Source organism: Bufo gargarizans, chromosome 3 (assembly GCF_014858855.1).
Source record: "Bufo gargarizans isolate SCDJY-AF-19 chromosome 3, ASM1485885v1, whole genome shotgun sequence".
NCBI classification, from domain to species: Eukaryota; Metazoa; Chordata; class Amphibia; order Anura; family Bufonidae; genus Bufo; species Bufo gargarizans.
This window is the reverse complement of record NC_058082.1, coordinates 206,089,818-206,233,996: the sequence shown is the minus strand read 5'-3', so window position 1 is coordinate 206,233,996 and position 144,179 is coordinate 206,089,818. Positions and strand designations below refer to the sequence as shown.

The window sequence follows — 144,179 nt, the reverse complement described above, 5'->3', positions numbered from 1 at the left end:
GTGGGCCAGTCCCACTTCCTGCAGGAAGGGTGGGGATTAGTGAGAGTCAGTTCCAGCTTACCCCCTGCCAAGGGAGGGTGTGCTGGGCACGTCTCTCCTGGACATGCCCAAGCCACAGAGCAACAAATGTAGCAGTGATGAGTTGGCCTGCCAGAGTCTTAATGCTAAAGCCTGCTGGGACCAAGGCAAAGTTGGAATTGCATCTCAAGATCTGGACTTAAGTTATTCTTTTATCCCTCAACTATTCCCCCTATTTGTTTGCTTCGGAGCCAATGCCTGGGGTCCAGCCGTATCCAGATAGGAGCACCGTGACACTCACACCTCATATAAAGGGACATTTTAGGCCACCCCATACCACTCGGCCGTTCCTACAACTGGGGCGCGACATAGAGGGCCCATTGGCGAGGCTGCCCATTGCATATATTGTGATACTCACCTCATCCACTTGCACACAAAGAGACAGTAACTCCTCTTTTGATTGAAGAGGATCTGTCACGCTGGGAGCATGCGATAACGTCATCACACTGAGCGCCGGTCTTTCGGCAGGTCCTTTTCATTTAATAGAGGAGCAAGAGGATGAGGTGAGTATATACAGGTCCTTCTAAAAAAATTAGCATAGTGTGATAAAGTTCATTATTTTCTGTAATGTACTGATAAACATTAGACTTTCATATATTTTAGATTCATTACACACCAACTGAAGTAGTTCAAGCCTTTTATTGTTTTAATATTGATGATTTTGGCAAACAGCTCATGAAAACCCAAATTTCCTATCTCAAAAAATTTGCATATCATGAAAAGGTTCTCTAAACGAGCTATTAACCTAATCATCTGAATCAACTAATTAACTCTAAACACCTGCAAAAGATTCCTGAGGCTTTTAAAAACTCCCAGCCTGGTTCATTACTCAAAACCGCAATCATGGGTAAGACTGCCGACCTGACTGCTGTCCAGAAGGCCATCATTGACACCTTCAAGCAAGAGGGTAAGAGTCAGACACAGAAAGAAATTTCTGAACGAATAGGCTGTTCCCAGAGTGCTGTATCAAGGCACCTCAGTGGGAAGTCTGTGGGAAGGAAAAAGTGTGGCAGAAACCGCAGGTCAATTCAGACCTGCGGATCGCAGCGCTTTCAGAAACTTTAAAATTACCAAAATAAAGTTTCCCCCCCCCCCCCCTGCACCCCTGAATGATTTCATGGCGGTAGGAGGTGCAGGGGGGGTGTTGTGGGCGGTGCGGGTGGTGCGGGAGGCGGGCGGTGTGGCAGGCGGGATCGCGATCCCCCGCCCGCCTCCCCTTGAATAATCGTTGGTGGTTAGTGGGTATACCAGGGTGTCAGCACATTGCTGACACCCTGGTATAAACGGCTGATATCGCTGCTGCGATGTCAGCCATTTAACCCTTTCCATACCGCGGTCCGTACGGACCGCTGTATGGAAAAGGTTAACAGTCAGGGAGCTCCCTCCCTCTCTCATCGGGGGGCTGCTGTGCCTTTGCAGCCCCCCGATGGGAGAGAGAGAGCCCCCAGACAGCCCCCCGACACCCCAGTCCTCACCCTTCCCCGTCTGCGCAGTTGTGGCAGACGGGGAGGGTTCCCATGGCAACAGGATGCCTTCTCAGGCATCCTGCTGTCCATGGTGCTGAACAGATCTGTGCTGAAGGCATAGATCTGTTCAGAGAAAGTGTAAGTAAAATACAGTCCAGTACTGTATAGTATATTGTACTGTACTGTATTATACAGACATCAGACCCACTGGATCTTCAAGAACCAAGTGGGTCTGGGTCAAATTTCTTTTTTTTTAAAGTGAAAAAAGTAAAGATAAAAAAAACACATTTATCACTGAATAAAAATAAAAAAAAAAAAATACACTACACATATTAGGTATCGCCGCGTCCGTAACGCCCTTATCTATAAAACAATCATGTTACTTTCCCCGCACGGTGAACGCCATAAAAATAAAAAAATAAAAACTATGAGGAAATATAAATTTTGCCCACCTTACTTCCCAAAAAAGGTAATAAAAGTGATCAAAAAAGTCGCATGTACGCCAAAATAGTGCCAATCAAACAGTCACCTCATCCCGCAAAAAATGAGCCCCTACATGAGACAATCGCCTAAAAACTGAAAAAACTATGGCTCTCAAACTATGGAGACACTAAAAAATGATTTTTTTTGTTTCAAAAATGATATTATTGTGTAAAACCTAGATAAATTTAAAAAAGGTAGACATATTAGGTATTGCCACGTCCGTAAGAACCTGCTCTATAAAAATCCCACATGACCTAACCCCTCAGGTGAACACTGTAAAAAAAATAAAAAAAAGTGTAAAAAAAGCTATTTTTTTTGTTACCTTACATCACAAAAAGTGTAATAGCAAGCGATCAAAAAGTCATATGCACCCCAAAATAGTACCAATCTAACCGTCATCTCATCCCGCAAAAATTATACCCAACCTGAGACAATCGCCTAAAAACTGAAAAAACTATGTCTCTCAGACTATGGAGACACTAAAACATGATTTTTTTTGTTTCAGAAATGATATTATTGTGTAAAACCTAGATAAATAAAAAAAAGGCAGATATATTAGGTATTGCCATGTCCGTAGGAACCTTCTCTATAAAAATAGCACATGATCGTACCTGTCAGATGAACGTTGAAAATAATAAAAAATAAAAACAGTGCCAAAACAGCTATTTTTTGGGAAATTTTCCATTTTAATCCATTTTTTCCCATAACAAAGCAAGGGTTAACAGCCAAATAAAACTCTATATTTATTGGCCTGATTCTGTAGTTTATATAAATGCCCCATATTTGGTCGTAAACTGCTGTATGGCCACACGGCAGGGCGCAGAAGGAAAGGAATGCCATATGGTTTTTGCTGGACTGGTATTTTTGACACCATGTCCCATTTGAAACCCCCCCTGATGCAACCCTAGAGTAGAAACTCCAAAAAGTTACCCCATTTTGGAAACTACACCCCTCAAGGTATTCAAAACTGATTTTACAAACTTTTTAACCCTTTAAGTGTTCCACAAGAGTTAGTGGCAAATGGAGATGAAATTTCTGAATTTCTATTTTTTGTTACTTTGCCTCACAAAAAGTGTAATATAGAGCAACCAAAAATCATATGTACCCTAAAATAGTACCAACAAAACTGGCACCTTATCCCGTAGTTTCCAAAATGGGGTCACTCTTTTGGAGTTTCTAACCTAAGGGTGCATCAGAATGGGACATGGTGTCCAAAAAAACTGTCTAGCAAAATCTGCCTTCCAAAAACCGCATGGCATTCCTTTCCTTCTGCGCCCTGCCGTGTGCCCGTACAGCAGTTTGCGACCACATATGGGGTGTTTCTGTAAACTACAGAATCAGGGCCATAAATAATGAGTTTTGTTTGGCTGTTAACCTTTGCTTTGTAACTGGAAAAAAAAAATTGTAAAATGGAAAATTTGCCCAAAAATTGAAATTCTGAAATTTCATCTATATGTGCCAATAACTCTTGTGGAACACCTAAAGGGTTAATGACAATTGTAAAATCAGTTTTGAATACCTTGAGGGGTGTAGTTTCTTAGATGGGGTCACTTTTATGGAGTTTATACTCTAGGGGTGCATCAGGGGGCTTCAAATGGGACATGGTGTCTAAAAACCAGTCCAGCAAAATCTGCCTTCCAGAAACCATATGGCGCACCTTTTCTTTCTGCGCCCTGCCGTGTGCCCGTACAGCAGTTTACGACCACATATGGGGTGTTTCTGTAAACTACAGAATCAGGGCCATAAATAATGAGTTTTGTTTGGCTGTTAACCCTTGCTTTGTTACTGGAGAAAATGGATTAAAATTGAAAATTTGCAAAAAAATAGAAATTCTGAAATTTCATCTGCATTTGCCAATAACTCTTGTGGAACACCAAAAAGGGTTAACAAAGTTTGTAAAAATCAGTTTTGAATACCTTGAGGGGTGTAGTTTCCAAAATGGGGTCATTTTTGGGTGGTTTCAATTATGTAAGCCTCACAAAGTGACTTCAGACCTGAACTGGTCCTTAAAAAATGGGTTTTGGAAATTTTCCAAAAAATGCTTCTAAACTTCTAAGCCTTGTAACGTCCCCAAAAAATAAAATGTAATTCCCAAAATTATCCAAACATGAAGTAGACATATGGGGAATGTAAAGTCATCACAATTTTTGGGGGTATTACTATGTATTACAGGAGTAGAGAAACTTAAGCTTTGAAATTTGCTAATTTTTCCAAATTGTTGGTAAATTAGGTATTTTTTGTGCAAACCACCCAGATGAATTTTACCTCCCTTTCTTATCACTAATAGAGCTTTCATTTGGTGGTATTTCATTGCTGCTGACATTTTTAATTTTTTTTATATTAATCGAAATTGACCGAGAATTTTTCAAAAAAATGAAATTTTTTTAATTTCTGTTGTAAAATTTTTCAAATAAAACTACATTTCTATATACATTTTTCTCTAAATGTATTGTTCTACATGTCTTTGATAAAAAAAAATGCAATAAGTGTATATTTATTGGTTTGGGTAAAAGTTATAGCATTTACAAACTATGTACAAACTATGTCGCAAAAAAATCTATTTATGCACTTTGACTTTCTGAGCACCTGTCATGTTTCCTGAGGTTCTACAATGCCCAGACAGTAGAAACACCCCACAAATGACCTTGTGACAAAAATAAAATTTTACATGAACTCACCATATCCCTCACTGAATACCTTGGGGTGTCTTCTTTACAAAATGGGGTCACATGTGGGGTATTTATACTGCCCTTGCATTTTAGGGGCCCTAAAGTGTGAAAAGTAGTTTGGAATCCAAATGCGTAAAAATTCCCTGTGAAATTTTAAAAGTACTCATTGGAATTTGGGCCCCTTTGCGCACCTAGGCTGCAAAAAAGTGTCACACATGTGGTATCTCTCTAAAAGACAACTTTTATCTGGTCTAATAAGTTAAGTAAACAGATCTGTGGAGAAGGCTGCAAATCAGTCTTGCATACCCTTGTAATAACTAAGCAGATCTGTTCCCAATACGTTTTGATTATCTCACATTCCCACCATATATGTAGAAAGGTGCCTTTACCTCTTTCACATCTCCAGCAACTCTCACTTACCTCGGGGTACATTTTATGTAAAACTTCCGGCGTGTAGTACCATCTGGTTAATATTTTAAAATAGTTTTCTTGCAACCGCACACAGGTTGAAATCTTCGGGGTAAGTGAGAGACACCTGTGTAGAGACTTTTGACCTTTATCTAAGCCTAAATCCAATTCCCATTTCTGTAAATAAGGGTTAACACCCGGGCTTGTAAGTGCTAGTATCATAGAGTATAAAGTGGAGATTTTTTTAACAGGTTCCTGTCTCTGAAGGACTAGTGTCTCAAACCTCGTTGGGTCTGACTTGTTTATAGGTGGAATTAGCTTTAAGTAATCCCTGACATAAGATTTTTGTAGAAAAGATAAACAGGAAACATTTTCCTCACTATCCCACTTCTCTCTCAGCGCGCCCCATTCGTCTAAAACATCCACTATTGGCTTAGTGATAGCTTTAGCCTCTCCTGAGAGAGTTTGTATAAACTGCGGAGATTCATCTTGCAGGATATCCCTCAGTTGTGTCAAGGGGGAGAGTGTAGCAGTGAGAAAGTTATTTTTCATTTTTTGTCTCCATATCCGTGTCGTATTTTTAGTAATGGGATTCCCAATATTAGTTTCATTAACACACTTGTCGTGTAGAAGTAAGGGTCGTATTGAAGATCGACTAATGGCAAACTCAGACTGAATATCAAGTCTATCCCCTTGATAGCGTAGCCACTCCAGACACCTCATCCCCTGAACTGCCAAGTAATAGCCATAAAAATCCGGCATTCCCATACCTCCTCGTTTGACGGGTAAAGTAGTATATTGTTTAGTAAGCCTGGGTTTCTTCTTGTTCCATAAAAACTTAGTGATAGTCGACTCTATTCTAGTAAAAAATGAGCGGGGTATAAAAATGGGTAGGGTTTGAAGAAGGTATAGAACTTTAGGTAATATAATAGTTTTGATAAGTGAACGTCTGCCAAACCATGATGTAAATGGTATCTCCCATGAGTCCAGTGTACGTCTGATATCCTCGGAAACGCCTCGATAGTTTTCCTCAAATATCCGAGCAGGATCAGATGTGAGCTTAATGCCCAGAAACTTAAGGCTGGAAGCCGACCATTGATATGGGGTATTGAGCTCCAGTCTTTTCTGCCGCTGCGTGTCTAATGTCACATTTAAAACTTGAGACTTTGTGGGGTTAATCAGGAAGTTAGATAACTCCCCAAAAAGATCAAATAGGGATTGTATAGCCATAAAGGCTTCCTCCGGGTTCGAAATCAACACCAGTAAGTCATCAGCAAATGCAGCCAACTGGTGATGAACCCCCTGTAGCTCAATACCCCGTACTCTGTCGTCTTGTCTGATAGCCTGAAATAGGCATTCAACTGTCAGGACAAATAACAGGGGCGACAAAGGACGACCCTGTCGCGTTCCATTAGAAATTTGCAGAGGGGGAGAGAGCGTACCATTAACCACTACCTTAGCAGATGGCTTGGAATACATGGCCATGATAGCATTGACAAAATCCGCAGGAATTCTAAATTTCGTCAAGGCTTTTTGCATGAACATCCAGTCATAAAATGTTCGGTAGATACCAAACGCCTCATCACGCAATTACTGGCAGCAGCTAGAGTACTAGTTGCAGTTAATTGGCGGAAAACACTCCCCCCTCCATTGGGGAATTGGGAAATTAGATGTGACGATATATATAGAATGGAACAGATAGCAGGTTGGGAGAATAGATCCACTCATATGTTCCAAAAAGTGTGGGACCCATGGGTAACATATAGAGGCATCCAATCCACTTAAGGTAGCTTATCCACCTTCTTCCTCAATGTCTTAGAGAGTGAGGTAAATTATTTTTCTATTTTGGCTGATTTGTTATAACAATGCACATACCATTTTTGGCTTCAGGTGCAAGTAGAAGTCGTAAAACATACAAGATGTCATGTTTGCCTGCAATGGAAATTATAAGCGTAATTCTCATAGTATGGCGTCCCTGTGATAATTTTGCATATTGTATTAGACGTTAGCAGTACCTATATTGTCAATTATGAGTTGGCACCTTAAAGATCTGCACTTTCAAGTCGTCAATTCTGACTATTCTGACAATTGTAAATGGCTACTTTTCTGTGATACACATGCCTTTATTGACAATTATATACTGGACTTTCATGTTAAGGCTCTGCTGAGATGAATATGTTCAATGTATATGATGACATGCTTGCACACAATGTCAATTGTAAATTGCTATCTCAAGTGTTTACACTTTTGAGCTAAGAAAATTCAATAAAAAATGTTTGGAACTAAAAGACAACTTTTCCAATTTTTTTTATACAAAGTTGTCATTTTACAGAGATATTTCTCTCACCCAGCATGGGTATATGTAAAAATACACCCCAAAACACATTGCCCTACTTCTCCTGAGTACGGCGATACCACATGTGTGACACTTTTTTACAGCCAAGGTGCACAAAGGGGCCCAAATTCCAATGAGTATCTTTAGGATTTCATAGGGCATTTTTTACGCGTGAGGGGCATGGCGAGTTCCTAGAATATTAATTTGTTTGGCACAAGTAAGCGAAAAATGATTTTTTCTTTTTTTTTTCTTACAAAGTCTCATATTCCACTAACTTGTGACAAAAAATAAAATTTTACATGAACTCGCCATGCCCCTCACAAAATACCGTGGGGTGTCTTCTTTCTAAAATGGGGTCATTTGTGAGGTATTTATACTGCCCTGGCATTTTAGGGGACCTAAAGCGTGAGAAGTAGTTTGGAATCCAAATGCGTAAAAAATGCCCTGTGAAATTGTAAAGATACTCATTGGAATTTGGGCCCCTTTGCGCACCTAGGCTGCAAAAAAGTGTCACACATGTGGTCGGGAGACGGTTAAAGGGGTTGTCTCACTTTAGCAAATAACATTTATTATGTAGAGGAAGTTAGTACAAACCACTTACTAATTTACTGTCATTATCCATATTGCTTCGTTTGTCTGGACTCATTTTTCCATCACATTATACACTGCTCTTTTCCATGGTTATGACCACCCTGAAACCCATCAGTGGTGGCCGTGCTTGCACACTATAGGAAAAAGTGCTGACCTACAGTCAGGTCCATAAATATTGGGACATGGACACAATTGTAACATTTTTGGCTCTATACACCACCACAATAGATTTGAAATGAAACGAACAAGATGTGCTTTAACTGCAGACTGTCAGCTTTAATTTGAGGGTATTTACATCCAAATCAGGTGAACGGTGTAGGAATTACAACAGTTTGTATATGTGCCTCCCACTTGTTAATTATTATATTTCATGGACCCTTTAGACCCGGGATATTTTAACAAATAATATGGTTCAAATAGCCTAAGCTACTAGACTCCCGTTTCCAGTCAATTAAAACGTAACGTTTATTTCTTTAACCACTTCAACCCCCCTAGCTGAAACCCCCTTAATGACCAGGCCACTTTTTACACTTCTGCACTACACTACTTTCACCGTTTATTGCTCGGTCATGCAACTTACCACCCAAATGAATTTTACCTCCTTTTCTTCTCACTAATAGAGCTTTAATTTGGTGGTATTTCATTGCTGCTGACATTTTTACTCTTTTTGTTATTAATCGAAATTTAACGATTTTTTTGCATAAAAATTACATTTTTCACTTTCAGTTGTAAAATTTTGCACAAAGAAAACTACATCCATATATAAATTTTTCGCTAAATTTTAATGCCCTGGCATTTTAGGGGCCCAAATGCGTGCAAAGTAGTTTGAAATTAAAATCTGTAAAAAATGACCGGTGAAATCCGAAAGGTGCTCTTTGGAATGTGTGCCCCTTTGCCCACCTAGGCTGCAAAAAAGTGTCACACATCTGGTATCGCCGTACTCAGGAGAAGTTGGGGAATGTGTTTTGGGGTGTCATTTTACATATACCCATGCTGGGTGAGAGAAATATATTTTTTATACAAAGTTGGCATTTGACCAAGATATTTATCTCACCCAGCATGGGTATATGTAAAATGACACCCAAAAACACATTGCCCAACTTCTCCTGAGTACGACGATACCAGATGTGTGACACTTTTTTTAATAATTTTTTTTTATTTTGTGGGCACAAGTTTTTTTTTGTCTTTTCTCACAAAGTCTCCCTTTCCGCTAACTTGGGACAAAAATTTCAATCTTTCATGGACTCAATATGCCCCTCACGGAATACCTTGGGGTGTCTTCTTTCCGAAATGGGGTCACATGTGGGGAATTTATACTGCCCTGGCATTTTAGGGGCCATAAAGCGTGAGAAGAAGTCTGGAATATAAATGTCTAAAACATTTTACGCATTTGGATTCCGTGAGGGGTATGGTGAGTTAATGTGAGATTTAATTTTTTGACACAAGTTAGTGGAATATGAGACATTGTAAGAAAAAAAAAAATAATAATTTCCGCTAACTTGGGCCAAAAAAAAGTCTGAATGGAGCCTTACAGGGGGGTGATCAATGACAGGGGGGTGATCAGGGAGTCTATATGGAATGATCACCCCCCTGTCATTGATCACCCCCCTGTAAGGCTCCATTCAGACGTCCGTATGTGTTTTGCGGATCCGATCCATGTATCCGTGGATCCGTAAAAATCATACGGACGTCTGAATGGAGCCTTACAGGGGGGTGATCAATGACAGGGGGGTGATCAGGGAGTCTATATGGGTGATCACCCCCCTGTCATTGATCACCCCCCTGTAAGGCTCCATTCAGACGTCCGTATGTGTTTTGCGGATCCGATCCATGTATCCGTGGATCCGTAAAAATCATACGGACGTCTGAATGGAGCCTTACAGGGGGGTGATCAATGACAGGGGGGTGATTAGGGAGTCTATATGGGTGATCACCCCCCTGTCATTCATCACCCCCCTGTAAGGCTCCATTCAGACGTCCGTATGTGTTTTGCGGATCCGATCCATGTATCCGTGGATCCGTAAAAATCATACGGACGTCTGAATGGAGCCTTACAGGGGGGTGATCAATGACAGGGGGGTAATCAATGACAGGGGGGTGATCAGGGAGTCTATATAGGGTGATCAGGGGTTAAAAAGGGGTTAATAAGTGACAGGGGGGGTGTAGTGTAGTGTAGTGTAGTGGTGTTTGGTGCTACTTTACAGAGCTACCTGTGTCCTCTGGTGGTCGATCCAAGCAAAAGGGACCACCAGAGGACCAGGTAGCAGGTATATTAGACGCTGTTATCAAAACAGCGTCTAATATACCTGTTAGGGGTTAAAAAAAATCGCATCTCCAGCCTGCCAGCGAACGATCGCCGCTGGCAGGCTGGAGATCCACTCGCTTACCTTCCGATCCTGTGAACGCGCGCGCCTGTGTGCGCGCGTTCACAGGAAATCTCGGCTCACGCGAGATGACGCGTATATGCGTCACTCTGCGCAGAGCTGCCGCCTCCGGACCGCGATCCTGCGTTAGGCGGTCCGGAGGCGGTTAATTAAAGATAATACAAAACAGGAGAAAAAAGATTTTTTATTTTTTTATTTAAAGGTGCTGTATGGATTCAAGCGGCAGAAGTTAGGGTTGCTTCACCCATATCTACTGCCTCCTTTTTATGCGTGCCTTTTACTTTCTGTTTTCTGTTGCCAATATTAATTGGTATAACTAAATGTATTGTATAATGGAGGATCACCTATCAAGTCGCTTTCTAAGAGATCACTTCCTCTATGTCATTGCATCATTTATCGCGACTCTCTGCCGCTGGAGTGTCTAAGTGTAATGAGTCTGCAGATACTCCTCACTAAGACACTAACACCAACAAGCGCCTAATTAAAAAATCGAGGTATAGCTCCCCCAAAATGTTTCACCACTAACTGTGGCTTCTTCAGGGGGATGGAGCTACTATCAACACGAGTGATTTGCGGGTGAGCGTTTATAACTACTATGGGTGGATCGTTCGTCATCCTGTGGCCAATCCCCGCTTCAGTCTCGTGTGACAGTTAAGCAAACCAATCCGATGCCTCCAAAGATTTTAGTCATCATATATTTGTGCCGTCCGTTTCGATTGTGAAACTGCGCATGAGCGAATACTTCAGTGATTTTTTTTGTTTATCTTTGCCACTTCGGTGCATGCGCAAAGACTTAGAATTAAATTGCATCTGCTGACTGTGACGGCGTACACCTGTGAGTTTAAGGTTGTCCGCACATATTTTTCACTTGTCCCAATCATCACAGCGCTTGCGTGGGGACCTAGAATCATTTTGATGTTAAACTACCTCTTACAGCGCCTGCGTACGGACTTAGAGTTATTTTACATCTCCTGGCCGTTACAGGTCATGTCCAGCTGCCTATTCCAGCGCTTGCGTAAGGACTTAGAAATATTCTAGATCTCCTAACTATTACTACATATTTCTAGGGACTTGGAATCACTTACATAGATTCTCTTTCTCTTACTTCTAATTACTACAGCGCATGCGTAGGGACTTTAGATTGATTTAGGGTCTCCTGATTATTCCAGCGTCTACATGAGGACTTAAAATTATTTCCTCTCTTCTCTTTTGGATAGCATCTTTCAATTCCTAGGTTATTCATATATCTGAAGTTATTTGCCCTCAGAATTTAAAGATGTTTGCCCACAGAAAACCACCACTGATGTCTGTGGCTACATCTGATTTGGGTTCTATTAGGTGTTTCTGTTCAATAATAGGGATTTAAGATTTATCTACATACGGCTTGGACTAGCAGTCATATTTTACTTGCTCCCAGATTATTTCTGGTTTTCACTAAATATATGACGAATTACTAAAGATTATCCCTTCGGTTCTCTTTTTTAGGGAAATGGTTCGGGACATATGGGGCATTGGTTTGCTGTTCTTTTTTTCTCCAGGTAAGTCAGCTTTTTTTACTTTCTAGTTATTAATAATATTCATGTATTCATTAGGAGGTGATAGGGAAGGAAAAAAGGGGGGAATAATATTCCCTTCAAAGAATTTTCTCATGATATCAGCTAAAAAAATGCCGTAAACAAAAAACCCTCATTTAAACCTAGTGGGCTCATCGTGTCGGCTCAATCTATGTATCCACCTCGCCTCACTCTGTAGCAATTTTTTGTCAAGGTTCCCTCATCTTGGCCCTAAAGACATTTTCTCTATGCCCCAAAATCATAATACGGAGCTCTTGTTGTTATGGAAGTACTTTATGTGTCTGGCTATTGCTGTGTCTTTTCCTGTTTCGATGGTACTCAGATGCCCTGAAATTCGACGTCGTAATTCCTGTACAGTTTTGCCCACATATAACTTAGGACATGGGCAAGAGGCCAGGTAGATCACCCCCTGTGTTTTGCAGGTAATCAATTGTCTTATCTCATATTCCTTTTATCCACAGGGTTGATGTATTTTTAATGTGAGGTTCATACTTGCAAAAGTAGCAGTCGCCACATGGCGATGATCCACGATATTTCTCTACTGTCTTGTCGGGTTTGGTTCCCTTTTCTAGAAGATGGCTATGAACCAATTGGTCCTTTAGATTAGGGCCCTGTCTGTACGTGACCGAGGGATTTGGGGTGAGTACCATATCAAGATCTCTGTCTGATTTTATTATCTGCCAATGTTTTTTGAGGATCCTATAGATTTCACTGTTATATCCATCAAATGTCCCTATGCATCTAATGACATCACTTTTTTTGAAAGGTGTATCTTTTAGAAGTTCTTCTCTCTTGGTCCTTTTAGCTCTATTATATGCATTTTTTAGGGATCTTTTTGGGTAGCCTCTTTTCCTGAACCTTTGGAGAAGTTGTCCACTCTCCCTGGAGAAAGAGGCCTCATCCGCACAATTGCAGCGTGCCCTCAAATACTGGCCGACAGGGATTCCCTTCTTCAGGGACACAGGGTGCCAGCTATCCCAATGCAGATAACTAGTTTCAGCGTTTGGGTGTCCGCCTGGCCGTGCGGAGGCGAGCGGATCCGTTCCGACTTATGATGGAAGTCAATGGGGACGGATCCGCTTGAAGATGACACCATATGGCTCAATCTTCAAGCGGATGCGTCCCCCATTGACTTTCAATGTAAAGTCTGAACGGATCCGCTCAGGCTACTTTCACACTTAGAAAATTTTTCTAAGTTATAATGCAGACGGATCCGTTCTGAACGGAGCCACCGTCTGCATTAATATGAGCGGATCCGTTCAGAACGGATCCGCTCGAACGCTAGTGTGAAAGTAGCCTAACTATTCGTTGACGTAGGTTTCCTAAAGACCTCCGTCAACAAATCACCTCCTTCTGTCTTTTTTATTTTCAAGTCCAAAAACACAATCTCGCTGTCTTGAATTTCATACGTGTACTTCATACCTATATTATTGTGATTTAGTTTCTGAGCGAACTCCTGAAACAGTGACTGAGCTCCATCCCAAAAAATGAGGATGTCGTCAATATATCTGCCCCAAAAATTAATGTGGCAGACATATGACAACATTTCCTCCGTGAAAACATAATAATTTTCCCACCACCCAAAAAATAAATTTGCATAAGTTGGGGCGCAGGACGTCCCCATCGCGGTGCCATTTATTTGTTTGTAAAATTGTCCTTGAAAGACAAAGTAATTGTGCTCCAAATTTTTTTTGTGATAAAACATATTTATTGTGTTTATTAAAATTCTGGCTCCGAGTGTTTAAATAATATTCAGCTGCGTGTAGCCCCAGTGAGTGTTGAATGTTGCTATAAAGTGATTCTACGTCAAGACTTGCTAAGAGAGTGCCTGCTGTAAGTGTAATATCATTAATTTTAAGAAGAAGGTCTTTTGTGTCTCTGATATATGAGGGTATGGTGGTCACAAATGGTCGTGATATTTGGTCGATATATTCACTGACAGCCTGTGTTAAATTATCATTTCCAGACACAATTGGTCTTCCTGGGACTGTTTTTTTTGTTCTTGTGCACTTTTGGTAGGGGCGTAAAAGGTGGAGATCATTGGGTTTTTATTGTGAAGATATTGATAGTCATCTTTTGTTATGACATTTGTTTGAAGTGCCTACTGTAGCAGATTTTTAAGATCATTCAGATATTCCTTTGTGGGATCATTGGCCAGGGGCTGATACGTCTGTTTGTCTCTAAAAAGTTTCAGCACCATGTCTACATAGTCTTTCCTATCTTGGATGACTTTATTGCCCCCTTTATCACTTGGTTTTATTATGATACTCTTATTCTTTTTTAAGGTTTCTAGAGCCTTCTGTTCCTGGGTACTTAGATTTGGTTCAATGTGTTCTTTCCTCATTTGCAACGATTTGATGTCCTGTGTAACCAACTGTACAAAGGTTTCTATTTCTTGTAATTGTGTGAATTGTGGCGTAGTTTTTGATTTTAATGTAGAGAAGGGGGGGTCAGGAATGATTTGATGACCCTCACTCTCCTTCTGTAATGATTCCAACATTGCAACACACCTCCTTTCATTCTCATATAATATATGAGCGTCATATTCTTCTTTTTTGTGTACTTTATGTAAGGCCAGCTTCCGTGCAAAGAGGTTTGCATCCTTTATCCACAGGAACTTGTCACACTGTGGAACTGGGGCAAAAGTGAGGCCTTTACTCAGGAGGAGTTTTTCTGATGGTGTCAAGATGTAATTTGACAGATTGATAGTCTGTTTGTCATCTACCTCTCCATCTGATGTTCTTACAGCTATTTGCTGTAGCCCCATCTCTCTCGATCCCTAAGTTGAACCCCTGTTTGACCTAAAAAAAAGGGGGCAATATTTGTGGTCTTCTCTCCTGTGGCCACATTCGTTTGCAGAGAGTGTGTCTGAAAAAAGTGTCACACATGTGGTATTGCCGTACTCAGAAGAAGTAGGGCAACGTGTTTTGGGGTGTATTTTTACATATACCTATGCTGGGTGAGAGAAATATCTCTCTAAAAGTCAACTTTTCCCATTTTTTTATACAAAGTTGTCATTTTAGAGAGATATTTCTCTCACCCAGCATGGGTATATGTAAAAAGACACCCCAAAACACATTGCCCAACTTCTCCTGAGTACGGCGATACCACGTGTGACACTTTTTTGCAGCCTAGGTGGGCAAAGGGGCACAAATTCTAAAGAGAACTTTTAGCATTTTACAGGGCATTTTTTACACATTTGGATTTCAAACTACTTCTCATTAGGGCCCCTAAAATGCCAAGGCAGTATAACTACCCCACAAGTGACCCCATTTTGGAAAGAAGACACCCCAAGGTATTTCGTGATGGGCATAGTGAGTTCATGGAAGTTTTTATTTTTTGTCACAAGTTAGTGGAATATGAGACTTTGTAAGAAAAAAAAAATCATCATTTTCCGCTAACTTGTGACAAAAAATAAAAACGTCTATGAACTCACTATGCCCATACCTTAGGGTGTATTCTTTCCAAAATGGGGTCACTTGTGGGGTATTTATATTGCCCTGGCATTTTAGGGGCCCTAATGCGTGAGAAGTAGTTTGAAATCAAAATGTCAAAAAAATGCCCTGTGAAATCCTAAAGATGCTCTTTAGAATTTGTGCCCCTTTGCCCACCTAGGCTGCAAAAAAGTGTCACACATGTGGTATCGCCGTACTCAGGAGAAGTTGGGCAATGTGTTTTGTGGTGTCTTTTTACATATACCCATGCTGGGTCAGAGAAATATCTCTCTAAAATGACAACTTTGTATAAAAAAAAAAGGGAAAAGTTGACTTTTAGAGAGATATTTCTCTCACCTAGCATGGGTATATGTAAAACTGCACCCCAAAACACGTTGCCCTACTTCTTCTGAGTACGGCAATACCACATGTGTGACACTTTTTTGCAGCCTAGGTGGGCAAAGGGGTACAAATTCTAAAGAGCACCTTTAGGATTTCACAGGGCATTTTTTACACATTTGGATTTCAAACTACTTCTCACGCATTAGGGCCCCTAAAATGCCAAGGCAGTATAACTACCCCACAAGTGACCCCATTTTGGAAAGAAGACACCCCAAGGTATTTCGTGATGGGCATAGTGAGTCCATGGAAGTTTTTATTCCGCTAACTTGTGACAAAAAATAAAAACTTCCGTGAACTCACTATGCCTATCAGCGAATACCTTAGGGTGTCTACTTTCCGAAATGGGGTCATTTGTGGGGTGTTTCTACTGTCTGTGCATTGTAGAAACTCAGGAAACATGACAGGTGCTCAGAAAGTCAGTGCTGCTTCAAAATGCGGAAATTCACATTTTTGTACCATAGTTTGTAAACGCTATAACTTTTGCACAAACCAATAAATATACACTTATTGCATTTTTTTTTATCAAAGACATGTAGAACAATAAATTTAGAGAAAAATGTATATAGAAATGTAGTTTTATTTGAAAAATTTTACAACTGAAAGTGAAAAATTTCATTTTTTTACGGTAAATTTCGATTAATAACAAAAAAAGTAAAAATGTCAGCAGCAATTAAATACCACCAAATGAAAGCTCTATTAGTGAGAAGAAAAGGAGGTAAAATTCATTTGGGTGGTAAGTTGTATGACCGAGCAATAAACCGTGAAAGTAGTGTAGTGCAGAATTGTAAAAAGTGCTCTGGTCATTAAGGGGGTTTAAGCTAGGGGAGCTGAGGTGGTTAAGGGGGTAACCTCTACTTCAATAGGAAAGCAGGTTTGTACATCAACAAAGAAGATGGTTCTTTACTGAAATAGCAGTGCGACTGTGGAACTCTCTGCAGAGGAGGTTGTGATAGTCAACTCACTAAAATAGTCTAAAAAGGTCCTGGATGCATTCCTAGAGTAGTCTAATAGGGGCCTGGATGCATTTCTAGAGAGTAATAGTATTAAAATTTATAGTTAGTGGGGAGTTATTCTGAATGCCAGATATGGAGTCGGGACGGCAGTTTCCCCTCTAATTACGAAAATTGGCTTCTACCTCTTGAGGGTTTTCTGTCTTTTTTGGATCAATGGTGCAGGACACTAAGGCTGAACTTGATGGATGGATGGATTTGAGTTTTTCAAATTGTTACTATCCCTGCTTTGGTTCTCTACGCCACTATCCCTGTCATTGATTCTCTACCCAACTATCGGTGTCATTGGTTCTTGTAAAATGACGTTAGGAGTCTTATAGGCCAAGCAGTGCATCTGGAATTCTGGGAATAGGGTATGCAAACGAGCTCTTAAGCCATCACTCTCCGCTCTGCACTGATGAGGGGCAATCACCCCGAAGTAGCTGTATGTAGCTGAGATGCTGGCTTATTTAATATCCGAGGCATGTCTCAGGGCCTGTCTAAAAGGATGAACATTGACTAATATGATAGCTGCCTTACATCTGGTGGCATTAGAGGCAGAGCTTGTTAAAAGCTCATTTGCATCCCTTTCTTCCCAGAATTCCAGAAGAGCATGTATGGCCTATAAGTCTCTTCATGCCCGCTTAGGCGCTCTCTGTAAGGAAATATAGTATTCCCTAAAAGCTAGAATAACATCATAATGGTAAATATCTTGAGATGTTAAAAATACAATTTCATTTTATGTATTATGTAGGACCACAGGAACTTCTTCATCAATTTCCCCCAATGTCAGCTCTCAAAAAAGCATCTCTAGTTCTTCTATTATAAGCAATCACCAGATGGCAGATAACCATGTCAGTATTACCAACAGTATCCTGCACAGCTATGACTACTGGGAAATTGCTGATAATCTTGCCAAAGAAAACACAGGTACATTGTCACAACTCACATGTCTAAGAGCTGTACTAAATTATACGATCTAGCAGGTGATTGTCGGGAGGGAAGCATTCCTTCCCTGCAATCTCCTGCTCGCTAGCAGGGAGGAGCGATCGTTATGCCATCACTTATATCCATGCCGTCCAGTTGTTTGCCGGCAGCATGACCTGCCGCCGCAAACAATGATTTTTAATCATCTGTATTGCCTGATCAACGAGTGTTTGCTCATCCATCGGGTAATTAGCAGCAGTATTACACTGTCAGATCATCGCAAACTATTTTCATTCGCAGAAATTTCTGCAACAATTTTTTATATGTCAGCTCTTTACTAGAATATTGATTTTTAGGAGCGATAGCAACAGGACTTTGGGTGCTTATTTGAGTAGGAAAACAGTATTATTGATTAATAAAGTATATTACAAAAATCCTTTTTAGGCTATATAAAACATTTTTAGAAGGTTTGGTTACGCTTTACATTGATTAAGTTCTGTTGATTGTTGCGGAAAATGAGATATTAAACTGGCTTTATGTTATTATTTAATGAAATAATCATTGCATAACAAACCATTTTCAACTTTCTGTGAATAGTTATTGTCATTTTTACTGCTTTCTTGTGGGAACCTAGGGACTAAAACCAGTACAGACCTAATCCCTCACAGCTGAGCGTTTGAAACAACTGTGTCTAGTGTAGGAAGCACAAATCTTTTAACAAAAAAACTGCTGTAATAAATCACTGTAGGAAACATGTGCAGTCAAGGCTGTTTAGCTCATAGAGGATTCCTTGGACTGGATACAACTGTAGCAACCTGATCTTAGGCTACTTTCAAACTCGCGTTTTGTGCGGATCCGTCTTGTATCTGCACAGACGATTCTGCATGAATAATGCAAACGCTTGTATCCGTTAACGGATCCGTTTGCATTATTCATTAAAAAAAAAAAGTCTAAGTCAAAATGGATCTGTCTTGACTTACACTGAAAGTCAATGGGGGACAGATCTGTTTTTCACTGACACAATATGGTGCAATAAAAAAATGGTATCCTTCCCCCATTGACTTACATTGTATGTCTAGACCAGGGGTGTCAAACTCAAATTCATCGGGGGCCGCATCAGCAGTTTGGTCACCCCCAAAGGGCCGGTTGTACCTTCTGAAAAGCACTTTGAAGCTCGCGCAATTTCTTCAGCCACAAGATAGCTGGCTTTCACTGCTGCATCATTTTTTGCTGTCATTTTTGCAAAAATATTCAGTTGAGAATGCAGGCTACCTTTTAATTCTTGGACCTTTTGTTGCTTTTCCTGGTGGCTAAGGTTAGCAAATTTGGCTCCATGTTTGGTCTCAAAGTGCCGGCGTAAATTGTATTCCTTCATCACTGCCACTGCCTCATAGCAAATAAGACATACCGGCTTGTCTCCATTAATCACAAACATGTATTCACTTTCCCATCTCTCCTGAAATTGCCTTCCCTCTGCATCAACTTTTCTTTTCTTGGACATTTTTGGGTTATTTGATTGTAGTTTATGGTCCCTATACCACTGTAAAGTGACATGGAAGTGGTCAGTATATCCAAAGTTTACCGCTCCACCTGCCATGGTATGTAACCATTGCAGTGCTGTGAAGGGCAGGTGCAGACCAACGCAGAGCCCACTCACATTTCAGTAGCAGATGAATCAAGTCAAAAAAGGAGGGTCACACATCGCTGATATTGTCCACAAGACACTTTATTGGAGACTGCTCAGACCAAATACCATGTTCTTCTGTCTGAGCAGTCTCCAATAAAGTTTTCTTGCGGATGATACCAGCAGTGTGCAACCTTCCTACTGGAATTATATTCTCAAATTAATTATAATCAGACTTTTAAGCAGAATAATAAGCAGACCCCCCCCCCCCCCACACATACATCATATGTACTTACAGTACAGGAGAGAAGGGTTCAGGCAGCCGTTGGCTCTGTCACATTACAGGATGGCATGCGCTCAATATAAAAACAAGTGGAGGTTTCCTGAATGCATGTAAAGTGGAGGTTTCCTGTAGAACGGCCGGCGCCGCTAGAGGGCAGACGTTTTCTGGCTTGTAGGCTGCCGCGCATGCGCTGAAGAGGCGGCTTTCTTGTGTCAAAAAAAAAAGCGAGAATAAAAGGTGAAGGCTGGCAGCCGGCGGCGGCTGCGCGGGCCACATGACGAGGTCTGGCGGGCCGGATTCGGCCCGCGGGCCTTGTGTTTGACACCCGTGGTCTAGACGGATCTGTTAGGCTCCACATAGTCAGACGGTCACCAAAACGCTGCAAGCTGCGTTTAAGTGACTGACTAAAAAACGCAACAGAGGCCAAACGCAGCCAAATTGATGCATTCTGAACGGATCCTTATCCATTCAGAATGCATTGGGGTTTAACTGATCCGTTTTAGGCCGCTTGTGAGAGCCATGAAACGGATCTCACAAGCCGACCCAGAAACGCCAGTGTGAAAGTAGCCTTATATGTATGGGGATTTTAGAGTTTTCAGTGTCTAGATAAAAACACAAGTTTTTACTTTCAGGAACAGGAAGAAAAGACCTTAAGGAATTGGAGACAAATGGGCAGATTTACTAATATCATACTTTACATTGTCTAAAAATACAAACCCCAGTCTTAATAACAGACAAATTAACTTTTATGGAAAATGGACCTTTTATAAATTTGGAGTATTGTAAATCCTGATCCAGATTTATGCTAGAGTTTCGTTCGTTCGCCAAAAATTGTCCATGAGCCAGAATTTTGTCTATGCGCCTACAAATGTGTATTTGTTTGGAGCACGGAGCTGCATTTAGGCCACGCCCATTTCTCCATGAAGCTGCACCCATTTCCAATGAAGCCATGATCCTTGTTGGACAAAATGCTTAGTAATTAGTTAGTAATTGTGATGCAAAACATACACACCAGTTTTTTGGCGCAAACTGCACCAAAAACTGGCGCATTATTAGTAAGTCTGCCCTAAAGTATCTTTAGTTACAATGCATACATAGAAGCGAAATGTACCTAAAAATAATTTTGGGACTATAACACGGAAATTTCAGCTTATGTGGCTGAATGAATAGTAAGCTAATGACTGCTCCCATTGGATCACTTACTTAAATTCACCAAATCATTTTTGTTAAAATCAGTATTGAGCATCACCAGTGCAAACCAAATGCTGGAGTCTACTCAGTACGTACTTTTACTCATGAGCTCCTGCCATTGATGGCTATAGGAAGAAAGATGTCAGTCAGCGGTGGGGTGGGGAGAGATGGGTGCTCATGAATATAAGGACTCCTGAGCTTGTAAAGTGTATTGAGCAGACTCCAGTGCTCGGCTTTCGCTTTTGCTGTTCAATATAGATTTTAGCAAAATGATTGGTTCAATTATATTAAGTGACCCAGCATTTTGCTCAGGATCTCTGTCACCAGTTCATGCTGCAGACCCTAATGTTTACCCTAATTTTCACAGAGTTCTTCAATGAGCTTGATTCATTAGTGGGACCAATAACACTGCATAGTTCATGGAGCACTTGATTCAATACACCAGAGAAGGACTTTCCTGGGTACGACATAGTTCACACCATGTTATGTAGTGGATTTTTACCACTGAATGGCTACTTTTCTAGGCATTAAAGGAGCACTCCAGCAAAATACTTTATTCTCTGGCCTATTAGAAAAGTACATGATGCAAATTGTAGTGAAGGTAATGCACCTGACTGCATCTGTTCAGAATGGATCCTGTCTGGAAAAAAAATGATCTGGCACCATTGACTTGATCAGGCTAGGTTCAGTTTCCCATGCTGGACACAAACCACTGCTTGCAGACGTTTTGTGTCTGGTGATGGAACGAAATAAACCGTAACGGAATGCACTCTGGTGCACTCTGTTGCGGTTTATTTATTTTGTCCCCATGGACAATGAATAGGGACAAAACTGAAGCGTTTTCCTCCGGTTTTGAGATCTCGCATATGTCAAAGTAGCCTTACCAGAGACTGTATTTATGAGTTATAACCTGTCACGCCCTGCCCTGTGGGTGTTCTGAGGAAATCTGTCAGAATTGCTGCATGTGACTTGATCTGACAGTTTTGTTTTGTTGTGGGTTTGAGCAGAAAACCACCACCTCCTAGGTGTTATTCTTTAGGTAATTGGTGAGGCTATTTATTCCTCTCTCTCCCTATAGCCTTTGCGGGTTATAGTTCTGCCTTTTGTGAGCTCTGAAGTTTGGTGGATCGTCTGCTCCAGCTCATCTCCAGATAAGTCCTTTTCCCTTCTGTGTCTGTTTTGACTAGGCCTCTAGGGAGACGCTAGCTCCTTTGGTTGTTTAAAGCAGTGTTTCCCAACCAGTGTGCCTCCAGCTGTTGCAAAACTACAACTCCCAGCATGCCCGCACAGCCAAAGGCTGTCCAGGCATGCTGGGAGTTGTAGTTTTGCAACAGCTGGAGGCACACTGGTTGGGAAACACTGGTTTAAAGGAGCTGGGTGTCTCTTTTCCTCTTCCCTACAGCTAAGGGTTTGGTTCAGTGTGTTTTAGTCTTAGGTACGTGGGCATGTGCATGTCTACGACCGAGATATGCACATGGGCATAGCAGCTTAGGGAAAGGGTTTTAGGGATTGCTAGGAGGTGACCCCTTTGTTCCCTAGCTTTTGGGGCCTAGTCAGTTGAGTTGTTTGCTTTGCCGTGTTCTGTTTCCTTCCCTTATCTTACCTACCGTGACATAACCTCGCTTCTGATCCTCAGCTGTGTCATGTGACCAGTACTCTGCCTCTCTAACTGACACATGACAGGAAGTCAGCTACTTCTCTATTCATTTCTCTAAGATTGAGGCTCCCATAGGAATACATAGAGAAACTGACTTTCTGTCCACACATAACATGATGTGTTATTTAGAAAGTGAAAGTGTTGGTCACATGACACAGCTGACGATCAAAGGTTTATATCATGTACCTTTCTAACAAGTCAGAGAATTATCATTTTTTATGGGAGTGCTTCTTTAAAGGAGTTTTCTACTTTCTGGCTACTTGTGACCAATGTGTATGTAAGATAACTATATGGAAAAGGCTAATGTAGCCTTTTTGATATTGTGTGCTGTTTGCTATATTTAATAAGCGGTGCCCCCTTGTTATGCAAATCATCTGTGCTATCCACACAGAGGTCCTGTTCATAATGTGGCCACTGATGGAGGGTCATGTGATGAGGAAAAATCACCTCCATATGATTTCTCCTGCGTTTAAACACACTGCAACTGCACTGAAATTCCAAAAGCGCAGGTGCAGTGTATTTGTACAAAGGAGACATCACATGAAGGTGAATTGCCTGGTCACATGACTCTCCATCTCAGCCATTTTATGGACAGGACCTCTGTGTGGACAGCCCAAAGGACATGGCAAACAAGGGAGCATACCTTATGAAATATAAAAAATGGTGCAGAATTTCAATAAAGGCTATATTAGTAAGTACCATACACTTATCTCACAAACACATTGGTCAACTGTAACCACAAAGTGGCCAACCACTTTAAGCTTATGAACAGATTCACCACTTTCAGCACTATTTTCAATTCTGTATATCACTAATCAGCATTGGACACAGATGATACAGATGTATATATTTATACAGCAAATATATACAGTGGCATGTAAAAGTTTGGGTATTCCTGGTCAAAATATCTGTTACTGTGAACATTTAAGCAAGTTGAAGATCTCTAAAAATGATCTCTAAAAGGCATAAAGCAGGGTTTCTCAACTCCGGTCCTCGGGACCCACCTACCAGTCAGGATTTGAGAATATCCCATTAGAATGAATACCTGTGGTAAGTCCTGATGCATTGACACAAATTATATCACCTGCTCAATACTAAGGAAATCCTGAAAACATGACTGGTAGGTGGGTCCCGAGGACCGGAGTTGAGAAACCCTGGCATAAACTGAAAGATGTAACTAACACACTTCAACATTTTAAGCAACAACAGTGTATTGTTAAGGTTTTGTCCAATTTTGGAGTAAGGAAAGGAGTACCTTGCAAAAGACCTGAAATGGCCTGTTAGGATTAAGGCTTGTTCACAATCATCATTAATTAGGAAAAGCCAGGAGATGCAAATTTCAAAGCTTTATAAATACCCATACTTCTCTAACCTAAAAAAAACAGCAGCCATGGGTTCTTCCAAGCAGCAGTGCATGTGAGACGGCCCAGGAATCTACCAGAACTGGAAGACTTTTGCAAGGAAGGATGGATAAAAATCCCTCAAACAAGAATTGAAAGATTCTTGGCTGGCTACAAAAAGTGTTTACAAGCCTGGATACTTGCCAAAAGGGGTACTACTAGGTACTAACCATGCAGGGTGTCAAATATTTTGATTCGGGCCCTTTTCCTTTTTTGTTATTTTGAAAATATAAAATATGAAAATAAAAAATTGTTTTTGCTTAAACTGCAAAGGGAATGTGTCATCTTTAAAGGAGTTATCCGAGTCTGAAAATGCCCCCCATATGCCCGGGCCCCTCACTCTGATTCTCCTTACCTGGCTCCCCGTGTTGCTCCTGGTCCCCGCATGGCCACCGCTGCTTCTCCCAGTCGGTGGATGAAAACATCCGGTGTTGGGGGGCGAAGGGGGAATGTCAGCCAATGGCAGGTAGTGACAGCATGAGCCTTCCTAGTGTCACCCGCGATGCTAGGGAGGCCCATCACCGCCTGCCATTAGCTCCCCCCCCCATGATAGATATTTTCATCTGCGACAGGGAAGAAGCAGCAAGCAGCGGCGTGGCCTTGTGGGGACCAGTAGCGTCGCGGGGAGCCAGGTAAGTAGAATCAGTGTGAGGGGCCCAGGCATTTGAGGGTGCATTTCTAGGCTCAGATAACCCCCTTTATCTTTTGGAGATCAGTTTACAGTAATTTAGACCAGGGGTGCTCAAACTTTTGCATGCCACTGTATATATTTATAGTGTGCATTCTGGACACACACAGTATGAACCTGAATAAATGAATAGGACTGGCACTCTGTATGTGTGGTAATATGGAATAAATACGATAAATATATGCAATAAAAGGTGATCACAATTTAATTCAAAAACAAAATACAATAAAATACACAATATAGTAAAAGCATAAATGAATACTAAAAAATTGATAAATGGCAGCACTGGTATATAGTAGTTCCTTGGTTATTTCATGATATATAGTTCGTATCTTGTAATTGACCAGACTCAGTTGAGTAAAGTAATTATCCTTTTGGTCACAGGATTATATAAAGTGCATCAAAGCGTTTATAAGTTTGCTGGCTGGTAGTTATGCAACTTATGCAAAAGATCAACACAGATATGTTATCTCCTGAAATCGCGATAGGTTACAGTCACTGTAATCAAGTACTCCAAGGTAAGAGAAGTATGTCGGATCTTACCTTAAGCCGACTAGAGTGAACGGCAAAAGCACTCACGTGTATGGTGCGAAAGGTCCCGCGTTTGAGAGTGGACGCCGGAGCAATGCGGTCTATGGCGTGCTACTGGCTTGACCGTCTGTGTCGCAGACTATGCTGCGTCTCACGTGATCCGTGACGTACCTCCGGTCCAAAACTCTGATGGGGTATCGCGAGACCTAATACGCAGCAGTCAAAATCACAAGAGCTGTGTTCGGCAGATCCTGAATGGAGTTTTTGAACCTGAATTTATCTATTACACCATCAGTAGGATACATTTACAGTGTCTGTATTGTTTCAATGGCGATGTGATGACCTGTTGTAATGACTAACAATGTCAAATTTAAAAGAAAAGGTTTACTATTGCATTTGGTTTGGGTTTAGACAATGGAACAGAGTCTATGGAATTATATGTCATGCACACTAAACATCTGCTAGGCAGCAAGAACTTTACCAGAGGGAACCCCAAGGTCACAGTTCTCTGCATTATAGCTTACAGTAAAACAACAGATAAAACAGGGAAACCAGACATGCAGCACAATAAATTGGGAAAAGCAGAGATTGCAACAAGCACAGGGATACACTTTGGCAGTCTACATATATTTAGATTTTAGTATAGACCATTGTATAGAGCAGGGGTCAGCAACCTCCGGCACTCCAGATGTGGTGAAACTGCAACTCCCTGCATGCACACTTGCTTGGCTGTTCTCAGAACTCCCATAGAAGTGAGTGGAGCATGCTGGGAGTTGTAGTTTCACAACAGCTGGAGTGCCTGAGGTTGCTGATCCCTGGTATAGAGGTTAATAATAAAACACTACTTCCTTTCTGCCAGTTGGCTATGCTCATGCAGGCTACATAGACCCAACAGCAGTGCGTGGACTACACCAGGGCTACCATCAGAAGTTTCTGGGTTCCATACAGAAAAATGATCAGGGATAACTCGCGCATCTACCAGCTTTTAAGAGAATGACCCTAGAGTGGTTGATATAGGCTTGGCCTACACATAGACTTTTTGTAGCACTACTGATTGATTTTAACCATTGAGTGACAGCTGCAGTCCACGAGATTCTATACAACTAAATGTATCTTTTTCTTCAGCTGTACACATTGCAAATATACACAGTTGAAGCAAATTATTATGACCATTTCATACTTTCGACATTGGCAGCACATAGTGCAAGAAGGAAGTCACGTGTCGTGACCTAGTTCGGTGGGTATATAAGGTGTGTGATAGGCTGTCTGCATACAGGCTTGCAAAAAATGATAATTATTGGCTTTCGGGCTAGGTTGGCATTATTTCTGAAACATTGCTGTTATGTATATTAAGTGGACACATGGCATCATTGCAAATAAGTGACATGAAAACTGTGGAGCACCACATGCCATTAATGTGAGAGATGAATATCAGCTATGAAGGTGTGCAAGTGTGGACTGACACACTGCAGTGGAGCGGCTCACCGCCAAAATGAACCAGGTGTGTGTCTAAGACTACAGTTCAGCAAATCCTATTGCACATGGGGTTCTGAAGCAGACAGGGGGTCACTGCACCTCTGCAAACGAAGTTGAATTGGCAGAAAAAGCTTCAATTTTTGCGGCAGTATGGGAATTGCTCCTCCCCCACTGATTGGCAAAGGGTTTTCTTCTCCGATGAGTCAAATTTTCTACTTTATCGAACGGATGGACGTTGTGATGTCAGGTGATAAAGTTCATAGAACAAACACCCTGCAACCATTGCTGGAAGAACACAAGCTGGTGGTAGCAGTGTTATGGTCTGGGGGATTGTTTTGTGGCATTCTCTGGGCCCGCTCATCCATTTAGAAGACACTGTCAACTGATTTGTGTATGACTCCATCCTTGCAGATCATGTACACCCATACATGCTAATTGTCTTCCCTAGGGCGGATGGGATCTTCCAGCAAGACAATGCGACATGTCACATGGTTAGAAATGTCCGACACTGGTTGGAACAGCATAACCAAGACTTCCAAGTACTGCCCTGGCCCCCTAATTTCCCAGACTTGAACTCACTTGAGCATCTGTGGGACCACCTTGATCATCGTGTTCGCTTTATGGATCCCCCCTCATGCACCCTCCAGCAGCCTAAGTCAGAATGGCTCCAGATACCTGTGACAACCTACCAGGTCCTTACTGGGTCACTCCCAGCCCGTCTAGCTGTTGTCCCTGCTGCACACAGCAGTTACTGGTTGTCATAATAATGTTACTTGACTGTGTATTTCTTTCCATAATTTCGATACATGAAAGTCTGATCTTTGTATCAATAAAATATTCCTTTAAACATACTGTAAAGACAGTTGTCACGTGAAGTCGGGCTGGGCAGCGTCTAGATAGGGAAGATTTTGAACCCCTATGGGGACAGGGACTGATCCGATAGAAAACATTCACTGTATCACCATGTTCTGTTGACAGCAGACAAAGCATCATTCATAATCTTTGCACATATATTATCTATAGTATTAAACATTATATTCTCCAATGCTAAAATATCAACAGCAAATTCTTACTGCTTTGACCTCTGTATATTATCATAGTAAACATATGTGGCACACTTTCTAGCATACTGTGTAACGGAACAGAATATCACAAAAAATGGGTCTTAATTATCACATGAAAAACACTTTTATATTTCAAATGAAATTGATGTTTATCTGTGGCAAATAAAAAAAAAATCTGATAAAATCTAAATCAAACGTATAAACAAAATTTGTATTTCTTTCGTATTGTATGAATTTTTGTCATATTTCTATTAAGGCTACTTTCACACTTGCAGCAGAGTGATCCGGCAAGCAGTTCCGTCGCCGACACTGTATGCTGTAACAGGCAATCTGCATGCAAACGGACAGTATTTGTAGACGGATCCGTCTCACAAATGCATTGCAAGAACGGATCCATCTCTTTGTTTGTCATTCAATTTTTTTTTCAAATTTTTACTGACGGATCTAGCATTCTGGTATTTTTATGCCGGATCCGGCACTAATACATTTCAATGTAAATTAATTCTGGATCCGGCATTCCGGCAATTGATCCTGAATTTTTGACAGAGAGAATACCGCAGCATGCAGCAGTATTTTCTCCGTCCAAAACGCAGTTGAGTGACTGAACTGAAGACTTCCTGATGCATCCTGAACAGATTTCTCTCCATTCAGAATGCATTAGGATAAAACTGATCAGTTCTTTTCCGGTATAGAGCCCCTAGGACGGAACTTAGTCTAGCCATTGCAAATTAAAGCAGATCGCCAGCATAAAAATGATTAGCAAGTCAGCACCTATAAGTGATGAGTGCCTGCATTAGCTGTTTGGCACATATGGGTGGCCCTTAAAGGGGTTGTACCACTAACTTCTTGTGCCCATGTGACCTGCTGATCTAATTCTCGCTGTGCCTCTGTGAGAATCAGTACGCACCTGCAGAACTCATAGTACAGAGCTATGCGTGAACCAGCTGGAAAGAGACACATCTGCGAATGCGAAACCACATAATGAGAGTGCTGCCATCGTTACTGCGGTCATCAAATTTCAAAAACACTAATTTTGAAATTGGACAGTGGTATGAAAATAACATTTGAGAAATCAATTTTCGGAAATCACTGATTGCAATCATTTAGCAAGATCTTTAGATTGAACTATGGGCCAGATTTATTTCATATGCTATGCAGCATATGTATTAATAGATGCATACCTCTATATGAAGTTTGCAAATTCTGAACTGTCTTTGGGGGCAATTTTTTTATTAATGCATTGTATTATTTTTGAGCTAAAAATCTTTTTTTCAATAGGCATTTATTAAAAATGTTGAACCCTTTTCTCTGTACAGCCTTGAGATTCTCTAGTAGCTTGCTGTCTGTTTTCACTATGTTCCATCAGGCAGCTCAGCAGCCCTTATCTCTGACCTTATAAACACTCATTATAGCTCAATTCTTATCTTACTGATTAGAATGTGGCTTAAATAAGTGTTTAAGACCTTTTAGGAATTTAGTAAGAAGAGTTTTTAGAGGACGGCACAAAGTGAAAGTGTGATTCACACAGCTAGAAAAACAGTTAACCTTTTATGACAGGCTGAATATTTTTAATAAGGACCAATTGAAAAATATATTTTTAGCCCACAATGAGTAATATGCAACCTTAAAAAAAAATTGCCCCCGAAGGTGTACATAGCCTTTAACCCCTTAAGGACTTGGCCATTTTTTGCAAATCTGACCAGTGTCCCTTTAAGTGCTCATAACTTTAAAACGCTTTGACTTACCCAGGCCGTTCTGAGACTGTTTTTTCGTCACATATTGTACTTCATGACACTGCTAAAATTGGGTCAAAAAAGTAAATTTTTTTGCACAAAAAAATAACATTTTTACAATTTTTTTTGAAAAATTAGCAAATTTCAAAGTTTCAGTTTCTCTACTTCTGTAATACATAGTAATACCCCCAAAAATTGTGATGGCTTTACATTCCCCATATGTCTACTTCATGTGTGTAGCATTTTGGGAATGATATTTTATTTTTTGGGGATGTTACAAGGCTTAGAAGTTTAGAAGCAAATTTTGAAATTTTTCAGAAATCTTCAAAATCCCACTTTTTATGGACCAGTTCAGGTTTGCAGTCATATTGTGAGGCTTAGATAATAGAAACCTCCCAAAAATGACCCCATTCTAGAAACTACACCCCTCAAGGTATTCAAAACTGTTTTTTCAAACTTTATTAACCCTTTAGGTCTTCCACAAGAGTTAATGGCAGATGGAGAAACAATTTAGAAATTTCTATTTTTGGGAAAATGTTCCAATATAATCAAGGGTTAACTGCCAAACAAAACTCAAAATGGGTTGCACTGATTCTGTAGTTTGCAGAAACACCCCATATGTGGTCGTAAACTACTGTTTGGCCAAACGGGAGGACATAGAAGGAGGGGAACGCCATATGGGTTTTGGAAGGCAGATTTTGCAGGACTGGTTTTGTTTATACCATGTCCCATTTGAAGCCCCCTGTTGCACCCCTAGAATAGAAATTTCAAAAAAGTGACTCCATCTAAGAAAGTACAACCCTCAAGGTATTCAAAACTGGGTTTACAAACTTTGTTAACCCTTTAGGTGTTCCACAAGAGTTAATGGCAGATGGAGAAACAATTTAGAAATTTCTATTTTTTGGAAAATTTTCCAATATAATCAATTTTTTTCCAGGAGTAAAACAAGGGTTAACTGCCAAACAACACTCAAAATGGGTTGCCCTGATTCTGTAGTTTGCAGAAACACCCCATATGTGGTCGTAAACTACTGTTTGGCCAAACGGGAGGACACAGAAGGAGGGGAACACCATATGGGTTTTGGAAGGCAGATTTTGCAGGACTGGTTTTGTTTATACCATGTCCCATTTGAAGCCCCCTGTTGCACCCCTAGAATAGAAATTTCAAAAAAGTGACTCCATCTAAGAAAGTACACCCCTCAAGGTATTCAAAACTGGGTTTACAAACTTTGTTAACCCTTTAGGTGTTCCACAAGAGTTAATGGCAGATGGAGAAACAATTTAGAAATTTCTATTTTTTGGAAAATTTTCCAATATAATCAATTTTTTCCAGGAGTAAAACAAGGGTTAACTGCCAAACAAAACTCAAAATGGGTTGCCCTGATTCTGTAGTTTGCAGAAACACCCCATATGTGGTCGTAAACTACTGTTTGGCCAAACGGGAGGACATAGAAGGAGGGGAACACCATATGGGTTTTGGAAGGCAGATTTTGCAGGACTGGTTTTGTTTATACCATGTCCCATTTGAAGCCCCCTGTTGCACCCCTAGAATAGAAATTTCAAAAAAGTGACTCCATCTAAGAAAGTACACCCCTCAAGGTATTCAAAACTGGGTTTACAAACTTTGTTAACCCTTTAGGTGTTCCACAAGAGTTAATGGCAGATGGAGAAACAATTTAGAAATTTCTATTTTTTGGAAAATTTTCCAATATAATCAATTTTTTCCAGGAGTAAAACAAGGGTTAACTGCCAAACAAAACTCAAAATGGGTTGCCCTGATTCTGTAGTTTGCAGAAACACCCCATATGTGGTCGTAAACTACTGTTTGGCCAAACGGCAGGACATAGAAGGAGGGGAACGTCATATGGTTTTTGGAAGGCAGATTTTGCTGGACTGGTTTATTTACACCATGTACCCTTTCAAGCCCCCTGATGCACCCCTAGAGTAGAAACTCCATAAAAGTGACCCCATCTAGGAAACTACAGGATAAGGTGGTTGTTGTTTGGGGACTATTTTAGGGGAAAATATGATTTTTGGTTGCTCTATATTACTCTTTTTTGAGGCAATGTAACAAAAAAATTAAATTCTAAAAATGTTTCTACATTCGCTATTTAGTTTTGTGGAACACCTAAAGGGTTAACATAGTTTGTAAAGTAACTTTTGAATACCTTGAGGGGTGTAGTTTCTTAGATGGGGTCACTTTTTTGGAGTTTCTAGTCTAGGCTACATCAGGGGGGGCTTCTAATGGGACATGGTGTCAAAAAAAAAACTGTCCATCAAAATCTGCCTTCCAGAAACCGTATGGAGTTCCCTTCGTTCTATGCCCTGCCGTGCGGCTATATAGCCATTTACGACCACATATGGGGTGTTTCTGCAAACTACAGAATCAGGGCCATAAATATTGAGTTTTGTTTGGCTGTTAACCCTTGCTTTATTACCGGAAAAAGGGATTCAAATTGAAATTTTGCCCAAAAATGGGTGTTTTGGCACCGTTTTTGTTTTATATTTTTAACACCGTTCATTCGAGGCATTTGGTCAAATGTTATTTTTATAGCGACGACTTTTACGCACGCGACGATGCCCAATATGTATGGCTCTCAGACTTTGGAGACACTAAGCAGGCATCCTAAAAACTGCGGCCCTCCAGATGTTGTAAAACTACAATTCCCACCATGCCCTGCTGATGGCTGTAGGTTGTCTGGGCATGCTGGGAGTTATAGTTTTACAACATCTGGAGGGCCGCAGTTTGAGGATGCCTGCTCTAAAACTAATATTTTTTTGGGGAAAAAAAATTGTTTCTGTGTCTCCAAAGTCTAAGAGCCATAGTGTTTTATGTTCTCTAGTGGACTGTTGGGGATTATAAAAATTTAGTACTCCATGGAAGTGTGATACTCCCTGAAGCAATCGATAACGCAGAGGCCCGGATGATCGGGGCACGTGTCACATTGAGTGGTGGTGTCCTTCCGTATCCCCCTCTTGTGACACACTCTGCATCTTTTTTGGGTTCGTCCCTTCTTTCCAGTATGGGGGACCACACCTGGAAAGTGTTGGCCAGGGACGATCCGGGCGCCTCCAGTTCCCGAGGTACTCCGGCCTGCTCTTTCCCGGTCCGAAAAGATCAGGTCTTTGAGGACTGCCTCATAGAATTGGAGGAATGTCCCTGTGCTGCCAGCGCTTCGGGATAGTACAAAAGAGTTGTACATGGCAACCTGCACCATGTAGACCGTAACTTTTTTGTACCATGCCCGGGTTTTGCGCATGGCATTATATGGCGTGAGGACTTGATCAGAGAGATCAACTCCTCCCATATACCGATTGTAGTCGACGATACAATCGGGCTTGAGGACCGTTGCCGCGGTACCTCGCACAGGGACTGGGGTGGTGCTGTTACCGTGGATTGTGGACAGCATAAGGACATCCCTCTTGTCCTTATACCTGACCAGCAACAGGTTTCCACTGGTAAGTGCACGGGTCTCACCCCTGGGGATAGGTACCTGGAGGGGGTGGGCAGGGAGGCCGCGCTGATTTTTCCGCACGGTCCCCCAAGCGAACGTGGATCTGGCGGCAAGTGGTGGTGGGGGGCGGGTAGGGGGGGGCAAGTGGCAGGGGGGGCTCTGGGGTCTGATAGATAGATCAAAAAAGTTTTGTGTAAAAGTTCTTTTTTTTTTTTTTTTTCCTAACTAACTTTTCCCTTCTTTCCCTTCCTAATGGTGCCTCTCCCTCACTGACCCTAACCTACCTGAGTGGCGATGGGTGCAGGAGGGTGATGGATGCCGATTAGGGGGACACAGGAGCTGGTGCTGGACGATGCTGCACGGTCAGGGTGCTGGACAGGAAGAGGAGGGGAGAGAGGAGCGCAGGAAGTTTGAATCTCGCGCCTCTCTCCCCTGCACCAATCAGCACCCTGGACAGCAGTGTTCAGCACCAGGGCCAGCACCGCCTCCTCAAATCCTCGGACTGCGATTGGTGGTGTAAAATTATGCCACCGATCGCAGTCTTTTTCCGGTTCATCGGGTCACAGCACACCCGAATGGACCGGAAACGCAGAAAACCGCAGGTCTGAATGGACCTGCGGTTTTCTGCGATCGTCTATACGGGGGGGTCAAATGACCCCCCCCTGCGTTGTTACGGGATGCCGGCTGAATGATTTCAGCCGGCATCCCGTTCCGATTAACCCCCGCGGCGCCGGAATCGCGAATTAAAGCCATGACGTACCGGTACGTCATGGGTCCTTAAGGATTCGGGAAACATGCCGTACCGATACGTCATGGGTCCCTAAGGGGTTAAATCTATGCTTGCTATGAGCAGGTATAGATTTGTGCTTAAAAATGCTTGCTGGTTTTAGCATTAATAAATACAAATGTTGCACACTTTTTAATATTTTTGCTAGAGAGAAAACCTCTTAAAGGCCTTTGTGTCAATTAGAGAGGATTTTAGAGGTCAGTTTGTTGTAGTACCTGGACATATAGTATAATGTGTTGGCTGTTTTAAGGCTGGAGCTACACAGGGATAACCAAGGATCGCAGTGTAGCAATAGAAATAAAGGGGTCACAGCATGACTCACAAGTTTGCCACGAACTTAAACCCAGAGTTGCAAAAGATCCAGCAGGATTCAGGCGCAGATTGTGGTGCGACTTTGTCCCGATCACACCAGACCTAAAATTGTGGGTGTGGCATGGGCAGTGAAGTTTTAGGTGTAGAAAATGGTCTAAATGTAAGACAGCTCGTAAGCTGTCTTACATTTAGACTGGAGCTGGATGCGCCGAACTTATGGAGAGGCCAGCTCCTCTTCGTAACTTCGGCAGATCCAATGCCAGCGCAGGGGCTTATTAAGACAGGCGTCTAAAACGCCTGTATTAATAAATGTGCCCCATAATCTCCACAGTCAGGAACACTGGAGCACAGGCACTGAAGCATTTTCCATAATAACCTTTCCCCAGAATGCAGTGTAGGCAGACAACTGGGGACTTCAGACCGGCTCTGGATGTTCTGCTGCTTCTATGCTTCGAGCTGTGACTCTGCTCTTTCCTCTGTGATCCCCTCTTCATATGGAACAGAATAAGACATCTGCTGCTATTTATACCCAGTGCTGTGCTCTGATTGGTGGAAACCCAAGTCTTCTTTATGATATCACAAGCAGCATGGCTATCACCTCAGAGGTGGTTCTGGTTAGTTCTTCTGGGTGTTGCTGCATTCTTATTAGTAAAAATCAGTGTCAGCTTTATGACATCACAGTCGGCATCACTAATACCTCATGTGTTATTCTTTGGATGGTGCTGATCTCTTATTGGTACAATTCCAGGTCATTTTCATAACAGCAGAGTCAGAAAAAATAGAAAACAAAGAAGGGTTAAACATCAGATAATGTTATTATTTAACAAATGTAATTTAAAGGGGTTTTCCGGGACTTAGGCTACATGCACATGACAGTGAAAAACGTTTTCAGGAGCATTCCCGGTTATGGGTCAATTCACATGGCCATTTTTTAACGGCCAGTTAACAGCGACCGTCCTATTTTTGCACGTTTTCAGAGTCAGACGGACCCCATTGAAATTAATGGGACCATTTTTAATGGCCGCTTAGACAGGAGTGTGCCTGTCTAACGGGTACACTAGTAGAAAATGGTAATTCGATGTTAAAAACAAACAAACAAAAAGCCTCATTTGCAAGCGCAGAGACACTCCCTCCTCACAGGACCTGACTCTTCCAGCGTCTTGACGTCGTCACAGGTCCTTTCAAGCTACATTGTGTGTGTGAATATCCCTTTCAATGGATGCAGCAGGCCCTCCGATACGTCATCACACTGGGAGCGCGTTCTGTCCTCCACATTCAGTGAGGAGTGAGTATCACCTCGCGTTCAAGTAGATGAGGTATTTCTTCTTCTTATTATTATTATTTTTTATTAATGTCTGCACTGCAGGTATGTGGGGGAAGGCCAGGGCACAACTGGGGGCCATTTTAGGCTACTTTCACACTTGCGTTCGGGGCTCCGCTTGTGAGCTCCGTTTGAAGGCTCTCACAAGCGGCCCCGATCGGATCCGTCCTGCCCTAATGCATTCTGAGTGGATACGGATCCGCTCAGAATGCATCAGTCTGGCACCGTTTGTCCTCCGCTCCGCTCAGCAGGCGGACACCTGAACGCTGCTTGCAGCGTTCGGGTGTCCGCCTGGCCGTGCGGAGGCAAACGGATCCGTCCAGACTTACAATGTAAGTCAATGGGGACGGATCCGTTTGAAGTTGACACAGTATGGCTCAATTTTCAAACGGATCCGTCCCCCATTGACTTTTAATGTAAAGTCAAAACGGATCCGTTTGCACTATCATGAACGGATTTTTTTTATGTTCATGGTAATGCAAACGGATCCGTTCTGAACGGAGCCACCGTCTGCATTAATATGAGCGGATCCGTTCAGAACGGATCCGATCGAACGCTAGTGTGAAAGTAGCCTTATATGTAAGGGGGCACAAATACATATAAATATATATGTATATATACAGTCCTGATCAAAAGTTTAAGACCACTTGAAAAATGGCAACAAAATCATATTTAGCCTGGCTGGATCTTAACAAGGTTCCAAGTAGAGCTTCAACATGCAACAAGAAGAAATGGGAGTGAGACAAAACATTTTTTGAGCATTCAATTTAATGAAAACAACGAATAAACTGAAACAGGCTGTTTTTCAGCTGATCAAAAGTTTAGGACCACATCTTCACAATAAAAAACTAAACCACCCTAAAACAGAAATCCAACTTCCAAACATGAACTCAGTAATGAGTAGCTCCACCGTTATTGTTTATCACTTCCAAAATTCGTTTCGGCATGCTTGATGCAATCGTCTCCATGAGGTGAGTGGGAACATTTCTCCAAGTGGTGAAGACGGCCGCACGAAGGCCATCTACTGTCTGGAACGGTTGTCCATTTTTGTAAACTTCCCTTGCCATCCATCCCCAAAGGTACTCAATTAGATTTAGATCAGGGGAACATGCAGGATGGGCCAAAAGAGTGAGGTTATTCTCCTGGAAGAAGTCCCTTGTCCTGCGGGCATTGTGTACTGTAGCGTTGTCCTGTTGAAAAACCCAGTCGTTACCACACAGACAAGGGCCCTCAGTCAGAAAAAAATTTAACCCTAATGGTTTCCAACGTTACTGGCATGACAAGCAGATCCCACCTGAGATGTTTTCTACGCGCCACAGTGGAATGCTCTCTGCAACATCTGGACATAGCCAGCGGCCGTTTGACGCCCCTGCACTTCCTGAAGCTCCATTGTTCCACTGAAGGAAAAAGCACCCCAGACCATTATGGCGCCCCCTCCACTGTGGCGCGTAGAAAACATCTCAGGTGGGATCTGCTTGTCATGCCAGTAATGTTGGAAACCATTAGAGTTAAATTTTTTCTCATCAGAGAATAAAACTTTCTTCCACCTTTGAATTTCTCATGTTTGGTGCTCTCTTGCAAAGTCCAAACGAGCAGTGGCGTTCAAGGAGACGAGGTCTTTGAAGACGTTTTTTGTTTTTGAAGCCCTTCAGTCTCAGATGCCGTCTGATGGTTATGGGGCTGCAGTCAGCACCAGTAAGGGCTTTAATTTGGGTCGAGGATCATCCAGTGTCTTGACGGACAAGACAGCCAATTGGATCCTCCGGCTCAGTGCTGATGAAATTTATTTGGGTCTTCTACTTGACTTTTTTGTTCCAAAACCCTCAAGATCATTTAAGAAATTCCAAATGACTGTCTTACTGCGTCCCACCTCAGCAGCGATGGCGCACTGTGAGAGACCCTGCTTATGCAGTTCAACAACCCGACCACGTTCAAAAAGGGAGAGTTTTTTTGCCTTTGCTATCCCAACATGTGACTACCTAACAGAGAATGACAATGAATCCACATCTTTGCACAGATTTGGCCTTTTAAAGGCATGTGGTCCTAAACTTTTGATCAGCTGAAAAACAGCCTGTTTTAGTTTAATCGTTATTTTTAATTAATTGAATGCTCAAAAAAGGTTTCTCACTCTCATTTCTTTTTGTTGCATGTTGAAACTCTACTTGGAACCTTGTTAAGATCCAACAATGTAAAATAGGATTTTTTGCCATTTTTCAAGTGGTCTTAAACTTTTGATCAGGACTGTATATGGTGGCACAACTGGGGGCTATTATAACTAAAGGGGGCAAAAAAAGGGCACCATGGGGACATAAGATATATATATATATATATATACACAGTGCCTTGCAAAAGTATTCACACACCCCCTCTTGACTTTTTTGTATTTTAGGGCCTCACAACCTGGAATTAACGTGCATTGTCTGAGGATTTGCATCATTTCATTTACGGAACATGCCCATCCATAACTTTAAAGAATTTTTTTTTTTATTGTGAAGCAAACAACAATTAGGACAAAATAACAGAAAAAGTCAATGTGCATAACTATTCACCCCCCCTAACGTCAATACTTTTTAGATCCACCTTTTGCGGCAATCACAGCTCCAAGTCGCTTTGGAAAAGTCTCTATGAGCTTGCAACATGTTACCACTGGGATTTTTGCCCATTCCTCCTTGCAAAACTGCTCCAGCTCCTTCAAGTTGGATGATTTGCGCTTGTGGACAGCAATCTTTAAGTCTGACCACAGATTTTCTAATTGATTGAGATCTGGGCTTTGACTAGGCCATTCCAACACATTTACATGTTTCTCCTTAAACCACTCAAGTGTTGCTTTAGCAGTGTGATTGGGGTCATTGTCCTGCTGGAAGGTGAACCTCCGTCCTAGCCTCAAATCACGCACAGAGTGGTACAGGTTTTGCTCAAGAATATCCCTGTATTTAGTACCATCCATCTTTCCCTCAACTCTGACCAGTTTCCCAGTCCCATCCCCACAGCATGATGCTGCCACCACCATGTTTACTGTGGGGGATGGTGTTCTTTGGGTGATGTGATATGTTGGGTTTTTTCGACAGACATAGCGTTTTCTTTTATGGCCGAAAAGTAAAATTTTAGTCTCATCAAACAAGAGCACCTTCCTCCTTACATTTTGGGGGTCTCTCACATGCTTTTTCACAAACTTACAACGTGCCTTTTTGTTTCAAGCTGAAAGTAATAGCTTTCTTCTGGCCACTCTACCATTAAGCCCAACTCTATGGAGCATACGGCTTATTGTTGTCCTATGTACAGATACTCCAGTCTCTGCTGTGGAACTCTGCAGCTCCTCCAGGGTTACCTTAGGTCTCTGTGCTGCCTCTCAGATTAATGCCCTCCTTGCCTGGTCTGTGAGTTGTGGTGGGCGGCTGTCTCTTGGCAGGTTTGCTGTTGTGCCATGTTCTTTCCATTTGGTTATGATAGATTTGATGGTGCTCCTGCTGATCATCAAAGATTTGGATAATTTTTTTTTATAACCTAACCCTGACTTATACTTCTCAACAACATTGTCCCTTACTTGTTTGGAGAGTTCCTTGGTCTTCATGGCAGTGTTTGGTTAGTGATGCCTCTTGCTTAGGTGTTGCAGCCTCTGGGGCCTTTCAAAAAAGGTGTGTATATGTAATGACAGATCATGTGACACTTAGATTGCAGACAGGTGGACATCATTTCACTAATTATGTGACTTCTGAAAGTAATTAGTTGCACCAGAGCTTTTTATGGGCTTCCTAAGAAATACATACGCACATGCTAATTTTCTGTTATCTATTTCTAAACAATAGTTTTATTTATATATTTTACTCCTTTCACTTCACCAACTTAGACTATTGTGTTCTGATCCATCACATAAAATTTAGATTAACATTGAACTTAAGGCTGTAATGTAACAAAATATGAAAAAAGTCAAGGGGGTGAATACTTTTGAAAGGCAGTGTGTATATGTGTGTGTATATATATATATATATATATATATATATATATGGTGTGCTACAACAAGCTAATCCCACAGAAAAATTATCTGCACATAGCTCCATTGACACAAAAAATAAAAAATCATGGCTCCCAGAATAGGGCAATGCAAAAAAAAAATATAAAATGTTTAAAAAATATTTATATCATGCAAAAGAAAAGTCAAGTAAAACATTTAAATATATATAAATATGAGGTATCACTGTAATTGTTCTGACCCACATAATAAAGTTAAAGGGGTTATCCCATGATTAATGTCACAAAATGAAAATCATACATAATCTAGTGCATGAAAATCTCTTACAAAGCTAGAACCAGCCCTGTACCTCACATGGATCCAGAGGTATTCCTATTCATTACTCTGCTCGATTTATATAAAGCCGGCAGCTCAAGGGGAGTGTCCTCTCTCAGGGGGCATGTCTTTCTTCAGTAACTCTCTTCCTATGACAGCTCAGGAGTTAGTTGAAGTATGATACTGAGCATGTGTGACCTTTTGTCACGATCAGTGTGTGTGTGAAGGGGAACAGTAACTGGGCCTGGAAACTAGGGAAGAAACAGGTCACCTCCTAGACAACCCCAATCCGGGCCCTGACTACCTATCAATATGAATAGACCTTGAAGGTAGGAATATTCATAAGCAGGATACCTAGGCCCTGATTTCCCTATAAGGCCCTGGAATAAGTATAGGACCAGAGACAACCCATTTCTCCCCAGATGGACGAATGGAAGTCTCTGTCTCAGGCCCAGATACAACAACAGGGAATATAACAAATACAAACACGACACTTAACTTCTGTAGAGATGGAAGAACAGGAACACCAGAGAGGACCAAACTCAAATGAAGCTATCAAACGCATAGTCAGAAGGGTGCGGTGAGACTATAAAGGGTAGAAGTGATGACCACTGAGCAACAGCTGAGAAAAGGGACGTAGTCATTAACCCTATCAACACTGAATCAAGAAAAATCAAGGAGGCTGTTAGAGTCCTCCACGCTTAACCAATCTCCTTGATCTCCTGACATCAGTCACCTGAGGGACCGTGACAACTTCTCAGTGAGCCAGACAAAGAAATAAGAAAAATAAACAGCAGATGGCACTATACAGATTTTATAATAACTCAGTGGCTATGCTAAATGTTTACTTACATGCAATTACAAATGTATTCAGATGCCTGTGCTGGTTTGAAAACTGTAGAATATTTTTTGTGGAACAACTCATTTAACACTTCAATTATACCACACTGTGAATGCTGAAAAACCAAAAAACCCAAAAATTGATTTCTGTTTGTATCAACCTCCCTACAAAAAATAAATTGACAGAAAAATAAAACAGTTATTGTGAGAATGTGTGAAGATGAAAAAAATAATAATAAAAATTGCCATAGATTGCAAAATAGACAGGTTATTATGGGGTTAAATATTTTAAGAGGCCACAAGATGGCACTATGTGAACACAGTTGCAAATCCAGTGTTCCTGATCTCCAGGAATTGTAATCAGGAGTCTGTGGGCATTAACTGTGCCAGCTTTTCTCTTGTTTTTTCCCCCCAATTTGCATAACGCAGACTATCACATACACACATGCTTACATAGTAGGTATATGTGGACATAGGTGACCAGAAAAAAAGCAGATATGAAAATTGTATAGCAATAAATTCATATACTTACTTAAGATATTGATCAAATATAAAGGTTAGGCTACTTTCACATTAGCGTTTTTCTTTTCTGGCATAGTTCCGTCACAGGGGCTTTATACTGGAAAAGACGTGATCAGGCATATCCCCATACATTCTGAATGGAGAGTAATCCGTTCAGGATGCATCAGGATGTCTTCAGTTCAGTCATTTTGACTGATCAGGCAAAAGATAAAACCGTAGCATGCTACGGTTTTATCTACGGCGAAAAAAGACTTGCCTGAATTCAAAATACCAGAATGCTGGACCCGTCCTCCCTTTAAAAATGGGAAATAAATACCGGATCCGTTTTGCCTGATGACACCGAAAAAACGGATCCGGTATTGCAATGCATTTTTCTGACTGATCAGGCATTTTTCAGACTGATCAGGATCCTGATCAGAAAAACGCCTGATCAGTCAGAAAAAATTACATGCGTTTGCATACAGTTTGCCTGATCAGGCAGGCAGTTCAGGCAACGGAACTGCCTGCCGGAATCAAACAACGCAAGTGTGAAAGTAGCCTTACGCTGGTCATATGGACTTTTCCCCAGTTGACATGTCACGTAACCTTTGAATATACAGTAGATAAGAAAATGTGCCATACAAAAGATCCCATTGATAAATGATCCGTGTATCCTGGGAATGACAGCTAATGCTGTACATCTTCGGACTAATATGAATGAGGAATGGGGGTCTACAGTGCACTGGCAAATCATCACTGCAGCCCTCAGGATGGGTGCTTTGTCATATTCCATCTGCAGCAGAGACCTCACACCACTAATATTAACATTTCCATGGCAACCAGAATTCTAAGACTCGTTATTATGTGCAGTCTAAACAGCTCTAATTTTGTTGGTACCCCCTCCCCCCCCCCCATTCTGTGAATAAAAGCCGAGGCATCACCGGCTGGCACAGCCGTGTACAATAATTGCCATTTTCAGTGTCATTATGACAAGCACTGCAAAAAATATAATATAAAGAAATATTATGTGGATCAGATCAAGACTTATTTTTATGTTTTGTCCCCTGGAAACATGTGATTATTTCCATACACTGTGTCATGTCCCACAAAACAAGCAGCTTCCTCTTCTACAGTGCTTGGGTACGATCACACGGTATAGCTGTGTCCCGGTTGTAGTTAAAGGGGTTTTCTGAGATCTTTTTACTGGTGGCCTATCCTCTGGATAGGTTAATAGCATTTGATCGGTGGGGGTCCGACACCTGGGATCCCTGACGATCAGCTGTTTGAGAAGGTACAGGTGCTAGCAGTAGCGTTGCGGCCCTCTCACGGCCCGCATTGTTTAGTCGGTCTTCAGTGTTAATGGCTGAACAGCACCCGCAAAACTACGTGGCCATTAACAAAGAAGGCCAACTAAACAATGGGGTCCTAATTAGTTCATTGGAGCCTGGAGCCCACTGTGGTGCATATAGCAATGCTCAACTGCGGCATGTGGTCATACCCTAATGTCTGTGAGTTATAATTTGGCAGATTTATTCATGTCATTTTGCTAGTATTTGTCAGGCAGTGGTATCCACCAGCATTTTTCCCACTCGTTATAAAATGCTGTGAACACTGGAAAAAACGCTAAAGTTGCAAATTCTGATGTAAAACAAAAAGGGGTTGTATAAAAATTGTGACTTTTTAGAGCCAATAAAACTGGCATGTGGGGCTTGATAAATTCCCCCCTAGAGTAGGCCCAAACTCTACCCCCAGGTGCCTGTTTTTTCTTATGTATGAATCCCTGAGAACACACAGGACACGTGCATGTCACATTACGGAGGTATTGTCCCCTAGAGGCATGGCTTATACAGGAGAAATACAAACATGGAGGTACCGATGTGTGCTGTGGTATTGGGTCTGCACGACATGAGGGTAAATCCATGAACCTAAGAGCACATGCACACGTCAGTGTAGTTTATGTGGATTTTCCATGCAGATGACCGTGGCCGTATTGTGGCTTGCAAACAGCGGGTCCGCAATATACAGGCACTTGCCGTGTGCGCCGAATAACAAATTCACTTGAATGGGTCCGGAATCCAGGAGATACCGTGCGGAACAGAGACACGGATGGGAAGCCCACGGAAACACTACGGAGTGCTTCTGTGGTTTTTCTGTCTGTGCCGCCCTCGGATGTGGATGGTGGACCCCATTCAAGTGCAGCTGGCGGCCACAAGGTCAGTGCCTGTGCATTGCAGACCACAATTTGCGGTCCGCAACATGGGCAAGACCGGCACACAGTCGTGTACATGAGGCCTTATGCTGAGTTTCTGCGTCAAAATCCACATTTGGATTTTGTCACAGACTTTGAGGCCGATTTCCTCTGGATTTCACCCTGTGCTTATACATTTAAAATCTCACATGATGTGCATTTAAAAATCCGCACCACGGGTCAATTCCCACATTGAAAATGTCCTCAACATGTAAATTTTGACAATCCCATATACATATAGCTGGTTCTGTATTACACTGCGGATTTTCTGCATGAAAATCCACGCAGAAAATGGTTGCGTAATATGCACCTTTTTTTTTTGCCGCGCCAAGAACGCAGCATAGCCACTCGTTTGTCAGCTGATCTGCGTCTTAAGGCCGTTTTTCTCTCATCAAGTTTGCGTTCAGGAAAAATCGCAGCATGTTCTATATTGTGTGTTTTTCACGTAGCCCTGGGTCCTTTGTGTGAAAAACAGAAGGCATCCGGATGCAACGCGTTCTTCACTGATGGTGGCTAGGAGATGTAGAGTGTTATTCAGTTTTTCTTCACAAAAGTAAAAAACACATAAAATCTGGACGGGAAAAAAAAAAGCCGACACTGAACACAACCGCAGAAGTAACTGCTTGAAATTATCTGCAAAAGCATCAGTTTTTCCCTAAACAGATGCTGTCACAATCCGTATCGCTGGTGTGAAATAAGCCTCAGGGCTCATGTACACGGCCGTTCCGTGCATTGGGGACACATCCGTGCAGATTCCGCAGAAAGATCCAGACCCATTCAACTTCAATGGGTCTGTGATCCGTCCACACCGCAAAAAATAGAACATGTTCTATTTTTTTGCGGTGCGTAGGCACAGAGAGAAACCCCATGGAAGCACTCCGTAGTGCTTCTGTGGGGTTCCATGCCCCCGTTCCGCACATTCAAGTGAATGGGTCTGCATCCGTGATGCAGGGTGCACATGGCTGGCGCCCGCATATTGCGGAGCTGCTGTTTGTGGGCCACAATACCGGCACGGCCGTGTGCATGAGCCCTTAATGGGGTTATCCAACCCCTATAATGATCCTCCCAATTCCGTGGCCCCTCGTATACATTATACTTACCTGCTCCCCGGCACCTGCGTCGCTCCGGATCTCTGTGATGCTGGGGAGGCTCATCCCTGGGGAGATGCAGCCATTTGGAGCGACGCGGGTGCCAGGGAGCAGGCATAATGTAAATGAGGGGCCCAGGCATTGGGAGGGTCATTACAGGGGGTGCATAACCCCACATCATTACTGGCAGCACAGTGTAATCAGGGATGTGCTGCCAGTAATCAATAGAGCTGAATGACTGCAGCAGTAGTAATCATTACTCCCACATTTACTTGCATTCGCCTCTGTAAAAACATATTTTTTTTTTTCCTGCGGCCCCCAACATAAAAATCACGGTGCACCCCTGCCCTGCCGCCACAGACCATGCACACAGAGTAAGCTCTCTGTGCGTTGTGTCCTTTTTAAATAAAGCTTTGTGAAGAGACTGGCGGGGAGGGAGAGCAGGCGCAGACAGAAGGCGGGAGAGACAGCAGCGGCACGGGGGAGGGGAGAGTTGACACACAGGAAGCGTTGCAGGGGGACACCGCTCTCGGGACCGTCCACTTGGAGACTGCCAGTGACATCCGCGCTGTCTCACACGCAGTCAGTAGCGACTGAGGCGCTGCCGCCGGCTGAGGAGGAGGGCAGTCATTCCGGGAATGCTGGGCTTAGCCTGGGAGACAGGTGAGCGCTGCCTGCAGGTAGGGAACATGTGTACGGCTCCCCCTGACACTGCGGGAGGTGGCCTGGGATGACCCGCTCTCAGCACTCTATACACCCCCGGCGGGCGGACCCCCCCTCTGTAGCTCCTCCCCCTGTGGCCGCTGCAGGGCTTCACCATAACAATGACAAGTGCAGAGCTGTCACTGCATGGAGTGTGATCAGGGCAGTGGAGGGCCTGCCCTCTGCATGTGCCACCCTGCCATTCTGTGCCTGCTCACCCACCATTGTGACTTCACCTTAGCTCATTTGGCTTTGATGCCAAGGCTTGCCTGCCCTACATCCCTTTTGTTTATTATTATTATTTTTTTGTAGAAGGGCAGTATTTTATTTATTTTTCTCACTTATATAGCGTGCTTTATTCCGCAGCGCTTTACAGACATTGGCATTACATTGTCTCTAATGGGGCTCACAATCTAAGGTCCCTATCAGTATGTCTTTGGAGTGTGGGAGGAAACCCACCCAAACATAGGGCGAACATGCGAACTCCAACCCCCCCCCCCCCATGCATCCCATGTCCAACTCTCCAGAGCAGCAAACAAGGGTCAGGGTCCTAGAGATGGTACCTCTGCCTATGACCTCCAATACAGAGCAGCAAACAAGGGGTCGGGGTCCTGGAGATGGTACCCCTGCCTATCACCTCCAATACAGAGCGGCAAACAAGGGGTCAGGGTCCTAGAGATGGTACCCCTGCCTATCACCTCCAATACAGAGCGGTAAACAAGGGTCAGGGTCCTAGAGATGATACCCCTGCCTATGACCTACAATACAGAGCGGCAAACAAGGGTCAGGGTCCTAGAGATGGTACCCCTGCCTATGAACTCCAATACAGAGCAGCAAACAAGGGGTCAGGGTCCTAGAGATGGTACTCCTGCCTATGACCTCCAATACAGAGCGGCAAACAAGGGGTCAGGGTCCTAGAGATGGTACCCCTGCCTATGACCTCCAATACAGAGCGGCAAACAAGGGGTCAGGGTCCTAGAGATGGTACCCCTGCCTATGACCTCCAATACAAAGCGGCAAACAAGGGTCAGTGTCCTAGAGATGGTACCCCTGCCTATCACCTCCAATACAGAGCGGCAAACAAGGGCCAGGGTCCTAGAGATGGTACCCCTGCCTATCACCTCCAATACAGAGCGGTAAACAAGGGTCAGGGTCCTAGAGATGATACCCCTGCCTATGACCTACAATACAGAGCGGCAAACAAGGGTCAGGGTCCTAGAGATGGTACCCCTGCCTATGAACTCCAATACAGAGCAGCAAACAAGGGGTCAGGGTCCTAGAGATGGTACTCCTGCCTATGACCTCCAATACAGAGCGGCAAACAAGGGGTCAGGGTCCTAGAGATGGTACCCCTGCCTATGACCTCCAATACAGAGCGGCAAACAAGGGGTCAGGGTCCTAGAGATGGTACTCCTGCCTATGACCTCCAATACAAAGCGGCAAACAAGGGTCAGGGTCCTAGAGATGGTACCCCTGCCTATCACCTCCAATACAGAGCGGCAAACAAGGGGTCAGGGTCCTTTATGGCTTATCACAAACTTGCTATAATCATTGTCCTAGAGATAGTAGCCCCCACCCTTCACACTGGTATGGCTTGCATTATCAGGGCCCTAGAGAATACATTTGTTTACCAGGGTCCTAGAGTTGGTAACCCAACCAGTCAGACGTTTCTGGCATATCCTGTGGATTTGCTATAATTGCTGTAGATGGGAGTATCCCACTTAAGGACTATAGAAACATAGAATGTGTCGGCAGATAAGAACCATTTGGCCCATCTAGTCTGCCCAATATACTGAATACTATTGTTGGCCCTATCTTATATGAAGGATGGCCTTATGCCTATCCCATGCATGCTTAAACTCCTTCACTGTATTTGCAGCTACCACTTCTGCAGGAAGGCTATTCCATGCATCCACTACTCTCTCAGTAAAGTAATACTTCCTGATATTACTTTTAAACCTTTGCCCCTCTATACTAGATAGAACTGGTACTGTCTTGTGGCTAGTGCAGGACTCTGAAGAACGAGACTGCCGGTCATGTGCCGGACGTTCATGCTTGGGCTAGGCGTTACACAGTAAGGCCTCATGCACACAACCGTTTCATTCCGTGTCCTTTGTTCAGTTTTTCGTGATTTTCTGCGGACCCATTGACTTTCAATGGGTTCGTTGAAAACTCGGCTAATGCGCTGTTTGTCATCCGTGTCCGTGATCCGTGGTTTCAGTCCGTCAAAAAAATATAACCTATCCTATTTTTTTCACAGAAAACGATTCGCGGACCTATTCAAGTCAATGGGTCCGTGAAAAAAGATTGTCATCAGAGTCCGTTTTTTTCCTATCCTTTGCATGGCAAACTTGACTTAGACTTTTTTTTACTTTCCTTCATGTCTGGTGATCCTCCAAAAATAAAGGAAGACACACGGAAACGGAACAACGGAACCCCATTTTGCAGAACTGACCACAACAACGGTCGTGTGCATGAGGCCTAACAGTAGTGCCTAGATTTCCTTCTTAAAGGGGTTATGCAGGGTGTAGATATTTATGGCCTATCCTTAGGGTAGGTCATCAATATCCACTCGGTGGGAGTCCGATATCACGCACCCCCACCGATCAGTTTCTCTTAGCATCCACTGGAAATAACATTGTAAATGGAGCCGGAAGCAAACGGCTTCTAGGGAATAGGAGTGGAGAGAACTTGTTTCCTCCCACTCCGTCCATTGTGGTATTTCCAGCACTATTGGTGCCAGCCAAACCTTGCCAGCAATTACTGCCAACCAGATAGTGCACCGTTAAAGGGTTATTCTCATCTCAGACATTGATGGCATTTCGCAAGGATTTGGCATCCGTGTCAGATAGGCCCAGGTAGAACTTGCACGTATCTGCAGAACGGGGACCCAAAGTGAAGGAGAATGCACCGCACATGCACAGCATACTCTCCATTCATTGCTATGGGAGTTCCAAAAATAAGGCGTGTGAGCTGGTGGCCGTAGGTGTAGCTGTATCGCCGTCCTCAGGACAATGATAGTTGAATACTGCAGTAAGGGCTGCAGTATTTTGTGCTGCAGTGGGGTATTTGGTTCTGCTGGGGCTGTATTTTTGCTGCACTGTGGTATCTGGTTCTACTAGGGCGGTATATTGTGCTTCACTGTGGTATCGGGTTCTGCTGGGGCGGTATATTGTGCTGCACTGTGGTATCTGGTTCTGCTGGGGCGGTATATTGTGCTGCACTGTGGTATCTGGTTCTGCTGGGGCGGTATATTGTGCTGCACTGTGGTATCTGGTTCTGCTGGGGCGGTATATTGTGCTGCACTGTGGTATCTGGTTCTGCTGGGGTGGTATATTGTGCTGCACTGTGGTATCTGGTTCTGCTGGGGCGGTATATTGTGCTGCACTGTGGTATCTGGTTCTGCTGGGGCGGTATATTGTGCTGCACTGTGGTATCTGGTTCTGCTGGGGCGGTATATTGTGCTGCACTGTGGTATCTGGTTCTGCTGGGGCGGTATATTGTGCTGCACTGTGGTATCTGGTTCTGCTGCGGTGGTATATTGTGCTGCACTGTGGTATCTGGTTCTGCTGGGGCGGTATATTGTGCTGCACTGTGGCATTGCTGGCCCTGCCTACTTCTGTTGACCCTGCCTTCTGTCAATTTGGACCTTCAACTTTTAGGATTTTTCTGGGGCCGCCCCTACTTCCATCCGCTGTACAGATTGTGCTGTGAGCAGCTTCCAGAAAACAGCTGATCGGTGTGAATGCCCGATGTAAGACCCCCACCGATCTGATATTGATGACCGATCCCAAGAACAGGTCATCAGTATCTAAGTACTGGAAAAAAAATTGTGGTTGGTGTGACAACATTTACCTGTGAAGGGATGCTGATGACTTGTACCAGCACATGTCGGTGGCCTGCCCTCCGCTACACATGGTCCTACTGGTCAATAGTTCAGTTCCTTCTATAGGAGAGGAAGAAGAGTATGGAGCGAAGAATGGAGGCCACATTGTTCCTATATGTCGCTGTAGATGAACTAGATGTAATTGCCGCTCTCTGTTTCAGTGGTGGGCAGTTGGCAGCATGGAGAGGCTCCTCCAGCAATCCCGATCTTCCCTCTACATTATGTGCATTTCCCCGCCACAAGCTGTACTGCCCTGTGTTCAGTGCAGGGCATCCACACAGGGCCTTCACTCCCTACACGAGGACCTTTTCACTGGTTAAGGTCTGGTTTGGTTTTATTTAGCATGATCAGCACGGTCAGGCTGGATTCACCTATAGCAGATCAACGCATTTTTTTTGGTGGTGTTTTTCAGATATTTTAATATTTAGTCTATTGGAAAATCTATATTCATTGTTTTGTTTCTTGCTTCTGTAACACAACATGCGTTGCTGAATGCCATGTAATATCACCGGTAGGGATGAGCGAATCGACTTCGGATGAAACATCCAAATTCGATTCGCATAAAACTTTGTTTCAATACTCCACGGAGCGAGTGCTCCGTACAGTATTAGAATGTATTGGCTCAGATGAGCCGAAGTTATTACTTCGCAAAGTCTTGCGAGACTTCACATAATAACTTCCGAAATTGATTTCTACTATAAAAAAACATTTCCTGAACTCGAGTTCGGTTCCAAGGTACCAATACTTTCTTATACTGTATGGAGCACTCGCTCCATACAGTATTGAAACTAAGTTTTATGTGAACCGACTTCGGATGTTTCATCCGAAGTCTATTTGCTCATCCCTCATCAGTGGTACAATATCCGATCAGTATTTGGAAACTACAGCGTTACTATGTTTTGCACTCGTGCAGAAAAATCGTGCATGTTCCCGCAACGCACCCGCACCTTTTCCCCCAACGCCCGTCTGAAAGAAGCCTTAGAATTATGTGGTTACAGCACTTGTCTAGGTGGGGGATCCTCATCTGACTCCATTTATTTGGATGAGTGTTTTGCAGTCCTGCACAGTGGGTGTCACTGAAGCGTCGGGGCCACAGCACTCACTATTTCATTCTCAGTCAGGATCCTGGTAGGAAACAGAAGTAATGGTTCCACGAGTGGACGATCTAGCAGATTGTTGGAAAGTAAGTGTTCCTTCCTGATAATCTGATCGCTAGTGGAGGAGACTGGTGGATTTACATGCAGCGATCTCCTCCAGAGTATGGGGAAGAGTGATCGCTAATGTCATAGCTCTTCCCCATACTGTTCACAATTTGCCACTAGGAAGCAATGTTTTGTTCTGCACAAAAGATCCAATTACCCAATGAACAAGCGTTTTGCTTGTTTCTCTGGTAATCGGCGGTGCATTTACACTGCAAGATCATTGCTAACGAGCGTTACTAGCGCAACTGATCAGTTTGATTGGCAGCCCGTGTAAAGGGCACTTAAGGTAATGTCCGTTAGGGCTTGTTCACACGGCCGTTGTGTGCTCGTGGCCGTATTGCTGCCCACATACGGTAGGTCCGCAATACATGGGCACCGGCGTGTGTGCACTTCGCATCACGGATGCGGACCCATTCACTTGAATGGGTCCGGAAGCACGGATTGCAACCCCATGGAAGCACTATGGAGTGCTTCCGTGGTGTTTTTGGCTGTTCCTCCGCACCGCAAAAAAATAGAACATGTTCTATTTTTATGGTGCGGACTGATCACGGACCCATTCAAGTTGAATGGGTCTGGATCCATCCCGGCCACCGCATGGACGTTGCCCGTGCATTGGAGACCGCAAATTACAGTCCCCAATGCACACAACTGCCGTGTGAACAAGCCCTTTGGCTGTGTCTAGATGGATGCTTTTTGTGATGTGACCTTTTTTTATTCTTAACCTGTGAGCCACATTTATCCCCCAGCTTGCGGTTTAGTGGTTATTGCAATGATCCATCTGGGGGTATTCATGTACCCCTCTGTACTACTCAGCCAGCCGTCTCTAAGCACTTATTCCTAAACCACCACGTGGGAATATGCATCAGATCACCTTACAGGTGTACTCGTCGGGGGCTGGTTCTGGTACAGAGATGTTTGCAGCCCATTAAAGTAGCTTGAATAGGTCTGACTGCAGTTCCCTGTACAGAGAAATTAGAAGGGGTGCAGTGCTAAACCAGTCCTGCGGTCCCTTCATTTTTTTTGGGGGTCACAGTGAGCTTGCAGTAGTTGGCCCCCTGATGACGATAATGAGCTCAGTTTATAAAACTAGACTAATAATTACATTTTTGGCGGTCCCAGGAGCAGGAACCCTGCGATCAGTCATTATAAGACAGACCTCCTTCTGTTAGGGCAGTTTCACACGAGCGGATGCCGTGCGTGACATCCGCTCCGTGAATGACAGCCAAGACCCGATGCGGACAGCAGAAGCACAGAGCATTAACATGACTGATAATGCTCCGTGCCTCTCTGTGTCCTCTTTACTACGAAATCACAGTGAGATAAAGTTGTCACTGTGATTTCGTAGTAAAGAGATCACAGAGAGGCATGGAGCGTTATCAATCATGTTAACTGCTCCGTGCCTCTGCAGTCTGCATCGGGTCTTGGCTGTCATTCACGGAGCGGATGTCACGCACGGCATCCGCCCGTGTGAAACAGCCCTTAGAAGGTTCAACGCAGGAATAGCTCAATTCTGCAGGTCACTTGTGATTCACTGAAAAATTCAGTAGATTTTATTTTGCAAGGTTCAAACTGAAATGTTCTTGCAGTTGCTATTGTAGACTGTATGTCCTGTTCAGGTTGGTATTCCAGATATCTCATTGTGAGTTTTATTTCAATATGTGATTTCACTGCACGTATCAGAATATCAATGACGCTATAAACAGTTTTATTTCTATTCATTCGACAGGACCTGCACAATGCGTAGAGGAGGGTGGAGGAATCGTACGGAAAGCAGTGATGGCTGGGGTGCCACCGTATGTCATATTCTCTTATATATTGGGAGCTTGCCTCCCCGTTAAGAATTTGGGATGTGACTACTTCAGAATAAGTTCTAATTTCTCTGTGGTCCACTTGTATTCCAGGGGTACATGGCGGCTAAGGTACAGAAACTAGATGAGCAGTTTCGACTGGATGCCCCACTGCAGCAACAGAAAGACGGAACAGCCACTAACATCTTTAATGGGGTTTCAATCTATGTGAATGGTTATACAGGTATGTGTATTGTGTTTGTCAATGATGTTTAAATACCTGATATAATTCAGTTATGCAATATGTGAATCTTGTATTATTAAAAGGGTTATCCAAGAGTCTGACAGACCTCCCAGTGTGGCCGACCCGTGGTGAAGATCATACTTACCTGGGTTCGGTGTCTAGCGCCCCCGTGGCAGCTCTCTGGGAGGTCTGTCTGACTCTTGGATAAAGTAAAGGCCCCATACACATTAGACTGTTGTCAGCTCGAAAGACAACAATCTAATGTGTATGGGAAGCCCCCGACTCTCTCCATGTTTATGATCCTTTTTTTTTGTTCTCCTGGGAGATAAGTCTCTGACAGAAGTGCCTGGCATCCGTTTCTCTTCTCTCTCCATTGAAAACACATACACGCTCGTGCATGTCTATGAGTGGGTAGGGAGAGGTAGCTCTCAAATATTGAAGGTGTATAGGACCGTTAAAACCATTGCTCCTCGAAGGACTTTTGCCTTGATACATGTAAGGATTATTCTCGGGTTATATCGACTTGCCCACCTGGATACTGTTGATGTTCCTGAGTCACTGCTGATGTCACATGGTTTCCATTTGGCAGAGAAAGCTGGAGGGGATGCATAATTTATTTGGTTTATGCAGGTGCACCTAATTTATGAAATGGCACACAGTAAAAATGAATTTGATGCAAGTGCCATGTGGTTTACGTGTGTATCATTGAAAGTACACCAGTGGGTTGCCCGGTGTGGGGATGCAACATTTTTAAAAGTTGTACATCATAATTGAAACATAAAAGTGTTCTAATGTCTAATCCTGAGCAACTTTTCACTCCACTTTTAAAAGTGGCAAAATTTCACTAAAAGTCACAAAAATGCACAAAGTGTTATACGTTTGCGACATTTTTGTATCACAAAACGAGCCTAGCAGATTTTATAAATGTCCCACATGGTCTTTGTCTTCTGTGCATATTCCTACCAATATATCATTGTTAGGCCTCATGCACACGACCCTTGTTTTGGCCCGCATCCGAGCCGCAGTTTTTGGCTCGGATGCGGACCCAGTCTCTTAAATGGGGCCGCAAAAGATGCGTACAGCACTCCGTGTGCTGTCTGCATCCGTTGATCCGTTCCATGGTCCGCAAAAAAAATTATAACCTGTCCTATTCTTGTCCATTTTGCGGACAAGAAAAGGCAGTTATATCAATGGCTGTCCATGCTTTTCCGAAAATTGCAGAACGCACACGGACGCCATCCGTGTTTTGCAGATCCGCAATTTGCAGTTGTGTGCATGAGGCCTTATATGAAGACATGCAGAGAGCACGCTGATGTGTAAAATAAGTCTTTGCAAAAAAAAAAATATCTAAGAATGCTTATCTCCCCCTGATCCCACATGTACTAGTATGAGACAGCCCATTTGTCATGAACACATTTAAGGATATTTTATAAGCCCTTTACGCCACTATTGTGGTGTAAAAAACTCCATATGTGCACCATAACTTATGATTTTTAGGCTTATTTGGGCTTAGTGGAATGGGGTAGGGCTTTGTGTCGTCCGCCGCATTTACTATACTTTCGCCAGAAAGTGGTGGAAGTTATAACTGAAGTCTTGAAGACTTGTTAAGAGGCATCAGTAGGCGCATCTCACACCAGTCCAAGGAGATCAAGGCTGGAATTCGCCAGTTGATGTCCCTAAGGCTGGGTTCACACCTGAGCGTTTTACAGCGCGTTCCTACGCGCTGTAAAACGCTCAACAAGGAGAAACCAATGATTCCCTATGGGAATGGTTCACACTTGGGCGTTTTACAGCGCGTACGATCGCGCTGTAAAACGCCCGACGCTCCAAAAAGTACATGAGCGACTTTTGGGGCGTTTGTGGCCATAGGACACTGTAGTGAATCACACAAACGCGCGTCAAACGCGCGTTTACTATTACAAGAACGCGCATAAAAATGCGCGTAAAACGCGCGTTTGCGCAACGCTCAAGTGTGAACCCAGCCTTAGGCTGGGTTCACACCTGAGCGTTTTACAGCGCGTTCCTACGCGCTGTAAAACGCTCAACAAGGAGAAACCAATGATTCCCTATGGGAATGGTTCACACCTGGGCGTTTTACAGCGCGTACGATCGCGCTGTAAAACGCCCGACGCTCAAAAAAGTACATGAGCGACTTTGGGGCGTCTTGTCGCGCGTTCCCGTACATAGACTTCCGGGAACGCGCGACAATGGGCGTTCGCATACTACTGGAGCCGCGTAGGTGAGACGCCGGAGAATCGCGCATACACAGCGCTCAGGTCAGGACGCTCAGGTGTGAACCCAGCCTTATGGTGTATAGGCATGACATGCTTAGGCTACATCCACATATGCGGTTGTAATTTTGGTGTTCTGTTTCGGCAAAGGAACAGAATACCAGACTTGTAGTATTTGGCGTATATCGGCAAAAGTAGTGTCCGATGGATTCCATTCACTGTAATCGGATCCACTAGGAGCCTGGCATGATTACTGGCATTCTGCAGGACAAAATACCGCTGCATGCTAGTGCTCATATGCATGAGCCCTAAGAAGTGCAGAGATCTGCTGCATCAACTGCAGTAGATGTGTCTGCCAGTAAGCAGTGACCTGAGGGTATTCAGACTAATGCTTAGCTGGTTGAAAGAGAAATTACAGTATTTTGGGACTATAAAATCTTACTTAAAAGTGCATCTTATAGTCCAGAGTCATGGTGCTGGGCCAGTGGGCTGTGTGTCTGCACTGTTGGGCGATAATAAATAAATTAAGAATTATTAATTATGGTCATTGTTGTGGCAATTTTATTAGGATGTGTATTTAATATATTGTGTATTGTCATCATGTCTCTGTGTCAGGGTAAACCATTGGAGTGCATATCTTCCCGTGTATGTTCTGTCATAGCTGCTGGGCGCAGAGGTCTCCTTCGGCGAATGGTCCATGTGCTAAGCACTGGGCTGTGGGTCGGGGGAGACTGATGTGTTCAGCAGAGCAGTGTTTTGTTGGCTGATGTATGGACGCCGGCTAGGGCCCCCGCCCAAGACGTGGATTTATTGGCTTGGCGTGGATGCATTTGTTAAGAGAACAATATATGAAAGGAACGTGCGTTTGTTGTCTCTAGTGCGCCTGATCAGCCGCTGGAGATAATGACGTTGTCCTGTAAATGAGGATCATAGTAATTTTATCTGGTATTGATCACTGAGCAAGGCTGGATAAAATTAGCTCCAGTGGTAATGGTAGGTTATAGTATACATGTGTTTGTTAGCTGGCTATGATGGTGTCTTGTCTTCCTATGTCATCACTTCCTGTATGTCATCACTTCCTGTATCCTTGTCTTGGGCCAGCCCCTTTTACACCTTTTGTTAGTAAATAAAAGAAACAGACTGGGCAGGGAGGAGAGGAGTTGCTCAGAATTCAATCAAGATGGTAACACCTGGGTCTGGCTTTGACTGCGGCTGAGGGAAAGGGGATTTACCTTTTTCCTTACACAAATATATTGGAGAGAAGATTACAACGAATAAAATTTCCAGTCATAAAATAATTAACCATGAAAAAAATGATGTATCAAATTTTTCATAAATTCTTGAAATTATGACCTGGCGAATTGTAGACAAATTAATTGATACAATTCACATCTGAGTCCGACGATTTACTCAGATAATAAGATCTTTTGATGTGAGATGACATTAATGAAAAATATGTAGTCTTACATTATACAATAATACACAGGTATTATAAAAATATGCAGATTTATTAGTTACAAGATTATAAACATGCATAAGTAAATAAACACAATGATGCATGCAAATAAGGCCTCTTTCACACTTGCGTTGTCCGGATCCGGCGTGTACTCCACTTGCCGGAATTACACGCCGGATCCGGAAAAACGCAAGTGAACTGAAAGCATTTGAAGACGGATCCGTCTTCAAAATGCTTTCAGTGTTACTATGGCACCCAGGACGCTAGTAGTGGGGGAGCGGTATACTTGCAGTCCGTGCGGCTCCCGGGCGCTCCAGAATGACGTCAGAGCGCCCCATGCGCATGGATGACGTGCCATGCGGACACGGACGGTAAGTATGCTGCTCCCCCGCTCCCCACTACACTTTACCATGGCTGCCAGGACTTTAGCGTCCCGGCAGCCATAGTAACCATTCAGAAAAAGCTAAACGTCGGATCGGCAATGCGCCGAAACGACGTTTAGCTTAAGACCGGATCCGGATCAATGCCTTTCAATGGGCATTAATTCCGGATCCGGCCTTGCGGCAAGTGCTCAGGATTTTTGGCCGGAGCAAAAAGCGCAGCATGCTGCGGTATTTTCTCCGGCCAAAAAACGTTCCGGTCCTGAACTGAAGACATCCTGATGCATCCTGAACGGATTTCACTCCATTCAGAATGCATTAGGATAAAACTGTTCAGGATTCAGAACTGTTCAGGATGCAAGCAGCGTTCAGCTGTCCGCCTGTCCGTGCGGAGGCGAGCGGAGCGGAGGCTGAACGCCGCCAGACTGATGCAGTCTGAGCGGATCCGCTCCATTCAGACTGCATCAGGGCTGGACGGCTGCGTTCGGGTCCGCTCGTGAGCCCCTTCAAACGGAGCTCACGAGCGGACCGACGAACGCTAGTGTGAAAGTAGCCTAAGCCATTTGCAACATAGTATAAAGGGTTAACTTCTGAAGTCTGTATAAAATGTATTCTATACATTTTGACCTTAGAAGCTTTAATTCAAATCTATAGGGATTAATTCTGACACTTGTAGCAATTAGAGACAGACCTCTAGGTGTCTCTCTGAATGTTTCTCACACTGTTGATCTATGGACCGTAATTATATGAATGGGCCTTGTTTTCTCCCAGAGATATCAGTACCTCCTCTGTCATACCAGCATGTGATTAATTGTTACAAAACGCATCTTTACAGAAACCTTTGTGCGACCTTACTTTGGCCTACTCAAGACATACAAGATTGTAAATCTAGTCGAGTCTGGCTCTTAAAGGCAATTAACATCCACCTGGACTAGAATAATTGGATCTCCATGCATATACCTATAGAAGTGCACTGTTGTGCCTTTTCATGTCTCCCTACCTGACATTGATCTGTGTGATCAGTGCAGGCAGGGTGAACGATCATGGAGAGGACTGTGAGAACCACCTCCCTCCCCATGCTGAATATCCCCAGGCAGCAGGGAAATACATAAAAGCTCTGGCTTAGGCTACTGTCACACTAGCGTTGGATCGGATCCGTTCTGAACGGATCCGATCATAATAATGCAGACGGAGGCTCCGTTCAGAACGGATCCGTCTGCATTATTTTGGCATATAAAAGCTAAGTGTGAAAATAGCCTCGGACGGATCCGTCCAGACTTTCAATGTAAAGTCAATGGGGGACGGATCCGCTTGAAGATTGAGCCATATTGTGGCATCTTCAAACGGATCCGTCCCCATTGACTTACATTGTAAGTCTGGACGGATCCGCACGGCCAGGCGGACACCCGAACGCTGCAAGCAGCGTTCAGCTGTCCGCCTGTCCGTGCGGAGGCGAGCGGAGCGGAGGCTGAACGCCGCCAGACTGATGCAGTCTGAGCGGATCCGCATCCATTCAGACTGCATCAGGGCTGGACGGAAGCGTTCGGGTCCGCTCGTGAGCCCCTTCAAACGGAGCTCACGAGCGGACAGCCGAACGCTAGTGTGAAAGTAGCCTTAGGCGTAAATAAAGGACCTTTGTTGATGTCACCAGTGAGAGGAGTCAGACCAGTAAGCAGACTACTCAGTGGGTACTGTATTGTACTGTGCACTGTAACTTCCTGTCATGTGACCAATGCGCCATTGCGGTTTGCTTTAATGGTCAGAAGATGACTGACTAGGATTGACAGGAGCTAACTGTAATCTATTAATGCCCCATTATTTTATAATTTTCTGTTGTCTAAACCCAGGGGCGTCTTATGGTCCGAAAAATATTGGTAATTACTGCAGATACAGATATTTTTGTTGCCCAAAAATATAAATCGGCCTAAGCTTGTTTTTGTTATGCTTGCTTTTCTCTGCAGAATAATTATGGGTATTTATAATAGTAAAACCTTGGGCATCTACTTATCATGTAGACTTAGGCTAGTTTCACACTTGCGGCAGGACGGATCCGACATGCTGTTCACCATGTCGGATCCGTCCTGCGGCTATTTCGCCGTGCCTGCGGACCGCCGCTCCGTCCCCATTGACTACAATGGGGACGGGGGCGGAGCTCCGGCGCAGCACGGCGGTGCACGGAGAAAGCCGCCGGACTAAAAAGCCTGACATGCAGTAATTTTAGTCCGGCGGCCTTTCTCCGTGCAGCGCCGTGCTGCGCCGGAGCTCCGCCCCCGTCCCCATTATAGTCAATGGGGACGGAGCGGCGGTCCGCGGGCACGGCGAAATAGCCGCAGGACGGATCCGACATGGTGAACAGCATGTCGGATCCGTCCTGCCGCAAGTGTGAAAGTACCCTAAGGACAGCGTACTAGGCATTAGGCTGGGTTCACACCTGAGCGTTTTACAGCGCGTTCCTACGCGCTGTAAAACGCACAACAGGCAAGAACCAATGATTCCCTATGGGCATGGTTCTCACCTGGGCGTTTTACAGCGCGTACGATCGCGCTGTAAAACGCCCGACGCTCAAACAAGTGCTTGAGCTTTTTTTTGGGGCGTTTGTCGCGCGTTCCCGCACATGGATATTCGGGAACGCGCGACAATGTGTGCACCCCTGTCTCTGTATGCGCGATTGTAAACGCCCGTACAATCGCGCATACAGAGCGCTCGTTTCAGAACGCTCAGGTCTGAACCCAGCGTAAGGAAGCTCTGCTGTGCTTCATTCACAATTTTTTTTCTGCGTTCTCTGTAGTACAAATTCTGCATGCATCAAACACTTGGTTGCCTAGCAACACTGGCAGAAGCACATCCTGTGTGTGACTGCTCAGATAACCTTTGTATTCTGCATGCGGCTCCTGGGCTGTGGTTGGGAATAAAGAGTGTTTTCCAGTGATCGAATATTGCCTCCCGTGCAGATTTAGATTTTCATGGAAAGCAGTAATAATGCTGGTTTCCTCAGTAAGGCCGGTTCACATCACCGTTTATTTTTCTGTTCCTTTGATCTGTCAGAAAAATAAAGAAAACTGATTCTGTATTTTAAGCATCCATTATGCTCATTTGTGCACATTTGGCATTAGTTTTTTAACCATTTCTGTCCGAGATCCGTTATTTTAGATGGAAATAGAAAATGCATGTAACAGATGCTTAAAATGCAGGATCCGGTTTTTCTTTACTGTTCTGTTTTTCTGACAGATAAGAGGAGCGGAAAAATACATGGTGATGTGAACTCGACCTAAATTGAACATTATCATTCATCCACACCCATGGCTAAGGGTCTTTTCTTACTATGTGGCTTAGTGTCCTCACACTAGCGAGTCCCTTGCGGGAATCATAATTTTCCTATAGTCCTAAGGCCTATTGCACACGACCGTAGGGCTTTTTCAGTGTTTTGCGGTCCGTTTTTCATGGATCCGCTGTTCCGTTTTTTTTGTTTCCGTTGTGTTTCTGTTCCGTTTTTCCGTTCCGTTTTTCCGTATGGCATATACAGTATACAGTAATTACATAGATAAAATTGGGCTGGCCATAACATTTTCAATAGATGGTTCAGGAAAAAACGGAACGGAAACGGAAGACATACGGATGCATTTCCGTATGTGTTCTGTTTTTTTTGCGGATCCATTGACTTGAATGGAGCCACGGACCGTGATTTGCGGGCAATAATAGGACATGTTCTATGTTAAAACGGAACGGAAATACGGAAACGGAAAGCATACGGAGTACATTCCGTTTTTTTTGCGGAACCATTGAAATGAATGGTTCCGTATACGGACCGTATACGGAACGCAAAAAACGGCCAGTATACGGGGGAAAAAAAACGGCCGTGTGCAATAGGCCTAAGACTGTTTTTGCCTGATCTTGACATATGCCTTTCACTCCCAATGGTCATTATTACTGACCATTAAGTCTTAAATCACTGTGAAAGGTGCACCACAATGATATGCAACTAACAACACTGGCTAATCCCTCAAGATGATGTTAAGATCTGAGACTTTAGCCAATGTATTCCTGTCAGGAACACATCGGAGCCCTTTTGCACCACCATCAAGGTATCTCAGAGTGGCATGGGTTCCTACCACTAGACTAACTGTGAACACGGTCTGAGAGGTACTAAGATACAACTTACAGCCAAGCTCCCACATACCTCCATAGTGAGATCACTCAGGTAGTGGGAGAGATGATAAGGCTGTGAGCCCCACCTATAACAGGCCATGTGACACAGGCTGCCAGGTGCAACAGAATGCTACCAGCAGTACTGACCATTAAGTCTACCCATTTTAGGCTACTTTCACACTAGCGTTCGAGCGGATCCGTTCTGAACGGATCCTCTCATATTAATGCAGATGGTGGCTCCGTTCAGAACGGATCCGTCTGCATTATAACTTAGAAAATTTTTCTAAGTGTGAAAGTAGCCTGAGCGGATCCGTTCAGACTTTACATTGAAAGTCAATGGGGGACGGATCCGCTTGAAGATTGAGCCATATGGTGTCATCTTCAAGCGTCCCCATTGACTTCCGCTCGCCTCCGCACGGCCAGGCGGACACCCGAACGCTGCTTGCAGCGTTCAGGTGTCCGCTCACTGAGCGGAGCGGAGGCTGAGCGCTGGCAGACGGATGCATTCTCAGTGGAACCGCCTCCACTGAGAATGCATTAGGGCCAGACGGCTGCGTTCAGGGCCGCTTGTGAGCCCCTTCAAACGGAGCTCACGAGCGGACACCTGAACGCAGGTGTGAAAGTAGCCTAAAACTATCAGTTGTATTGCTTATTTTCTAATAATGGATCAATTTATACTCAGTTCACTATCTGGACTATCTGTATGCTGAATACACTTGTGTTTAGGCTGAGTACACTTATTGCTGAATACACTCAATATCTATAGGCTACACCCCTGCTCTAAAAACACCCTCAATGACTGTCCTCCTTGCTGGAATTGAGCTCTGTGTGAGAGAGGGATTGTGCAGTCTGGACTACAGAACCGCATGGCATAATGCTGTGGGACCTTTCTGTAATGGAATCATACTGACAACTTTATGTCAGTATGATAAACCGCTTCTGTCTTCTCTGCTCCCCCTCTGTCACTAACAGCTGGGGACCCGACCTGCTCCTGCTACAGTGCAGGAGCTGTAATCCAGCGGCGCTCAGGGCAGAGACGCAGCTGATCGCATGATCAGCTGCATTTATGTCCTGCAAGACGACTGACGCAAACCTTGGTTCTGGGGGCCGCAGGTTGTGCACCTTGTGGGCACCCACCCCCTAGAAAAAGTCTATGGTGTACCAATATGCCTTAGAATTTTCCTGCCATTCATCAGCGCAGGGCTCACTATGAACAGCACAAGCAGCGCACTGAATGTAGGCAGGTTATTATAGCTAAATGATAACGTACATGGAAGATACACTATATTGGTATTCAGGTTAAATTGCCATGTTGGCACTTTGCAATAAATAAGTGGGTTTTGGGTTAAAGTTTGGGCACTTGGTCTCTAAAAGTTTCACCATCACTGTTATATACCGTATGTACGTGTGAGGGACTGATGTCTGGAGATGTGCTTTATGTTTTCTTCCAAAGACCATCCTGCTATACATCTAAAAGTGTGCAAGAATGTATTATATTATTTTATTTTTTTTAACGAATAAGATACAAAAGGTCAAGACAACTTGACCATTTTGAATTAATCCCTTAACCCACCCAAGGAAACAAAGAAAAGAACCCAAAGCTGAGTTTACCCTTCACACCTGCACCATTTTTCAAGAATACTAGAGGTTGGAGGGATTTGTTCTGGCCTAACTTTCTTCATACGGCATCACCCTGCCTATCTGGCGCTTCAAGTCATTAAAACTGGAATTTTTTTTCCGACATCTACTTATGAGTAATACAGAGTCAACCCAAACAAGCAATTAGACAATAAAATTATAGTTCACTCAGTGTCTCAGCATTTAAATAACCCAGTATAAGCACAAGGGGATGAAATTGTAGTGTTTCATCTAGTATTGTATTTATATAATCCTTAATCTGGGACCAATATCTACACACTGACAAATGCACCAAATCTGCATCACAATTTTCACATTTAGGACAATTCGAATCTCCATCGAACCTTTATATTAAAGGGAATCTGTCAGCAGATTTGTACCCATGATACTAGCTGACCTGTTACATGTGCACTTGGCAGCTGAAGGCATCTGTGTTAGTCCCATGTTCATACGTGCTCACATTGCTGAATTTTTTTTTAAGTTTTAGTATATGCAAATGAGCCTCTAGGAGCAACGGGGGCGTTGTCATTACACCTAGAGGCTCAGCTCTCTCTGCAAATGCCGCGTCCTCTGCACTTTGACCAGACCAGGCATTGAAAAATTAATCTCGCCTGCCTGGCCCTGTCAGTAATACGAGAAGGCTGCCAGACGTGGGTCTAAAATTAACAGTTTAGTGAGCCCAACTGTGTATGGGGCTGCAAAGGGTTGTCTTCTGCGATGAGTCACATTTTCTGCTTCATTGAATTGTTGGACGTTAGCGTGACACCAGAGAACACAGACCCTGCAACCACTCCTGGAAGAACACAAGCTGGTGGTGGCACCATTATGATCGGGGGAATATGTTCATGGCATTCTCTGGGCCCAATTTTCTATGTTGAAGCCACTCTCAACCATTTTGGCTGTGAACCCATGCTTGCAGATGAAATACACCCATACATGCTGAGTGTCTTCCCTAGGGCGGATGGGATGTCACACAGCAGGAAATGTCCAAGACTGATGAGAAGAGCATGGCCAAGACTTCCAAGTACTGCCCTGGCCCCCAATTTCCCAGACTTGAGCCCAATTGAGCATCTGTGGCACCACCTTGTTCGTCATGTTCACTCTATGGATCCTCCCTCATTCACCCTCCGGCAGCTGTGGGTTGCACTGCAGTCAGCATGGCTCCAGACACCTGTGACAACCTCCTAAGACCTTATTGAGTCTCTCGCAGCCTGTCTAGCTTGCTGACCCTGCTGCCGACGGTCGATATTAGCTGGTGGTCATAATAATGTCACTTGACTGTGTGTTTGTATCCATAGCATGCCTATCGACGAAGTGCTGTAGCTGTGATGCTTAAAAACAAGTCCTGAGATCAGGAAATTTAAAGCTACCCTTTATCTATAGGAAGTAATAAAACCCACACTTTTTTAATCCAACCACATATCATTAATTCTAATGTATTAAAAATTGCATTGGTAATTCATGTTGGGGAGTTAGAATAACTTGCAATATTTTAAGGAGTACCGCCACTTTTATCAGTGCTAACCGTGAAGCTCTACTCAATGTTTCTCTTCTCCAAGCCTTTTTCCAAATATTCTAACAACGGAAAAACATTTACTTTAATATAATCCAAGCTGTCATATTGAACTTATCTACTACTCTTATCCCCAACTATAGTACCTCGGAGGTCATATCACTCCCCAATGGTAAAAAAGTCTTATTCCAATTTATATCCAAACCAGAGACACTCCCAAAAGGTTTTATACAGGCAGACGGCATGTTCCACCTGCCTTACATCCCTCATAAACAGAAACCTGTCGTCCACGTATAACGAAATCTTCTCTGTCCAGTCTAAAATAGGAAAGCCCTCAATGCAAGAAGAATAAACAATGTAATGTATTTGTTCTTTGTTACAGATCCCACCGCAGATCAGCTGAGACATCTTATGATGCTACATGGAGGCCAATTTCATGTTTACTACTCCCGTTCTAAAACTACCCACATTATTGCAACTAATCTCCCAAACAGCAAAATCAAACAGCTAAAAGATGAGAAAGTGGTGCGTCCAGAGTGGATTACAGATAGGTAAGTCCTTTTATTTCTGTCTTATATGTTGCAGTATTCTGGAAAACTAGATGAATGTGGCAAAGTAGTGGTAACCATTCAAGAGGCAACCACTTGGTTTGCATTTTTAAGAGGTATTACCATCTTTGGTATTTGAGGCATGTCCAATAGATATGTCATAATATCTCATAGATGTGGGTCCTAACTCTGTGACATCATATTTACAGAATGAGGTCCCACATCCCACTTGGTGAGGGAGCCTCTTGCGGTGCCTCCCATAGGAGTGAATCAAGAGAGCTGCACAGATGTGCCACCTGGATCTAGTGGTCGAGTCTCGTCCGCTATTGTTCTCTTTATTCAGCCGAAACTATGTCCTGATTTGTGCTGTATTTGTCCCATAATAAAGTCTGGAGTGTAGAAAACATGACTTTTATTAAGGGTACTTTCACACTAGCGTTTTTTCTTTTCCTGTATAGTGTTCCGTCCTAGGGGCTCAATACCGGATAAGAACTGATCCTAATCCTAATGCATTCTGAATAGAGAGCAATCCGTTCAGGATGTCTTCAGTTCAGTCTTTTTGACAGCATGCACAGACCAAAATAAGTGGAAAAATGAATGCTGGATCAGTTTTTCCGGATGACACCGGAAAGACTGATCCGGCATTTCAATGCATTTGTAAAACAGATCCTGATCAGTCTTACAAACGCCATCAGTTGGCATACATTTTGATGGAACTGCTTGCAGGATCACTCTGCCACAAGTGTTAAAGTACCCATAGTAATATCCTCAGATGTCCAGCGTTAAAATCAGACCTGCCAACACAAAGTGCAGTGAAGTCTGCAGGCACCATGTTATAGAGTTGGAGACGCTGAGCAGATTGATTGTGGAAAAAGATTCAAGGGTTTATCGGGGAATTTGATATTGATAACCTATCCTCAGATCGGTAGGGGTCCGACTCTTTGCACCCTTGTCGATCGGCTGCATGAAGAGGTCGCTGTGGTCTTTTGGCAGTGCCTTACACTGTACAGTGACTGTCCTTGGAATGGGACCTAGCTGCACCTAGGCCATGTGACCGATGAACAGGCCTAGGGAGAGGCCTAAGCGTTCGCAGAACGTCACAGCCTCTTCCAACAGTTGATCAGCAGGGGTGAAGGTAGACCATAAACATCAAATCCCTGAATAACCCATTTCACTTGTTTTAACTTGGAATTTATCAATTTAAATCTCTGCTGTTTCTGACTTCATTGTGCACAGGAGAGGTGTTATCAGTGTATAATTTATGTATGTGTATGCGTAGGTAGCTGTCACTGATAACACCTCCCCTGTGAACGGTGAAATCAGAAATAAATTACAGGTTTTACTGAATCTTTTCCCATAAAACTATATATCAATCTGCTCAGCATTTTGTGGTGACAGGTCCTCTTTAACCCTTTACGACCGTGTGCAATGTGAGAAACTTGCTGCATGTGGCAGCGAGAGTTCCCGTTCTGACCTCTGATCCTCTGACGGGATTGCACGGCATTACAATGATTTATAATGCTGTGTGATCCTGTTAGAACTTGAATCAACTGATTTACAGCATTATGTCAGAACAATTCAGTAGATTTGAGGTCTCGCAGGGACACATTGACCTGATTGTCTTTGTCATTGAAGTTGGGAAAACCCTCCTGAAAATGTCACTTATTTTTTTATTGTAGATTTTAAATTTTTGTCTGAAGCAAATATACCTGGCACACAACTCGGGGGACACACATGCATTTTTAACCCCTTAGTGACATGACTAATTTTAGTCTTAGGGCTCTTTCACACTTGCATTGTCCGGATCCGTCGTGTACTCCATTTGCCGGAATTACACGCCGGAAACGCAAGTGAACTGACAGCATTTGAAGACTGATCCGTCTTCAAAATGTGTTCAGTGTTACTATGGCAGCCAGGACGCTATTAAAGTCCTGGTTGCCATAGTAGTAGTGGGGAGCGGGGGAGCAGTATACTTACTGTCCGTGCGGCTCCCGGGGCGCTCCAGAATGACGTCAGAGCGCCCCATTAGCATGGATGACGTGATCCATGCGCGTGGGGCGCCCTGACATCACTCTGAAGCGCCCTGGGAGCCGCGCGGACGGTAAGTATACTGCTCCCCCGCTCCCCACTACACTTTACCATGGCAAACAGGACTTTAGCGTCCTGGCAGCCATGGTAACCATTCAGAAAAAGCTAAACGTCGGATCCGGTAATGCGCCAAAACAATGTTTAGCTTAAGGCCGGATCCGGATTAATGCCTTTCAATGGGCATTAATTCCGGATCCGGCCTTGCGGCAAGTGTTCAGGATTTTTGGCCAGAGCAAAAAGCGCAGCATACTGCGGTATTTTCTCTGACCTATACTTGCTCCCGCAGTCCTGTCCACCAGAGAGGCCGTCAGTTTTTCCTGTAGTGTGCAAGCACGGCCACCACTGATGGATTGCAGGGTGGTCATAACCCCTGGAAATGAGCAGTGTATAATGTGATGGAAAAATAAATCAAGCAGTTTATTATAGCAGCATCAATAACATAGAAACTGTTATGAAATGGACATTATCATTGCCTTAGCTGGGTTTATTCCATGACTGGTGTTTATCCCCCTTAAAGGGGTCATCCTCTATATACTGTGTTGCAACTGCAGTGGTGAATATGTATAATTACAACTACGTCGTCCCATTCACATAAATAGAAAGGAGCCGTCCCATTTACTTCACCTGCTCACCACTGCAGTTGTAACAGGGAGCAGGTAAACAGTGGAGAGAAGGCAGCACTTGTTTGAACGCTGCTTTCTCTTTAAACAGCTAATCGTCAGGAGTTGTCACCCGCCGATCTGATATTGATGACCTATTCTGAGGATAGGTTATCAATAGAGTTGAGCGAACCTGCCTTTTGGCATGTTCGAGTTCAGGATTTAAGTGAATTTTGTGATGGATTCTGTCCTCACGGATTCCATCCTGTAATTTAGTGCCGTCATGCCGCATAATACAAGCTTATGTCCAGCTCCGAGGGTTCCGTTCTGCTTGCCATACACTTGTATTATAACGGCATGCAAAACAGAATGCTTCTAAAGGCATTCCGTTTGGCATGCCGACGTTGAATTACGTTATGGATTCCATGAGAACGAAACCCATTAAGTATTTAACTTAAAGGGTTATTCTCATCTCAGACAATGCGGGCATATCGCTAGGATATGCCCCCATTGTCTGATAGGCGCAGGTCCCACCGCTGGGACCCGCATCTATATCAAGAACGGAGCCCCAAAAGGAAAGGAGGGCGCACAGCGCATGCGCAGCCTCCCTATATTTATTTTCTATGGGGCTGCCGAAAATAGCCCATCTCTGTCTCGGCTATTTCCGTCAGGCCCATAGAAGTGAATGGGAGCGCTTGGTGTTGGCCGGACTGGTGTCCTGCAGCCACCACTTTCCCGATATAGGTGTGTGTCCCACCGGTAGGACCCGCACCTATAAGACAATGGGGGCATATTCTAGCGATATGCCCCCATTATCTAAGATGAGACAACCCCTTTAAACCCCGAAATCAAACCTGCCAAAAGGCAGGTTCGCTTGAATCTAGATATCAATATTAAAAAATCTAACATAATGTCCATTTCATCCAAGTTTGTACCAGGTCACTGATGCTGTTATAATATACTACTTTATTCTAATGAAATATATAAGTTTTTATTGTTTGTGTTAATAGCATCAAAGCTGGACGGCTTCTTTCTTACGTTCCCTACCAGCTTTATACAAAGCAGTCCAGTGTTCAGAAGACTTTGAACTTCACTTCCAAATGTAAACCAGAAGATCCATTCACAATAGACAGCAACCATAAACTGTAAGTATAATTAATTAAGTTCATTTATTTATTTATTTTTAGGTGAAATTTTTCTTTGATTTTATATTTCCAGCTAAAAGTTCTTATTCTGACATTTTGATGAAAAAGTCCAGCTAAAATAACAGTTTTGTTAAAAGGATCATGCAGTGGTTTAATATTGATGACCTATCCGTATATTAGGACATAGGGTTGCACCAGGTATCGACTTTTCAATACCCAATCAATACTTTTGCACTTGGATCGATACGATACTGGGATTTGCTGTTTTCTGATACTAGGCTGTGCTACTGTGCAGCCTAGTATCTTTTAGAAACATGGCATACCGCCCTCAGCTAAAGTGGCTAATGGTTAGTAAATAAAATGTAAAAAAAGAAACGCCAAAATATTAAGGTTAAATAACCCCTTTCCTAATTTTACATATAAAAATATATAAACAATAAAAAAGTAAACATTCAGTATCGAGGCGTCTGAAAAAGTCAGAAAAATATCTCCTATGCAGTGAATGCCGCACACAGCTTTTTTGGTGTTTTTTATTTTTCTTTTGCTTGGTATCGAGTATGTCAATATTTTTTTTATGGTATCGAAATCGAATCAAAATTTTGGTATCGTGACAACCCTATTAGGACATCAACATTAGAATGGCAGTGATCTGACTCCCAGCATCCCCACCGATCAGCTCTTTGAAGGGGTGTCAGCGGGTAGGTCATCAATATCATACGATTGCACATCTGCTTTAAATTCAACTAAACATTCTTATGTTTCTAACCTGTGTGTTTTTTTTTGTTTTTTTTAATTACTTTTCTTTAGAAGCCATTCCACTGCAAGCACCATTCAGGCAAATGGAACAAATGGATGGGAAGAGGATATTGAAAAGTTCAATGAGGAGAAAGACTTTGAAATAGATGGTTTAGAAGACTTTTCTGAGCAGAGCAGAGAACAGAACTGCAAAGACAGCACTGTTGTCATCAATGGACACAACTGTAGCCCTAATGGTGCCTTAAAGTCGCTGAATATATCTGTGCATCCAAGTAACCCCTTTGCAAGTAGACTTCATTCATTGAATCAGCAGGAAAAGCCTAATGTAGGCTCTACTGACTGCACTTTACAGCAATTACAACCAAACCATGGACAACTAGATATTTCATTGGATCCTTACAGGACCGAATCAAGCTCAGTCTCATCCTCATATTTGCACAATAAGACTAAACTCAATGGTGCTCACCACTCGCCTTCAAGCACAAAAAGCACTACCATGCATTTGCCTGCCAAGGCAGCCTCTCCACAACTGCCTAAAACAGCCGACTCCAACTTTATTTCAGACTTTTACTCTCACTCTAGACTGCATCACATCTCAACATGGAAATGTGAATTCACAGAGTTTGTACGTGAGCTACAGAGTCAGTGTAATGGCAACTTTCCAGGTCAGGAGAGGTTAAAAAAAATGACAGGTAATATGCTTCATCGCATAACTTACATGCTGGAAATGTAGTTGCTTCCTTCCAAAAATCGTGCCATCCTTGTCCACAGATTGTGTGAATAGAGTTGAGCTGCAGTATCACACACAGTCTATGGACATGTGTGCCACTGTTTCTGGAAGAAAGCGGCCTCATTTTTCTAAGGGCTCATGCACACGGCCGTATGTGTTTTGCGGTCCGCAAATTGCGGATCTAAAAAAAAAAAAAAAGGGCGATGTCAGGTTTTTTTTTTTCCAGATCCATTGTAACAATGCCTATTTTGTCCGCAAAACTGACAAGTATAGAACATGTTCTATCTTTTTTGCAGGGCTACAGAGCGGACATACTGATGCAGACAGCACACCATGTGCTGTCCTAATTTTTTTCCGGACCCATTGAAATGAATGGGTGCGCATCGTATCTGTGTGTGTGTTTGGGGAACAGCTGTCGACTATTATTGTAATCGCGTATTCTATCGATTAATCCAACGATTGAGTACTCTAATAACAAAAAACTAATTAAAAAATCGTTTTTCTTTATAAAAACTCATCGGCCCCCCATGCCATCAGCTTCTTCCCCATCCATCAGCTTGCCCCTCCTAGCCATGTCCCTAGCGCCAGTACTTACCTTTCCTGTAGGGGTGCCGCTCCACAGCTCCTCATCATCTTCTCTGCGCGCTGCACTTTAGCACTGATGTCACAGTGTCGGGTCATAGTGCGCGCTTACGTGCACTATGACCTGACTATGTGTCAGGATACCGTGCAGTGCGGGCCGGTGAGTGACCACGGAGCAGTGAGTAATAGCAAGCGCTTTACTCCCGCTCCGTGGTCACATGACACAAACGAATCCTCAATGCAAATTTTTTTTTAGGATTTTTAGGTGTCTAATTACTCTATTCAATCGAGTAATTGTTTCAACCCTAGTGTGTGTGTGTGTGTGTGTGTGTGTGTGTGTGTGTGTATATATATATATGTATATATGCACACACAGTGGATATAAAAAGTCTACACACCCGTTAAAATGTCAGGTTTCTGTGATGTAAAAAAATGGGTGCTCCACGTCTTTCTGCCACAGATGCATACTGTTGAATAAGGTCCTTGTGGATCAAAACATCCGGGTTAAAGATGTGGCTATACTCTTCTGTGCATAGCAACTCCATTTGCCTGGACCTCAGGGGTTATATTTTGCATACAGAAAGAATAAGCATCCCTGAAATACACAAGTGTGTGCCATGGGATTTCACCCCTCACTGGGAATTTAGCAGGTTGTGCACGGGCTCTCCCACAGGAGACAGCAGCACCACATCTTGCAGAATTCACATCTTTTTAGAAAAGAAAATGCTGAGCACTTTTTATCATTTATCACATACTGATTTAATAATATAATTGGAAGATGCTTTGTTGTGTTGGCATCATACAGCTTTTTGTGACAGCTTTTGATGCTATTTTTTTAGTCAAATTTTATATATATATATATATATATATATATATATATATATATATATATATATATATATATATATATATATATACACACACAGTGGATATTAAAAGTCTACACACCCCTGTTAAAATGAGACAAAGATAAATAAATAATTTCAGAACTTTTTTCACCTTTTAATGTGACCTATAAACTACAACGCAATTGAAAAACAAACTGAAATCTTTTAGGTAGAGAGAAGAAAAAATATAGAAATAATATGGTTGCATAAGTGTGCACACCCTTAAACTAATACTTTGTTGAAGCACCTTTTGATTTTATTACAGCACTCAGTCTTTTTGGGTATGAGTCTATCAGCATGGCACATTTTGACTTGGCAAGATTTGCCCACTCTTCTTTGCAAAAACATACCAAATCTGTCAGATTGCGAGGGCATCGCCTGTTCACAGCCCTCTTCAGATCACCCCACAGATCGGATTCAGGTCTGGGCTCTGGCTGGGCCATTCCAAAACTTTAATCTTCTTCTGGTGAAGCCATTCCTTTGTTGATTTGGATGTATGCTTTGGGTCGTTGTCATGCTGAAAGATTAAGTTCCCCTTCATGTTCAGCTTTCTAGCAGAAGCCTGAAGGTTTTGTGCCAATATTGACTGGTATTTGGAACTGTTCATAATTCCCTCTAGCTTAACTAAGGCCCCAGTTCCAGCTGAAGAAAAACAGCCCCTTGGCATGATGCTGCCACCACCATGCTTCGCTGTGGGTATGGTGTTCTTTTGGTGATGTGCAGTGTTGTTTTTGGGCCAAACATATTTTTTGGAATTATGGCCAAAAAGTTCAACCTTTGGTTTCATCAGACCATAACGCCTTTTCCCACATGGTTTTGGGAGACTTCAGATGTGTTTTTGCAAAATGTAGCCTGGCTTGGATGTTTTTCTTCGTAAGAAAAGGCTTTCGTCTTGCCACTCTACCCCATAGCCCAGACATATGAAGAATACGGGAGATTGTTGTCACATGTGCCACACAGCCAGTACTTTCCAGATATTCCTGCAGCTCCGTTAATGTTGCTGTAGGCCTCTTGGTAGCCTTCCAGACCAGTTTTCTTCTTGTCTTTTCATCAATTTTGGAGGGATGTCCAGTTCTTGGTAATGTCACTGTTGTGCCATATTTTCTCCACTTGATGATGACTGTGTTCCATGGTATATCTAATGCCTTGGAAATTCTTTTGTACCCTTCTCCTGACTGATACCTTTTAACAATGAAATCCCTCTGATGCGTTGGAAGCTCTCTGTGGACCATGGCTTTTGCTGTGGGATGCGACTAAGAAAATTTCAGGAAAGACCAACTAGAGTAGCTGAACTTTATTTGGGGTTAATCAGAGGCACTTTAAATGATGGCAGGTGTATGCCGACTCCTATTTAACATGATTTTGAATGTGATTGCTTAAAGGGGTTCTGCACTTTCATTTAACTGATCGGCGGGGGTCCGACACCCAGGACCCCCGCCGATCAGCTGTTTGAGAAGGCAGCGGCGCTCCAGCAGCGCCGCGTCCTTCTCACTGTTTACTGCCAGGCCGCTGGCCCACTGACGTCACGACTAGTATCAACTAGCGTGGGCGCGGCTAAGCTCCATTCATGTGAACAGAGCTTAGCCCCGCCCACGCTAGTTGATACTAGTCGTGACGTCAGTGGGCCGGCGGTACACAGTGAGAAGGCCGCGGCACTGCTGGAGCGCCGCTGCCTTCTCAAACATCTGATCGGCGGGGGTCCTGGGTGTTGGACCCCCGCCGATCAGAAGCTGAGGATCTAGCCAGAGGATAGATCATCAGTTAAATGAAAGTGCAGAACCCCTTTAATTCTGAACACAGCTACATCCCCAGTTATAAGAGGGTGTGCACACTTATGCAACCATATTATTTTAGTTTTTTTGATCCCTCCACCTAAAAGATTTCAGTTTGTTTTTCAATTGAGTTGTACAGTATATAGGTCACATTAAAGGTGGAAAAAGTTCTGAAATTATTTCTTTGTCTAATTTTTTTACAGCACAGAAACCTGACATTTTAACAGGGGTGTGTAGACTTTTAATATCCACTGTGTGTGTGTGTGTGTGTGTGTGTGTGTGTGTGTGTATATATATATATATATATATATATATATATATATATATATATATATATATATATATATATATATATATATATTTATTAGGGGTGCACCGAAATGAAAATTCTGGTCCGAAACCAAAACTGAAAATTCAGGATGCCCTTGACCGAAAACCGAAACCGAAACTGCCTTTTTGCCCAAATACTTTTAAAATACTTTTTTTTAAATGATTTTATAACAGTGCCATCCACAGACCCCCCCCCCCCCCCCCCCTTGCCGCTCCAGTACAGACTAGTTATAAAATGTGTACAATTAATAAGGATTCTATTCATGAGGCCCCCTCTGCAGTAGAACATTCAATATAGCCACATCCTACTCACAGGGCTGTTATCTTAATGCTGGCCGGCCGGGCAGACGAGCGGCAGCGTCACGACTGACGTCACATGCCTGCGCCGCCTCCTTCATTCAGAAAGTAGGCCGGGCACATGACGTCAGTCGTGACGCTGCCGCTCGTCTGCCCGGACGGCCAGCATTAAGATAACAGCCCTGTGAGTAGGATGTGGCTATATTGAATGTTCTACTGCAGAGGGGGCCTCATAAATAGAATCCTTATTAATTGTACACATTTTATAACTACTGGAGCTGGGGGCCAGAGCACAGTGAACGCACCGGCCCCCAGCTCCTCCTCCCAGTCCCTCCCCGCTGATACATCGCAGCCTGCGATGCTGGAGCATGGCAGGCTGCGATGTCAAAAGGTGGCGGAACGCCGTTCCGGTGCGTTCCGCCAGAAAAAAAGCCCTGTATATAACCAACCATATTTTCTGCCGATTATGTACTAATATCGGCCGAAATGGATTAGGCCCATTTTCAGCCAATATTTTCGGCCGCCGGAATTTCGGTGCACCCCTAATAAATATATATATATATATATATATATATATATATATATATATATTAGTACAGACCAAAAGTTTGGACACACCTTCTCATTCAAAGAGTTTTCTTTATTTTCATGACTATGAAAATTGTAGATTCACACTGAAGGCATCAAAACTATGAATTAACACATGTGGAATTATATACATAACAAAAAGGTGTGAAACAACTGAAAATGTCATATTCTAGGTTCTTCAAAGTAGCCACCTTTTGCTTTGATTACTGCTTTGCACACTCTTGGCATTCTCTTGATGAGCTTCAAGAGGTAGTCACCTGAAATGGTCTTCCAACAGTCTTGAAGGAGTTCCCAGAGATGCTTAGCACTTGTTGGTCCTTTTTGCCTTCACTCTGCTATCCAGCTCACCCCAAACCATCTCGATTGGGTTCAGGTCAGGTGACTGTGGAGGCCAGGTCATCTGGCGCAGCACCCCATCACTCTCCTTCATGGTCAAATAGCCCTTACAGAGCCTGGAGGTGTGTTTGGGGTCATTGTCCTGTTGAAAAATAAATGATGGTCCAACTAAACGCAAACCGGATGGAATAGCATGCCGCTGCAAGATGCTGTGGTAGCCATGCTGGTTCAGTATGCCTTAAATTTTTTATAAATCCCCAACAGTGTGACCAGCGAAGCACCCCCACACCATCACACCTCCTCCTCCATGCTTCACGGTGGGAACCAGGCATGTAGAGTCCATCCGTTCACCTTTTCTGCGTCACACAAAGACACGTGTCTTTTGGAACCAAAGATCTCAAATTTGGACTCATCAGACCAAAGCACAGATTTCCACTGGTCTAATGTCCATTCCTTGTGTTCTTTAGCCCAAACAAGTCTCTTCTGCTTGTTGCCTGTCCTTAGCAGTGGTTTCCTAGCAGATATTCTACCATGAAGGCCTGATTCACACAGTCTCCTCTTAACAGTTGTTCTAGAGATGTGTCTGCTGCTAGAACTCTGTGTGGCATTGACCTGGTCTCTAATCTGAGCTGCTGTTAACCTGCGATTTCTGAGGCTGGTGACTCGGATGAACTTATCCTCCGCAGCAGAGGTGACTCTTGGTCTTCCTTTCCTGGGGCGGTCTGCATGTGAGCCAGTTTCTTTGTAGCGCTTGATGGTTTTTGTGACTGCACTTGGGGACACTTTCAAAGTTTTCCCTATTTTTCGGACTGACCCACTATCATTTCTTAAAGTAATGATGGCCACTCGTTTTTCTTTACTTAGCTGCTTTTTTCTTGCCATAATACAAATTCTAACAGTCTATTCAGTAGGACTATCAGCTGTGTATCCACCTGACTTCTCCACAACGCAACTGATGGTCCCAACCCCATTTATAAGGCAAGAAATCCCACTTATTAAACCTGACAGGGCACACCTATGTATATAATTCCACATGTGTTAATTCATAGTTTTGATGCCTTCAGTGTGAATCTACAATTTTCATAGAAAACTCTTTTGAATGAGGTGTGTCCAAAAGCTGTCACAAAAAGCTGTATGATGCCAACACAACAAAGAATCTTCCAATTATATTATTAAATCAGTATGTGATAAATGATAAAAAGTGCTCAGCATTTTCTTTTCTAAAAAGATGTGAATTCTGCAAGATGTGGTGCTGCTGTCTCCTGTGGGAGAGCCCGTGCACAACCTGCTAAATTCCCAGTGAGGGGTGAAATCCCATGGCACACACTTGTGTATTTCAGGGATGCTTATTCTTTCTGTACGCAAAATTTAACCCCTGAGGTCCAGGCAAATGGATTTGCTATGCACAGAAGAGTATAGCCACATCTTTAACCCGGATGTTTTGATCCCACAAGGACCTTATTCAACAGTATGCATCTGTGGCAGAAAGACGTGGAGCACCTGGACTCTAGAGCGCCTTACCCTTAGGCCTCTTTCACATGGGCGTCATATTTTTTGCCCGGTTAAGAGGCATGTGCGTTGCGGGAAAATGCGCGATTTTTCTGCGCGAGTGCAAAACATTGTCATGCGTTGCACTCGCGTGAGAAAAATCGCGCATGTTTGGTACCCAAACCCGAACTTCTTCACAGAAGTTCGGGCTTGGGATTGATGTTCTGAAGATTGTATTATTTTCCCTTATAACATGGTTATAAGGGAAAATAATAGCATTCTGAATACAGAATGCATAGTAAAACAGCGCTAGAGGGGTTACATTTTTTATTTTTTTTTAACTCCCCTTAGTCCACTTGATCGCGAAGCCCGGCATCTCCTTGTGTCTCCTCTGCGCTGAACAGGACCTGGGGTGAGCATTAAATAGAGGTTAAGGACCTTTGATGACGTCACTCCGGTCATCACATGGTACGTGACGTCATCAAAGGTCCTTAACCTCTATTTAATGCTCACCCCAGGTCCTGTTCAGCAGAGTAGACACAAGGAGATGCCGGGCTTCGCGATCAAGTGGACTAAGGTGAGTTACATTTAAAAAAATAAATAAATTTTAACCCCTCTAGCGCTGTTTTACTATGCATTCTGTATTCAGAATGCTATTATTTTCCCTTATAACCATGTTATAAGGGAAAATAATAATGATCGGGTCTCCACCCCGATCGTCTCCTAGCAACCGTGCGTGAAAATCGCATCGCATCCGTACTTGCTTGCGGATGCTATGCGTTTTTCACGCTTCCCATTCACTTCTATGGGGCCTGCGTCGCATGAAAATCTGACAATATAGAACATGCTGCGATTTTCACTCAACGCACAAGTGATGCGTGAAAATCACCGCTCATGTGCACAGCCCCATAGAAATGAATGGGTCCAGATTCAGTGCGGGTGCAATACGTTCACCGCACGCATCGCAACCGCACGGAAAACTCGCCCGTGTGAAAGGGGCCTTAGGAGCGCAGGTGTAATGTCTGTGTATGTATAGAAAAGAGGGGCTGTGACCTCAATTCAGTTCTCATTGCAGATCTTGTGAAAATTGTAATGACTGAGCCAGTGCCGACTCCTCCAGTTTCTGTTCCATACAAATGGATGGGATGCAACAAGCCTGTCAAGAGTGTTTTCTGAATTCATTCTTAAAGTGCACCTCCAGTGTTGATTTTCTGCAAGTTTTTAAGATTTCATATAGACAATGTTGAGATTTCTAAACCTGGTGATAGGGTCGTGATAATGCCCTTTGTCGCATCCCCTGCAAGCTTTGGGCAGGACTGCAGTTTCAGAGCAAACTTGCTAAAAATACGTATCGTGGCATCCCACATACTCTCTCTCACCATCTTTTCGCAAGCTGTCCTTTTGTTGACTGCACAGATTTAGTTTCTCTCGTGCTTCTACTTGCTCTAATTTACTATGGTAAATCAACTACTGCTCCACAATCTCCGATTGCACATGCCCAGATATTTAAAGGGCTTTTCCATTATAACTGATGACCTATCCTCAGGATATTATCAGTATCTAATTGGTGGGGGTCTGACATCCGCACCCTTTTAATGACCTTAAAGGGGTTCTGCACCTTCATTTAACTGATGATCTATCCTCTGGATAGATCATCAGCTTCTGATCGGCGGGGGTCCGACACCCGGGACCCCCGCCGATCAGCTGTTTGAGAAGGCAGCGGCGCTCCAGCTGCGCCGCTGCCTTCTCACTATTTACCGCCGGGCCACCCGCCCACTGACGTCACGACTTGTATCAACTAGAGTGGGTGCGGCTAAGCTCCATTCAAGTGAACAGAGCTTAGCCGCGTCCACTCTAGTTGATACAAGTCGTGACGTCAGTGGGCGGGCGGGCGGCCCGGCGGTAAACAGTGAGAAGGCTGCGGCGCTGCTGCCTTCTCAAACAGCTGATCGGCGGGGGTCCCGGGTGTCGGACCCCTGCCGATCAGAAGCTGATGATCTATCCAGAGGATAGATCATCAGTTAAATGAAAGTGCAGAACCCCTTTAATTAGTGGTTGAGGGTCCATACAGAGCGCCTGCCTCACCGGAATCGTAGTGCTCAAAGCATTACAGATTCCCATTGTTGATCTGGTCGCATGTTAGTTATTATTGAAGAGGGTTTTTGTGATAACTAATTAGTAAGCGAACCTGATTTAAAGGGGTTATCCGAGACTAACATGCTTTCCCATATGCCTGGGCCCCTCACACTGAATCTACTTACCTGGCTCAGGTGCCGAGCAGTCAATGGGGATGAGCCTCACCTAGTCGGTGACGCTAGGTAGGCTCGTCCCCATCACCGCCTGCAATTGGCTGCTCCCCCCGACACCGGATGTTTCCATCCGCGCGCAGGGAACCAGGTAAGTAGAATCGGTGTGTGGGGCCCGGCATATGGAGGAGTGTTTGTTAGTCTCGAATAACCCCTTTAACAATTATTGCAATATACTTTTTCACAGGTTGGGGAAAAAATCCATTCCACAGAATAGGTGTTAAAGGGGTTTTCTGAGACTTTTTTTTATTTTTTTATACTGATGGCCTATCCTCTGTATGGGTCATTAGTACCTGGGGGTCCAACATCCGGAACCCCCACGATCAGTTGTTTGAGCATGCGCCGGTGCTCGCAGTATCGCTGACGCCTAATCTCAGATCGCCAAGCTCAGTGCCGTGCATTGTACAGCGGCAATGCCTGGTATTGCAGCTTGAAGCAAATGGGGATAAGCTGTTTCTAGGCCATGTGACTGATGAACATGACGTCACATGGCCTAGGCAAAGCTGTGAGAAGGCCGCAGTGCTACTGTGAGCGCCGGTGCCTTCTCAAACAGCCCTTAGGCAGATACCCTGGGTGTTGGATCCCCACCAATCCGATACTGATGACCTTTCTAGGGGATAGGTCATCAGTTAGAAAACCCCTTTAAATGTATGATCGTTGGGACCCCTACAATCCCAAGTATGGCCGTTACATGTTTGTTTTTTTGGTAACTGTGACCCTGTGTATTCTCTTTTAGGGTACCTGCACATGTTGCATATTACTGCAGATTGGTTGTGCAGCTGATCTGCAGCATAATATAGTACCTTCGAAATTTCATCTACACAGTGTGGAATTTTTTCCATGTGTGAATTGACCTGCAGGTGCAGAGTTTGGAATAAGCGTGTGCGGATTTTGCAAATTGCAATGCAAAGGGTGAAATCTGGTGAAAATCTGCAGCACATGCGGATTTTGCTCTACATTTGTTGTGGAAACGCAGCAAAATCCACTTAAAAAAATCTATGAAAAGACTCTATGCATATTAGCCATGACAGTTTTGATGGATACCAGTGAATCCTGAAGGATCGCATCATGCACCAGACTTGTGTGAACAGAGCCGAATGCTGTTCTGTTCGTGGAAAGATTATAGAAGGAATTTATCACGCCCTGTACTCTACATTTCTGTCTTTAAAAGGTCTCAAAAAAGGCTTTTGCGACTTTTTGAGATCACTTGCGCAAAACTTTTTTGCAAATTCATACCACTCACTCCAGTTTTGATAAGTGGGTGGTGAAGTGTGATTAACTATATTAATGAGTTTCAGTACAGTCACAAAATTACAAACCAAATCACTCCAGAAAAGGGGGGTGCAGAAAACTAGCAGCATCTCAGCATTTTTAGACATCAGTGTTAGGTTTAAAGATGTAGCTTTAACAAACAACATGCACCAAGGAACAATGACTTCATATATTGATAGATTTTCATATGTCTTTTAATGTTTTTTAGGATCCGTGCCTGCTTCAACCCATTCCAAGTGCCAGAACTGCATAATACATGTGGACATGGATTGCTTCTTTGTATCTGTTGGTGTACGTAACAGACCAGATCTAAAAGGTAAGTGCTCACCAGGTTGCTAGTCGCAGTTTACCAGTAAAGTGCAGTTAGCTACAGTCTTAATTTTTTTGTGGTATAATTGTGCTTCAGTATCAATTTGCACAATTAATTGCTGTTATTTGAAGTACTTGTCAGAGTCTATGTAAAATGTAGTATTTTGTAATTTGATTTTAGGTGGAGGTTTTTGCTTCATATAAGTTAGGCCATGTTCACATCTCCGGTGAACGTTTCTGGCAGTCTGTTCAGGCAGAGAACAGCCTGGAGGAGTTCACTGGATCTGGCACTGCCATATTCTACAGATCCACTATAATGGGATCCAGCGATGATCTGGTCGCCATTTTTGTCCGGCCAGTAGCCGTCATTTATGCCAAACAGCCTGCCAGATCAGGCATGCCAAGCGGCCAACTGTATGTTCATGTTTTGTGTATGTGGTTGGTACTGTCCCTTGCTTATTCTACTAGAATTGAAAGGGTGCCATTGAAACAGATGTGGACAGAGAAAAAGTTTTGTAATTGGAATTATACATGGAAGAATTAGGACAGGTTCACATCCCCCTTTTTTTTTTTTTCCCCCTCCTCTTGAATGCATTGGTGGACACAGCGCCATGGGTATATGCCCAGCTGCCACTAGGAGGCTGACACTAGAAGTAAAAAGTGTTGGCTCCTCCTATCTGGGCTATACCCACTGCAGATGCAGGAGCAAACCAGTTTTTTTCTAGTCTCTTTAGGAGGCAGACACGACCTGCTTTTTTTCCTGCAGGTCTTGCTGCTATTTTTCATTTTTTTTTCTTTCTTTTTCTCTTTATGCAGGTTTTTTTCTCCTGCTGCAGGGGGTGCTCCATCGTGGGCTTCCACTTTAGTTGCACCCTCTGCGGGCGCGTACTTCGGTACCGCTCATTACCCAGTCCCCATTACTACCGCCGCAGTGGATTTCCAGCATTCCCACGGGCCCAGTGTTGATTCTGCTGATGGCGTGACCCTGCTGCGCCTGAAGACGTCGGAGGATAAGTACAGCCCCCCCCCCTTTCCTCTGGACCACTGATCCTTCACCTTGGCCAGGGCGTCTGCTCATGGGGCTCAGGGACGCATGTGCTGGACATTGGGGGGCCCTTGGGCCCCCCCCCTCCCGCTCTGCAATACTCTTTGGGCCGGACGGTTCCCCTTATAGGGGGCTTTGACAACTTGCAAGGGGTCTTGGGTCAGACTTCGGCCATAGTCTTCCCCCAGTGGACCGCATGCCTGCTCAAATTGCAGCAGTCTCTGCCCCTCACAGGGACCATGCTGCTGAAGGGGCTCGCTCCCACTCTGACACCAGGTTCCGTAAAAGACCTTGAGTGAGTGTTCTCAGCCGCGTCCCGCTCATCCCCAGCGTCCTCGGGTCACACCCTGGACAAGTCTGAGACAGGCGAAGTCTCGTCTTCTGCTGCTCCTGGGGACACATCTGACTAAGATTCTGTATCGGAGCAGAGTTCTACTTTATCTGCGGCCATGCAGGACCTCATTAAGGCGGTTAGAGACACTCTCCATGTGCAGGAGGGTACTCCCTCCTCTTCTCGGGACTCTGTGTGTCCTTCCGCCGTTCCAAGCGTTCCGTGTTGGTTTTTTTCTAACCACCAGGACCTAGACGCACTCCTGGCCAAACAGTGGAGTTTTACGGTCCCCAAAAAGGACGACTCCCTCCGTCCTATCCTGGATTTAAAGGCGCTCAACCGCCTGGTTCGGACCCGACACTTCCGCATGGAGTCGCTCAGGTCGGTGATTGCCTCCCTACAGGAAGGCAAAATTTTGTCGTCCATCGACATACAGTATGCATACCTGCATATTCCCATTGCCGTGGCCCATCAGCAGTTCCTTCGCTTCGCGGTGGGTTCTCTGCATTTCAAATTTGTGGCTCTGCCCTTCGGCTCTTAGCGTCCGCCCCAAGGGTCTTCATGAAGGTCCTGGCCCCTCTTATCGCTCTCTTCTGCACTCGGAGGGGTGGCAGTTATTCCTTACCTGGATGACCTCTTGAAGGCTTTGTCTCTGGAGGACAACCTGGCCAGCCTCCGTATCACCCTGTCTATCCTGTCTCAGTTTGAGTGGTTGATCAACCACCCCAAGTCCTCCCTGGTTCCTCGCCAGAGAATGGATTTCTTGTGCATGACCTTAGACACTCTCCTCTGTCGAGTGTTCCTTCCCCAGGACAAGGTAGTGGCTCTCCAAGATGCAGTGGTTCGCCTTCGCAAGCCCTCCCCTCTACCTCTTCGGACGTGCATGCAGGTTTTGGGCCAGATAGTTGCCTCCTTCGAGGCGATCCCATTTGCGCAATTCCATACCAGGCCTATTCAGCTGGCGATCCTATCCAGCTGGGACAAGTCCCAGCCGGGCCTCGACCGTTTGGTTCGTCTTCCCCGTCTTGTCCACAAGGAGTTGTGCTGGTGGCTTCTACCTCGCACCCTATCTCTGGGCAAGTCCTTTCTTCCCCATCGTTGGCAGGTGATCTCCACGGACGCCAGCCTGATGGGTTGGGGAGCTGTCTTCGGGTGCCTATCTGCTCAGGGCCTGTGGTCAGCAGTGGAATCCTCCCTGCACATAAATATTCTGGAACAGGGTGATCTTTCTTTCTCTCTCTCATTGGACACACCTCCTCTCCGGTCTTTCAGTCCGTATCCAGACGGACAACTCCACTGCAGTGGCGTACCTGAATCATCGGGGGCACCAGGAGCATGAGGCTCATGGAAGAGGTATCTCACATACTTCGGTGGGCGGAGTCCTTTGTTCCGGTTTTCTCCGCAGTCCACATTCCCGGGGTCGACAATTGGGCAGCGGACTCTGTCGCCAAAACCCTGACCCATGCCAGTGGTCTATTCACCCAGAGGTGTTTCTTCATCTGTGTCAGCGCTGGGGCACGCCGGACATAGACCTTTTTCGCCTCCCGTCTCAACCACAAGGTACCGCGTTACTACGCGAGGTCTTGGGACCCTCAGGCACTGGCCTCGGATGCTCTGGTCCTTCCTTGGTCCCAGTTTGGTCTCCTGAACCTCTTTCCTCTCATTCTGTTCCTTCCCAGCGTTCTCAAGCGCCTGAAGTCGGCCCGGGTTCCGGTGATTCTGGTGGCCCCGGACTGGCCTCGCCATGCTTGGAACGCACCAGTCTTCCAGAATTTATCATCGTACTTGGAAGACTTTTTTTTTTCCTGGTGTGAGGCTACTCCGTTTCACTCTCTCTACCTGTCTATTCCCAGGGTCTTATCTTTCCTCCAGACGGGCTTTGACAAGGGTTTTCGGCTGGCCTCTCTCAAGGGTCAGATTTCGGCCCTATCTGTTCTTTTCCAGAAACCCCTGGCTTCTCGCCGTCAAGTGAGAACCTTTCTGCAGGGGGTCGCTCACCGCGTTCCGCCTTTTCGTCCTCCTGTGAATCCGTGGGACTTAAACATTGTCCTGGACGCTCTTCAGGCCTACCCTTTTTGAGCCTTTACAGGATATTTCTCTTTCCTTTGTTTCATTTCAGGTCGCCTTTCTTGTAGCGATTACTTCTATTCAGAGTTTCTGAACTGGCTGCGCTCTCTTGCAAATCCCCTTTCTTGGTGTTTCATCAGAGTAAGGTCGTTCTGCGTCTGGTCCCTTCCTTCTTCCCTAAGGTGGTGTCCTCATTCCACATTAATTAGGAGATTGTCCTTCTGTCCTAAACCCTCTCCTCCTGGGGAGCGTTCGCTTCACCGTTTGGATGTTGTTAGGGGGCTTCGCCTCTATCTTCAGTTGACTGAGCCCTTTCGCCAGTCGGACTCCCTCTTTGTGATCCCTGAGGGTCCTCGCAAGGGTCTGCAAGCTTCCAATGCCACCATATCCCGTTGGATTAGGTCGGCAGTTAAAAAGGCCTATGTTGCCAAGGGTCGTGTTCCTCCCTTTCGTTTGACCACTCATTCCACTAGGGCGGTCGCAGCTTCTTGGGCAGTTAGACATCAGGCCTCCGCTTCCCAGGTCTGCAAGGCCGCCACCTGGGCCTCTCAATACGTTTTCCAAATTTTATCACATCCACTCCTTGGCCTCTGCTGATGCCAGTTTAGGTCGCAGGGTTCTGCAAGCAGCCGTGAGTTAGTTGCATGGCTGCTTTTCTGCCTTCCCTTGTGGACTGCTTTAGGACGTCCCATGGTGCTGTGTCCCCCAATGCATTCAAGAGGAAACTGGATTTTTGTACTCGCCGTAAAATCCTTTTCCCGTAGGATGCATTGGGGGACACAGATCCCACCCTTTGTGGCTAAGTTTTTTCTGTTGGTCCTTTCTGGTTTAGGACTTGTTGGCTTACAGTTTTATCTTGTGCTCCTACTGCTTTTCTACCTACTGGTTTGCTCCTGCATCTGCAGTGGGTATAGCCCAGATAAGAGGAGCCAACACTTTTTACTTCTAGTGGCAGCTGAGCATATACCCATGGTGCTATGTCCCCAATGCATCCTACGAGAAAAGGATTTTACGGTGAGTACAAAAATCCAGTTTTCCGTTCTGAAATGGCCTTAGCGCCTGTTTTGTAACTCTGCATACTGCATATTGCGGGTATAGACTGCAGCATTACTGAGGGTACAACACACATAATCCACCCTGTAAGTATGCAAACTTTCCAGCAAGCAAATAATTTATATAGGGACATAGAAGGAGATTTATCAAAACTGGAGTAAAGGAAAACTGGCTGCTTTTACCTTTCAGTTTCCGAAGGAGCTGTGAAAAATGCGCCTGAAGTCAAAACTACTGTGTTTCCAGGTGTAAAAATTAAGCTTCTATTACACTATGCCAGGAATGGCCAACCTCTGGCTTTCCCGGTGTTTCAAAACTACAACTCCCAGCATGCCCACACTGCCTACAGCTATTAGCCTACAGCAGGGAATGGTGGGAGTTGCAGTTTTACAACAGCTGGAGAGCCTCAGGTTGGCCATCACTGCACCATGTGATCATCTAGGTGATTGTCAGGGAGGAAGCATTCCTTCCCTGCAATCTCCTGCTTGTTAGTGGAGAAGACCTTATCAGTATGAGGAGTGATCACCAATGCAATCGCATACTGAAGCACTGTTTACTGCCAGTAGATTGTGTTTACACGGCACGATCTGCCGCCGGAAAACAATTTTTCTGCCAAAAGATTCCCGTTCATTGGGTAATCGGCAGTATAACACTGCCAGATCATCATTTCAGTGTTCAAACAAACGCTTGTTAGCGATGATCTGCAAGTGTAATATAAGCTTTAGTAAATTTACTGGGGCCAATGTCCTGGCCCCCACCGCTTCCAAGTGTTGAGGATGCCATAAAAATGCCAGTACAACACAATATTGTCTCACAGGCATCTAAAAAGTTGCAAAAAGAGGTCTTGTGACTTTAACACAAAAAAATGAGTCCCCATCACCACCATTGTGCCGTCTTCTATTTTCACTCACTTATCCTACAGTTATTTTTTTTTTTATTATTTTATTTCTGCTACATACTATAGGTAAACCTGTGGCTGTCACAAGCAATAGGGGTAGTGGGAAATCGTCTTACCGTGAAGGAGCCAACCCTCAACTAGAGTTACAGTACTATCAAAATAAGTCGAGAGACAAAACAGGTAAGGAAAAGTAGCTTTGAATAAAGGTTCAGTAAAGCTAAGGCCTCTTTCACACGACCGTTTTTTTATTTCATTTTGTGGGCCGTTTTTTGCGTTCTGTATATGGAACCATTTGTTTCAATGGTTCCACAAAAAACACGGAATGTACTCCGTATGCATTCCATTTCCGTTTTACCGTTCTGTTGAAAGATAGAACATATCCTATTATTGCCCGCAAATCACGTCTTGTGGCTCTATTCAAGTCAATGGGTCCGCAAAAAAAACGGAACACATATGGAATGTACGCCGTATGTCTTCCGTATCCGTTCCATTTTTGAGGAACCATCCATTGAAAATGTTATGCCCAGCCCAATTTTTTCTATGTAATTACTGTATACTGTATATGCCATATGGAAAGAACGGAAACAAAAAACGGAACAGATCCGGGAAAAACAGCCCGCAAAACATTGAAATAGACATAAGGTCGTGTGAAAGAGGCCTTAGATTTATAGTCTTGAAGCTTGGGGTGCACAAAGAAGTTGCGTTTATTCCCTGCTAATCTTATTGGAAGTCCAGTTTATTTGCAGGATAGTCTAAATTTGCTTACCAAAATGTATCATTCCTTGAGTCCAAAGGCAGCACAACACAAAGGATTAATGTCTTGCTCCTCCTGTCTTGGACAGAAGATAAATTATTAGTAAATCAAACTAATTAACTCCCCTATAAAGGAGAGCACACCCACAAGGTAGATGTGTTTTTTCCAAACAATGTCTTTTTCAGGGAGAGATATTTGTGTTGCCTTTGGACTCAAGGAAAGATGAATTTCGGTAAGCAAATTTTGACTTTCCTTATCGTCCTACAGGCAGCACAACACAAAGGGATCTGCAAAGCAGTATTAAACAAGGGGGATGGGGGTTGGTGGTTGGTCAAAATCGCAGCCTTAATAATCACTTGTCTGTCAAAGGCTGAATCGCAAGCACCAGTTACATGCTACTCACCGTATTTTTCGCCCTATAAGACGCACCGGCCCATAAGACGCACCTAGGTTTAAGAGGAGGACAATAAGAATTTATTTTTATTTTTTTCATTAGACCTCAAATCGGCAATCAGACCCCCAATGTTAATAAGATCTCGGATCAGACCCCAATGTGAATGAACCCCAATCAGACCTTAGATCAGAGCCCAATATAAAGACCCCCCAATCAGACCTCAGATGAGACCCCAATGCCTCATATCAGCCCCCAGCCATATGTACTCAGCTCCCAGAAGATGCTGGGGGAGCCCTGTTCAAATATTTGCTGTGGGGCCCAGTTATTTCGAGTTACTCCACTGGCACTTGGTGATGGGACCTTAGAACTTGCATCCACCTTGATTTCTGGATCCGCTCCTGTGAGAGCTTAAGCAACCAGTTTCTGGAGTCTAACTGGAAGCTAAGGGCTGAGTTAGTGCCACCACTTTGTAAAAACACCATTCGATGAAACTAAAGGCCAGTGAATTGAAGATAAGATACCCTGGTGAGTGATGGCCAACCTGAGAACCTGTACCGCAATTTGCAGATCCCATGCAGACCCATTATTACAATGGGACCGTGAGACACGGACAGCACACAGTGTGCCTTCCACATCCGCACATCCATTTCGCGGCCCGAAAGAGAAATTTTTTCACCCTTTTCCATATTGCGGACAAGAATGAGCATTACCATATAGGGCAGGAAGCTCTGAACTGCAAATGCAGAATGTACACGGTGGATCCATGTCCTATAGATCCGCAACTTGTGGTCCGCAAAATCGGATATAGTTCTATGAATGGAGCCCCAATCTTAGTGACTAAGCGAGACTTCATGGGGAAGCAATCCCTATGACACTAGAAAATTGAAGCCAAAGAAGCTTTGCTCTCTGCAATAGACAAGGAATTACTATGTTTCAGAAGGAAACAATCTTTCTGACCATAGGGATAACCTGACGGGCAGAAAAAAGTCTTCCCAGACAGACCGACCACTTGAATATTACCTTAGGGGGGTTAACCCGCTGAGCTGAGACTGCAGTATCTGTAAGACACAGCTGTAATCTAGCTCCCACATAATGTTACCCCTTCATTTTGGGCTTATCCCCTCTGGGTGCAACCATTTCAAGGTGAGCTAGCACAACTTTTAACAATGAAGGTACGCCATCATGAACCAAAGATCTTGCAAATCCTCCTGATCACAGAGACAGAGTCCACATCCAGGTGAGATGAGGCAGGAGATGAGGTAAAGGAGTTGTAGAAAAGCGAGGTCTTATAGATATATGAGCAGAAAAGACCAGAGAGACCACAATCTCTGCACCATGTCTGCACTGGAGACCTTCAGCTGGGAGGCAATGGTGCAGACATCTCCTACATTGTCCACAGTTGGTGCACATACTAACATTTATGGCTTTATGGGATTCTTTGCAGAGTTCTCTAATTGGAACATAATAATTCGCTCACATACATACAAGCTACATATAAGCCATTCCAAGACCCAGGATCCTTAAAGCTGCTGTGATTCCGCTGCTGCAGTAATATCTCACACTGTGCAGAGCCTCAGATGTAGCTGAGCTAAAAACAACTCTGATAACACATGGCACATGAGTTATTTCATACCATTTTGACAGACTATTGAAATACATTGAGAGTTAGTTAACCTCTTGTGCCATTTTTTACTTAACATGTTACCCATTAAGTTCAGGTCAGCTGCACCTGTATACTTCTACTCCAAAATGGCTCCTGAGATGGAGACACTGCTGCAAACCTGAAGGCAATAATAGTACTTGTAACAGCCAAACCAGCACTTCTCACAGGGACACACCCTGAAACATACAAAGATAGTTTGCAGGGAACACCCGATGCATATGAAAAACTCACCAGGAACCTCCAAGATAAATCTCAGCTCAATCCTCCCATGGAAATTCCCGATGGGAAAAATAAATCCTGGAAACCACTTCCAGATCAGTAATTTTATGCAGTTTAGGCACCATTCGCACGTCCGTAATAATGGGTCCGCATCCGTTCCGTAAATTGCGGAACGGGTGCGGACCCATTCATTCTTTATGGTGACGGAATGGATACGGAGAGCAGACTGCTCTGCGCATCAGCATTTCTGGAGCGCGCTGCCGATCTTCCGGTCCACGGCTCCGGAAAAAATTGCAGACGAAAATAGGCATTTCTATGGGGGTGCCGGCCGGTTGTGTTACGGATTCGCCAATGCACTACGGACGTGTGAATGGACCCTTATTCTGGGGCAACCCTCCAGCTCTATAACATGCATATAACAATGGACTCTCTTCCAGCACCGTATATGATACTCTGGAAACCACTTCCAGCTATATAATATCAGGCTTAACCACCATACTGACCTTCACAGCAGCAGCCTCTGTATGTGTGAGCTTCATTGTCCTAGACAGAAGAAAAAACATGTCTAGTGGGTGTGCACTCCTTTATAGGGAGGTTAATTGGTCTGATTTACTAATGATTTGTCTTCTGTACTAGATGGTAGGAGCAAGACATTAATCCTTTGTGTTGTGCTGCCTGTAGGACGATAAGGAAAGGTTAGATTTCATTATTTTTCTACTTTCCTGTTTCAAAACAAACTAGATTCTGCAGTGGACAGTCTGAATTCTCCACAAAGAAATGGACACGACATGGATAGCTCTGTATGGGACCATCCAGATCTTGCACAGAAAAATGGGCTAGATACGGATACCTCACACCTGTCCTTTGCAGAAATTGCATCCTGTAGTTACGAGGCAAGGTAAGAAACCACAATGTATATTTCTTGTATAAAAACTCAAAAATGAGCCATCGTTTGATCTTTGCATTTATATACCAACATATCTACCGTATTTTTCACTTTATAAGACACACTTTATTTCCCCAAAAGCGGGGGGAAATGGCAGTGCGTCTTATAAAGCCAATGGTGCACTTTTTAATTGTCTGAAACTGATTTCACTCGCGGCGGGTCCCGGTGCAGTCACTGTACTCCATTACACTGGGCCCTGCTCAGTTTTCATATGTAAAGTCCATTCATGTAATCTTGAAGAAGTGGCTCTGCTTTAAAGTAGCACAATCCTCTGTAGTAGTACTCGCTATCAAAGCGGCAGGCAGGCCGGCAGAGTGACCTCACTCACTCACACTCCTGCTCCATATTAATGAAGTGGGAGGAGTGTGAATGAGTGAGTGACGTTACACTGCCGGCCTGCCTGCCGCTTTGATAGTGAGTACTACTACAGAGGATTGCGCTAGTTTAAAGCAGAGCCATTGCTTGAAGATTACATGAATGGACTTTACATATGAAAACTGCTGTGAGTGGGGCCCAGTCCAGTCACTGTACTCCATAACACCAGGCCCCGCTCACAGCAGTCTTTTATATGTAAAATCTTTTTATGTAATGCTCCAGCAATGCTATCAAAGCAGCGGTCCAGCCGGCACGTGACGTAACTCACTCGGTCATGCTCCTCATACTTCATTAATGAAGCTGGCAGGAGCGTGACTGACTAAGTGAGTTACATTACGCTGCTGGCCGGACCGCTGCTTTGATAGTGGGTACTGTTACAGAAGAAAGCAGAGCCATTGCTGGAGCATTACATAATAAGATTTTACATATAAAGACTGCTGTGAGCCGGTACCCGGTGGTATAATGGGGGTCACTATTCACACAGGGACAATATACTGTGACACGTATGATACTGTGACCAGCATAAGATCATCTTATGCTGGTCACAGTATATATTTCCCTGTTTGAATAGTGACCCCCCCCATTACATAAGATGCTATATGTGTGTCATCCACAGATTAGCCCCCCCCCTTAACGGTGTCATCCACAGATTCCCTCCCCCAACGGTGTCATCCACAGATCCCCCCCCCCAACGGTGTCATCCACAGACCACCATTAGTTCAAAACCCACCAAAAGCACACCTTTTGGTTCAACATATTTTTTTTCTTATTTTCCTCCTCAAACATCTTAGGTGCGTCTTATAAAGCGATAAATACGGTAATTGCTTTTATGTACTTTACTTTTATGTATTTCTTCTCATTTCCCTCCAGGCAGGCTGGTGTGAAGAATGGAATGATGTTTGGTAAAGCAAAGCAACTATGCCCTGATCTTCAAGTAGTCCCCTATGATTTTGAGGCTTATAAGGAAGTAGCCATGACTTTGTATAAAACCTTGGCAAAGTAAGTTGTTGTTGTGTTTTTTTTTATTTTTTGTTTTTTTTTAATGTCAGAAAATAGCTTGTAGTAAAAAAATTAAAATAAAATAAAATTACCTACTCATCCATTTCTCCAGCTCTGTGCTCTGCAGTACTGGTCCATTACTCCTGCCACTGTTTGCAGTCAGTTGTTCGACAGCTGAGGACAGTGACTGCAGTAGTCACTTGGCAGATTGCGGCACGTCACTGTGCACATTTAAATACTGCTCTCACCTGCCCCTATAATCTCACTCATGCGCACAACGCATGCGTGTGATAATGAGGCCAGGCCACAGCAGTATTGAAAAGCCTAGCCCTGTCGATATGGGAAAGAATGGGCTGTGCAGAGTTCTGTGGAGCGCTTGGGCCCGTCCTCAGTGCATCTAGCAGCTCATTTACATATTGGGTGCTTGTTCTACATAATGCAGCAGTGGATTTCCCTAAGAAGCTACTGATTTAATTGTCTGCAAGCCCCAGCATCCACTCTGTTTAGGTTAATAGGAGACAACTTGCTGACAGACTCCTTTTATTGTGCCGTCTCTGTGTTTACACCAGTTATACTCATGACATTGAAGCAGTAAGCTGTGATGAAGCCCTGGTAGATATTACAGAAGTCCTTGCCGAGACCAAACTTTCTCCAGATGAAGTTGCTAGTGCTATTCGAGCTGAAGTTAAAGAGAAGACTTTGTGTACCGCATCTGTTGGAATGGGTTTGTACTAGCTATAATCTTTATCTGACTCTCCGAGACATGGCCTGTTATTTGCTACTGTAAACTGAGTAATGTGTTGTCTTTTCCCCTTTCACTTCCATGTTGCCCATATTTTGTGCAGTAATTTCAGTTAAAGGAGTCATCAGAAAATTACCTTTTTATTTTAATCATTTTTTATTTTAGAATTTGTGGTGGTTTATTTTTCTCATTCATCTCATTGGGGGACACAGGCATTGACCATGGTTATAGCAGTTGCCGCTAGAAGGCGGACACTAAGCACACAAAGCGTAAGCTCCTCCCTCTTTAGCTTGGTCCCTTCAGGGAGAGATATAGCTGATCAGTTTTTAGCTTGGTGTCTGTAGGAGGCAGACGTTCCTGCGTTGCAGGTCTGATGATTTACAAATGTTTTTTATTTATTTTTCTAGCGGGAAGCTTCAGGCAGTCCGGGTAAAAACTGCCACCCATTAGATGGGAGACCAGGGGGTCACCCAAACCTACTGCTCGTTCCCGCTCTCTAGAATAAAAGGAGGACCAGAGGTCCCTGTAAAAACCTCTGTCTCCCGCCAGCAAGTGCATCACCACGGCCGCCCCAGCGAAAGTACCCTCTGTTCCGGTGTAGGGTCCCTCACCAAGGGGCTGCACACTGAAGGTGGTGATCCGGCTGGAGTCAGCGGGGCAGAAGACGTCGTACAGGGGAGTAGGAGCAGTGCTCCCCTCCACCCTCCCTCCAGTAACCCCCTCAGTACCACCTCCAGTGCCCCCCTCCAGGACCCCAGCCAGTATTCCCTCCTCCCCACGTGTGGACTTGGGCAGCAATCTCCTTTTAAAGGGGTTGTCTGGGTTCAGAGCTGAACCCAGACATACCCTTATTTTCAACCAGGCAGCCCCCCTGAGGCTAGCATCGGAGCATCTTATGCTCCGATGCGCTCCCTTGCCCTGTGCTAAATTGCGCAGGGCACGGGCTCTTTTCTTTTCAATAACTTCCGCCCGGCAGTGTGTTCGGTGACGTCACCGGCTCTGATGGGCGGGCTTTAGCGCTGCCCTAGCCGCTTTACTGGCTAGGGCAGCGCTGAATTCCGCCCACAGTACCAGTGACGTCACCGGGCTTTCTGGCAGCCCCAAGGATCTGTCACCGGATCTCCAAAAAATGCCTTTGCCCTGCGCGATCGCACCCCCATTTGAGTGGTAGAGCAGTGGGAGAGTGGGCTCTGCCCTCTTCTGGATTTTTAAAGCTCCTGGCAGGAAATGAGGGTCTGACTGGTGTTTGCAGGGACACAGGCTGTAAGTGTTGTTTGTCCCTTCTTGCAGGGCCTAACCTTCCCATTTGCCTCATTGGGGTGACAGGGGTGTCATTATGTCTGAACCCAGAGGTTCTGAAGCAGGCAGTCCTGTTGGTGCGTCATTTTGCCTAAGCATCATGTTGCGCAAAATTTCCATCCCTTCAGTCAGACTCCCTCTGCTTTGCGTGTGCTGCGCTGCCATCAAGCGGCTCAGCTCCGGACCCATTGCTTCCCACTGCCCAACCTACGGAAGAACCCGAATGGATGCGTTCCCTGTCCAGGGTGGTACAGGATGTCTCCAATACCAACAAAGCTATTGTGAATATATTGAGGCATTTGTCAGCAAGGCAGTCCTCTGACCGTTCCGACTCTGAGGATCATGGGGCTCGTGCCCATCACGGACGCCCCACAAAACGGGCAAGAACTTTCTCCCGTGGGGGGGTTCTGTGTCTCCCGTGTTCTCGGCCTCTCCTCCTCCTGCTAGAGAGTCTCACTCTGACATAGCCTCAGCTGAAACTATCCTCCATGGTGGACAATTTAATTACGGCAGTTATTGAGACGTTGCAGGTTAAAGATCCCGCTCAGTCATCTGCCAGCTTGGGTTTTTCTTTTTAGAAAGTCCTGTCGCTTGCACAAGTGTTTACCCAACCACCAGGAGTTTGATTCCTCTCTCTCCAAGGAGTGGAATTTTCCAGAGAGACAAGGGCTGGCAGGCAGCCGCAGATACTTTTTTTCTGGCAATTTACATGCTGCTGCAGCAGCAAGGTGTGATTGTTCCGGTTCTTGCGCAAATCAGTTTTCAGGGGTTTTACTCCAATCTCTTTGTGGTTCCCAAAAAGAGAGGACGGTCCATCCCGTTCTAAACCTCAAGGCGCTTAACTGTTTACTTTGCGTCAGCAGATTCCAGATGGGATCTCTGAGGTTGGTCATTGCGTCCATGGAACCGGGGGAGTACCTGTCCTCGATAGACATCAAGGACGCTTATCTGAATGTGCCCATATTGGTCAGTCATCTGAGGTTTCTCCGGTTCACTACCAATTTGTATCTCTCCCGTTCGGCCTGGCCACAGCTCCCAGGGTCTTTACGAAGGTTCTGGCGGCAGTCATGGCCCTGCTCCATGCCAGGGGGATCGTGGCGATCCCTTACTTAGACAACATCCTAGTGAAGGGTCCATCGTTCCAAGGGATGGCAGACTGCTTGAGCATAGTCTTGGACTACATGGAGCGCTTCTCATGGATCGTGAACAGACAGAAGTCTTGTCTTTATCCATCGCGATGATTGACTTATCTGGGCATGATACTGGACACTTGTCAGGCCAAGGTGTTCTTACCTCTGGAAAAACGATCTGCTCTCCATCTTCAGATTCGCTCATTGTTGTGCCCAGCTCCGGTTGCTATTCGTCGCTGATGGGGGCTCTGGGGCACATGATTTCTGCCTTCGAAGAAGTTCCCTATGCTCCGTTCCATACTAGAGCACTTCAGCGAGCCATTCTGTCCAGCTGGGATAGCTCCCCAGACTTTGAATCAGCCAATGCATCTCCTTGCCCCAGTGCGCCGGGCCCTCAGATGGTGGATGGCCTCTCTGATGTTGACATTGGAGCATTCGTTTCTCCCTCTCCATTGGAGGGTGATAACAACGGACGCAAGCCTCAGGGGTTGGGGGGGGGGGGGGGAGGGGGAATCTTGGAAAATCTCTCGGTATGGTCACGTGAGGAGAGCTCCCTTCCAATCAATGTTCTGGAGTTGAGGGTGATTCAGCTTTCTCTGCAACACTGGCCTGACCATGTCAGGGTTTGTCCGGTGCGGGTGCAGTCCAACAACTCCACACACCAGGGCGGCACCCGGACCCCAACAGTCATGGAGGAGACTGCACACATTTTCAGCTGGACGGAGAAACAGGTTCCGGCGCGATCAGCAGTTCACATTCCAAGCGTAGACAACTGGATTGCGGACTTTCTCAGCCGGGAGCGTCTCGATCCCGGCGAGTAGGCTCTTCACCTGCAGGACTTTCAGGACATCTGCGAGAGGTGGGGTCAGCCGGGTGTGGATCTCATGGCCTCACGGTTCAACAACAAGGTCGAGGAATTCGTCGCACGTTCCAGGCCCCTGGCATACGATGCACTGGTGATCCTGTGGAGTCGGTTCACGTTTCCTTACGTGTTCCCGCCTCTTACGCTCATTCCGCGGCTTCTCAGGAAGATCAGGTTTCGGATGCAATGGTCCAGACTATGTTTCGTTCTAGGAAGTCGTCGTCTTCCAGAATCTACCACCGGACTTGGAAATCCTACTTTAGTTGGTGCGAGCGGAGACAGCTGTCTCCCGTTCGTTTTTCTTTGCTGCGACTTTTGGCTTTCCTGCAGTCGGGCATGGAATTGGGGCTGGCTCTCAGCTCTCGCAAAGGGCAAGTGTTGGCTCTCTCCATTCTTTTTCAGCAAAATTTAGCTTTCTGAGGTTCAGACTTTTCTGCATTGGATCCTTCCGTCCTCCATTGGATCTAATCTAGTGCTCAACACTCTCCAATCTTCTCCATTTGAGCCTTTGCAGCAGGTGTCGCTGTGCTTCCTGTCTTTCTAAGGTGTGTTTGTTTGTTTTTTTGTTTGTTTTTTTTGCAATTACTTCTATCCGTAGCGTGTCGGAACTCGCGGCTCTGTCATGTCGGTCGCCCTTCCTGATCCTCCATCAGGATAAGGTGGTCCTTCGCCCTGTGCAGTCCTTCTCGCCGAAGGTGGTGTCGACATTCCATCTAAATTAGATTATTCTTCCTTCATTTTGTCCGAACCCGTCTCATCCTCGAACAGTCGCTTCATACTCTGGATCTGGTGCGTGTAATGCGTATCTATCTGTCCCAGACGGCATCTTTCTGGCCGACAGATTCCCTGTTCGTGATTCCAGAGGGGCCTAGACAAGGGATTGGATTTGTTTGGCTATTGTAGAAGCGTACCGCGTTAAGGACCGGGCCCCACCCTTCCGGGTGACTGCTCATTCGGCTCGGGCAGTGGGCGCCTCTTGGGCGATGCATCACGGGGCTTTGGCCCTTCAGGTGTGCAAGGCGGCAACCTGGTCGTCTTTGCATACCTTTTCTAAGTTTTACAGAGTGCACACCTTTGCATCTTCTGACGCTTCTTTGGGGCGTAGAGTTTTGCAAACAGCGATTCTCTGACTGGCAGGGGGTTGTAGTTAAGCCTACCCCCAGGGACTGCTGTGGAACGTCCCATGGTCAATGCCTGTGTCCCCCAATGAGACAGATGAGAAAACTAGATTTTTGTACTCCGTAAAATCTGTTTCTCTTCCGTTTATTGGGGGGACCCAGCTCCCACCCAGTTTTTATTTTATTTTTATGGGCCTTTTCGGGCCTGTGTGGTTCTGGGTTTGCACATAATGTGATTTTCTTAGGTCTGGCTTCTTTTACTGCTTTTGTACTAAACTGATTAGCTTGATCCCTGCAGGAAGGGATATAGCTGAAGAGGGAGTTGCTTACACTTTGTGTTCTTAGTGTCGGCCTCCTAGCGGCAACAGCTATACCCATGGTCAATGCCTGTGTCCCCCAATGAACGGAAGAGAAACAGATTTTACGTGGAGTACAAAAATCTAGTTATTTTTTTCATTTTTCTATGTCACTTTATAAAATTGTATATAATCCTGCAATTTTCACACTAGTTACTAGGCCTAAAATATTTTAGACGTCCTGTCTTTTGACAGCAGCTACATAGTTATACATAGTTAGACACAATGCATAGGACCCCATTGACTCCCTCTATGGGAAAGTTATCCAGGCATGCTCTGTGACCTGTGCAGAGGTCTGGAGGCAGTTTACGAACTGTGATATCGCCTATTGTGAATAGTGCATCCTATGTTATCTCTATATTGGGGTTTTACTTGTCATTGAGATCCTGAGTGTGGTGATAAGATAGCTACTGAAAAGTTACCTGTACAGTACAGGAAATTGTGACCTATTAGACCAAGCGGCTAGCTAGTGTGAACATTGCAGGCTTACATACATCTTTATTAAATATAGATAGTGACATGGAAAGATGTACAAAACTCGCCAAAAGTCTAAATAAAATAAAAGTCTAAATAGTTTAAAACAGGATTTAAACAATAGGTCATCTTATGATCACACGTTCCCTTTAAGGCCTCTTTTACACACGCATGTCCCTTGCGGAAAACACACTGTGTGAGAGAGGGATTGTTCGTTTTGGACTTAGGTAGTGCACTGAATTATAATGATTGATAATGCTGTGTGCTTCTGCCTGACCTTTCTGTAACAGAATCATACTGACCGCTCAGTATGATTCCATTACAGAAAGGTCACACAGAGGCACACAGCATTATCCATCATAACGCCATGCGCGTCTGTGTAGTCCAGACTGCAGAATCCCTCTCTCACACAGAGCGTAATTTGCTAGTACATTTTAATATGCAGAATTCCACTAAATCTTGAGGGGGTGAGATCTGTCTGTCAGTGATTCTGATCCCATCATATGGTGTGATTACAGTTTCTGTGTTTTAATTTAAAGGGGTTATCCAACACTAACAAATGCCCCCCATATGCTGGGTCCCTCTCACTGATTCTACTTACCTGGCTCCCCGCTCCCTCATGGTCCCCGCACTGCCGCAGCTGCTTCTACCCGTGCGCGGATGAAAACTTCCGGTGGGGAATTCGGGTTTCAGCCAATGGCAGGCAGTGACTGGGACGAGCCTCCCTAGCGTCACTCATGAGGCCACAGGCCTCTTCCGACCTATGGCCTCCGTTTGGCCTTTGGTGGCGTGATGACATGATTATGAATATCTGCGTCAGGATAACATCACAAGCTCCTAGTATATGACCCATAGTATATTTTTTTTAACTTTTTTCCTTCTTCTTCTTCCTTTTTTTTTAGCCTCCAATATTCTTTTGGCTAGAATGGCAACCAGAAGAGCGAAGCCAGATGGACAATATCACTTAAAGCCTGAGCAGGTTGATGATTTTATTAGGGGTCAGCTAGTTAGTACATTACCAGGTAATTCTATTTTACAAAATTACTCGGATATCCATGATTTTTTTTTTTAAGTTGTAGCTGATCAGTGGGGGTGTGGGGAACTAAAACACTGCTCCCATTGACTTCAGTGGGAGCAACTCCGTAGTAGCGAGCTCCCACCGCTGCAATGTTGCTGGTGCTATGTAGCTCTGGTGCTGACCTCCACTGATCACTAAGGTGGGGGATGTCTGACGGCCACTGATTAGCTAGTGATGGCCATCACTTAAAAACTCTGGACAACCCTATTAAAGAGGTTGTCCGAGTTCAGAGCTGAACCCGGACATACCTCCATCTTCACCCAGGCAGCCTCCCGACTTGAGCATCGGAGCAGTTCATGCTCTCCTTTGCCCTGTGCTAAATCGCGTAGGGCAAAGGCATTTTCAGGAGTTCCGGTGATAAACCGGGCTCTCCATGGGGCTGCCAGGAAGCCCAGTGACGTCACTGGCACTGATGGGCGGGCTTTAGCGCTGCTCTAGCCAGTAAAACTGCTAGGGCAGCGCTAAAGCACACCCATCTGAGCCGGTGATGTCACAGAACACACTGCCGGGCGTTAGCCTCCGCCTGGCTGTGTGTTGTTGTAAACAAAAGAGCCCTTTCCCTGCGCTATCTAGTGCAGGGCAAGGGAGCACATCGGAGCATGAGATGCTCCGATGCTAACATCAGGTGGGCTGCCTGGGTGAAAATATGGGTATGTCCGGGTTCAGCTCTGAACCCGGACAACCCCTTTAAGTCAGTATTTACGCCACTGTATCAAATATTAATTTGTCACTTGCTGTCAGGCTTCTGATAATATAGCAGTTTTCACTCGTGTGATTTATTTATTTTGTTTAAATTTGCATTGGACAAGACTTTGATACATTGTGATCACTGTTATTGTTGTGAGGATTGTTCTACTTCAGGAAATACAATGTACCTGTTACAGAGCGGTGTGGGAGGATAACTCCACAGCAACCACAAGAGGGAAGGGAAAAGGTACTAGGCCTGGAAAGGGGGAAAGGTCACCACCTAGAGAATTCCTAACCCGAGCCCTGACTACTATAAGTATGAACAGACATTGTTGGTAGGAATGTTTATACGCTGGAACCTAGGGCCCTATATGACCCTAAGGGGCCCTGGAAATAGTGTCAGGACAAGAGATGACCTGTTCTTTCTGGGCTGAAGGAACAGGAGACTCCGTCAGGCCTAATACCAAAAGGTAGGGGAGAACCACAAACAAGAAATATGGAAAAGACACTGAACTCCAAAATATACAGACGGGCAGGAACTCGGAGGAGAACCAGACACCAGCTCTTTACAACCAAAAGTAGCTATCAACCGCATAGCATGATGGGTGAGGTCAGACTAAATAGAGGAGTAGGAATTGTTGTGGAAAACCACTCCGAAAACGCATTCTTTAGGAAGAATAAGGTTTATTGCGGCTAGCCGAGAACATCAACAGATTCAATCGCACAAAGGAAAATGCTCAAAGGGGGAGAGGCCCACACTCATCTTATACACACAACCATCCTAAACTTTACATACTTGTCTTATCCTCATTGGATAGGTTAAACTCTCTCTACAACCCCATTGGACATCTCCATATATGGATAATGCGTACTTGCTTCATGTTCTTCTTGGCCAACATCTGTTAATCATTACCAATGCTTGCTTCATCTAATCTATAGCCCTCACCCAATTGAGTCCACCCCCCACATCAGGAATGTGTAGACACACATAAGATTTGGGAATGTAGTGTCTGGTATAATCAGGCAGCATTATACCATATATTTTTACACACACACACACACACACGATGTTACAGGTAACCTGTAACTCCAGCTTCATCAATCATTTGCTTATTCAAGGAATGGAGGTGCTCGATGGCCCTAACAAGAGTCCCATTTTGCTCATCATCATTCACTGGGATGAAAGTACAGCAAGAGTCTCCAATAACTGCACAAACTCCTTCTTGAGAAGCGAGAAACATGTCGAGAGCGTATCTGTTCTGTACCGTTGTCAATCTCTGACCTCTGAGCTCCTCCTTGATGGCATTAAAGGCCTCATCTGTAATATTTATAAACTTTAATAGCTCTTACCTGTTTTTCTGTATCCGTTTTGCATTTGCCGCTGCTTGTACTCCAGGAGTCAACCAACTTGCAAAAAACATTTCAGCTTTTGAAAAGATTTTAAAATCATCTGGAACCTCCTCTGGAGCAAAATATGGATTTTTCTTGATTCGCACATGCTCACCTGGAACCCATGCATGCTTAGGGATTACCAACAAGGGGTGGATTAATTAAACCATTGGACACACACCTGACCAGTCTCCAGGGAGTCTACTACATTGCCAATATACATCCATCAGTACAGCATCTCTCATATTTGACCAACTTACAACCTTTGCCCATTCCCATCATTAGAATAACATATATTAAATTCCCTCTTTTCTGTGACTTTGAGACCTTTCTCTTTTGTATCTTCACTCCATGTTAATGAGGTTACAAAATCTCTCCATACTTTTTTACACCGATTTTAGTATGGTTTACCAAACTGGAATCGGAAGTAAAGTTCCAAAGAGTCTGGCCGGCACAACCACAATACTTCTACGAAACCTACTAATATTCCTAATCTATATGCAGCTAAATCTGAAAATACACGTTATATTGACATCATTATAAATCACTAACACTAATAAGCCTAACACCCACTTATTCACATTGTACAGTATAAAATTTCAGCAATATGGTGTCATCAGCTCCTCCTCAGTAATAGGAATAGAAAACGTTGGAATCATTTGAACAATTTGTACATATCAAACAATCAAATTTTTACAGTAGCCATATGACTATTAATAAATGTATTGTCCTAAATGTCCTTTAAACCTCAGAAGTCCAATAAACAGCTCAATGCAGAGACTGAAGATTCTCCTTGTGTTTCCCTTTTAGTTAGATGTATTCGTATTGGTCGGTGTGTCTCTAGTTGGTTTCTCCTTCAAACGCTTCACTAATTTTTGAAGTGATCAAATCAGTAATTCAAAGTTTTCCTTATGTCTCTTAACACCTGCCCAATCATCAATGCTCACAGGGTTTGTGGAAAGGTAAAGCCACTGAATTCACATCTGGAAGGGAATCACACACTTAGTCATCTACAGCAATTAGTTGGTTTTGTAGGACTCCGATACAGATGTCACACTAGCAGCTTGTCTTCACTGCTCCTCTCTAAAAGAACTATACATTCTAGACCAGGCATCCTCAAATTGCGGCCCTCCAGCTGTTGTAAAACTACAACTCCCTGCTGTAGGCTGATACCTGTAAGCTGTTCGGGCATGCTGGGAGTTGTACTTTTGCAACAACTGGAGGGCCGCAGTTTGAGGATGCCTGTTATAGACTGTATTACAGATCTCCACAAACTTGTCCAAGACCACAACCTCTCTCCTGATTTACTAGTACAGCCTGTATCTTGTACAAAGAAGAGCCCATTTCCCAACTTTGGTGTCTCTGATCCTCATGGGTCAGAAGCCACATACCATAACAATAGGTAGTAAGATCAGAAATACAGTATCTGGGCCTGTTGGAGATAATACTGTATAGCCCTGTCCTAGATAATATAGCCCAAGAATATCTCATACGGTGACAAGAAGATATTCTTCTGAGGCACGATCCTTCCTGAATACAGAACTATGGAGTGACAAAATTTCCCTTTGCCTTGACCTTTCAATAATTCATTATTCTATCTCTCTACCATACCCAATGTATTTACCCTCCATCCTCTCTGGAACCCCATATCTATATACTACCTCAGCCAGTATCTTCGTAGCTGTTGCCTTTGCTACAGGCCAGGTTTTTTAATATCCTGGAAAGAGATCAATACAGACAAGGACATATTCACACTGTTCTACCTTTGGTAACTGAATGTAGTCAATACGCAGTCTCTGAAATGGGTAAGCTGACCTGGGCATACGCCTTCCTGGAACTCCCATAGTTCTTCCATCATTATTACAGCATTCACCTTCAACTAACCTAGTGGCAGCATTGTTGAACCCAGGAGCCATCCACCACTGAACCCAATCACATATTCCCTCTCTTGATTTACCCATGCTCTAAATCCATCCTCATTGTGTAGAGTGCCTTCTAGAGGTAGAGTTTACAACCCTCCAGAGTTCATTCTCACTCATCACTTCTACGTCTTGCTTCCATTTTTCCCTTCAGCCTCTGTAGCCTGTATCGGACTCACATTTTGGAAGTCTACTGGCCCTAAACCAGCCTGTATCACATAGACCCCCACTTACAGTAGGCTTCAGGTAATAGTTTAGCCTTTAGCTCCTCAGGTAGCATCAGGGCATCAAACACCTTTCACACATTCAACATTCATTATTGATGGGCTTACCCATGGATCCAACAAAATCTCTGCTCCTCCAGATTACACTATAATAATGGGTGATACCAAAGGCATACCTAGAATCTATATTAATGTTCGCAGTCCTACCCTGAGCCATCTTACAAACTTCAGCGAGTGCCTTCAGCTCCGTCTTCTGCACTGACATTGCTGGAGAGAGTGGTTCTTACTTGACAACATCAGTTTAGGTAGAGGCAGCATATCCTGTCCAAGGTGATCCATCTTTGAATAACCTTAAACCAAATACAAGAAACTGTCTGGATTATTAAATTGAAAGGTTGGATTCCCCTTATATTCTGTTGATGCAAATACTCTGGAAACCCATTCTTCCACCTGATTGTTTTTCCCTTTAAAATGCTGCTGAAAATGGAAGTTTCCTACCTGGAGAGAGACTTAAAATAAACATGTGCTCACTGGGAGTTTGTTGAAGTTTTTTGTCACTGCATGTGCTATCGTTAGATGTAAAGAAGGACTCTTGCTGCGTTGTAGAAATCTCAGTGTTTGGTTTAGATACAATTGATTGTTTGTACATCTTGTTCTGCAGTTGTTATTAAGAAGGATCTTCCTACCTATAGGATCATGTATCAGTAGATAGGATGTAATGGAAGTCCACCCATTACAATATCCCACCTTTCCTCCTCCCCTTTACATCACCCCTTGGGGTCTGGTGAAATGTACCATGTTTCCTCAGTCAGTTCTGCTTTGGTGTATAACAGAGCACTGGTCCTAATCAGATGTCCCAACACATAACATATATAATATAAAACAATACCAACATAAAACAGACAAAGGGCCCCTTTTGACATAACACCTTCCCAACATAAAACATTTGTGAGAAAGTAAAAGTAATTAGCAAGAAGCCTCCAAGCGTTCCCGACGTCCGTTAAATACAGCTGCAAAATAAAACACATCAAACAGTTATTGTCATGATTAAAGAACCATATTCAACCAATATTACATATTTTTTACCACGTGGATTTTCTATTATCCAATTTATTTTATGTTTTTATTTTTAGGATATCCGATTACGATCTATAGTTATTAGGAGAGTACTTTTGACATTCTCTGTTATACCACACATCACACCCTACTTTCCATGCATTCTTCATTCACACAATAAAGTAATGGTAAATGTCACAGCATCTTCATCTCCTAGGAAAGAGAACAAACATCTTAATATCATTACATCAAATTCATAAACCTCCACATTGTACTGGATTAACCAGAGGTTATCACATACCTTGACCCATATCACTTACTTTCATCCATCTCATATTTTGACTCCCTGCTAGAGAACAAAGCCCTGAAGGTTTGCTCTTTTCTCTCTTTAGACTTTCCATCTGTTAACCATTCTACAACCAGCAGCACCTCTCCCCACCTCCACTTTCATTTGGCATTTTTCCGATGTCATCGTTTCAAGAACTTTTTGACTAATTCCCTAGCTTCCTTCTTACCTCTGTCTATGCCGGCCATACCCCATCCCCCATCCCCTATGGAGAGGAGGAGGGTGCATCCAGACTACACAGAAGCCCCTCTAGCTTCACCTAACTGACTCCATAGACACTCTCACTCACAATTGTAAACTGGGAAATCTACTATCAGGTCTTATATGCCAATCAACATACCCTTAGGCTGAGTTCACACTGGCATGATCGATATGTTCAGGATGCATCCCAGGTGTAATGCAGCAAACCTGTGCGAGTAGGTACCCAATTGCAGTCAGTTTTGACTGCGATTGCGTTCCGTTGTTCAGTTTTTATCGCGCAGGTGCAATGTGTTTTGCACGCGTGTGATAAAAAACTGACTGTGGTACCCAGACCCGAACTTCTTCACTGAAGTTCAGGTTTGGGATTGGTGCTGTGTAGATGTTATTATTTTCCCTTATAACATGGTTATAAGGGAAAATAATAGCATTCTTTAATACAGAATGCATAGTAGGTGGTCAATTGAGGGTTAAAAAATAATTAACTCACCTTCTGCTTTTGATCGCGTAGCTGCCGGTCTCTTCTTACTACTTTAATCACCACAGTGATTGGACCATGTGATCTGACGTCACCACAGGTCCTTTAGCCGGCAGCTTATGATTAAAGAAGTAAGAAGAGACCGGCAGCTACAAGATCAAGAGGAGAAGGTGAGTTAATTTTTTTTTATCCCCTTAATTGACCACCTACTAAGCATTCTGTATTAAAGAATGCTATTATTTTCCCTTATAACCATGTTATAAGGGAAAATAATACAGTGAATAGACTGTCACCTAGCCACCATGCGTGGCACATAGAGATGGCTTTGACTTTAGGAGTCTGTGTAACTTCAAACTGTTTGACATTTGAACCAGGGAGACTTGATTTATTTGGCTTTCTCCCCTCACACAGACTGTTTGTTTGTTTTTAAGTAGTTTAGTCAATTGCTTTACGGTTGTCGAGGGTTCTTTAAGAGAAACTAAACCAGAAACATGAATCCATATATTATCTCCTAACTCCAAACCTGAATAAATCCCCCTCTTCTTCTGAAGAGCTATCTTCCTTTTCTGTGTTTTTACTTCCCATTTCAACCTTGGCCCTGATCTTAGAATCCTTTACAATTACTGGGGGATTCTTATATCCCTCAGCAGGTAGTGGGATATCTCCCATGTGTCCCGCCGAGTCACTGTCAGTAGAGATTTGTTTAGCTGGCACTAGCAGTTCACTATAGTTGGGGGTTTTATGATATGGGGGGAGGGCAGATGGGGCTACAGTAGGCTTTTGTTCATCACCATCTGTAGATGGCATACATGAAGCCTCTTATTGTTCCCTATTGTTGTTTTTTTTTTTCCATTTTGTTCAGCAACTGTATTTGTAGTCACTGGTCTTTCCCTGATGTGGTGGCTTCAATATATGTATGCAAATGATTTTGGATTTGGATTTCTGGCCAGGAGACAGTAAGTGATAACGTCCTTTTGTGCCACTTGCCACACCGCTTCTCTAAGTCCGTTTTATCTTCAGGGTATTCCTGACACATGACTGTTAATGGAGATGTCATGGTCTGATCATAATCTCAAATCGTAAAAGATATTAGTAATGTCTCTAATTGAGGAGTAACTCAAGGTCACAAACGCTCCAGCAGAACGATGTGCAATGCTCTGCTAGGTACCAATCCGAGAAATATGGCACCAGTTAGTACAATAGTTAGTTTACGTCACCTCACTTGCCTTGCTCAGGTTAAAGTCTACTGACCCCACTCACTACACAACAAGTGTCCCCTTACCTTAATGCAAGCTGAGGGAACAACACAGTCACGGATTTTACTACTCCACAGTGCGCACAGTAAAGTCCAAAACACCACACCAAAGGTGTGTCTGCTTACCAAAATGTAGAGTTTCAATCACTCAGCGTATGCAACAAATGGTTAGTACAGACAGTTAACACAGCAATCACAACACAATTGCAATGACATGTACAAAAGAATACATCACCCAAGGGATTATGTACGCGCTTTCTGGGTCTTTTGCATTGGTTTAAGTAACCAATGAGCCGCGTTGCGAACTGACCCCTTCCTACTTTGGCCTGAATCCGAGTTTTGGTCCTTAACCAATAGGGTATCTCTTTCTCTCATACAGGTCTTTTGCACTGAGTTTATGTAACCAATGAGCCGTGCCTCTAACCGTAACTGACCTCTTCCTACTTTGGTCCGAAACCGAGGCTTTGGTCCGTAACCAATAGGGTATCACTTTCTCTCACACAGGTTTTACAACCAGCGCTGGACAGTAGTGGGGCTCACTATCTGTTACCCGCATCTTCTTTCTTTAGAGATTTAGAACCAAATCCCATTGAAATTGGACCAAAAAATTATTCAATTAATTAATCAATTGATTGATTAAAAATATATCTAATCCAATTTTAGATTTGGACAGCAGTGACGCAAACCTGACTGTTGCCCTTTACTCATAAATATTCTCTTAATAAATGTCACACTTCCTCAGAATGGCAAAAAAAAAAAAAAAAAACATTAAAAAAACTACTTACTGGACTATGGGGCCACTGGAAAAAACTGTGCGGACAGACTTTAGCAAAGCAAGGTGCCTGCTTACCTGTAATTTGTGCAGGCCTGCACTACTGAGATTTTCCTAATGGTCACACTGCCAGCACGTAGGGTTTGAGTATCTGAGAAATGTTGTGGGAAAACCACTCAGAAAACGCATTCTTCAGGAAGAATAAGGTTTATTGCGGCTAGTCTGGAGCATCAACAGCTTCAATCGCCCAAAGGAAAATGCTCAAAGGGGGGGAGAGGCCCACACTTATCTTATACACATAACCATCCTAAACTTTACATACTTGTCTTATCCTCATTAGATAGGTTAAACTCTCTCTACAACCCCATTGGACATCTCCATATATCGATAATGCTTGTTTCATGTTCTTCTTGGCCAAAATCTGTTATTCATTACCAATGCTTGCTTCATCTACTCTATAGCCCCTCACCCAAGTGAGTCTATCCCCCACTTTAGGAATGTGTACACACACATAAGATTTGGGAATGTAGTGTCTGGTATAATCAGGCGGCATTATACTATATATTTTTCATTTTCTCCTTCAGAATGACCACTTAAGCTACACCTGAGACCAGAGGTGTGGTCATACCCAGCAACAACACAGAAGAGTGAAACCAGAGAGGCTGTCAGATCACATCACGTGCAGCCAGTCTCCTAGATCTTCTGACCCCTGTCACAGGAGAGACCGTGACAGTACCACAGGACACGCAATAAAACCAGAGCCAAAAGATTCTGGACACAATCCAAAACAAAGAAGCTCACAGTCGTCACTGTACACACATTACATGCAGTGGTCAGGCTATACATACTGCGCTGGTACTCAATGTTAAAAGACAAGTGTGCAAATCGATCCACAGTTAGAAAATGAAAACATGGTGCTCACTATAAAATGTATTTGATTTAATCTACAGTGTAACAAATAAAGCAGGATGGGATCAAGGGTTTGAGAAAGCGTCTGTGTATGCGAAATGGCCGTAGACCGCCTGCTCTCCAGATTATTTCCTCCTGTCCTGCTTTTTTGTACACTGTGGATTATATAAAAGAAGACTTCTTTATGGTGAGTGCCATGTTTTCATTTTCTAACAGTGGGTAGACATTTATCATTCGTAGTGCGTGACTTTGACAGAAAATTGTCAGATGTTTTGGTGCATGCCTTTATTGTGCAAAATTCTGCTAAAGTTAAGCCCCCAATGCCAGGCTTCGCCACTTTTCGAAGTGGTATATTATTAAGGACAAGTTTAGTGTTTAGATGTCTTTTTTATAGCGCATTTATTATATGCGACTTTTGCAAAAGTCGCAAAAAAAGTTGCATCTCCACACCAGGCAACCCTTTGTGGCACAACCACATCACACCTGCACCAAATTTATCAAAACCGAGCACCATTTCATAAATGTGGTGGAGCAACACAAACCACAGACAGACCTAAAACTGAAAAGCACAGCCAATGACCTAAGTTCCTAACAACAGGCAAACAAAAAAGATAAATAACCAGCACATCTTTTACCCCGAAAAATAAGAATGTGAAATGTTATATAAGCTACTGGTTTATCATAGATTTTCTGTTAGATTTCTGAACTTGTGGCACAGCATCTCAATGAAAGTATTTTTTATTATTTTTTGTCTTTGCTGTTTTATGTCCAGGAGTTGGCAGATCTATGGAGTATAAATTGTCATCTTTAAATGTAAAAACCTGTGGAGATCTCCAAAATCTTACAATGTCAAAACTTCAGAAAGAGTTTGGGCCAAAAACTGGCCAGATGTTGTACAGATTCTGCAGAGGATTAGATGATCGGCCTATTAGAAAAGAGAAAGAGAGAAAATCCGTATCTGCTGAAATAAACTATGGCATCCGGTTTACAAAGGTACCGTCCTTTATCCTATGTTTTTGGATGTTTTGATCAAATTTTTTTTGCAATTTTATATTTGACTATGTGTTTGGTATTTGCTGTATGCATCACATAAATACTAGTATTTACTACTGAGAAGAAATTTTGACTTATGAAACTCTTAGGCCCCTTTCACACGGGTGAGTATTCCGCACGGGTGCAATGCGTGAAGGACCTTCTATCTTCATTCAGCAGGACCTGCGCTGATGTCAGCGCACTCACCATGTTGATGTCAGCGAAGGCCCTTTTGCAGGTCCTTCAAGAAGAACAAAGAGGATCCCGGCTGCGCGATCAATGGATGAGGTGAGTAATGTTTTTGTTTTATTTTTAACCCTCAATTGACATTTTACTTGGCATTCTGTATTAAAGAATGCTCTTATTTTCCATTTTAGCCATGTTATAATGGAAAATAAAATCTACAGAACACCAAACCTGAACTTCAGAGAAGTTCGGGTATGGGTACTACATTCAGTTTTTTTTCTCTCATTGCGTGGCTACTCACGTAGGTTTCCCGCAATGCCACCTGAACGAATCCGGCCCTCACCCACGACACCCGTGTGAAAGAGGCCTTAGAAGTTTTCTGGTTTGCATCAACATCTTTAAAAATAATCATGTATAAGGATGACTGTAATTTTGTAATGTATTTCTTTTACATTTATTGCTCCTATCTTCCAGTCTAGGCTGTGGTCACATGACCACATGATCTCCATGCAGCTGTTTCTTAGTTCTTGTGATGTTATGTCCATGTGCCTGTAAGCAGAAACTGGGGCAGTGATAATGGAGTGTCTATGTAGATAGCTGGATGGGAGGAGCTATAAACTAGCTGGGAGTTGCTAGGGGTGGTGCTGGAGCTGTTGGATTGAAAGAAGTCATTGGTTTGGTTGGATACAGAGCCCAGAAGTAATACATACAGGTTGTAAGCAAACCAGAGTAATTACTTTACATTGGGGAAACAATATTGAAAAAGAAGCATGGGCAGGATGTACATGAAATATGCAACTACATGAACATTTCTGTTAAAAACCTTTAGTAATCCCAGAAACACCCTAACAATTTTGCTTGAACTCTTCTTAGGCTCTGTGAAAAGGCGTAACGGTTCAGCTTGAGCAGAGCTTGGGTAGCAGAGTGAGGGGTGAGGGCTGCTTTTTAACCATTATCTCGTGCTGTGTAACAGCTAAAGATATAGGTCTTGTTTGAAAGCTGGAAATCTAAGCTTTAAAACAAGACCAGGATCACAGCAATTAGCCCCTCTACATCAGGAGATATAGCCTTTAGAAAGTGTGTCAGCAGTGAAAAAAGTTGAAAGTGAAGGCTTCTATCATACAATACAGTGTAGTAGGAAGCTGGAAAAAAATCCAAATGGGGTGAAACTGGAAAAAAAATTAATTCCGCCAGTTTTATGGATTTCTTTTTTTATAGCTTTCCCATTGCAGGAAACTGATCACAACTAACCATGGCATCTGAGGCATTAAGTGTCTACAGTCATCGTTGTTGCTAATTGTAGGCATTAGGTCTGGGTGCCTGCTGTGTGAAACCTGGCAGCTATGGTGCAAACAAAAAAAACCTGTAAATTGTCCAGCAAAATTCAAGGTCTCCTATAGTTAAATTGAAGAAAAAAATGTAAAGGTTATGAGTATGACTAATGGAACACAGAAGTGGAAAAAGTTACTTGTGTTTAAAGGGGTTGTCTCACTTCAGCAAATGGCATTTATCATGTAGACAAAGGTAATACAACTCACTTACTAATGTATTGTAACATAGTTTATAAGGCTGAAAAAAGACGACTGTCCATCCAGTTCAGCCTGTTATGCTGCAAGTTGATCCAGAGGAAGGCAAAAAATACATGGTTATTAGATCTCCCCTGAGTCATCTTTTTTCTAAAGTGAATAACCCTAATTTTGATCTGGGTACTGTAGTCCACCCATTCCAGTTATTACTTTAGTTGCCCTGTGGTACCCCACTAGTGACAGTGACCCAATCTGAGTATGTACTGTTAGAAAACAGAGGGTAGTTATTACTGAGCCAGTTACTTACCCACATACAGACATTTTCCCCCAGTCCAAGCATTTTCATTTTATACATTAACCTTTTATGTGGTACAGTGTTAAATGCTTTGGAGAAATCCAGATATACGACCTCCATTGATCCGCCGCTGTCAAGTCTAGAACTTACCTCCTCATAGAAACTGATTAAATTAGTTTAACATGATCTATCCCTAATGAAGCCATGCTGATATTGCCTTATTTGCTTATTTTCATTGAGGTGCTCCAAGATAGCATCTCTTAGAAAACCTTCAAACAGTTTACCCATGACAGATGTTAAACCTACCAGCCTATAGTTTCTGGGCTCTGTTTTTGGACCCTTTTTTGAATATTTGCACCATATTTGCTAGGCGCCAATCATGTAGAACACTCCCTGTCAGTATAGAGTATGCAAATATCAGAAATAAGGGTTTGGCTATGACATTACTTAATTCTCTTTAGGGCTGCAACGATTAATCGATGTAATCGATTATATTCGATAACTGGATTCGTTGTCGACGAATCCAGTTATCGAATAATCGCCGATTCGTTGCTATGCGGGCGGGCGGTCGCTGCATCTTTATTTTACCTTTTTACAATGACGCTCCTGTAACAGCCAGGCAGAGCGGATGGCGGCGTAACGTCACTCACTCACGTGACGCGCCTGCTCCGCCTCCTTCATTCATGAGGTGGGCGGAGCAGGTGCGTCACGTGAGTGAGTGACGTTGCGCCGCCGTCCGCTCTGCCTGGCTGTTACAGGAGCGTCATTGTAAAAAGGTAAAATAAAGATGCAGACGTGATTAGTCTGACTTATAAGCATCGGGGCCGGGGCTGTTATGGGGAGGGGGGGGTCTGTGTATGGCACTGCTATAGGGAGGGGGGGTCTGTGTATAGCACTGCTATAGGGAGGGGGGGTCTGTGTATAGCACTGCTATGGGGAGGAGGGGGTCTGTGTTTAGCACTGCTATGGGGAGGGGGATCTGTGCACTGTTATGGGGAAAGGGATCTGTGCACTGTTATGCCCATAACAGTGCACATATCCCCCTCTCCATAACTGCGCCGCCCACAGATCCCCCTCTCCATAACTGCGCCGCCCACAGATCCCCCTCTCCATAACTGCGCCGCCCACAGATCCCCCTCTCCATAACTGCGCCGCCCACAGATCCCCCTCTCCATAACTGCGCCGCCCACAGATCCCCCTCTCCATAACTGCGCCGCCCACAGATCCCCCTCTCCATAACTGCGCCGCCCACAGATCCCCCTCTCCATAACTGCGCCGCCCACAGATCCCCCTCTCCATAACTGCGCCGCCCACAGATCCCCCTCTCCATAACTGCGCCGCCCACAGATCCCCCTCTCCATAACTGCGCCGTCCACAGATCCCCCTCTCCATAACTGCGCCGTCCACAGATCCCCCATAATAGTGTCGCCCACAGATCCCCCATAATAGTGTCGCCCACAGATCCCCCATAATAGTGTCGCCCACAGATCCCCCATAATAGTGTCGCCCACAGATCCCCCATAATAGTGTCGCCCACAGATCCCCCATAATAGTGTCGCCCACAGATCCCCCATAATAGTGTCGCCCACAGATCCCCCATAATAGTGTCGCCCACAGATCCCCCATAATAGTGTCGCCCACAGATCCCCCATAATAGTGTCGTCCACAGATCCCCCATAATAGTGTCGTCCACAATTTGTTTTAATATGGCCTTTGAACATAATTTTTCAAGTAAGATCATATAAACCTCTGTTTTGTAATTTTGTCGTTTTTCCCGATTAATCGAAGAAATTAATCGGCAACTAATCGATTATTCAAATAATCGTTAGCTGCAGCCCTAATTCTCTTAGTATGCTATCTACTCCCTGGCAATTTGTCCATTTTAATCTTTTTAAGATACCGCTGTACTTCTTCCTGGATCAGGCAGGGTACTTTTAATGGGGAATTTACTGCATTTCATCTGACAGTTTATTTTCTTTAGTGAATACAGTGGAGAAAAAAAATATTTAATAGCTTTACTTTCTCCCCACCGCTCTCTGCAACTCCCCCCTCATTACTCTTTAAAGGGCCGACCCCTTCAGATTTATACTTTTTTTCTATTTATATAATTGAAGAAAATGTTATGGTTAGTTTTACTCTCTTTGGCAATTAATCTCTCTCACTAGTTTGGCTGCTTTTATTTGTCTTTTTTTTTAAAAAATTTCCTTTATAGTTTTTTACGGCTTCCTCACTATCCTCCTGTTTTAGTGATTTAACCTCTTCAGGACACATGTCATGTTCTTTTTGGTTGAGAACACCTATGTTAAATCCATGTAATAACAGATCTTTTAATTCTTTCTGGTTCTCAACCAAAAAGAACATGACTATATCTTTGTTGCATTTCCAGTTATTCCAATTTTACATGCTCTGCCAAAAGTGCACAAATAAATTTCCCCCCCTCTCCTGAGACCAATCGTCTCGGGTATAGGGTCATAGTCAGAACGCCTCTGCCAATGGGTAGACTCATTACTGCAACCCCTGATCCCAAATATCCCTGGTTTTTTGAGGGATACGAAATCCGTCTTACAAGCAGTACAAAATTTAGAGTGGTCCCAAGAATACTTATGGGTGACAGCGGATGTGGTTGCACTTTACCCTAGTATCCCCCATAACCTGGTTAACATTTCTCTAGGGTGGTTTTTGGAGAATTTTGGAAATTTTTCGGCAGTGCTTACAGAATAAGTGGTGGCTGTGGTGGACTTCCTTCTGAGACGGAATTACTTTGTTTGATGGAAAGTTTTTCCTGCAGACATCGGGGGTGTCGATGGGGGCCAAGTTCTCTCCCTCCATAGCTAATATTTTCATGGCATGGTGGGAGAGGGGCTTTCTCCTCATCGACACCAACCCATTTTCAGATAGCATAAGATGGTATGGCCGTTACATCGATGACCTGATCTTTATCTGGTCTGGGGATGTGGCGGCCATACCATCTTTTGCAGAATATCTGAACGCGTGTGTGAACGGTATCCAATTTACTGTTCAACACAGCGCCAGGAACATAGAGTTCCTGGATCTCCGTCTCAGGGGGGACTCCGCCACAGCCTCCATATACACCAGCACATATAGAAAACCAACAGCAGGAAATACGTTATTGCATGCGAAATCATGCCACCCTACTCACACCATCAAAAATATACCCAAAGGAGAACTATTCAGGGCTAGAAGAAATTGCAGCGACGAGACAGCCTATGAGACAGAGGCGCAAGAAATTATGAGAAGGTTAGCACACAGAGCATATTTAGAAAAAATGCAGAGATATTTCAAATATGAACAAAAATGCAGAGATATTTCAAATATGAACAGAAACACATTGCTGGCTACACATGTGGGAACTAGGAGACAAAAAACTAGAGAGATTTCCAAATGTGATAAGAAAAATATTTTTGTCACACAATATAGCAATGAATATATCCACATTTGCAATATTGTTAAAAAGCACTTCCCACTGCTAGCATGTGACAAAAAATGGGCAACAATGGCACAAAAAGGCATTAAATGTGCAGCACGGAAAACCCCCACCGTAGCCAGCTTTGTGAGCCCATCCCTTTTCAAAAATGATAAATCTAGAACAACAAAAAGTACATGGCTGTCAACAAAAGGAAACTATAAATATGGACACTCCATCTGCACTTGCTGTAAATATATGAAAATGTTTGCATGCTGCAGTATGTAGGATGTACAACAAACGCAATAAAAACACGTATCAGAAAACATATATCAGACATATCGCACCATGAGAACCGCAACATATCGGCGGCAAGTCTCCATTTTGCTATGGTACATGGTGGTGATGTCTCCTATATGTCAGTACAAGGTATTGAAAAGGTTAAAAAACCAATAAGAACAGAAAAAGGAAACGCTTAAACAGAGAATCATATTAGATTTTCTGTTTAGAAAATCGCCAACCACAAGGCCTAAACAAAAAACTGGATTTAATTCTGCAATATTAATTGGCAATTCATCTCTTTTTTTCCTATTTCTTCAATTTAGTTTTTTATATGGACTATTCTTTTGGTATGTTTTTATCTATGTACACCTTTGTGGAGGGGAGTGGTTGATCTTCAGCCTGATTGCCTCAGGTGAGGAAGCTCCCCCTCCTCTCTATAAGGCTAGGTCTACACGACGACATTTGTTGCGCGACAAAAAGTCGCGCGACAGATAGGGCGCAACAGTTGTCGCGCGACATTTTGTTGCACTAATGTCGCGCAACAATTTTTATAATGGCAGTCTATGGTGTCGCACTGCAACATGCGACATACTGCGACGCGACAGTCGCAGAAAAATCCATCTTGAATGGATTTTCTGCGACTGTCGCGTCGCAGTCGCAGCATGTCGCACGTTGCAGTGCGACACCATAGACTGCCATTATAAAAATTGTCGCGCGACATTGGTGCAACAAAATGTCGCGCGACAAATGTCGTCGTGTAGACCTAGCCTAAAGGTAAACTCAACAGTGTTATTGAAACAGTCATGAGTAAGGGCTGAGATTGAATTGCGCCCGAAACATGTAGACTCTGCATTTTTGTACCTGGATTTTATTGAATATCGAATAAAGCCTTTTTTGGATTACCACAACCACAAGCTGGACAAAATCTTTTTCCAATATACTATATAGTGTACTGTACTGTATTGTACAGACATCAGACCCACTGGATCTTCAAGAACCAAGTGGGTCTGGGTAAAAAAAGTGGAAAAAAAGTAAAATCAAAAAACACATTTATCACTGATTTTAAAAATGAAAAAATAAATAAAAAATTCCCTACACATGTTTGATATCACCGCGTCCGTAATGACCTGATCTATAAAACGGTCATGTTACTTTACCTGAACGGTGAACGCCATAAAAATAAAAAACTATGATGAAATTGAAATTTTGCCCACCTTACTTCCCAAAAAAGGTAATAAAAGTGATAAAAAAGTCGTATGTATGCCAAAATAGTACCAATCAAACCGTCACCTCACACCGCAAAAAAAATGAGACCCTACCTAAGATAATTGCCCAAAAACTGACAAAAGTATGGCTCTCACCTTTTTGTCACCTCACCTCACAAAAAGTGTATTCGCAAGCGATCAAAAAGTCATACGCACCCCAAAATAGTGCCAAACAAACAGTCATCTCATCCCGCAAAAATCATACCCTACCCAAGATATTTGCCCAAAAACTGAAAAAACTATGGCTCTCAGACTATGGAGACACTGAAACATGATTATTTTTTTTTTGTTTCGAAAATGAAATCATTGGGTAAAACTTGCATAAATAAAAAAATAGTATACATATTAGGTATCGCCGCGTCCGTGACAAACCTGCTCTATAAAAATATTACATGATCTAACCTGTCAGATGAATGTTGAAAATAACCAAAAATAAAAACTGTGCCAAAACAGTTATTTCTTGTTACCTTGACTGTTATGGGGGGGGGGGGGGGGGGGAGAGAGAGAGAGAGAGAGAATCTGTGGATGGCACTGTTATTGGGGGGGGGGGGATCTGTGGATGGCACTGTTATGGGGGAGGGATCTGTGGATGGCACTGTTATGGGGGAGGGATCTGTGGATGGCACTGTTATGGGGGGGATCTGTGGATGTCACTGTCATGGGGAGGGGCATTTGTGGAAGGCACTATATAGCATCTTATGTTATATGTGTCATCCACAGATCTCTCTCCCCATAACAGTGCCATCACAAAAAGTGTAATATAGAGCAACCAAAAATCATATGTACCCTAAACTAGTACCAACAATACTGCCACCGTATCCCATAGTTTCTAAAATGGGGCCACTTTTTTGGAGTTTCTACTCTAGGGGTGCATCAGGGGGGCTTCAAATGGGACATTGTGTAAAAAAAAAAAAAAACAGGTACAGCAAAATCTGCCTTCCAAAACCGTATGGCATTCCTTTCCTTCTGCACCCTGCCGTGTGCCCGTACAGCGGTTTACGACCACATATGGGGTGTTTCTGTAAACTACAGAATCAGAGCCATAAATATTGAGTTTTGTTTGGCTGTTAACCCTTGCTTTGTAACTGGAAAAAAATTATTAAAATGGAAAATCTGCCAAAAAAGTGACATTTTGAAATTGTATCTCCTATTTTCCATTAAATCTTGTGGAACATCTAAAGGGTTAACAAAGTTTGTAAAATCGGTTTTGAATACCTTGAGGGGTGTAGTTTCTTAGATGGGGTCACTTGTATGGAGTTTCTACTCTAGGGGTGCATCAGGGGGGCTTCAAATGGGACATGGTGTCAAAAAAACCAGTCCAGCAAAATCTGCCTTCCAAAAACCATATGGCGCACCTTTCCCTCTACGCCCTACTGTGTGCCCGTACAGTAGTTTACGGCCACATATGGGGTGTTTCTGCAAACTACAGAATTGGGCAATAAATATAGCATTTTGTTTGGCTGTTAACTAGGGATCGACCGATTATCGGGTTTACTGATATTATCGGCCGATTATTGAGGATTTTGACTGTTATCAGCATTTATTTTGCCGATATTCCGATAACGTATTGGGAACACAGATCGTGCTGCTCTCAGCGCTCTCCGTGTTCCCTCAGCAGTACAGGGGAGAAGGAAGCAGTGTCTCCCTCCCCCTGTGCTGCTGCTGCCGCTGCAGCCAATGGGAGGACAGGGGACAAGAGAAGGGGAGGGGCTGTGGCCACTGCGCCACCAATGAAGATAAGTCTCTCATTTATTCATATACAGGAGGCGGGAGCTGGCTGCAGAATCACGTAGCCGGCTCCCGACCTCTATGAGCTGTAGCTGCGATCTGCGGTAGTTAACCCCTCAGCTACCGCTCATAGAGGTCGGGAGCCGGCTATGTGATTCAGCAGCCAGCTCCCGCCTTCTGTTCAATTTGAATAAATGAGATTTATCTTCATTGGTGGCGCAGTGCGCCCCCCCCCCCCCTCCCAAGCCCCACAGTATTAATCATTGGTGGCGCAGTGCGCCCCCCCAGTATTAACCATTGGTGGTGCAGTGAGCCCCCCACATTAAAAACATTGGTGGCGCAGTAAGCCCCCCCCCCCAGTATTAATCATTGGTGGCAGTGGCCACAGGATCCCCTCTCCCCTCCTCCGATCGGAGCCCCAGCAGTGTAATCCTGGGTCTCCGATCGGTTACCATGGCAGCCAGGACGCAATTGAAGCCCTCGCTGCCATGGTAAGCTCCATGCTGCTGTGTGCGCAAAGCACAGAGCAGCAGGGACAGTGAGAGCTCCTATTCACCCTGATGGAGATCTATCAGGGTGAATAGGACAAGGGTTCTAGTCCCTAAGGGGGCTAAAAGTTAGTAAAAATAAAAAAAAGTTAAAAAAATAAAATTAAAACACCAAAATATTAGGTATAAATGAAAAAAAGATTTACAAAAAAAAATACACATTAACAATAAACATTAATTTTCAGCAAATTTGTGTAGGAATTTATTATTTTTTTTTCAAAAATGAAAATTCCCAAATTATCGGTATCGCCCCTAAAAAAATCTATATCGGTCGATCCCTACTGTTAACCCTTGCTTTGTTACTGGAAAAAATGGATTAAAATGGAAAATTTGCCCAAAAAATATAAATTATGAAATTTTATCACCATTTGCCATTAACTCTTGTGCAACACCTAAAGGGTTAACGACGTTTTAAAATCAGTTTTGAATACCTTGAGGGGTGTAGTTTCTAGAATGGGGTCATTTTTGGGTGGTTTCCATTATGTAAGTCTCACAAAGTGACTTCAGAGCTGAACTGGTCCCTAAAAAGTGGATGTTTGAAAATTTCTGAAAAATTTCAAGATTTGCTTCTAAACTTCTAACATCCCCCAAAAATAAAATATCATTCCCAAATTGATCCAAACATGAAGTAGACATATGGGGAATGTAAAGTAATAACTATTTTTGGAGGTATTACTATGTATTATAGAAGTAGAGAAATTGAAACTTGGAAATTTGCAATTTCTAATAATTTTGGGTAAATTTGGTATTTTTTTTTTATAAATAATTCTTTGGACTTCATTTTAACAGTGTCATGAAGTACAATATGTGACGAAAAAACAATCTCAGAATGGCCTGGATAAGTCAAAGCGTTTTAAAGTTATCAGCACTTAAAGGGACACTGGTCAGATTTTCAAAAAAAATGGCCTGGTCCTTAAGGTGAAATATGGCTGTGTCCTAAAGGGGTTAAATGCTTTCTTTTTGTCATTTATTGCTTTCCTTACAGTTCTATTTATCCACATTGTTTTTGTTTGTTCCTTAACCTATTATTCCCATAAGGTATACATGTACCTCTCACAATTAGATTTTAAGATCCTTTTAAAAATATCCCATTTTGTGGCTGTATTTTTATTTTTGAGGACCTTGTCCCAGTTAGTTAGGCCTATGGCCTCTCTTAGTTGGCTAAATTTAGCTTTTTTGAAGTTCGGTATTTTTGTTCCTCCCTGAAGAAACACTCTTTTGAATGACAATTGGAAGGTTATTACTTTATGGTCACTATTTCCCAGGTGTCCCCCAACCTGCACATCTGTTGTTCTGTCAGGTCTATTAGTTAATACTAAGTCCAGTGTGGCCGTCCATCTGAACTGTGTCCATATTGCCTCCTTTTTTTTTTTTATCACTTTATACACTGCTCGTATCCAGGAGTTACGCCCACCCTGCAATCCAGCTGTGGTGGCGGTACTTGAACACGATAAGAAAAGGTCTCTGGTGGCTGCTACCGCAAGAGTGTGCATAGGTTGTCGCTTTTTCCTATAGTGTGCAAGCATTGCCACCGCTGCTGGATTGCAGGGTGGTCGTAACCATGGAAAATAGGGCTGCATCTAACTATTATATGAATAATTGATTAGTTGTCGATAATTTCATCGAATAATCTGGACAAAAACAAAAAACAGTGGATGGCACTGGTATGGGGGGGGGGGATCAGTGGATGGCACTGGTATAGGGGGGGGATCTGTGGATGGCACTGTTATGGGGGGGATCTGTGGATGGCACTGTTATGGGGGGGGATCTGTGGATGGCACTGTTATGGGGGGGGATCTGTGGATAGCACTGTTATGGGGGGGGGATCTGTGGATGGCACTGTTATGGGGGGGGGGGGGGATCTGTGGATGGCACTGTTATGGGGGGGGATCTGTGGATGGCACTGTTATGGGAGGGGGGATCTGTGGATAGCACTGTTATGGGGGGGGGGATCTGTGGATGGCACTGTTATGGGGGGGGGGATCTGTGGATGGCACTGTTATGGGGGGGATCTGTGGATAGCACTGTTATGGGGGGGGATCTGTGGATGGCACTGGTATAGGGGGGGGGGATCTGTGGATGGCACTGGTATAGGGGGGGGATCTGTGGATGGCACTGTTATGGGGGGGATCTGTGGATGGCACTGTTATGGGGGGGGATCTGTGGATGGCACTGTTATGGGGGGGGATCTGTGGATAGCACTGTTATGGGGGGGGGGGATCTGTGGATGGCACTGTTATGGGGGGGGGGGATCTGTGGATGGCACTGTTATGGGGGGGGGATCTGTGGATGGCACTGTTATGAGGGGGGAAATCTGTGGATGGCACTGTTATGGGGGGGGGGAAATCTGTGGATGGCACTGTTATGGGGGGGGGGGAAATCTGTGGATGGCACTGTTATGGGGGGGAAATCTGTGGATGGCACTGTTATGGGGGGGGGATCTGTGGATGGCACTGTTATGGGGGGGATCTGTGGATGGCACTGTTATGGGGGGGATCTGTGGATGGCACTGTTATGGGGGGGATCTGTGGATGGCACTGTTATGGGGGGGATCTGTGGATGGCACTGTTATGGGGGGGATCTGTGGATGGCACTGTTATGGGGGGGATCTGTGGATGGCACTGTTATGGGGGGGATCTGTGGATGGCACTGTTATGGGGGGATCTGTGGATGGCACTGTTATGGGGGGGATCTGTGGATGGCACTGTTATGGGGGGATCTGTGGATGGCACTGTTATGGGGGGATCTGTGGATGGCACTGTTATGGGGGGGATCTGTGGATGGCACTGTTATGGGGGGGGGGAAATCTGTGGATGGCACTGTTATGGGGGGGAATCTGTGGATGGCACTGTTATGGGGAGGGGAATCTGTGGATGGCACTGTTATGGGGGGGGGGAAATCTGTGGATGGCACTGTTATGGGGGGGGGGGGAAATCTGTGGATGGCACTGTTATGGGGGGGGGAATCTGTGGATGGCACTGTTATGGGGGGGGAATCTGTGGATGGCACTGTTATGGGGGGGGGAATCTGTGGATGGCACTGTTATGGGGAGGGATCTGTGGATGGCACTGTTATGGGGGGGGGATATGTGGATGTCACTGTCATGGGGAGGGGCATTTGTGGAAGGCACTATATAGCATCTTATGTTATATGTGTCATCCACAGATCTCCCTCCCCATAACAGTGCCATCCACAGACCCCCCCCCCCCCCCTTCCCATAACAGTGCCATCCACAGATCCCCCTCCCCATAACAGCCCCGGCCCCGCTGCTCATAGCAGTATTTTTTAACTGGCAGTAACTTTTACATTAAATCACCACATCTTTATTACCTTACAATGAAGCTCCAGTAACAGGTAGAGCGGGTGGCGGCGTAACGTCACTTACTCACGTAATGCTCCGCCCACTTTATGAATGAAGCAGGCGTGTCACATGAGTAAGTGACGTTATTCCGCCGCCCGCTCTGCCTGTTACCGGAGCTTCATTGTAAGTTAATAAAGATGCAGTGATTTAAAGTTCAAGGACCCGCAGGCATAGCGCCTGACCGCCCACTCCCACACGCATAGCAACGAATCGGCCGATTATTCGATAACTGGATTCGTTGACAACGAATCCAGTTATCGATTATCGATTTAACGTTGATTAATCGTTGCATCCCTAATAGAAAACTAACAGTGTATAATGTGCTGGAAAAATGAATCAGTCAGCAAAGTAAGCAATATGGACAATGACAATACATTAGCCTTGTATTAAGTTCTCTTCATGTCTACATGATATATGCCATTTACTGAAGTTTAAGACTAAAATTAGTAATGTCACTAAGGAGTTAAAGTGCACTTCAGTCACCCAAATATTTGCTTCAGTCGTACATTCAAAATCTACAATAAAAAAGTAAAATTTTCTTGAGGGTTTTTCCATTTTTAATGAACTGTTGGGGGGTTAAGATGTAAATGTTGCTCTTGCCCCTTCGTTTTAGTGATTGGTAAGGTTCTCAGTGTCCAGCCCCACAGTTCAAAACTGATGTCATTTAGGGCTCTTTCACACTTGCGTTCTTCTGTTCCGGCATAGAGTTCCGTCATCGGGGCTCTATGCCGGAAGAATCCTGATCAGGATTATTCCCATGCATTCTGAATGGAGAGAAATCCGTTCAGGATGCATCAGGATGTCTTCAGTTCAGCTAAAGGTTGCATTACCTGATCCGACGTTTAGCTTTTTCTGAATGGTTACCATGGCTGCCAGGACGCTAAAGTCCTGTCTGCCATGGTAAAGTGTAGTGGGGAGCGGGGGAGCAGTATACATACTGTCCGTGCGGCTCCCGGGGGGCGCTTCAGAATGACGTCAGGGCGCATGGATGATGTGATCACATGGACACGTCATCCATGCGCATGGGGCGCTCTGACGTCATTCTGGAGCGCCCTGGGATCCGCACGGACAGTAAGTATACTGCTCCCCCGCTCCCCACTACTACTATGGCTACCAGGACTTTAATAGCGTCCTGGGTGCCATAGTAACACTGAAAGCATTTTGAAGACGGATCCGTCTTCAAATGCTTTCAGTTCACTTGCATTTTTCTGGATCCGGCGTGTAATTCCGGCAAATGGAGTACACGACGGATCCGGACAACGCAAGTGTGAAAGAGGCCTAAGGCTGGATTCACATCACATTTTTTTATATCCATTTAACGTATAAAAACTTACATGTTAAACAGATGCCCCAGACAGATGCCATACAGTGGCATCCATTCACAATAGAGTTCCATTGTATATAAAAAAAAGTATACTTTTTTTTTTTTAACTGGACTCTGCAGGATACAAGAATGTGGTGTGCTGAATTTTTCTATCCTTTTTTTTTCTAACGTATATGTCAAACAGAGGCATAAAATGTGATGTAACTGGTAGCTGTATTACACTGAGATTCTTCATCAGATAATTGCTAAATTGTTAGCAATGATCTGGCAGTGTAATACTGCCGCTGATTGCCCGATGATCCAAATCTTTTGACATGTTAAATAAAAATTAACTTTTGCAGGCGAGTCGGCGACAGATTGTGGTGTTTAATCATGACTATCTGCTGCCAGCTAGGGCTGCAACGATTACTCGATACAAAAAAAAATCCTCAATGCAAATTTTGGGCATCGAGGATTCGTTTGCATCACGTGACTACGGAGCGGGAGTGAAGCGCTTACTAGTAATCCTGCTACGTGGTCTCCCGCTGACCCGCAATGTGCTCGGAATACTCACCTTTCCAGCAGGGGGCCTCCGGACACTCCACAGGACGTCCATTGTCCCGCGCTGCACTGATCTCCTGATGTACGCACGCCATGACCTGACTGACGCTCTGTGTGATGTCAGGCCCAGAGCAGCGCGGAAGTATGGAGTGTCGGCAGCACCCCTGCTGGAAAAGTAAGTTGGTGACACCGAGGGGGTGGGGGCGCGACTAAGGCCGGCGTTCACAGCATCATAGCAACCAATGATGCTGTGCACTCCGGGTGTCAGGAGGGGGGCAGGCTGGGCTTTCACGGACCTCGCATTCGTGGTTTAACTGAAGTGTGGCCCGGCCTTAGGGGAGAGATGGCACAAGGGGGAGTGGAGCTGATGGCACTAGGTGGAAAGAGCTGATGGCCCTGGGGTGGGAGAGAGCTGATGGCCCTGGGATGGGAGAGAGCTGATGGCACTGGGGTGGGGGAGAGCTGAAGTCATTGGGGGAGAACTGATGCACTTGGGCTGATCGCACAGGGGGGAACGAAGGGTGTTGGGGACTGATGGCAGGGGGTCTGATGAGTTTTTATTAATGCATTTTTTCTTAGATTACTCGATTGATCGTAAAAATAATTGGTAGAATACTTGATTGCTAAAATAATAGTTAGCTACAGCTCTAACGTCAGCAAATAACTATATAGCATGGGGATGAGCGATGGCATAGCGATTGCTCCTCCCCATGCTGCGTAGGAGATTGCTGCATGTAATAGCAACGGTCTCCTCAGCCAGCGAGCAGGCGATTGCCGGGAAAGAACGCTTCCCGCCTGACAACTGTCTGTCACATCAGGCTGTGTATTACAGCCTTTAGTGACCCCTCTAAGGAAGCAAATTGGCATCTGGCAGAAGCCATCGTTTTAGTACCATAAATCATAATATAATTACTAAGTATTACTTTCCCTCGGAGATTTACTCATACCTGCTCAGTAGTGCTATGTACAGATAATACTGTTTACTAAATGTCATCAGATATACAGTGCTGCCCATAATTATTTATACCCCTGGCAAATTTTGACTTAAAGTTACTTTTATTCAAGCAGCAAGTCATTTTTTGACGGGAAATGACATAGGTGTCTCCCAAAAGATAATAAGACTATGTACAAGAGGCATTATTGTGGGGGGAAAAAAACATTTCTCAGCTTTTATTTACATTTGAGAAAAAGTGTCCAGTCCAAAATTATTCATACCCTTCTCAATAATCAATAGAAAAGCTATTGCTATTACAGCAATCAAACGCTTCCTATAATTGCAGACCAGCTTTTTGCATGTCTCAACAGGTATTTTTGCCCATTCATCTTTAGCAATGAGCCCCAAATCTTTTAGGTTGGAGGGTCTTCTTGCCATCACCCTGATCTTTAGCTCCCTCCACAGATACTCAATTGGATTCAAGTCTGGACTCTGGCTGGGCCACTCCAAAACGTTAATGTTGTTGTCTGCTAACCATTTCTTCACCACTTTTGCTGTGTGTTTTGGGTCATTGTCATGCTGAAATGTCCACTGGTGCCCAAGGCCAAGTTTCTCTGCAGACTGCCTGATGTTGTCCTTGAGAATCCTCATGTATTGCTCTTTTTTCATGGTGCCGTTTACTGTGATTAGGTTCCCTGGTCCATTGGCTGAAAAACAACCCCAAAGCAGTAGGTTCCCACCACCATGTTTGACAGTGGGGATGGTGTTCTTTAGGTTGAAGGCTTTTCCTTTTTTACGCCAAACGAAGGAAACATCATTGTGACCAAACAATTACATTTTTGTTTAATCTGACCATAACACAGAAGACCAGAAGTCTTCTTCTTTGTCAAGATGAGCTTTTGCAAAGGCCAAGCGAGATTTTGTGTGCCTTATCTGGAGAAGTGGCGTCCTCCTTGGTCTGCCAGGGGTATGAATAATTATGGGCAGCACTGTAGGTGCTTGTGGACTACTCCTTGGAACAGTTTTGGTCTAGCTGTTTCAATGGGTTTGTGCTCTGCTGCTTTATATGTTTATTGTGTGCAAAACACCATTGCGGGCCGAGAACTTAGTGATGTGTTTATTCGCAGTAGCTGACTGTTTCTTGCTAATAGAAAGTGTTTGTTCTCAGACCAGTGAAGCTGAAGCCTTTTTGATGAACCTTGCAGAAGAAATTCAGCGAAGGCTAGAATCAGCTAAAATGAAAGGCAGGAAACTTACGCTGAAGGTTATGGTGCGAAAAGCCGGGGCCCCCATAGAACCTGCAAAATATGGTGGTCATGGAATATGTGACAACATTGCAAGGTGAACATTTGTCTGTATTATAATGTTTTATTTCACTGGCCGATGGCTAACCAGCCATTCAGGCACCATAATGGCTAGCTGAGTGTAAGTAGCAGCATGAAGAGCCTCGTGAGACTTCTGAGACACATTGTGGCCAGACTGGTTTTGCTTTTTTTTTTAACTTTGTTGTACTTGTTCTTTTTGATTTTTCACAATGATCAGGGCTAACCTCGCATTTCCTGGTAATGGCAAGTTGTCCATATGACTGCCTATCTCTTTCTGCTTCACACAGGGCTTTTTGATTAAACAGAATCTGTCACTCTGATTTTGGACCATCATCTACCGTAATACATGAGTAGTACTGCAGATAAGGAGTCCAGAGTGCTATTTTTTTACTTTCTTACTGCGCCTCCACCCCCACCACAGTTCCCCCCACTGTCAGAGTTGCTTTGAAAGACATTGTCAGGACTGCTGTGCATGGGCATGAGTCCTCTCCATTATGTTAGAACAGCTTAGCAGTCCTTATTGTTTTACAATGCAGTTTTGAATGCTGACATTGGGGGCAGTAGAAAAATAAAAAAATAGTGGTCTGCAGTACTACTCATGTATTACTATAGATGATAATCCAAACGCGGGGAGACAGATTCCCTTTAATACAGATATTAATTTATCATTAGCAGCTATTAGATCATTTTATCCCTCTGTGCATCTACTGACACTTTGTCTTCTGGTTACCCAGGTCAGTGACTCTGGACCAAGCCACAGATAGTGCCAAGTTTATTGGCAAAGAAACCGTGAAAATGTTTCAGTCAATGAAGCTAAATGTAGCAGACATGAGAGGGGTAGGTCAATTAAATAATAATACTTTTTCTCTCCATATCAGATCCTATGTGTATATGACTGTGATTAATACTACATGTCTGAGTACATGTATTGTCTGACATGTTGCCTGTACATTATCCCAAAAGGCTTATGAATTACAACTTCTTGTCCTCATAAGGTTGGACTTCAGATGCACCAGTTGGTTCACACGAATGTATCTAATGGAGGTTCCTTCTCATCAAGATCCGGTCTGTTGTCTGGAGCATCCCGTTCACTAATCGATATGTTTCAGGAAAAGAGGAAAATGAAGCCAGTCATGGAAGAAGATGGCAAAAGAGGTAATCTCATCAGATCAAATAGTGTTTTTATCTGGCAATAGTACAAATAAAGTCTTCCAACATTAGAAAATATTTGTATCCCAAAAACAAGGCACATAATTCACGTTTAAAGAACATTCGTCTGCAGGATTGACCCTATTAAACCAAGAACTGTGTATGTTACAGTTGGTTACGTGCAGAGTGATACTACCCCTCTCTTGTTCATATATGTGGGCCTGTTTTGGTGAAATGTAACTTTGATTCCATATGCTAATGATGGTTTCAGTGTGTCGCGGGGCAGGCCTAGCTCCTTGAAGCACCAGAGCTCCTCCGCCTTCCCCCTTAGCCAGTCCAGAGTGACGGGGCCAGGCACCATCATTGTCCTCCTGCCTGGATCTGTAAACGCACGCATGCATAGATGTTTCTACAACTGGCACCTGCGCATCCAAATGCTAAGCTATACTGTGCATGTGCTGATTGAAGATTCCCAGGTGCATGCGGGAGATTACAGGGCCAGGCAATAGGACGGTGAGGATGCCTTGCCCATTCACTCAAAAGGAGGGGGAATGGATAGGGAGGGGAGGTGGAGGAGCTGTGGTTTTCCAAGGGGCAGGCCCAGCACTGATTTAGCATGTGGAATCAAATACTTATTTCTCAGAAACAGGGCCATGCATTTGAACAAGACAGGGGTCTGTCATGATGAGTAGTGTTAGGCGAACTTGTGTTTTCAAGTCCGGCGTACAAGGTTCGGGTTATGTAAGAATTCCGTTATGGATTCCGCTGTTATGGTCCGTGATAGCGGAATTCACAACAGATATCTTGGATAACCCAAACCTTGTACGCCGGACTTGAAAACACAAGTTCACTTAACACTAATCATGAGGTGTTCAAACTATTATTTACTCATGTATTTTCTCTGTTTGCCTCCACAGTCATTGTTGCTGCTTTCGATGTTGAAATTTCATCTGCCTCAGACACGTGTGTTTCAGTCTTATCTAGCCATAAGAATCTCACTTCTAGTCAGGATCCAAGCACTAGCAAAGCAGAATCTACTGGCCGGAAAAATGGCTTCCATTCCCCAATCAATGTGAAATCAAGAGTAAATTTTACAATTGAAGTCCCATCCCCTTCACAAGTAAGTTATGGTTGGTGATTATAATGATACAAGACTAATATAATCACACACATTGTGGTGCCCTGGGGTAGGTTTCTGTGAGCTATGAGTTGTTATTTTACTTTGTAACATTTGTAGGTTTTTAATAAGAGTCCCTTTGTTGTGTTTGTATTTTATTCACTTGTCTAATGATGAAAATCTTGGATTGCAGGTCGACCCATTGGTCTTAGAAGCACTACCCCCTGATATCAGGGAACAAGTGGAGCAGACGTTTGCCCTTCAGCACAAATTGCCCCTTAGTGAAGGCAAAAAACAAAATGGCTGTAGTACAATTGGTTTACAAGAACAGCCGGTGGCAACTGTCCTTCTACAGATCCCACCACTTTCTGATCAAGCAGAAGAATGTGGAATTAATGTCATTGCCCTTCCAGCTTTTTCACAGGTAGGACCATAGTCTTTTTCTGAACAAGGGTATTGTGTAATTGTTCTTGGCAACAACTCAAATTCAAGCCATTTTATGGTTGTGGATTGGAGTGAACAAATGAGGCTTATTATAGAAAGTGGAGTCGTCAGATAATCAAAGGTGGAACATTATTTTTCCACTGTGCATGATAAACAGGAAGGGTTCCTGATCTTACATTGAAAGATATAGAGTAATTAAAAAATGTGACACAAAATAGATGTTTGTATGTGTTAAATGACTGTACGAATCACTTTTGTTTCAATCAGGTGGATCCAGAAGTGTTTGCAGCCCTGCCTGTTGAACTCCAGGAGGAGTTACGAGCTGCATATGGTCAGAGAAATAAACATTCTGAGAGCAACATGGGTAAGTTGAAAATATGTTAAACTAAGTAAAAAGAAGCCTTCCCCAGCAGTCTTTGTCTGCCATTTCTGCTGCTGCTATTATCATTCTGATTATCAGTTATCATAGGACTTTCTTCAGTGTCCTATTTTGTTTTTTTTATCTTCTGCAGTTCCCAAAAATGCTTTGCTCCAGCTCAAAAAACCACCACTGAAAGCAAAGAAAAGGAGTCGGAAGAAAAATCAAGTCAGCCCTACAAAAAAGATGCATAGTCCTTTAAAAAACAAACTTTTTAGCAGCCCTGCTAAAAGTTTTTCAGCAAATGGGAGTCCTCAAAAAACGAGAGATGCCCTTCTGAAACAAGAAGCCATACCTCAAGTGCAGTCTCAGGTAAACTAAATTGTTAGTTTTAGATAAAAAAATTTCGATGAATATATTTGTCTGCTTTGCATTAAAGAAAAAAAGGTTCATTTTCCTAAACTAACCACGAGTTGAGACTCCATTCTTGGATATCTATTTTATGTATAATTTATAGACCTGTTATAGCAATTATTGGATAATAACGTACATACACTTATGTTTTTAGGTTGAAATAGGTCCTTCAACATCAAATGCTCAAGGCTCCATGCCTGAAGGATGCAGTTCTTACAGATCAAAAGCGCCTAATCTGGCCGGTGCTATTGAATATAATGATGTGAAAACATTGCTGAGGGAGTGGATAACTACAATTTCTGGTATGCTCTGCAGAAAACAAGCGTTATTGAAAAAAAAAAAAAAACTGCTTATACATGTATCGTATAGGTTATACATGTAAGTATAGGATATTCCATTTGGAATAGTACCCTAACAATATTGCATACTCAACTCCTATAGAAAGAGTCATGACATTGATTAGCACATGGGCTAAAAGGATGTACAAATATTGATGCAATAACATAGCATTTAGCATATCTACAAAAATCTCAAAATATAGAAGAATAAAATAGTAATGTGATTGGGCGTTTCAAGTCCTGGAATGTATAGCTGATAAGAGTAGTGAGTCAGAGAAGAACACCACAAACCCCAGAGCTTAGTGAACGTAGAAGGGCAGCCTCTATTTCCATGAAGAATATTTTATATAGAATAATTGTATTCACCAGGCTTCCCATTGAGTGAGTGAGGGACTTCTATTACCCATCCGCCTAAGAGGAATGGCTTTACGTACCAAAAAGAGTCTCTCAGAGAAAGATCCTGGTATGATGTGGATATATAGTCTCATGCAAGAGGCCAAACAGAAGGAGCAGTATGGAGAGTTAGAATCTCAGAAAGAAGTTTGACTGCATCTTACCAAAACGCTCTAATATCAGCAGAGCCCAGATTAAATGCCAAAAATCACCCCCATCTGCAAATCACCAGTGATGCCTAGAATGGGATAGTCTTCCCATTCTAAACAATCCTATTGGTGTTGCGTAGCTCTGGTGTAGAATTGGATGAGCATATTGTTAATAGCAGGGGAGACCGTAAGATGTCAGAAAAATCTTCAGTAGTGAGAGTAGGGATCACTGTCCTCCACTTAGTTTTAATTACTGAGTAGAAGTAAATTTAGCTTCTAGTAAATAAGTATATAACTCCAATATTGGAGGTAGAGCAGCAGGCAACCTCCTACTTGAGGCAAACACAGAGGCGTTTTGTCGTGGAGATAGTTTGATTGTGGGCCATTTATTTTCTGCACATCTTTTCCAAGCCAAGGAGAAAATTTTAATGGCAGTTAATGCAAAATTAGGTTCATTGTCGTGAGCGGGAGCTCTCGTCAGACAAGTTTAGCCAGGCCCCTGACAAGTCTCTTGTAGTAACTTCTTGCATTCTCCATGTAATAACAATATTGGAGCAGCTAAACTTCTAGCAAGAATAATAAAAGGAATGGCACAATGTGGAGTAATAAGAATAGATGCTCCATAAGTGGTGTTATATTGGAAAATGCATGTAGTTACTAAAACTGACATGTTAGCAGAGATGACAGGTCCTCTTTTATCTTTGAGCTGCAGGATTTCAGATTTGCAGTACCACCCTTACCCCACAGACTATAGTACTTGTTACGGCACCTGGGAACTCTCCAGCATTTTGTATAGCAGAATTTTGGAAGGACCGCACAGATGACTTAGGGCCCTTTCACACTTGCGTTCTTGTCTTCCGGCATAGAGTTCCGTCGTCGGGGCTCTATGCCGGAAGAATACTGATCAGGATTATCCTAATGCATTCTGAATGGACAGTCCGTCCTTCAGGATGCATCAGGATGTCTTCCGTTCCGGTACGGAACGTTTTTTGGCCGCAGCAAATAGCGCAGCATGCTGCGCTTTTTGCTCCGGCCAAAAATCCGGAACACTTGCCGCAAGGCCGGATCCGGAATGAATGCCCATTGAAAGGCATTCATCCGGATCCGGCCTTAAGCTAAACGTCGTTTCGGCGCATTGCCGGATGCGACGTTTAGCTTTTTCTCAATGGTTACCATGGCTGCCGGGACGCTAAAGTCCTGGCAGCCATGGTAAAGTGTAGTGGGGAGCGGGGAGCAGCATACTTACCATCCGTGCGGCTCCCGGGGCGCTCCAGAGTGACGTCAGGGCGCCCCAAGCGCATGGATCACGTGATCGCATGGATCACATGATCCATGCGCATGGGGCGCTCTGACGTCATTCTGGAGCGCCCCGGGAGCCGCACGGACTGTAAGTATGCCGCTCCCCCGCTCCCCGCTCCTACTATGGCAACCAGGACTTTAATAGCGTCCTGGGTGCCATAGTAACACTGAAAGCATTTTGAAGACGGATCCGTCTTCAAATGCTTTCAGTACACTTGCGTTATTCCGGATCCGGCGTGTAAATCCGGCAAGTGGAGTACACGCCGGATCCGGACAACGCAAGTGTGAAAGAGGGTTACACACCTACACACCTACAACCCTGATGTCAAAAATGTACCATGCCTCCTGGTGTAAGCTTGAGTATTTTCTGTAACAAATTAATTTGGATATTGCTGTATAAGTTGCTCTCTGATAGCATGTGTAACACATACCATACTTTTTGGACTATAATATGCACTGGACCATAAGACGCTCCCACAATTAGAAATATAAAAATAGAATATACAAATTTTACTGTGTGTATCCTATGGTTGATATACAGTTGACATGGTGGAGACACAGTACAAAACCAGTTCCTCACACTGCCAGCCACAGTCATTGCCAGCCATAAAGCCCCCTGACTATGCCCGTCTCAGTGCACCCATGGGTATGTGGGCCACAGTACCGCATCACATTGTGTTGAAACACTGTGGCTTGCATTGCCTCATCACATTAGCAGCCCTAATGCTTCCTGACTACCTGATTGTCACTCATTGCCCCCTGGCTATGCCAGCCACAGTATCTCATTACAGTGCCCCCCTGACTATTCCAGTCCCATACCACTATCATTATTAGAGACAGTCTTGCTGCCTAAGCCTTCCCATCCAGAAGCAGGAGTCTGGAGTACTTCCATGGATCTGTCCCGTGCACAGCATGGAGGGGGGCATGGCTACAAAGGTCCTGGCAGGGCAGACACTGCACATATTTCCTCTGCTGTGTGTACCAGTGTGTGTGTGTTATTTGCACACTGAACAGTCACACCTTACAGGACTATGTGTGTAAGATGTGACAGTTCAGTGAGATACCACACAGTTTATGTGCACAGAGCACAGTTCATGTTGCATCCTCCCAACTGCACTGCCATGACCTCTCAGTAATAGAGCTCACAGTCTCCTGCTTCTAATGCCAGCATTTGGTCTATTAAAAGCACCAGAAGCTGGCGGCACAAGATCGAGGAGAGAAAGTGTGTCTAATAGTCTGGAAAATGTGGCACCTGCAAAGGATTATACATAACTAGGACCATTGCTGTTTATGGTGACTAGTCAGATGCTTGGTTTTATTATTAGTTGTTTTGTGCATCACCTTTGTTCTTCTGAGCTTTACCTTTTCTAACAACCCCCTAGGGCGTTTGTCATGTACAGCAGTCTTGGCTGTGACATTCCTGACACTATCAAAGATGGCTGTGTAGGCGTGCGGCCTCTAAACTGAATGGGCTTGCAGCACAGCAGATTTTTTGTGATTCCGGGGTTGCAAAAACTTGTGAGCGAGTTCACTGTGTTGTAGTACATACACTGATCTTCGGTCACTCAATGCTTGTCTCAAGTCTCACAGTTTATAAGTGAGGACAAAAGGTATTGTGTCATCTCAGAAATAGACCACAACCTAGGAGAAAAGACAAACCCCCAGTGTGGCATCACAATAGTGCATTGCTTAGGCAAAAAGGATTAAAACATGATTGCAGTCTACGTAGACAAACATCAGACTGGTGAACTTTGGGTTGCTTAAAGGGAACCTGTCACCTGGATTTTGTGTATAGAGCTGAGGACATGGGTTGCTAGATGGCCGCTAGCACATCCGCAATACCCAGTCCCCATAGCTCTGTGTGCTTTTATTGTTTAAAAAAACCGATTTGATACATATGCAAATTAACATAAAAGAGTCATATCTTACTTGTGTGACCAGAGAAGAGTCATATTTTCAAGCTCTGACTCATCTCAGGTTAATTTGCATATGTATAAAATCAGGTTTTTTCCACAATATAAGCACACAGAGCTATGGGGACTGGGTATTGCGGATGTGCTAGTGGCAATCTAGCAACCCATGTCCTCAGCTCTATACCCAAAATCCAGGTGACAGGTTCCCTTTAAAACATGTCACTATCTACTTTTAATAGATTTCATACCTGTACCCCGAATCCTTGCTTAAAGAGTGTTCTCCAGGACTATAACCTTGATGGACTTGTATAATCATCACAGTCTCTCCACTGTGCTGATCAACAAAGGTTTCTGAGGTCGGACCCCCTTCAAAAAATGATGACCTGTGCCAAATGAGTTTCCTTTTGACGTATGTTCAGGTTTCTTTAACACTGCAGTCAACATACACATTCGAGTCACATGATTATGGCCACAAGCTAATATCCAGAGTAACTGCTGAGTGCAGCATGGACAGCAGCTAGACAGGCTGGGAGTGATTCAGTAAGGTCCTGGGAGGTTGTCACAGGTATCTGCAGCTGCTGGAGGGTGCATAAGGGAGGATCCACAGAGCGACCCCACAGATGCTCAATTGGGTTGAACTGTGGGGAACTAGGCCGCCAGAGTAGTACTTGGAAGGCTTATTCATGCTCCTCCAACCAATGCCAGACATTTCTAGCTGTGTGACATCTATTGTCTTGCTGAAAGATCCCATCCACCCCAGGGAAGACAATCGGCATGTATTGTTGCACGTGATCTGCCAGGATGGATTCATTCCCAAACAATTCCACAGAAACATTCTCCAGACCATAACGCTGCCACCACCAGCTTGTGTTCTTCCAGAAATGGTTGCAGGGTGTTTGTTCTCTGTTTTTATTGCCTGACATGCCAACATCCGTTCGATGAAGCAGAAAATGTTACTCATTGGAGAAGACAACCATTTGCCAGTCAGCGAGGTCTAATACTGCTGTGAAAATTAAAGCATTTTCTGCTGATGCAACTTTGTTAGCAGAGGTGCAGTGACCATTAGTCTGCTTTGGAGCCCCATATGCAGTAGGATTAACTGAACTGTTGTTTTAGACATGTCTGGTAGCATCCTGGTTCATTTGGGCAGAGAGCTGCTGTGAAAGCCAATAATCACCCCTTTTACCCAAGACAGCAACAAGGGATATGTGTGCAGACAGCCTATTACACACATTATATACCCACCAAGCCAGCTCACAACATGTGACTCTTCACAAGCCACGCACTGCTGACATCAAAAGTAGGAAGTGGTCATAATGAGAATTGCATATTTTGGAAAATCACCAAAAGCAAATCAGAAACAGTGTCAAAAGAGCCCAGTGTGAGTGCCATTTGGATATGTTGAATTATACAAGTTTATTTAATAGATAGTAATGGCTTATTTCTCACCAGATCCTATGGAAGAAGATATATTGCAAGTAGTGAAGTACTGCACGGATCTAATTGAAGAAAAAGATCTGGAAAAATTAGATCTGGTTATAAAATACATGAAAAGGTAACCTGTTTTCTATCACAACAGAGAGAATCAGCTTGTGTAATAATGATAGACAATATAGATGTTTCCCCTTTTTCAGCGTAGTTTACTAGAGGAACCAGAGGAAAAGCATTCAATTGGAAAAATTAGAGCAATGTGGAAGATTTACTAAGGGTGCATTCACATCACCGTTTAGCTTTCGTTCTTCTGATCAGTCAGAAGAGAGAGAGGGAAAAAAAATAGGATTCTGTAAAACAACAGATCCTGTTGCATCAGTTGTCATCCATTTGAGCCATTTTCGTCTGAGATCCGTTTTTTTAGACAGGAAAAAAGTCCTGCATGCAGTACTTTTGTTTCAGTCTTAAAAAACGTATTGAAGATGAAAATGTCTCAAAACGAATGACAACTGGTGCAACAGGATCCGTTGTTTTACAGGATCCTGTAAAAAACTAAAACGTCCTATGCATAACTGATGCTACACGTCACTTCCGGCGTGCCTGCAGGAGCACGCCGAATTGGTGAACCAGGGAGAGGACGCCTCCCTCTGGAACTTTGCCCAGCTGCAGGCATGAAGGGAACTAGGTGGGCGCCAGGCATCCCCCACAGAATATGGGGACAGAGAAAATAAACTGACTTTACAGCAGCTCCTAGTGGAGACTTGTGCCGTCAGGGACCTCCAAAAGGTATGCGAGTTAGACCCTAGAGGCCCTGCAGCCCCTGACTGATCCGGGAAAGATCCATCCCACTGTCCTAAGGACAGGAAACAGGAAAAAACACTAAAGGATGGAGTATGGAGAACCCTATTTAAAGATCTGGGAAGTTCCTGTTTCCTGTCCAGAAGGGGGAGGATCTCTCATAGGTGCTGTCATGGCGTCTAATGGAAAACTGTAATGTGATCAGAAAGTCACGCACACTCCTGAATGGTATCAATAAAAACTACAGATTATTCCGCAAAAAATGAGCCCCTAAACAGCTCAGTAGACATAAGTATGGGGGTCAAAATATGGTGATGTAAAAAAAATAAAAATGTATCAAAGTTAATAAATTTTTACACTAGACAGAAAAACTTAGATATGGGGTATTGTAATTGGAGATGAGCGAATTTCATATTTTGAAATTCATTCACGCTTAGTTCTGCTTTTACCAAATGGAGTTATGGCTTCAGTTACCACGGACCATAACACAATTCTATGACTGAATGCCTTCAAAGACATTCCGTCAAAATAGAAGTCTATGGCCTGCAAAACGGATCTGTCCAGTTTCCGTTATGCAGGGGAGTCCTCTCCGTAAACTTTTTTTTTTTTTTTTCTCCAATTCCACCCCATTTGGAATTTTTTTTTACCGCTTCCCACTAAATTTTATGCCATAATGGTGGCATTAGAAAGTACAGGGAGAAGGTGAGCTTTTTTTTTCCCCCTCCCTGGCTGTGACACTCTACTCTGATTGGACTGTGCTACAGCCAGGGAGAAGGAGACACCCATTGAGAAACAGGGCAGTCTCCTCCTCCGTATACCGATGCTAATCATTAGCATACCAGGTGGGAGACGTGAACAGGGGAACAGAGTGGTGCCCAGAAAAAAATAGTAAGCGATCCTACATCCATGAACTATGCTCTACATAACCTGCTACTTATTTCATAATGTCTGGACCCATGAAATAGTCTTTATTAAAAAATATGGAATCCATTTTTCTGTACATAGCTGACATGCTGTAGCAAAAGCCTGTGGATTTTCTGTGTTTTCTGGCATCTGAGGAGCAGACTGACTCCTTATCTCTACTCTGACATAGCTTAGTTCTTCTTACTGATAAGAATTTGGCTTAAATAAGTGTTTATGACCCCTCAGTAGTTTAGAGATAAGGGTAATTAGATCACCCCACAAAGTGAAAGTACCAGTCACTGTTAGAAAAGCAGTTAATCCTTTGTGACACAATGGCTCAATATTTTTTTTAATTAAGGCTAATGAAAAAAAAAAAATTACTTTAGGCCAAAAATGAGTAAAATGCAATAATAAACAAAAATTGCCTCCAAAGGCGTTTATAGCCTTTAAGTTAATCAGTCCCGCAAAAAAAAAAAAAAAATCCTTGGAAGGAGGCGATAAAAAAAATGAAAATCACCATCATTAAAGCCACTGAGGGGTTAAGCACTGCCTTATTTTTGCCCATTTCTAAATAATCTTGTATATTACAATGAAAGCATGACCCTAGTACAGTGATGGCGAACCTGTTAGAGACCGGGTGCCCAAACTGCAGACCTAAACACACTTATTTATCGCAAAGTGCCAACACTGCAATGTAACCGGAATACTCCAGTCCAGTATAGTATATTTTCCATGTACTTTATCATATAAGTATAATGACCTGCCTACATTCAATGTGCTGTTCATAGTGCGCCCAGCGCTGTTGAATGGCTGGTAAAGTCCAGAGTATATTGGTTAACCATAGACTTTTTCCAGGGTGCGGGTGCCCACAGAGAGAGCTGTGAGTGCCACCTCTGGCACCCGTGCCATAGGTTCGCCATCACTGCCCTAGTACAATCATGTGAATTTTCTTTAATTGTGAATGATTTTCCTGTGTTCCAGGTTAATGCAACAATCTGTGGAATCCGTGTGGAACATGGCATTTGACTTCATTCTGGACAATGTTCAGGTTGTTTTACAGCAGACTTATGGAAGCACGCTGAAAGTGTAAAATGCAATGAGAAGCACAACATCCCAACTATCTGGGATCTTGTGGAGCATTTGCATGATTTTAAAGCTTAAAAATCATTTTACATTTCTTTTAATAAATAATTTTGTACATTTTCTTCATAAAGTGCCAAATTTGTCAGTATTGCATGTAAATATTTGTGTTTCAGATTCCTTTATTGTAGTATAGGCTATTTACAAATCGTTTGTTTATAAGAGTTTTATGGATTTTTACAGTGAAGTGTTCACACGTGTTTAATAAATAAGTGCAATACAGTTTCCTTCTTAATTTCCACATACACTTGCCTAAATATTAAGTTACAATACCCCAGATTCTTTGCTTTTTAACAAGCAACATTACCTGTAATTGTGTATCCTACATATAATACAGACTTATGTCAGTTCTGGAGCAGCAGTGGTATCGGTTTAACCTAAACACAAAGCTAATATAATGGAAACATTTTATCCTTTTCTCTAAATCCATTCCCAATCTTGGTTTACAAATACCAACCAAATCTGCATTGTGTGAACAAGCCTCTTAGCAGAAACTGCAATAGTGGAACACATGCTAAGGATTCACGTACATATTTTGCACCAGGTATTTGTAACATCACAGACTAATCTTTCCATTATCCCCTTAAAGAGGACCTTTCATGGATTTTTATTAAATTGAGATAAGTACCTTTACTTGCTGATGCTCCTGCACCCTGCTGTGTTCCCCTGTTATTTTTCCCCCTCAGTATGCCAATACTGAGCATCAGTACAGGGAGGAAGAGACGCCAGGGTTTCACAATAGGCATCTCCTCCTCCCTGCCTGTGCTGCGATCCAGTCACAGCCAGGGAGGGGGGGGAAAAAAAAAAGCTCACCATCTCTCTGGGTGTGATGCTCTCCACCCTGATTGGATCATTTGTCCTATTGACAAACCCTGGCGTCTCCTCCCTGTACCGATGCTCAGTATTAGCATACTGAGTGTGTGTGATGGGGGGGGGGGGGGGTGTGCAGGAGCGATATATTAAGAAATCAGGCAGGGTGGCAGCATCGTGTCACTTTATGTGGTGTTAACTTTAAAACACTGACTTATCCAGGCCATTGTGAGTGTTTTTTCATCACATATTGTACTTCATGACACTGGTAAAATGGAGTAAAACAAAAATATAAAATTTACCAAAAATTTGGAAAAATTTGCAAGTTTCAATTTCTCTACTTCTATAATACATAGTAATACCTACAAAAATAGTTTACATTTCCCATATGTCTACTTAATGTGAATCATTTTGGGAATGACGTTTTATTTTTTGGGGACATTACAAGGCTTAGAAGTTTAAGAAGCAAATCTTGAAATTTTTCAGAAAACCCACTTTTTAAGGACCAGTTCAGGTCTGAAGTCACTTTGTGAGGCTTACATAATAGAAACCACCCCAAAATGACCCCATTCTAGAAACTACACCCCTCAAGGTATTCAAAACTGATTTTACAAACGTTGTTAACCCTTTAGGTGTTCCACAAAAGGCAAATGGAGATAAAATGTCGATTTTTGGGGGGCAAATTTTCAATTTTAATCAACTTTTTTCAGTAACAAAGCAAGGGTTAACAGCCAAACAAAACTCTATTTATTGCCCCAATTCTGTAGTTTACAGAAATGCCCCATATGTGGTCATAAACTGCTGCATGACCAAACGGCAGGGCGCACAAGAAAAGGAACGCCATGTGGTTTCTGGAAGGCAGATTTTGATGGCTTTTTTTTTTTGGGACACCATGTCCCATATGAAGAACCCCTGATGCACCCCTAGAGTAGAAACTCCAAAAAAGTAACCCCATTTTGGAAACTAAGGGATAAGGTGGCAGTTTTGTTGGGACTATTTTAGGGTACATATTTTTTGGTTGCTCTATATTACACTTTTTGTGAGGCAAAGTAAAAAAAAAAATAGAAATTCTGAAATTTAATCTCAATTTGCCATTAACTCTTGTGGAACACAAAGGGTTAACAAAGTTTGTAAAATTAGTTTTTAATACCTTGAGGGGTGTAGTTTCTTAAATGGGGTCATTTTTGGAGTTTCTACTCTAGGGATGCATGAGGGGGGCTTCAAATGGGACATGGTGTCAAAAAACCAGTCCAGCAAAAACTGCCTTCCAAAAACCATATGGTGTTCCTTTCCTTCTGCACCCTGCCGTATGGCCATACAGCAGTTTACGACCACATATGGGCCATATCTGTAAACTACAGAATCAGGGCAGTAAATATTGAGTTTTGTTTAGCTGTTAACCCTTGCTTTGTTACGGGAAAAAAAAAAAGGGTTAAAATTGAAAATTTGCCAAAAAAAATAGCTGTTTTGGCACAGTTAATTTTTTATTATTTATATCATGTGCTTTTTTTTAGAGAATGTTCTTACGGACGCGGCAATACCTAATATGCATACCTTTTTTATTTCGGTTTTACAGAATATTTTTGAAACAAAAAATAAATCATGTTTTAGTGTCGCCATAGTCTGAGAAATGTAAGGTAACAAAAAATAGCTTTTTTTTTTTTTTTTTTTTTTACAGTGTTCACCTGAGGGTTAGGTCATGTGGTATTTTTATAGAGCAGGTTCTTACGGACATGGCAATACCTAATATGTATACCTTTTTTTATTTATTTAGGTTTTACACAATAAATATTTTTGAAACAAAAAACAAACAAACAAACATGTTTTAGTGTCTCCATAGTCATAGTTTTTTCAGTTTTTGGGCGATAGTCTTAAGTAGGGTATAATTTTTGTGGGATGAGGTGACTGTTATGATTGTAAATATTCAGCTGAGTGTACCTTATTGAAGTTATTTTAAAACATAACTTATTTTATCGATATTTAGAATATTGTGACACTTCTACTAAAACAATGCTAGTGTTGCACTGCTTTCTTGGAAGAATGTCGGGTATAGCAAGCAGCTCTAGTCTATTTGTTCAAGCGGCATGTTATTAAAGGGGTCTCTTTCAAAACAATTTTTCAGCGGGTTACTCTGCCTAGGTTCTATCCCTGCATAAACTAGTCATGGTGAGTTGGGAGAACCCCAACAGGCTGTATTCCGGGCACCCGCCCTTAGAAGGGCGACCCACAGCCGCTGGAACCTCGGATCTATTGCTGCTAAATCCCTGACAATAAGTTCTTCCTCGGAACTGTTGAGAGGAAGAACTTAGTAGAAGTGTCACAATATTCTAAACATCGATACAATAAGGTACACTCAGCTCAATATTTATATTTAAAGACACCTCCGAGTCATTATACACTGGGCCACGACTACCGACTTCCTGACCCAGAGTATTCTTTATTATGACTGTTAGATTGGCACTATTTTGGGGAGCATACGACTTTTTGATCGCTTGCTATTACACTTTTTGTGATGTAAGGTGACAAAAATTTGCTTTTTTGACAGTTTATTTTTTACGGTGTTCACCTCAGCGTTTAGGTCATGTGGTATTTTCTTTTTAAATAAAAACGTTTTAGTCCGAGAGCCATAGTTCTTTTATTTTTTGGGCCATTGTCTCATGTAGGGGCTCATTTTTTGCGGGGTGAGGTGACTGGTACTATTCTGGCATACATACAAATTTTTTGATCACTTTTATTACCTTTTTTTGGGAAGTAAGGTGGGCAAAATTTCATCATAGTTTTTATTTTTTATGGCGTTCACCGTGCGGGGAAAGTAACATGACCGTTTTATAGATCAGGTCGTTACGGACGCGGTGATATCAAACGTGTAGGGATTTTTTTTTATTCAGTGATAAATGTGTGTGTTTTTTTTTTACCCAGACCCACTTGGTTCTTGAAGATCCAGTGGGTCTGATTTCTGTATAATACAGTACACTATACAGTGTACTGTATTTTCACTTTACAAAGTCTGATCAGACTTCTTCCTTTAGCAGAAGTCTGATCAGCACCATGGACAGCAGGAAGCCTGTGAAGGTGTCAGGTTGCCATGGTAACCATCACTCGCTGCCACAACAGAGCAGCGGGTGATGGGGAGGGGGGCCCCCTCTGTGATCCTGTCAAGAATCGGGGGCTGAAAAGGCACAGCAGCACCCCGATGGGAGAGGGAGGGAGCTCCCTCCCTGTTAACATCTTCCATACAGCGGTCCTTATGGACCGCGGCATGGAAGGGGTTAAACGGCTGACATCTGTGCCAGCACAGATGTCAGCCGGTTCAAGCAGAGTGTCAGCAATGTGCTGACACTCTGCTAAAACCGCTCGGCCATCCTGAGAGGGGGCGGGTGGATGATCGCGCGCCTGCCAACACCCCCCAGCACTACCGCACGCCCTGTGTCCCCAACAGGTTAAGGATGACCACTATACATATAGGGTGGAAGACTGGGGTTTAAACATCCTGCAAAAGAGTTAGAGGAAAGTGTTAAAGGGAACCTGTCACCGGGATTTTGGGTATAGAGCTGAGGACATAGGTTGGTAGATGGCCACTAGCACATCCGCAATACCCAGTCCCCATAGCTCTGTGTGCTTTTATTGTGTTAAAAAAAACTATTTGATCCATATGCAAATTAACATAATAATCATATCTTGCTTGTGTTACCAGAGAAGAGTCATATTTTCAAGCTCTGACTCATCTCAGGTTAATTTGCATATGTATCAAATTGTTTATTTTGTTTTACACAATAAAAGCACACAGAGCTATGGGGACTGGGTATTGTGGATGTGCTAGCAGCGATCTAGCAATCCATGTCCTCAGCTCTATACCTAAAATCCCGGTGACAGGTTCCCTTTAAACACTGAATAAACTGTTTCTAGTAAGGTATATTCCACACATTAGGGGTCCAATATCGCTGGGACCCAAACAGATAAGAAATCAGACATTGTATCCTTGCCCCAAACTGAACAAAGTGGCAGGCCAGGCATGAGTACTGCTGCTCCATTCACACGTCCGTAAGTGTTTTGCGGATTCGCATAACACGGACACCGGCAATGTGCATTTTGCGGACCGCACATTGCCGGCACTTAATAGAACATGCCTATTCTTGTCCGCTATTGCAGAAAAGAATAGGACATGTTCTATTTTCTGGGGGAATCGAAATTGCGGACCCGGAAGTGCGGGTCCGCATTTCCGGATCCGGGCTGCACATCGTGCGGCCCCATAGAAATAAATGGGTCCGCAAAATGCGGAATGAAATTGCGGATGTGTGAATGGAGCCTTAATGGGAGTTTCAGGAATAGCTGAGTGCTATACTCTGCTGTCTCCAGAACTCCCAAATAGATTAAAAAAGTGGCAGTGCACATCCTTGACCTTTTGGAGGGCCCTGAGGGTTACAGGGTCTCCATTCTCATGACCAGTCCCAGTGGCAGGACCCCCAAATATCTAACAGAGGATAACCTCACAAGTGGAATACCCCTTTGATAGAATACTGCCACAGAGCAGTCAGGCTTCAGTCATGTGGCAGTAACCCTGTGGTTTGGATGCAAAAGGGGATAAAGGTTGAGTCCTAACTGTTCCTAGTCGAAATATGCCCATCATCTATCTTCAATTCATTAATAGGTAGAAACTCCCACAGACTTCCAGCTAGGTCCCTTTTAAAGGAAACGTGTCACCAAAAACGTTATCTGCTCGTTAAAACCAGATGGCAACACACATCCTTTTTTCTATTCTCTAAACATGATTATGAGGGCGGCCATCTTGCCTGAGTTGTTCTTAACACGTTAAGGACCTATGACGAGTATACTTGTCATGGAGCACTGCTACTTAGCGCTCCATGACGAGTATACTAGTCATGGCATTAAACTGTCACACATGGTGACAGCGCTGAGTGCCCAGCTGTTACACACAGCCAGGGTTGCGGGCGGTGCGCCATGGCGTAAACTACAGAATCAGGGCCATAAATAATGAGTTTTGTTTGGCTGTTAACCCTTGCTTTGTAACTGGAAAAAAAAATTGTAAAATTGAAAATTTGGCAAAAAATTGAAATTCTGACATTTCATCTCTATTTGGCAATAACTCTTGTGGAACACCTTAAGGGTTAACGATGTTTGTAAAATCAGTTTTGAATACTTTGAGGGGTGTAGTTTCTTAGATGGGGTCACTTTTTTTGGAGTTTCTACTCTAGGGGGGCTTTAAATGGGACATGGTGTCAAAAAAACAGTCCAGCAATATTTGCCTTCCAAAAAACGTATGGCATTCCTTTCCTTCTGCGTCCTACCATGTGCCCGTACAGCGGTTTACGACCACATATGGGGTGTTTCTATAAACTACAGAATCAGAGCCATAAATATTGAGTTTTGTTTGGCTGTTAACCCTTGCTTTGTTACTGGAAAAAATGGATTAAAATGGAAAATTTGCCAAAAAACTGAAATTCTGAAATGTCATCTCTATTTGGCAATAACTCTTGTCGAACACCTAAAGGGTTAACTACGTTTGTAAAATAATCAGTTTCGAATACCTTGAGGGGTGTAGTTTCTAGAATGGGGTCATTTTTGGGTGGTTTCTATCATGTAAGCTTCACAAAGTGACTTCAGACCTGAACTGGTCCTTAAAAAGTTGGTTTTTTAAAGTTTGAGAAATTTCAAGATTTACTTTTCAGAATGGCCTGGATAAGTCAAAGGGCCAGATTTATCATTACTCTGACAGCTCACTCCACTTTAACATATGGCTAAAGTCAGTTTTAGCCAAGTCAGATTTATGATCGGCCCTTTAAGACTGTAATAATTGTGGTTTAACGGTAGCAATTTATCCGTCAGTAAGCAGCTTTACAAAAGTCGCACATCTTTACGAAAAAGTTGCACGTTTTTATGAAAAAAAAATAATCGCATGTTCTATTAAAGTCTCATAAGATAAGCATGGTCCTCACTGGAGTGAAATTGCGACTTTTTAAATAGTCCCAATAGTAAATCTGTCTAGAGATTCATTTACATAAGAAAACACGCCCACTTTCAGAAAACTGGAGAGCATAGTGCAGAGCAGAAAAAAGTCGCACATTTGTGTGCAGTTTTAGCGTTTGGGACTTTTTCACTCCATTATTCTGACCTGAGCTAATGATAAATCTGGCCCAAAGAGTTTTAAAGTTATCACCACATAAAGTGACACTGGTCAGATTTGCAAAAAATGGCCTGGTGCTGAAGGTGAAAATGAGCCCGGTCCTTAAGGGGTTAAAAGCATTTAGAAAAAACTTTATGGCAGCCTCATAGTCTGGAGGGGACCTAATTGACTTCTATGGGAGAGGTTTCCAGGCATCCTCTGTGACCTGTGCAGATTTGACAGTCACCTATTGTGCATGGTGGATCCTGTCTTATTTTTATTTTGCCTGTATCATCTCTGTATATAGAGGACATAAGGGTACTTTCACACTTACGGCAGGACAGACCCGACAGGCTGTTCACCCTGTCGGCTCCGTCCCCATTGACTATAATGGGGACGGGGCGGCGCAGTACGGCAGTGAACGGCGAAAGGCTGCCGGACTAAAAGTCCTGCATGTCTGACTTTTTAGTCCGGTGGCCACTGACCGCGAACTGCGCCGCCCGTCCCCATTATAGTCAATGGGGATGGAGCGGCAGCACGGCAAAATAGCGGAAGGACGGATCCAACAGGGTGAAGAGCCTGTCGGATCAGTCCTGCTGCAAGTGTGAAAGTACCCTAAGCAGGTAACTGCAGTAAAATCTATACACACCAAGAAGTGGTGCCTATTAGGCCAGTGGGAAACTACAGGATTTTAAGTTTTTTGTTGAAAAATATTGACATTAAAATTAAAAGTGTTAAACAAAAACACGACTTAAACACTAGGTTATTTTCTGATGACACATTCCCTTTAAACACTGGTATTCTGGTTAGGAAAGAGTTAACAGAATCTTCTCTTTGGAAACAAGAAAAGTCCATTTCAATAGCAAATCACAACTACTGCCTATATGAAGACATCTTTGTCCTATGTGGGCCCTCCATAAACCATATTACCTGTCAAGAAGTAAAAGGCAGTAAGGCACGCAATATATATAAAATGACAGACTATTAGTATTGCCCATATACTTTATTTCTGGCTCTGTGTGTAATGAATACAGTCAGAAGTGTTGGCAGGAACTGTACAAGCACTGAAATGCTGCCCACAGTACATTTTACATCACCATTTAACATGAAGCAGATAGAGTAGCTTTCCTGCTGACCTTTAAAAATGTAGGCACAAAT

At 43.7% G+C, this 144,179-nt stretch overlaps 2 protein-coding genes across 4 annotated transcripts in view; one reads left to right on the top strand and one right to left on the bottom strand.

Moving 5' to 3' along the window:
- Positions 1 to 44,688: 44,688 nt before the first annotated feature.
- REV1 (REV1 DNA directed polymerase) lies at positions 44,689 to 136,312 on the top strand. Of its 3 annotated transcripts, none has more exons than XM_044286960.1 (23): positions 44,689 to 44,886; positions 51,740 to 51,806; positions 51,915 to 52,044; positions 63,791 to 63,959; positions 67,654 to 67,788; positions 68,599 to 69,236; positions 79,341 to 79,448; positions 84,899 to 85,012; positions 88,604 to 88,760; positions 90,054 to 90,182; positions 90,752 to 90,906; positions 97,066 to 97,185; positions 107,247 to 107,467; positions 124,088 to 124,260; positions 124,979 to 125,081; positions 125,240 to 125,399; positions 126,311 to 126,513; positions 126,704 to 126,934; positions 127,222 to 127,318; positions 127,467 to 127,684; positions 127,881 to 128,028; positions 133,271 to 133,373; positions 135,932 to 136,312. In XM_044286960.1, the coding sequence occupies exons 2-23, from the start codon at positions 51,750 to 51,752 to the stop codon at positions 136,038 to 136,040; spliced, it is 3,678 nt and encodes a 1,225-aa protein (XP_044142895.1). In that variant the 5' UTR covers positions 44,689 to 44,886; positions 51,740 to 51,749; the 3' UTR covers positions 136,041 to 136,312. The 3 variants fall into 3 exon arrangements, with proteins under 3 accessions (XP_044142895.1, XP_044142893.1, XP_044142894.1); XM_044286958.1 differs by having other exon boundaries at positions 68,596 to 69,236; XM_044286959.1 differs by having other exon boundaries at positions 44,689 to 44,903; positions 68,596 to 69,236.
- A 7,693-nt stretch (positions 136,313 to 144,005) lies between these two features.
- The window catches only part of EIF5B (eukaryotic translation initiation factor 5B), a 33,231-nt gene continuing 33,057 nt past the window's right edge, over positions 144,006 to 144,179 (bottom strand). Inside the window, exon 15 of the mRNA XM_044285725.1 lies at positions 144,006 to 144,179. This exon is cut by the window's right edge and continues 532 nt beyond it. The gene's annotated coding sequence lies outside the window, so the exon portion shown is untranslated.

Coding starts and splice junctions, on each gene's coding strand:
- REV1 (XM_044286958.1), top strand. CDS start 51,750: ATGCGTAGAGGAGGGTGGAGGAATCGTACGGAAAGCAGTGATGGCTGG. Junction 126,514..126,703: donor AAGTCCCATCCCCTTCACAA/GTAAGTTATGGT, acceptor CTTGGATTGCAG/GTCGACCCATTGGTCTTAGA. Junction 126,935..127,221: donor CCCTTCCAGCTTTTTCACAG/GTAGGACCATAG, acceptor TGTTTCAATCAG/GTGGATCCAGAAGTGTTTGC.